Source organism: Echeneis naucrates, chromosome 22 (assembly GCF_900963305.1).
Source record: "Echeneis naucrates chromosome 22, fEcheNa1.1, whole genome shotgun sequence".
In the NCBI taxonomy this organism is placed as follows: Eukaryota; Metazoa; Chordata; class Actinopteri; order Carangiformes; family Echeneidae; genus Echeneis; species Echeneis naucrates.
Window position 1 is genome coordinate 16,970,430 of NC_042532.1, and position 121,896 is coordinate 17,092,325.

Genomic DNA, 121,896 nt, shown 5'->3' on the forward strand with positions numbered 1-121,896 from the left:
GCTGCAAGTGTGGTAGTGATAGTGCCTCCCCCTTTATTTCCTGAGAACTAGAGGGGGAGGCAGGGTAATGCAGAGGAGGAGGAGGGGGGGGGGGGCTGTTTGTTTCAAGAGTCTGGTGTTATTTACTCCATTGTTATGTCTGTGCACAGCCAAGCCATCAAAGACTCTTGAGCAACACATTTGGTCATTAAGTGCTGTGTTGGACAGCTGTATCACAGATTCTTTTTCCCTGGGAAGTTTGGCTTTTCCGTAAGCATCCAAAAAAAAAAAAGAAAAAAAGGATTTGTTTTGTTGAGTAGGACGTACTGAGATGTCCCAGGATGTTCTGATGTAAACTGTGGAAAAGAACACAACAGCAGATATCCAGCATGTGGAAAAAATGCAGTGTTACCAAATTGCTTTTTATATATATATATATATATATAGAAGAAAATCCGATTATAGCAGTTTTTGGTAACATGTGAGGTTCTCTCTGGCCGACAATAGTGACATTGATTAGTCAGACTCATTAAGCTGGGGAGTGTTCTGCAGGGAAGAGGACAAAAATAACTTAAAATGGAGCAACGTAACAACACTGACACTTCACTGTGTGCAGCTATGTGTAATCACAGGGACCTGAGGCGTTCAAATGGATAATGGATTCAACACGAAGCACGCAGGACGTTCACAAAGAACAGTGGCCGCAGTTCAAATTTCATCATTTTGGTTCAAAAGCTTCCTTCGACAAATGCTGCATGCACATTAAACAACATCGTGGTTTATTTGCATTCAAACACCAAATCTGACGCTGTCTGCTGAATCTATCAAAAGGGGAACTTTTCTTGTCATAAATGATTCACCACCACAGATAACAGTTTGCACATTAACCTCTATGGCTCTGGGTGGAAGCAGTATGTAAACAGAGGTCTCGTCTTTAAATACGTGATGCAGTCCAAAAGATAACACCGTATATGATCACGTCCTCCTTTGTGTTTACAAAGCACCACAGTGGTGTTTCTAATCATGACTGGAGCAAATGTGGAAGTCTGATGGTATGAAATCCTGACTTTAACACCGACGAGCTCTCCGAGTTATTTTAATGCAAAGCACGGTGATTCTCTACAGTATGACCTGACCCAACCTTTACCACATAAAACTGTCATCGTCCTGTCTGTAAGTTACCTAACACAGTGTGTGTGTGTGTGATTGTTTCCTGTCATGTGCTGGACTATCATAACCCCCCTAATGCCTCAAAATAATACATTTGGCCAAACCTCTATCGCTCAGCGTCTCTGAATACGATGTTCCTCCCACTCAGACAGGAAGAGAATTGCATCATCAAGTTGCATCGTTCCAGGAGCAAAAGGACAGAACAAAAAGAGCAACAGAGCAAAATGACAGTTACTGAAAAACAATAACCGTAATAGATGTGGTTCCTGGGAGGAGTGCTGGTTACACCGCAGGACGGACCTGGGGTGAAGGAGTCTGCTACATTAATCCAGCCATGATCTGACCTTTGGGCCTTTAGCGGCTGCAGCTCTGGCGGTCTCCTGTGGTGAAGATGAGAAGGCCGTCCACAGAGGACAGTGTCCTTCATGTCCTTCATATCCAGCAGAGGGCAGCATCACTGAAATTATAGCGTGGGATGATTTATTTATTTATTTATTTATTTTACTTGGAGGTAATATTCCTGCCTCCCCCATTTACTCACCCTGACTCTCTCCTTCACTGACATCTTTGCTGAAGTTGTTTGCACACCAACAGCACCACACAATCAGGGGAAACCATCCGATGGTCTGTTTCTTGAATTGTAAAGCAAGGAGCTGTTTTTCCGCTCCTCTTTTTGCTCCTGTCTGCTCTGCGTGGATCTGTTAAAACCATCACCCCCCCCCCACCAACCTACATCCTGTGTGTTTTGTTTTGTTTTGTTTTTTCTTACCCTTCCTATCCTCTCGCTCTGCATGTCTCCTCCCTAAGCCTCCATTTCTTTTCCTGATTCTTTCTCCTGGCTTATTTATCCTTCTCCATCATCTTCTCCCACTCCTCCTCTGTGTCTCTTTCAATTCCCTCACCATCCCTCTCATCCAAATCTGTCTTCTCCTTCCCCTCTGTCAGAGACATATTGACCACATAGGGATGACATCAGCTCCCGCTCGCTGAGATGAAAGAGGCCGACTTTGGATCTTTCCAGAAAAGGAGAGCTTGGAGGAATAAGCGAAATCTGTGTTTGTTCTGTTCGGGTTCTTCTTCTCATCAGCTCTAATGCTTATTCCTCATATTTACCAGCCCCTCCCCCCTTTTCCCATGGAAGAGGACTCAAGACTGTCAGGATCCAAAGATTGTGGGTTTTGCAGTTGGTTTAAACGCTCAGCTTTTATTGATTTGTACAGTTATTGATTATATTTTCTTGGCGTGTGTTTTTACAGAGCTGTTAACCAGAGTGTGGTCAGCGCCCGCGTCCCTTCTTGTTACTATCATTAGCACAGTCTGCTGCTGGATTCTGCTGAGTCTGATTTTAGAGGCATCTTGGTCCATTTTGGGGTGCAAATGAAAACAGTTTTTCCGCAACATCAATAAATAACCTGTCAGCACAGTTTTCCTGCTGTGGTAGTCACATGGCTTCAGGTATGAGGATGTCAGCTGGCTCATCACTTCTCATCATGTTGAAATGTCTCCACAACAATTTCATCATAAAGATTTCTGCACATGTTCTCCACATGATTCATATATCTGATTCATGGCCAATGACAGCAGCTCAGTAGATTCACGTTTTCTGATTCCCTTTTTCTGTACTGGGTCTTTGCTGAAATGTGTGGTTTGAAGTGAAATGTCTTCATTAGACATTAAATATCACTTTTTATCAGTTGACAGGTGTATTCTTGTCCTAAACGCCATTTCTTTTTCATTCAAATGTCTTCATGTGTGTGTGTTTGCTGGGGTGGGTATAGGTTTACAAGCCTGTGAAGACCTCCGGGTCGGGTCTCTTAAACAGAAAGGCCAGTTTGGTATGTGTTTACACAACAGCCGCCCTGAGTGTCTCCTCTCCTCCTCTGCAGAAGCCGGCTGGCAGATAACAAACACCTCAGTGCTGGCCAACCAGCGGATTTACGGCTTCATAAACGTCTGCTTTGGGGATATGGTTAGCAGTTTCCGTCCAGGAGGTCATTTTGTGCTGTTTTCTGCTCTTTCAACACGTCAAACAGCCGGTTATTGTGCCCAGTCTGCAGCAGGAGCATCTGTGAATGTGTGTGAGGAAATGATGCTCTGTTAATCCTTTTCTTGCTAAATCAGAACGTTGTCGTTGTTAATAAATGTGTGGTACTTCGTTTCTTCTAGAAAAACCAAGGGTGGGCAGGTATCCACTAACCCTAACCCTGCTCTTTCTTCTTCTTCTTCTGGGGTAATAAAAAGGCACATCATACTTCGAACAGGTGGATTAGACGCCACGAAGACGGTGTGTTCAGGATTCATGCGAAGGTCTGTGTGGGCCTCACACCATCTGTCTGAACTCACCTCTCACTGTCTGGCATCAACACCAACAACAGATGTATTCACACATTCACACAGGCGTCCCAGGAGGAGCCGCAGCAGGAAGCGGGGTCAGGGAAAACAAAACATCTTACATTACAGACAGCTTTCATTTGTCAGCCATGTTCTTTAGTGGGATGTTTCCATTTTAAAGTAGATGTTAGTTATTTGGATGATTTTCCTCCACATTCAGAACACTTTTTCTTGTTCAAAGCCAAAAGATTTTTGAGTGATTCCACAAAAAAAATCAAAGATGTATCCTGTGGGTATTTATATATTTGTTTATATTATTATATACATACTAGTTTTGATTTAGTGAAGGCTCTGATCATCACATCCACCACTGATCTCATATCAAGTTGGAAGCATGAATTCTTGTTTGTGCCTCTCTTTCATACAACGGTGGTCGGACTTCACATCCTCTCTGCTCGTGCCGGATGAGACGCTGATCAAAGCTGGATCTTATCATCTCTGCCACGCAGTGCACTCTCACTCTGTAGTCGCAGGGCAGGACTGCAGCCAAAATCTCCCCAGAGGAGCGAAGCCTTCAGGCAGGAGAGCCACAGTTTACAATGCTGGGTTTTCTCCATTTCATGCTCTCATACTCTCCATTGTCCTCGAGCTTTCACAGCTCCCTATCCGTATGGTTTCAGAAGATCATGTGACATTGCCTCATCCTCTGTTTGCCAAACGCCCTGCGTTTTCTCCCTCCGCCCTGTTTTACTGTGTTTTTTCCAAATTTCTAAACACATATTATGCACGCTATCTGGCAGCACGCTCTAATTTTATCTCTCACCTCATCGTTTTCTCGAGTCCTCACACTCTTCCTCAGTTGAGTCGACATTTCCCAGCGTAAACAGCGAGGCCCTTTGTGTCCAGGCAGATCTAGTCAGCCCTTCTTGTTGACTGTGTCTGTAGGGATCACCATGAGACTGTCGATGTGTACGAGCGGACGTTTTCCACTTTCCCTCCCTGACAGCCTCAGTGAAGAGCTCCAGCTCCTCCTCCCCCTCAAGTCAAGTCAATAGATGCAGCAGGAATATAAGTGTAGTTGAATTTAAATCCAAATATATACTGATGTGGTCTTTGGGGGTGGTGACGTTGATGCACTTCAACAGAAAGCACATCTACTTACAGTTTCACTTCTTCGGACTCAAAAGGCGTCACCTCCTCTCTGAACAGCTAAATTAAAACAGCAGGCAGATATTAGAAGAATGTGAATGTTAAAGATTGACAGCAGGAGACTGATTCTGCTCCCACTGCAGCCAAAGTGTAAGAAGTTAACATGTGGCTTGATGAATTATTTTTTGCCTGTCGTAATAAAATGGCCACATGCTAAGCTAACATTAGCAGCCTCTTTCTGTACAGGACAGACATGAGCTTTTTCCTCTCACTCTGCATCAGACAGTGCATTTCCCACAACCCCTTAACAGCTGCAGGACATCTTCTTAGGATAGCCTGGTGGAAAATGAGACCACCCCAAAGCTGCAGGGTTGAAGGTTGAATCCCTTTTTCATCCAAATGTCCCTCAGCATGACACTGAACCTTTTCCTCTGCTCCACATTTATGTTTTCTTAAAGGGAAGGTAATTCCCAATTACATAATCCAATAAGGGGAGACAGCTTTAAAAGTATCAGCTATGACACTGGGGGCTTGTCAGAGTGAAATCTTTTTTGACTTATAGCTGTGAATTTTGTGACCGCAGGATGTGAACGTGGCTGGTTTCATGGTTCCAGTGAGGGTGAAAAGCTATATTCAACAATTGCGGTGCGGTGGTTTGTGGATTGGCTGTGATTTGCACTCCAGCCCGTTGTAAACACTCTGGCTGCGTCTACCTATGGTAAATATGCTGCAAAGCATGACCGCGGGATTCTGCATTGTAATTTAAATCTTTACTCACAGACAGGCAGAGACTCACGTGCGAACACACATGCTTATTGTATACACAGCACATACCTGCTTATGTCTCTTTTGAGGCGCACACACACGCACGTGCAGCTTTATGAAATGAATGTTATTGTGAAGCGGCTAAACAGTCATCACTCCCTGGACCTGTGATTTAAGGATCACCGTCTGACCGTGCTCGCTCTGTCTGCCTCCAAAGCCACTGTCACTACTCACGCTGCTCTACATCTCACTCCCCAGACCTATTTTCCAGCAGCATGATGTTGACCGTGTGCTCAGTGCCAGCCCAAACTCTTTAATGTCTATTACACATGCCCAGTATTAAGTCACAGAGTGTTCATGCTAAAAACATCAGCGAGTTTGAAATATACCCTCTTTGGGTCAATATATCAGTGACACGTGAGACGCAGCACTGGTTTACCAAACTAATGTGTTGTTTTTATCTAATATTAGTGTCATTTTTCTTCTATATTACCATCAAATTACTTATCCAAACTCAAACATGACTATTTTTGACCTCGCAATGGGCACAAAAAAAGCTGAGGTTTCTCCTGGATGTGGCTTTAAGCAATATTATTATAGTAACAACGTATAAAATGGCAACAGGAAAATAATGCACTATGGGAAAGGGGTCACAGTGATGAGCCCATAGAGTATCATTACCTGAGTCTGCAGGTCTTTTCGGCTTTACTGAGCTTTATAATTCAGCTGGTTCACTCTCACTGGGCTCGAAGATTGTTTAAAACCCACCATACACCCTGCACAGCACCAAACAACAAACAGACACAGTTAAGTGGCATACATTACTGAGCTTTTAGCAGCTAGAGAGACAGATATATGTCTGTCAGGAGCTGGTAGAGCCCAAAGCCAGAGATAAAAGATGTTTTAATGTTTTCATAACAGTAGTTAAAGTGAAGCACACTTTAATTTGCATTGTCTTCTGAGTAGCAGGAGAGAATACTATACCATCATTTAGTAGGTGTTAATAATTCCCCAGCAAAATAACAGAATCGCACTTAACGGGACGGTGAACTTCTCGGATTGTTGACTTTCTCCAGAAACTCCCTCCTCTTCAGATATCCCATCGGCAGAGGTTGCATCTGACCATTTCTGAAACTTCTGTGAGACAGACAAACCGACTTGGGACTGTGAATAGCCAATGGTACGGGGATGAGTTGGAATTTCTCTCACAAGCTCTCTTTCCTCATTTGTTTCCCAACTATTTCTCTAAAAAGTCCAACCATCACGTCTCCCCCCTCTCTTGTGGTGTTGCATCAGTCAGGAAGTGAATATTTCTCTCATCCGTCCTTCAGCTGATCGCAGTTTAAACCTAACCAGTTACCTCCGATAGACCTCATCAGACACAAACCCCAACTAAGTCCTTGGACACAGCATTTTTACAAGAAGGAAACACCCTCTTTGACGCAAGATCGTCTCCTTCCCTTTGCCTTCCTGCAGGTTAGAATAACCAGTAACAGTTTTTATTAGTCATAGCTGAACAGCAAAACAAATGAACTGATTCTGAGCGAGTTCGGTCCAAAACTGGCACGTTTGGTGCCCACAGGTGCTGAGTAAAGCTAAGTACATCGTTGCTTTGGGGGCATTTGTGTGTAAATACTGGAAGGGCTATTTCTTTTCACAGTAGTGGCCAAAAGAGAGATGACCCCCCCGCCTTACCTGCAACTCTAGCCTTTGTAAACTTCAAGCCACGCTGCAGCTCATCATCGAGACCACACACGGAGCGAGAGGAAGCACGCCAGTGAAAAGAAGTGGAGAGGAGAAGGAGGCAAAAGGGAGAGGAGTTAACGGCCTTGTTATCACAGAGGGGGAAAAATGGAACGGTAAGTAGTTTTTTCTGCTATAAAAACTCATAATGTATGTTCAACACCCCCCCCACAGTGTCAAACGTGTTATCCTTTGCATCTGTCATCCACAAACGCTGTCCCCTCTCTCACAATGTTGCTGTTACAGTGAGTTTGGTTTATTTTATTTTTATATGGAGTTTCCATCATGCTCCACTCCCTCTGTGGTTCCAGCACGGCTGGCCAAATGGCAATAAAATGCTCAAAAGACATCAGAGAGGGAAAAGGAGACCTATTTGTTAGCCTAACAAAATACCCAGCAGTTAAATAACCAGTCAACACGTGAGAAAAAACAGGACAACGCTCTGTTTCTGTGCTGCTGCGATGGCCAGGCAACAGCTGCAGAGACGTTTCCGTCTTTGTAAGGGATGGATCAGGAGACCGATAACCAGCCTTTCACATGTGAATGCAGTCGTCTTCGTTTGCGCTGTGGTTTGACGTTTTTTATATGTTCAGGCATATTCATAACTCAAGTACTGAGCTGTAAGTGTGCAAAATACAAGAGGAGAGAGTAAACAGAAAAACAAGAGGCATAACTCACACTAAAGAAGCTTTTGGTCAAATGAAAAAAAATGCAAGCTAAGTCATCTTAAAAAAAAACAACTATATTCAACTGCTGTGTTTGCTAAAATTATGGCTTTTACATGCGAGAGTGGAAGGACTGATTCCAGTTTGAGTTTTTCCGCCTGTCAGTTCCATTTGAAGTAAATGAGAGCTGAGGGCAGATTTTTCCTGTTTTGTTGTGGCTTATGGAGCAAAACAGTTTGTGTCAGCGCAACATCGGACTCTCTTTCACTTCTGTCAACAAAGAGGAGCAAAGCGGGTTTCACCTGAGATGCAGCAGGAACCTACAGGACCCTGAGAGGGCTTTCACAGATACACGTGGGTTTCGTATTCTCGTTTCTGACTCTCCGCTGAGAAGATTCATGCTTTTATTCCTGCTAAAATCAGTATTAGCATTTTTCAGATCCACCTGAACTGCTTCAAGGTTCAGCAGTACTGCAGAAATAAGGCGGATGGTCTGATTGTAGCGTTGCCTTGGACCAGCACGACTTTTTATTCACCGCCGCCGCAATCTTTCCCTGAACCTTAACATATCCTTCCATGCAATATTCAGAAATACAGGACGTCTTTCAGCTTTTGTAATAGGTGTAATAAAACACAGAGCAGTAAACAGTAATTTGCATGTATTTCTGTCAACAAATCCAAATAAAGGGCCAAAATCAAAAATACTTTGCCGCTACTTCGGCCTGTCTGCAGCTCTCAGAACCAGGAAATCATCAAAACATCGTTATGGATTCAGGTTTTTATTCGACTGGTACAATTTCCTTGAAAACTCATAAACAGTAGTTTTTGGTAAAAAACCACTCAATCAGGAGGAAATAGTGCTTTTGATAGAAGCTGGTTCCAGCTGTGGGTGGCGGGTGCTTGTGGCAGAGGATGCTGTATTAGATGAATTTAAGTCAAATGACTGTGCACATGTTGATCATAATGATGGACTAACAATCTGCCACTCGCTGATTCGCTATTTTTAGACAACAACAGGAGAGAGAAATAAGATATTTCGAGCTATTTTTGGCTTCATCGCTCGTTTGTTTTATTCCTTGAAGGACAGATTCGTTCATGGAACCATCATCTTCTTGTTCCTTTCATTATGTTTTTTTTTTTTTTTTTTAAACTGCGTACAGCTGTAATGAGTCTTCGCTGTTTTAGACCGTTCTGTCATCCAGCCTTCGTTCTCAGATCTGCTGCTGGGACGGACTCAGCGGGCCGGCGGAGTCTCTTGCTCTGCTCATTGACTCGGTCACAGTTCGGGTCATCACACAGCTCTGGAGGTTAAATAGCTGTAAGAACACACATTAATCTGCTCAAGCTCCCACTCGACTGTCCTTCCCCCCCCCCTCCATCCCCTCCATCCCCTCCCAACCCTCCCTTTTGCTGCACTGGCAGCCGTGCCCGAGAGTCGGCATGTAAACCATGTAGGCCTGACACCAGTTGTTTTGACTGAGAGCACTGAGGCACTGACTTATTGTGCAACACAAGGCAGAGCCTTCAGGCGGATCAGCTACAGCACAACTCTGTGCTGCTGTCAACTCAGTCGTCCCGGCTGCAAGGCGTCAGAAAGAAAATGTGACACGCAAAGCGGTGTGTGTTTCTCAGCACCCATTAGAGCTGATTTTGATCAGCGACGATATCAGCGAAGTGAATGGAAAAGGAGCCTGCGGTCGCCACTGCAATCCACTCCAAACTACTTTCTGTGAAAAGTCAACAGTGAAATGAAGCCAGAAAGTCGGATTGAATTAACTATCGAGTCCAAATTATGTGTCACTTCGCATATTGTCTGAGTGGAAATGTGGGTCAAAGGAGATAAGATAAACTTGTTTTAGCTCTGTCTGACACTCTGGTCCAGACGGAAACATCTCAGGAACTTTTTTGTGTGGCTTTGATGAGCCCTGACTTTTTATCCGTCATCACCATGAGGTTCACATTTTGTGGCTTTGAGTAAAACGTTTTGGCCATTGGACTGATTGCACCTCTCATTTCCGAAATCTTGTGAGCGAGTTGAAAGATGCATTTGCGCTGCTTTTACACAGATATGGACCAAGTTTCCTCCCAGTCTTTGTGTTTTTCTGTCTTCATACATTCAATCCGTGTGCGATTTGGACCTCAGTGTCTGCTGACCTCAGGCCTCAGTCAGTGGACACAGCTGGGTGTGTCGCACCACTGCATGCTTGTGACATTAACACGCAGGCAGAAAAATCACCCCGCCGTCCAAGTTATTCATCTTCAGGCTGTATTAAAATTGGATTTTAAATGTTTGTGTCACGCTAAAACTGTCATAAAGCTGATGATGCAATAATGCAAAACTGAAGAAAGCCTTCTGGGTGTGGCGTGCACGCAAACTCAATGGCTCAGACGGACGCGGCTTGGCGCCCCAAACTGACCTTCCCAGGAGGGCCGCGGTTCTGCTCCTCTGGTTCTGCCCCATTTATTTCAAAACGACAGCACTGATTGTCTCTGAATCATCTCTGATATTTAAAGGGAATCCTTGTGAGGTTTGGGGAATGAAGACCAACGCTCCAAAGGGGATCTGAGATCTGAACGCACTTGTGTTACGCTCGAACCTTCACAAATGATCCCCTCGCAATTCTTTTTACTGCCTGAATAATGATCCATTACAGTTGCAAAGCTCCACACGGTGGTTTAACAACTTGTGCTTCCAGTAAAGCCCAGCCTGCAAGCCCTGCCAATAAACAATCTGCAATTAGGCTACTTAAAACCTAAAAGTTGGACTTGCCTGTGCTAAGTCACGGTGGTCTCAGGATTTTTAATCAAAGCTAATGGCAATACAGACTTTTCAGATGACTTAAGCATGCAACTGCTTAAAGGTCTGTTGGATTTTTTAAGGTCTTTTTATTGATGTGTTGGGAAAAAAATGAACATATATATACATATATTCATTATACAGATACCTATCCCTTATCACAAACACCTTAAGACGACGGGCGAAAAGTTAAGAAATAACAAATTCACACTCGCTCACACACAAAATGAGTTAGGAGAAGCTGACGGGTCTCAAAGGATTTATTAACTGACCCACAACACAACTGCATGTGTTCAGGGGTGCTAATGACTTGCATGTTTGAGCTTAATTATGCAGAATGTGAAACTGTCTAAGTGGAGGGTTTCACAGCAGTCTGATGAAATCTGATTTTAAGTCGAGAACACACAAGAAACGAACAAATAAGCGTGAGGCATTTTGGCACTTTTATTTATTTCTGCCATTAAAATGACAGTTTACTTTTAGTGTTATTGAAGTTAGCACAGTAATATACTAAAGTTAACATGCCACATATCCAATGCCACCCCCTTTTTTTTTTTTTTTTTTAAGTTAATGGGCATTTCCTAATGATTTTCCACTCAGCTGTGTTTAGAGTTGGATCTCTCTGTGTGCCATCCTATAAAACTCCCTATAGGAGGAGACGTTACATCCTAAAGGAAAAGCCCGAACCAGCCTTAATGTAATATCCTGAGGAGGAGGAGGAGGTGTGTGTGTGTGTGTGTGTGTGTGTGGGGGGGGGGGGGGGGGGGGGGGACTCCTGGAGAAATTTGATCCTGCTTTGGGCCCTTTAAAGGAATATGGGATGAGTGTTGAATGGAGCTCTGAGTGAGTCCCACTGAAGTCTGCGCTCCGGAGGACAGCGGCGGCGACGGGACGCGATTCGACGCCGGGGAGAGATGAATGAGCGGCGGCAGTGAGAGGGAAGTCGACGGCGGCGAGGGAGGGAGGGAGGGAGGGAGGGAAGGGGGAGAAGACGCCAAGTTATGAGACGGGATTGCGACGAATTGGAAAAGCGACTGAAGGAGGTGGAGAAGTGGGTGACAGCAGAGTCACAAGGTAAAGCGGCCGCGAGCGCAGCGACTTTTCTCTTTTTGCTTCCGCGCCGATCTGAATGCACATGACTGAGGATAGATTGAACCGGGACGGGCACAGCAGCTGTATCTTCGTGTTTTCAGAGATGTCTGATGTCTGAGTGAACTTTTTTTTTTTTTTTTATTTATCCTGACCTGCAGTTTTGCCGTCGCTCCTCTTCTCCTGAGCGGTGCGCGCCTGGCACACCTGTTCCCTGTGGCCTTTTTTTGGACTAAAATCTTGACCTCTGTTTGCCCCTCTCAGCAGCTCTTCCACTGTTTATTACAGCTACTATATGTATATTGCCCGTTTCTAAAAAGAATTACACATTTATGTGCCCCACATTTTTATTTGATTTATATCTTTTACGCTCTTTGCATCTGGAGAAATCATAGCGGGTCCAAACTGCTGCACACATCACAGTGAGTCCTTCAGCTCTTCCATAGTTAGACATGGACATGGACAGAAGATATATGGCCTCGTCTCAGACTCTGTGGTTAAGGGTGTCTCTTGCTGCCAAATTCTATCCTCTCTCCAGCCTGCAGTGCTGCGGCAGAGTGGAGGCTTTAAAGGACAGAAGATGTTTACACCTCACTTCAGAGGAATGTCAGGGCCTGTGTTTAAGGCTGAGACTGATAATGAGTGTGGTCAGTTTGCAGAGGTCTGTCATTAACCTGAGCTGGGACAGAGCTGCAGGTTTGCCTAAGTGGCAGAGGAACATGGAGGAGGAGGGTGGGAAAGGTGTCTGTAGGAGGAGAGGGAGGATGGAAAGTGAGAGGTGTTGGAAGAAGAGAGGTGAGGCAGATGGACAGAAGAGGAGGAGAAAGGCAAGATAGATAAGGAGATAAACGAGGGGAGGATTAAAATGAGATATATTGTCGACTGAAGGTTTGAATCGACCTCCACTGTTTGAAGTATCTGGTCTGAGTAATTCCTGAGTTGAAATCACCCTTCGAGTCTGAGGAATTGCAAGATAACAATAAAAACGAGGCCAAATGCTGTTATTTCTAAAGTATTAAAACATTCTCCCTTTGCACCCAATGTCAGAAACCTCTGATTTCTAAGAATAAGGGCATAGGTTAAGAAATGTGAAGCTGCAGCAGAGCTTTCCCTCCTTTATTTATAGGAGCGGTATCCCTGCCGTAGTTGTAAAATGGTACCAAAATAGTGCAGCATTAGTTTAAACAAAAGTGTGAGGCCTACTTGGCCGGATGGGAGTCAACAGAGGTCCCCCTTTGTTAAACATACGGGGCGGCAGAGGAGTAGATAAGGCAATATTTAACACACCCATACTTGACTCCGCGTGCTCTCAGATAATTTATCTTTGTCTGCTTGTGTATACATGGAGATCTGCCACGCTGACACGAATCTGCGGTGACTGACCCAGATTTATACTCGTGCTCCCGTGCTGTCTGTGCAATGGGAGTCTTTTTCATTTGAAGTTGGGAGAGAGAGAGAGAAGGGAGGAGGAGGGGGCAAGTTGGACCTCAGCAGAGACAACAACAGTGGGGATTTGAAATGTCTGGTGGGGATGATATCACTGAACCACCTAATCACTTACATCACCGCAGCTGCATGCTCAGCAGTGTGTCAGTGTGTGTGTCTCTGTTTCCAATCTATCGTCCCGCGTATCTCCATCTGTGTCCGTCCGAGCTCTGGTAAGCAAGTTTTGAAGACTTTCAACTGGCCAGGGGAGTGTGTGTGTGTGTGTGTGTGTGTGTGAGTGTGCGGTGATTAAGGATGTTTGAGTCAATGTAAGGGCTGGCTTGAGAATTTGCTCGTGCGCCGCCTGCATCCTCCGAGGAGCGGCACACTCCCTTGATCTTTTCATTGAGCACGAAAAAGGCAACGGAGCAGTCACTATGACTAGAAAAGACAACGTAACACGCTGTGCAGTCCAAACAACTTCATTACAATCCCTGATATCTTCCGCGTTTCAAATAGAAAACAAAGCTCTCCTTTCTGGATATCAAATCTCACTCAGTGTGCGGAATAATTCAGTGTAACTGTCGGGGCAGTTGTTGGCGATGGCTGCGGTAGATACTGTACTGCTGGGATCTTTGCGGTGTTGTTTCCATTCAGTCGTCTTCCCCAGTGTTTGCTCTGGCCCCGGCTGTGTGCAGGCTCTTACAGCCAGCGGAGAAGCTCACAGGGCCGTCGTGCTCGTCTGCAGCCAGGAGGAGACTCACCGTTACGGGCTTCGGCCCCTGTCGTCCACCTCCCTTCCTGGTCGCCCGCTTTGGGTGGCCCCAGAGTTACCACACGTGGCTCCGCAGACACCGGAAAGCTTATTTTTGTTGTCTCGTCCCCTCCTACCTGAACGTTTTCGACAATGGCACATGCAAGACGTGCAAGACACTGCAGAGGAGAATAGCATTTTTCACATGTGTGACAGCAGACTGGATGGAAAATTCAGTGTTTCTATAAAAGATCCCACAATGGAGGGTTGTGCTCATGCAAAAGGAGAAAATGACTCCAGTTTAAATCCAAACGGTAACAAAAGTGAAGCATTGGGTTACATTGCTCCCACTCACACAGTGCAAATGACCTCATTCCTGAGAGGACGGTGTTTTGGGGTTGACTTTATTCTTACGCAGTGAACTGGGAGAGTTGTCCTTCTCTAACCTCTGATTGTCCTCCCTCCCTGTCCTGGTCTTGCTCAGTAGAAAGTTTAACTTTGCACTTGTTGATTATTCAGTTGGGTTCCTGGCACTGGCTGGCATGAGCTCTAACCCCCCGTTTCCAAAGTGCAAGGGAGTGCTAAAGGAATTAGCATGGCAGTGCTGAGAGTGTTTAACCAGCAAATGGCTTGTTTACACCCAGCTGTTTCAGCGCCTGGAGGAGGGCCTGGCCTCCTCTGTCCTGGCTTGTCCCGGAGTGGCCTAGCAGGGCTTAATCAAACTGACTGACTTCCTCTTGTCTCCACGCCAACATCCTGCTCCATTTGACCTTCATACGCTCCTGTCTGCCCCAGGAAGAAACTGGAGGACGTCGGCAGCTGGACCTTGACTGTCCGGCCTGGTCACGGCGGTCAGGCTGGCGAAACCTCCACATGAATGACTTCTGTAATTTGTTTGCTAGGCCTGTATTTATGAGCATACTAATTGTAGGGAGCGCCATGGTGCAGTTATAGTCGCTGGACTTTGAACGTCTGCTGTTCTGCTGACGGTGTCTGGCTGCACTACGAGTCTGTCTGTCTTTCTATTTGAATACTAAACCCCCCTAACTTCCATGATCTAGTTTCATTTTTACTCCACTCTAAATCTCCCATTTGAACATCACCAGCAGTCTCTTCAGTTTTAGGAAGCCCAAAGGCTGATTGTTATGGCTACCTTTTTACGGTAATGGCGTTTTTCTGTCCTTCATGTGAGCTTTAACCTTCGTGAATGAGTATCCTGCCAGAGAAAAATAACCACCAGTCAGTCCTCCTCAGGTAAAAATAACTTCAGAGCAGTTTCCCACATTCAGCCCCTTGCCCCATTCATCCTCACACATTCTTTCCTCCTTTCTTTGCCGAGGCAAACTGATGGCCCCCCTCTCTTGCTGTGATGGCACTGTCATGCAGAAAGACACTATTGTGCCGCGCAGGATCCCGTTTCAGTCCTGCCTTGTAATTAAGAAGGGATTGCATGGCTGGGGAGGGGGCAGAGACCAGGGGATTGGGTTAGTAGGTAATTTGGCTAAAAAACAGAGCACTGGCCTGCTTTGTAGCTGACAGGCCTGGGAGCCGGCACGCATGAACCCAACTCCCCCACTGACACACAGCCTCCCTGCTGGGGTTTTGTTCAGTGTGTGTGGGCACGCGGAGGGACAAGGAGCTAAAAGGCAAGAATGTTTCGGGCTGCCGTGTTTTTGTATATAAAACATATACAGCATGTACACAGTCTGTCAGTGTTTGCAGACCTCTTGCACCTCTTTGGTTCTGCAGTGACACAGAAACTTTCATTCAACTTGTATTGTTGTGAGCTCATCAGTGTTTGCTTTACTCACATTTCCTCAGTGAATCATGGGAAATGTGGTCAAAGAGGATCATTTCAGAGGTTAAATCATTTGTTTCTTCTCTTGTGCTGTAAATGAAAACAGAAGCTGGACCGCTTGAGGAAATACCAATCGCAGGATGATTTGTGCATCGAGTTGGCTCTGAAATAAAGTTCTTTGTAATATGCTGCCTTATTTTTCAGCGTCATAATGAAGTGACTACATTACTCCTCACCACACCGGCACCAAGATCTAATCACTTGTCTTCCCATCTGTAGGTTCAGTGTGAGTCCAGAGGCAGAGCTCTGAATCCTCGCCATGGCTGACGTGCTGGAGAGCGGCGGGTCAGGAGCCGTTGGAGCCACGAGTGTGGATTGGCAGAAACGCTGCATTGCTCTGGAGATGCAGCTGCTGAGGTTCCGACTTCAGGCGGGGAAAATCCGAGAGCTGCTGGCAGAGAAGGTAAGAGAGAAAAGCATCATGGGTAGCAGAGTGAGCAGAGGTCGCACACAGAAGCTGTGCCTTAAATCACTCCCATTTTCATTCCTCCCTACATAAGAAACGCAGTTAAGGAAGGATGTAATGTGAGAGTATGGATTGAAACTGACTTCCATCAAAATGCTTTTTAATAATAATGTAAATTCCTCACAAACATCAATCGCTGTACCTGAAATTATAAAATGTGATACCACTGACGAGTAAACTACACAATGTTGGTGACGTTAGCGTTATTTAGTATCTCCAACTTATTCCAAACCTAAACTCTATGAATACACATAAAAAAATACAAATACAGGATTCATAGTGATTTGATGTTGATTGTTTTTGACTCGACACGTCCACTGATTTTTTTAGGAGCTGATTTGCTGAAGTCTTTTCAAAAAAAATTTCTAATCTTTTAATGATCCATCCCATTTTAGTAACTCAGTAGTTGGAAACTAACTAGTCACAAACTTTGAAAGCGATTTATGAAGCGCTGACTCAAGCCAGTCCTGACAAAGTGGCAAGTGCAACCCAGTCCTTACCTTAAGATCTCTTAAGTGGAAGCAGACCAACCCAGAAACCATTCTGACCAGGAACGCCCTCCAGCCTCCCATGGGGGATCCCACAACATTCCCAAACTGGATTGGATATGTCGTGCCAGGACGTACTTAGGGCAGTTTTCTGAGCTTCTGAAACCGGACTGAATTTATCTGCCCCACTGGCATTTTGTGACGTAGCTGAGGATCTTTCTCTTCTTCAACACAGTAAGATGTCAACAGGGAAGACAAAACATAAAATATTTCAGAATTCATGATGATTTCGTCTGGCATTGCTTTCGCGGGATTAGCTTAATATGAACCGAACGTGTGGCCATTTGAGCCGTACTCCTATGATTGCTGCTTTCCTCCTCAAAATAGCACACTTCTCTAGATGTTCTGACTAATATCATCCTCTCCTTCCTCCTCTGGCAGCGTTTTCATGTTTTTTATACACGAGGAAACAACTAAAGCAAGTGAAGAAATACAGGTGTGGGCGACTGTGTGCGTAAAGATGAGATTACTCATCTTATTTGGTAAACAGTTGGTCCACTCACCCTGTGTCATCGGTGCTTGGCTATAGTTTCAGCCCAAATGAATATTTAAGGTTTAACTCATCGCTCCCAGTGCTTCCCATCAAGTTGGGGGAAATAACCGCAAACAGCCAGCCAAATGCTTGTAAAGTGGTGGCTGTTGTAAAGCCTGGCTACCAGACACTCTGGAAAGTAATCAACTGTCATCAGGAGATTCGGTCCACTTCTGAAGATTTGTTGGTAAAAGAGTGGAAATGTTTGGATTAGAGAAAAGGGGAGCAAGTCCAGTGGCAGAAAACTCCTCTGCCTTCGTAGCTTTACAACCGGCCGCTCTTTGTGCACTCAGAAAGCTTGGAGCTGCTTTTACTTGGAGGGTCAAAGCGGTTCGCTCCCTGCATCATCTCTAATTTTGGAGCCGTGGAGTAGTTCATTCAGTCAGTCAGCAGGATGTTTACAGTCCAAACATAACCCGGTGGCTGATAAGAGCTGGACGACTCCCTGCTGTGTCGTCTGTCAGCTTCTGTCAAACCAGCTCCTTTCTGAGAGTCCAGGCAGCACACATTTATAACGCTGATGAATGCTTCAACTGTAATAATCCTGGAGGAGGATCAACACCGGCTAAAAGGATATTTCACATATTATCAACCTAAGAGTCCCTGCAGCTTATCACTCACCTGTAAAACATAAATAAAACATCTGTGTGCAGCATCTGTCAGAAAACCAAAACTAACTATCTAACTGTCACGCATCATCTCTTTTATTATTCTCTCACTTAGACCTCCATTGTGACCTCCAAGTCAACGTAACCTTCCAACATCCTGCACACGCTCAATCTGAACTAACAGATTTCTTAAACTGCTACTACGGTAATTCTATGGTAACAGACTGAGATTATTTAGTCATTGTCAGACTGGATTCATGAAATGAAACAAAATGGCAGTCCACTGTAGTTATCAGAGTAATGAACTGGTGGAGTCCAACAAATGATGCCATTGCCTTTGAAGTCAGTCAAAAATGTTATCAAATGTTTAAATATAAATATTTCACTGACTGCCGGACAATATTTGTTATTAACCTTTTGTCCGTGTAGCCATAAGAAAGAAAATTCAATGTCTTTTTTTTTTTGTTGTTGTTGTTGTCGTTATTTCTGATCAATCCATTGCTTTTTGTTTAGCTCCTGCTTTTAAACATACATGCATACACACTGACACACACACACAAAGGGCAGAGCGGAGTGTAAGTGGAGGCCCGTGCTGCTGAGTGTGTGTTTTTTTTTTTTTTCTTTCTTTCTTTCTTTCTTTTTGTGGGTGGGGGTGTTGGGTGCTGAGCGACTCCCATTCCCTCATGCGTTATTGCTGTTTGGAAAGACCGCTTCACGCTCTTCATCCCCTCTCTTGCCAAGTTAGGAGTGTTTTACACATTGACCCACTTTGGTATGGAAAAACATTAAAAAAAAAAAAAAAAAAAAAAAAAGAAGCTGACGTGGTTGACTGTGACATAGCATTTATCTCCAGAGGCTGAGTGCAAGTGAAGCAGAGGAGGGAGGGAAGGAGGTGCCAGTTAGTCCTGTGAGTATAACAGGACCTTTACCCCACTCCAGTTAGTTTAAACTGAGAAAGTGTAATCAATGGCATCAGCTGTTGGACTATAATAACAGAAACTCCCTCAAACAGAAAAAAAAAAACAAAACTGAAGATGAGATTTGCATGGCAAGGATATTTCCTTGTGGAACCAAAGTGACATAACTTTACTCTGGAAAAAAAGCATATTTTGGGAATATGAAGTCAAATAAATGAGCTAAATCTGTCCACTCCTTGTATGAAGAACTGATAGTTTCCACATGAGTTGTCATCACAACCTTAGTTTTTCTGGTTTGTTTTGATTTAGCGGAAATGATATATTCTCAGATTCTGATCTGGTACCAGCAAGGTTTAAACCCCACTTCATCTGGGAAATGACCAACATGCTATTTGGACTTTTGGACTTATAGATTTAAAGCTTTGGGATCTTTAAATTCAGCAGAGTTCACAAAGACCCCAACACTACTGAGCTGCTAGCATGGCTGAAAATGATACAGAGAAAATATTTGAGGATATTTTAAAAGCTTAAAGAAGGGGTACAGTACCAAAACACAGCAAGACAAGATTCAATAAACCGCAAAGACAAGAAAATAACAGTCACAACTCACTCGCCTCATTACAGTATAAGACTTTAGTTCAACAAATGAAAACATCCAGGATCCAGTAAATAACCAAACAAGAAGGTTTCCAAGAGATGAGGTTTACAGGAATGATTTAACATCAAGATCCTCAGTGAGACTTTTGGGAATCAGAGCTTTGTGGAATTAAACCCAGAAGCTTCGGTTTAGAGTTTCGTTTGCTCTCCAAGAAAATAGAAATACCTTATTCAGAGGAATTTTTAAATTGGGTGGTATTCCCACTTCAAGGTTTCCTTTCATTACTTGGCTAATCTAATGCCGGACAAATTAGATTAATCTCTTCCATAAGCCTCACGTGGCCCGAGGAGTAAAACACTGTTATATGAATCAGGCTGGTGGTGCAGTATCAGTCAGGAGGCCTGTGCAAAGATCACTAGGTTCACACTGGTGTGTATAAATATTTATTTTCATGAGAGGATTTCTTTTGGATCAGCTGTTTTTAATAGTTCAACTCACCGAATTTGTGTTTCGTGTTAAGGCTTTTTGGCTTTTATGCAGGGAGAGCAAAGAGCCAGCTTTCTTTTACCTTCCATATCTGCATGTATTTAAAGATCACAGCGGATTTAATAAATAATCACTGAGACAAAGTGATTACAGCTTTACAGGTTACTTGGAGCAGTTTTTCGAACAAATCGCTGATGTGCCTCGTGAGAATAGATGTCATTTCAGTATTTTAGGTCTCTTTCTGCAGTTTTAACATTTAATGATTGAACCAGAGTCATTACTAAGCATTGCATGAAATAGTTAATGGCTAAAGAGGCAGGTGGAGCATTCAGCAAGCAGACATTTCCCAGTGAAACCAATTTAACTTTGACCATCATAAAATATAGCACACTTTCTGTGAATTCAAGAAGAAATGGTCGATATAAATTGACCACATCTTATTAATGCTTTGATTTATGTGTTTAAAAATAAAAGCTCTTTATTCAGTCCCTCTGAATTTCACTGTAATGCAGCAGGACAGCAGCCTGCATCCAAATAAGATGACTCTGCACGACTTTAGCACAAATTTGCAATTGGTTATTGTTTAAAGGATAAAGCTGGTGATAGATTTTTATTGGAGTCCATAAATCCCATAAAAAGACCAGACCGAGCAACACATTAGTCTGTCTCTCGCCTGACGCCTGTGATGATTAAGAGAAAAAAACTCACACGTCACACTGACAGTGCTGCAGAGCTCGCACGCTCTCACTTTAATCCCAGTCGCCAAGGTCTAACCACCTCCACTTCCCTGTCCCTGTGACCTCCAACCTGTCCTCAAAATGCGATGTGACAGCTTTTGAGGCCATTTGATGGCCACTCGCATCTGTCCGACCCCCGTGACCTTTGAGGTGTTTTATATTTCACCTTAAGTGCTGGCTTGCTTTGTTCCTTGAGTGGTGAACGTGAGCTGTTGATGCTTCTTTTGGCCCAAACTCTGTAAAGTCTCTGACTCACGAGAGAAACTTTTGATCTTGAGGTGAGGAGTCATCCAACCGCTAACCAGCAGCCTCCACCCACGCCTCCTCCTCCAAATGGCTCTGGTTTGAGTGAGTGTTAATCTGGCTGCAAGGCAACAGGCAAACTGTGAGCGGTGGATTCTGGGAATGAGGGGACCTTTATGGAGGTGACGACAGAGAGAGAGAGAGAGAGAGATAGAGAGACAAAGCGAGGCAGACAAAGATGGCTGGAGGAATTCAAACGTATCTCTCAAGCAGAGTGAATCCACTGGTATATTTGCTCTCCTTTCAACCGGGTCACTGAACTCAGAGGAAAGAGAACCCACGTTGAACTGGCGTGTGTGAAAGCATTTGTGTGCATGCATGCGTGCGTGTGTGTGTGTGTGTGTGGCTTGCTGAGAGAGAGGGTACTTGCAGGTCTATGCATACTTGCAGGATGGGCAGTGTTTGCCTTTGAAAGCATGAGTATGCATGCTTGCACAAAAGGTGACGCAAGCTTGTGCACACACATACGAGCATTCTTCTATCGCGCTGTTGTTTGACCAGCAGTGCTGCTGTGAAAGATGTTCTCTCTGCTGCTTCTGCCCCGTCTCTGGGTCCTTCTTGCTTGAAGTGCCCCTCCTTGTTAAATCTTTTGTTCCCCACATATGTTGATGCATTCCTGATTCAGCAACATCTTCTTGATTAGAGAGGCTTTCATAACGGGGCTCGTCTTGTTTCCTAAGACATTCATCTTTTAAATGACTCCCCTGTGGCAGCAAGGATTAAGTGTACTGTGATGCATCTGTGTGTGTGTGTGTGTGTGTTTCCAGACTCCTGTTAGGTGGTCCAGCTGTCTAATTGGGCTCTTCTTAGCGCGGTTCAGGACCTGAGCTGTAGTTGTATGAAACAAACTTTAACCTGTGATCACCTCCAACTCCTGCGCCACATACACAGACTGAGTGACGTTTGTTCAAAACCGAGTTTACCTCTTCTGTCGCAGATGCAGGAGCTGGAGCAGAGGGTGACGGAGGCCGATCAGCGGGCGGAGAGCGCTGAAAAACAGGTAGACCGGCATTTTTCATCCTTCTGTGCTGTTTCTATGTATTTCATAGTTGGTTCATGGTTCATGCTCTATATTTCTATAATCTCCCAGCCTGTCTCAGCAGTTAGTTTCCTCAGTTTGTGTTCGAGCAAACTGGACAACAAAGTCCAGCTGCCACGAAAAGCCATGATTTGTGGTTGAAAGTTACAGAAAAAGTTTGTAAGTTGATCTTCAACGCTTCTTTTTTTTCTATAAAACTCAGCATCAGTCAGTTCAGTGCTGACTGATGCAATACGTGGATCTATATTTGAGATCCATAAAGTCACATTTAGTTGGATTTAGTGTTTTTTTGTTGGACTTGCAGCCATTAATTAGTCAACCTTTGATGTGATTCAACAAAAGGAGAGCGTGGTTTGAGGCAAAGAAACCTCATATGAATCACACACATACTGTATCTCTTGCTGTCGGGTTTAATGTCTGATTTTCTGTCATTACTGGCAGCTCCAGGTGTTTACTGTAGGTGGTAATTTAAGGTAAAGTCCCTCAGGGCTTTGAAAGATATTTTCTCTCTGATCAGAGCTGGCAACAAGTATCCTCCTTTTTTTTTTTCCTCTTGTCTGCCGCCTGTCAAAACTGAATGAACCGTGCAAATTTGAGCTGTCTCTTGGCCACGCTTCTGTATTTATTGCTCCAATTATGCATTTCAGATCCATGTCATGGAAGAAAAGCTGAAGTCTGCGAACATACACACCAGCGACTCAGAGACCTCGTTGTACAAAAAGTATCAAGACCTGACCAGTCAGGTTCAAGAGAAAGATGCCACGATAGAGAGATTAGAGATGCAGCTGGAAAAACAGGTAGGGATGAAGCCATCAGATAAACGAGGAGAAATGCCCATTTATGTTCATGAAATGTAGGTTGAAATAATCCACAAACGCCGTTTTCTTTGACTGCAGATCTTAATCAGAGCCCAGGAGGCGAAGGTTATTGAGGAGAAAGCAGCCAAGATTAAAGACTGGGTCACATTTAAGCTCAGAGAGGTAAGCTCAAACATGTACAGTTAGATGTGGGTAAAATTATCTGTGGACACAACAGATGCTTGTGATTAAAAGGATTATCTACAACTGTTTACACACCCAAGTTTTATCTGCAAAGTGTCGACGAACTATAAAAAAGCATTATGCATCAGTATAAACCTGCGTGCTTCTAAGTTCAAACAGTTTAAAGGGTCGTAAAACTTTCAGATCTGGGCAAAAAAAAAAAAAAAAGCGCTAAAAATGCGATCAGCTAGTCTGCCTTCTGTTTTCTTGCATATAAATAAATATACATATGTGTTTGTATTTACATTGTCGCAGATGGAGCAAGAGAACCAACAGCTGAAAATGGCCAACTTGAAGCAGAGCGAACAGATAATGCTGCTGCAGGATAAACTACAATGTGAGGACAGCAAGAGCTTTGAAACAGAGTGAACTGATGCAAGCTTCCCCAAAACGTTGATCATAAACACTCGTCGTGTTCTGTTCTGTCATCCAGCACTCTTAGAGAAACCAACATCCTCAGGATCCCCTGTCATGGATACCCACCTGGTGCCCAGCAGTCCACTGTTTCCTCCCAGCTGCCCCGGCACGCCACCTGCCCAAGACGACAGCTGGAGACAGACGGGTCCTCGTGGTGCTGCCTCTAATATCAAGATCTCGCCGACAGGTGCGCCGGCCTCGGTTCACTTCATTTCAGGATGGGCTGACAGGAGGCTTTTGAAGCAGCTGGGCTGATCGCGAAAGCAAAAACAGTAATGGAGGAGTGACCTCGAGTCTGAGTGCACCGATCAACAAAATCTCCCCACATAACACATTTCAATGATTGTCTAAAATTCCTTACCCTGACCTTTGAGTTTTGTTGTAGGTTTTGCTTTCACATTTTCCAACATAATAATAATTCATTTATAATAGCAACGACTGCAGACATTGATCGTAGTTACTGAATTAATCCTTCTTTGCTTCGTGAAAGAATAATCCAGTTTCTGAGCACCTTCAGTGAGTTTGAAAAGAAACTATTTAAACCTCCAGCATAAACTGATTGATATGTTCAGTCTTTACTCCACAGTGCACGTTGGTCACACTGCCACACCCTCCGGGCCTCCATCAGCCTCGGTGATTTATCTGTCTTCTCCTCCTCTCAGATGTGAAAAGGCATCCTGAGCAGGTCAGTACAGGGATTTGCCTCGGAGACCTGGCGGTCCATGATGCCCTCTCTCAGGGACGGGGCAGGGAGGGGCCCAGCAGCCCCGTTTTACCAGTGAGCCCAGAGGGACAGGCGGGATGCTCAGACAGAGACAATTCCTCTGACGAACTCAACAGCAAGTTCCGCTCCCATTGCCTTCACTCGTCATCCTCCTCTTCCTCTTCGTCCTCCACTTATGAAATGGCCCATGGACCAAGTTCCCCAGAGTCATCCGTCAGAATAATTCCTCAAAGCCCGCTGCTGTCGCGCTCCCCCTCCACCAACAACCCATTTCCCAATCCCCCCCAGCCTCTGGTTCACCAGTCGGGCACCAGCATGACGTTACCCAAAGTACGAACTCCGCTCACCCCAAGAGACAGCATCCAGCTGGTGAAGAAGCACTACAGCCAGCCGCAGCCCAGCCTGGACAAACTTCACCACCTCAACGTTAACATCGACATCATGACCCCATCCTCCACGTCCTCCACTCTGAAGAGCAGCGGCACCGCTGGCTCGCCCTTCTCTCAGGTCGTGGAGGAAACGGACATAGACGACGGGCTTCCTGACAGCATGGACGGGGTGACAGAGGGGTCAGGATCAGAGGAGTCGTCCCGGGATGGAGTCTCCTTTGTGGGGCTTGCGGAAGAGCTGGAGCGGTTGGATCCAGAAGTTCTCAAGCCGCCAACACCTCCTCTACACCGGTTCCCTTCATGGGTATGACGGACCAGTATGATCACCTCACTGTATGACTGCTGCTGCTTCTGTACAGCTACCAGCAGCTCTAAAACTCACCACCACGTTATATCTCATTCGTTTTAACAACTTACCATTTTACGGTGGGCTATTTATTTAAATGTTTCATGGTTGAGACCACCAGTGGAGCCAAGAAGTAGTCTGGCCCGTAACTCCCCCATAAAACCTCAACTTTGGGTTTTACAGATTGAATGAATGAGATGTAAAAGGGTCATTGGTGGGTCCTAAAAGAGCTGGAGGATCAGCCTGTGTATCCCTGCGTTCAGGCTAAGCTGGTCGGTTGCAGGCGGCAAAAGCTCATATTCAAAACATTAATAATTATCCATAATGGCGACAGTGGCATTGATATTTTCAAACTCATGACAAGAAGGCGAATAAATGTAGTTTCCATTTTCAGGCTCTTCGTGATTCATGCAGTCTCATTGCCAAGGGGATTTTGTTGCCTTGAAGTGATTACTAATGAATTTTGTGAGGTGAGGAGGAAAGTTTCTGACCGTTTTTCTCCCTGCAGGAGAGTCGTATCTATGCTGTGGCTAAGTCAGGAATGAGAGTGTCAGAGGCCAGTCCTGCAGCCCGGGGCCCCGGACGAGGTGAGTCTCAGAGAAAAAAAAAAGACAGCAGTCCGCTCTTCCACAAACTTCCTACAACACTAAAGAATTAAAAATCCAATAATCTTCTCTAAATGAGACAGGACAAAGCTGCTAATCTGGTGTGTGTGTGGTTGACATGAGCCTGGGTGGTGTTGCCTGTGGTGTGGAAGATGAGTCAGTGCTGTGAAGTGACATGTCATTCAGCTGATGCTTAAGCTGCTGTAGCGGGCGGGGAGGGGCGCTGAGCGTGGAAGGTTTGGATCTGTCATTGATGCCTTTGATGTCACTTCCTGTGGCCCGAGGCTTCACACACCTGTGCAGATGTGGCACTTTTAAAGAGCAGGGGAAGAAAATGGGGGGAGGGAGGTTTAGACAGGCCGAGGGAGAGGCTGCTTTTTAATCAGCTGCAATGAGAGGACGGGGTCTGGGTGTAATTACTGCTGTGCTTTATGTTCCAACATCGTCCATTTTGCCGCGTTGCAGACTCTGAGGTTTGACAGCTCTATGACTATCGAATTTCCCTGCTGCCAGTTAGAGGTAGCTGACTGCCAAACGGGCTGTTGTGGATTAAGCCATAGCTTGCTCAGCTTTTTCAGCTTCCTCTCATGTTTATGCCTTAAGGTGCATCTGTTATTTGAGGATTTTGAACGTGAACTGGCAAAATGAATACATGGGAGGGGTTGGTCTTTGTTACTTCAAAGCAGATCTGCTCTGTTTTGAATATCTGTGAAATTAAAGTAGTAGTTAAAATGTCCAACTTTACAGCAGAGATAATCACGTTTAATTTATTTTATTTTATTTTATTTTTTTTATTGTGGCAACTGCATCAGGGTGAATCTTAATATAAGTCAACCGTTCAGGTTTAAAGTGATGCAAAACAGCTTTGTTGCTTTTAGTAACATGTGGTGAGTGTATGCTTGCCTCAAACTGCCATACACCGTATTCCCAGCTCCAAACACTTGCTGCCTCTTTGCCAATTTTTCTGGATTCGCCAGGAGATAAGCAGCGTCAGACACTGCCAGGATGACAGCAGCACTTTAAAACAGTTAGAAATAAAAAAAACAATAAAAAAATAAAAATCATCTTTTTGCAGGGTCCAACTTACCCCAGTATCCAGCAGCTGGTCCGTTCACCCAGCTGATCTATAAGAACATCAATGTGCCGGTCTACACCACGCTGAAAGGGGTGAGTAAAGCGGATCTGCCGTTTCCTCTCTATTCAGCTCGTCATTTCTGAGAGCAGTCTTCTTAAAAGACGCTGTGGTTTTGGTTCACCGTCCTGTTCCAATGGTTCGTTTCAGAAAGCCACTCAGATCAGCAGCGTGCCTCTACCTGACGATGACTCCGGGTCAGAGGATGACAGCAGCTCTCTGGCCAGTTTGCGGACCTCCATCCTGAGCCCAGACAGGAAGGGCAGTGTCCCAGGGAGCCCACGTGCCGTCAAAAGAGGTGAGGACTGTACACTGTGGTCAGCCAGAACTATGGTCAACAAACAGATCCAGAAACATCTGAATCTAAATTCAGTAAGAAGCACATAATTCTTCGATGGATCCAGATTATATGTAATATAAATGTGATAATAAATGATTCTGCTCCAGCTCACTGTTTAACATAATGGTACACTAGACTTGAATACAATAGAACTGAGTACAACAAGATTAATTTTCTTGCTGAGGCAGACGCACACACACACACCAATAAATCCAACAAAGAGAAACTTCCCATTGTCAGTGGGTGAAGGTGAAAACACAATCTTTGAATTCCAGACATTCGATTTCAGGGACAAGCACACGGGGCAGATGCAAGATACGGCATTAAAAATACAGAAAGCAGCAGGACACACCAGAAAACTGCTGTAATACATCAATCAGCACAGACCGATGCGAAGAGATCCTGGATTTTCCATCCAAGCGCACTTTCTGTTCACCAACCTGTTGTTTGCAGCAGGACACACCAGTCGAATGTCTGGAATTGTGATTTTCTGTTTTTTGTGCCCTCATCTGTCCACATAGGTGTGTCCATGTCCTCCATAAGCTCTGAGAGTGACTATGCCATTCCTCCTGATGCCTACTCCCTGGACAGTGATTATTCAGAACCAGAGCATAAACTCCAGCGGACGTCCTCTTATTCCTGTGAAAGCGCTGGGCCCGTGAGTGCCTGTGTTGTGTTATTGTGGAATCAAAGTGTCCAACAACAACGTTTCACCTTTTTAAACGCACAATAGAAGAAACTTTTCAGTAAAACATTACACTTCTGCATTTATGTATCATTATTATGATACACATGTATGATGGCTATGACTCCTTCAGGGTGGAGCAGTAATCTGTGCTGTGTGTGTCTGTAGGAAATGCTGGAGAAGTCTGGGTACCTGCTGAAGATGGGCAGCCAGGTCAAAGCCTGGAAACGTCGCTGGTTCATCCTGAGGAATGGAGAGATCCTCTACTACAAATCTCCCGTGAGTGCGTCTCGCTGAGAACTTGTCTGCCTCCTTCTAAGGTCTCGCGACCTGCGCAGAACACATGGCAGGAATATTTCGAAATTCAGTCCGTTAGTGTGCGTGGTGAAAGGCACCAGCAGCAGGTTAACACACAGAGCTGGAGATAAGGGCATCTCCGATCACCGCACTTGCATTTCCTGGTGTGGGATAGTAATTCTTTAATTCCGGGATATTGTATAATTTGGTCTGTGTTTTCAGAGTGATGTGATCAGGAAACCTCAGGGTCAGATAGAGCTCAACTCGTCCTGCCGTATTGTTCGTGGAGAAGGTGCACAGACATTTCAAGTAAGTGGAAAACATCTAAAATCTTCAGCAAAGGGGCCCAATAGTACTTCACAAGCTGTGTATGATTTACACTGTGCGCACTGTGACGACTCTCTTCTCTGTTCTGTGGCTGATCAGTTTTTTATTTACACTTCAAAGACTGTGACATTAAAGCTGCATCACAGTAGAGCTTTGCTGCTGCATACCAGGGATGCAGCTTTAGATGACATCAGGTATAGCGTTGGGCTGGAATGTCTTCCTGGCTCTTCGGAGCCTGATTCTGATCTCCTCTGACACGATGATGTTATCTAGCTCGGCTTGGCTTAGCATTTTTCCCATATTTCTGCCTTTTTCTCTAATCAGTTGATTACAGAGAAGAAGATCTTCTATCTGACCGCCGATTCACCCAACATCCTGGAGGAGTGGATCCGTGTCCTGCAGAACATACTCAAGGTCCAGGCCAGCAGCCCAGTTACAGTGGAGACCACCGCCAAGCCCACCGTTAGAGGCTGGCTCACAAAGGTCAGGAGCCAGAAGTCGATATTAGCCATTTTAAGGAATTAGGTGAAAGGATAACACATATAAAGGGAGAGGCAGGAGTAGCTTTACACAGAATCAGGCTAGTTCCCTCTTCTGTCCCCAGACTTTATTCTACAATGTGCTAATCTAAGATGCAGGCTGTAGTCTCATATTTCATAACTATACAGTGAGAAGTAAAACCAAAGGAATGAGAGAAAAATTTATTAATATTATCATGGAGGTATAAAATTAAAGAAGCTGAAGAGAAGCAGACAGTGAACATTCATATATTCCATAGTTAAGGTAGAAGCCACTGAAGACTTAAAAATTACGATTGACAACATAATTAATAAAATAGTATATATATAATTTTATTTAATTTTTTCAACAATGCATGTATGTGTTTGTCTGTTATTTGGCTTCATCATTTCGAAGACCTTATTTCCACTCTAGCTGTGGGAGGTACGGAGCGGATGCCAGAAATAACTCATTTTCAGGCCTAACGTCTTCCAGACAGATATAGAGGTGTCTGTTACTGTGGGGGGTGGCAGAGCTCTCTGAAGGCAGATTCTTGAAAACCGTCTTCACGTTGGGACACGGCTGGAAGACCAGAGCTGCTGCTGGAATGCGACACCCCCCCCCAGTCCTCCTCCCATCTCTCTCCTCTGTCTCACCCGCTCTCTCCCTGCCTTTCCTCGGCTGAGGCCTGTCTGCTGGTAAAGTTAGGACACTTGAACATCTGACGGGTGTGTGTGATGGATCTCTGACAGATGACTGACAGCCTCAAGCTGAGATGATGGACACCACACACACACACACACACACACACACACACACCATCCTCTTCCTGCGAGCTGTCTTTGATCTGCTGGTTATGAGGGGTCTCCGTTCAGTTAGGGGCCGTTTTGCCTCTCAGCAGTTAAACCTGGTGGCCCCCATCCGATAGATGCACAGCTGGCTTCAGGTTGGAGGCATCTTCATCCAAAACCATCTGCAACTGTATTCCTGCTGGAATCAGGGGCTTAATGGACTGTTTTCATTCAGCAGGAATCAGTTGTTGCTCTGCTTTGGAAATAAAAAAATTATGGTCCAGGATTTTATTTTATTTATTTTTTTTTTACTGTTGCTGAAGTCCTTGATGCCGCTCTCACACCCACACTGTCTGTACACTCGTGGGACATCTGCTGGTCAGATGTAGAAATCAGACATCTGTCAAGCTGTTTAAAAAGCTCTCTGGTCTGAGCTTCAAAGGGCACATACTCGCACAGAAAAACAGAAGTTCACAGGAACTTTTCCCACAAACTTTTCTCAAACTGTTTCTGCTGTTTGTCTCTCCGTTTCAGGTCAAACATGGACACTCAAAGCTGGTGTGGTGTTCTTTGGTTGGAAAAGTCTTCTACTACTATCGCAACCAGGAAGACAAGGTTCACAAAACAAGCCTTTCCTGACACATAACATGCACTCACCTGGTTTTAATTCTGTGGGGATTTTTTTTTAGAAACAAATGCTTTGCAGGTTTCTCAGTGGATTGAGTTAAATATTGGAATATAGAGAAAGTTGGATGTCAGTTTAATATGTTTCTTGAATTAAACACAATTCATTCATTTCATGCGCAGAATTTCTCGCTCTGTTTCAGCTCCCTCTGGGTCAGCTGCAGATGCGGGAGGCATCGGTACAGGAGGTGGATCGCTCCTGTGATTCAGATGAGGACTATGAAGCAGGTAGTCGAGGGTTCCTCTCCTCCCACTGCACTTTAGTGGTGCAGCCCCGAGACCAGAGTCCTACATACCTGCTCATTGGCACCAAACAGGAAAAGGTACAGGAACAGGAGCTGCCTTCCTAAATGTTGAACTGTTCTACTGTTTGCATGTAAATAAGCATGTTTTTATCCGTTGAAGGACACGTGGTTGTATCATCTGACCGTAGCAGCCGGCAGCAGTGCAACTTTCAAGGTGGGCACGGAGTACGAGCAGCTGATTGGTCAACTCCTCGATGCAGAGGGAGACCCAGGTGAGAAAGATCTCTAGATGCTACAGTTACACGTAAACCATAAACTGTATTATTTACTCTGCATGCGAGGAAAACAACAAAATGGGTTAATTCAAAGACGTTAAAAAGAGATTTGACTTTGTATTTGGGGAAGGAAATAAGGAGCCGTGGCTACTTCTGACATCCTCCTTTGCTTTCTGAAGAACCTATAAATACGTAATTACATTACAGACCAAGTTTTTTTTCTTTTGTCCAAAAAGCAAGTTTGTGTTGCCAAGTTAATTACTGTATCATTTTATTCAAATCCAGAGCCCTATTTTTAAACAGCCACTTATTTTCTGGATTGGATGAATGTTTTTTTTTTTTTTTTTTAACTCGGCCGCACGAGTCTCCTTTTTAAAAACCATCTCATACTTTTTGTTACAAGTATAAGTTTTAATAAAAACACCTGAGAAACATCTGATCGCTGTTAAATTCTGCTTACATCACCACAACTGGATTTTTCTGTAAAAGGATCCAAATTAGATCAGTAGCAGAGCAGCAGGCCACGTCTGACTATGACCCTAAATGTCTGACAGCTTTAATCCACACTGCAGACAGTGTTTACAGCTGGAGCGCCGTGTGAATTTCTGTCAGCTGTTGAGTCATTAAAGCTTTGAAACTCAATCTGCGTCTGTCTGTGTATATATATATATATATATATATATATATATATTTGTGTGTGTTTGTGTGTGTGCGTCCTCTCCTTTCTTCTCAGACTGTGGCTTGTGGAGGAGTGAGGCCTTGAGCTTTTGTAAGGACGGTCTGCGCTCGCCTCTCACCACTCTGCCCTCTGAAGCTCTGCAGACAGAAGCTCTCAAGCTTTTCAAGGTCAGTCTCCCTCCTGGCCCTCTCTCTCTGTCTCTATCTGCCTCTTTTGTTCTGTCCCACTTACTTTTTGTTCTCCATTTCCTTTCATCCTTTTCTCCCAATCCTTTTCTCCTTTTCTTCCTGCTCCTACTCACTGTGAGGGTCTGTCCAAGACGTCATCCATCCTCCTTCAGCGTGTCCTTGCCACTGCCCTCCCTTTATGCCCTCCTACTCCTGGATGCACTCCGTGGCTCTCTACTTTTGCCTTTAAAGCAGATCAAAGGCTCGAGGACGAGAGCTCCAGCTCATTAAAAGTGTGGAAGAGAGATAATGGCCTTGATTATCTGCTCTGATTGAGGCTAACTGTTCCTCGGCTTTACAGCCGGTGTGAAAGGAGCCCTGACGTGGGAGGTCAGGGCCCTCGGAGAGTGGTAGCAAAGGATATAGAAGCCAGAAGATGGGGGAAGAGAAATAGGATCAGAGCAGATCAGGGACCTCGCAGAAGGATGCCGTATCCTTCTTACTTTCTTTTCAACTCTTGCTGCGCCCACCCAGGAGTCCCCACCCTGGCCGGCTCACGCTTCACAGCCCCATCAGCTACAGTAGGCCTGTAGGCTTGAAGGTTGAATGGCCTGGTTCTTTTTTTGAGCAGTCAGCCTGAAAAATAAGTCCCAAACTGCCACAAAGAAATGAAGTGAATGGAGATGACGGGCCTTTCAAGTCTTTGAATAGATAATGACCCTGACACCACTGAGGAAAGCTCTTCTTAGTAAAAGTTTCTTTCCTCACTGCTGATCTCACCTCATGATATTTCAGTTGTTTTAAAATCACCACCCAGTTTTCTCTTTATTTTTAAGTCCTGTTGTCTGTTCAGCTGTTTGCCTCCACCTGCTGGAAGTTTTGGTGAAACAAACTTTTTTTTTTCTTTCTGCAGTCCTGTCAGCTCTTCATCAACGTGCTGGTCGAGTCTCCGTCTGTGGACTACCACACATCGTTGGCCCAGAACGCTTTACAAGTGTGCCTGACCCACCCAGAGCTGCAGAATGAAATGTACTGTCAGCTCATCAAGCAGACCAACCAGAGGACACCACACAACTACTCCCTCACGCAGGTCAGACCGAAGACGGAAGGAGACAGATGAAGGTGGACGCTCCGAATCAGCCTCTAACTTAACTTAGTGTTTTTCCTCTTTTAGTGCTGGCAGCTGTTATCGCTGTGTGTCGCTCTCTTCCTTCCCCAACAACATTTCCTCTGGTACCTGAGACAGTATCTGCAACGCAACGCCGACCCAAGGTAGCTCAAGCTCATGGCCTAACAGTAGAACACAAACCTATCCTGAAGCTGCTTCTTGTACATCGCTGACACCTCCATCATTCTCCCACGCAGGAGCGAGGTAGGGAAGTACGCAGTGTACTGTCAGAGGTCTGTGGAGCGAACCCTGCAGAACGGAGAGCGGGAGGCCAAACCGTCACGCATGGAGATTGTCTCCATCCTGCTGAGGAATCCCTACCACCACTCACTGCCATTCAGCATCCCGGTCCACTTCATGAACAACACCTATCAGGTAACTGAGAGGCTTCTTTCACACGTCTTAGTGAAGGTGTGTCCTTCGTCTCATCCTGTCTCGTCTTGTTACGGTCTTGGAAATACTGCCAGTTAGAAGAGAAGCCTGAACACATTGAAGGGAATGTGTTGTGACAAATCCCCTGATTAAAAGACTGAAAGAACAGCTGACAAAGGCTAAACATGGCGGTTAATAAAACCACGAGACAACAATTCACAATCCAGACTCCATCTTAATGAACGCAAGATAAATGTGATTACTATCAAACGTGAAGTGTAGCACATTGCACACATTCTTTTTAGATTCAAAACTCGTCACAGCTGAAAATTTTAACCATTCGTGCTGAGCTGAATGCAGAAACTATGCTGGTTGTAACAGCTTGATCAGCTGGTTAGCCCAGACCTGCAGGCCCGTGCTGTGGTTCCGCTGCTTTACCACATTGTCACCTTGTGTCCTCTGGTCTCTGTAGGTGGTGGGTTTCGATGGCTCCACTACAGTTGAAGAGTTTGTCAACACGCTGAACCAGAGGGTTGGCATGAGGAAGCCTCAGCTGTCTGGGTTCGCCCTCTTCACCGACGATCCGTCGGGCAAAGACCTGGAGCACTGCCTGCAGCCGTCTGCCAAGGTAAAGAGCGAACATAAGTGGATGGACGAGACCTTCCAAAACGCCACTGAGGCTGCTGGCTTCCTGTGGTGTATCCAGCCAAATCATTAGTCTCATGTTACCTGATTATTTGGAGGATCAGAAGTGAGTGGTTCTGGTTTATTTTGACAAATTGAGCTTGTCCAAACTTTTTGTGAATTCTTTGGTTTTCAAATTTAGGCAGAAACTGTAACCCGATTCCGTTCAATTATGACACACATTGCTGCTCCCATTATGTTCACTCATTACTGTTCAGTCATGTTAAACCAGCCTGTAAACTGATGACATTAATGAGTACAGGCTTTACATCTCAATAAACATTTTTGTTAGACGGAGCCAGAGATGAGGTAGAAGCTCTCCTATGATTTGAGACTGACTCATCTGCCTTTTGTCAGATCTGTGATGTAATTTCCAAGTGGGAACAGGCCCTGAAGGAGCTGCACCCTGGTAAGAATGAGGGGACGCGGATTGTTCGTCTCACATACAAGAGCAGGTAGGATTTCTCTTTGTTTGATTTGAGCTTTTCTAGACACAAACACACACACACACACACACACACACACACCCTTCCTTGGCATCTGTTTTCATGCAGTCCTAAACATTGTACAATAAAAGCTGCTGATGTGCTATGTGTGGTCTGCCGCTTTCACTTCTTGCAGGGATGTTAGATTTAGTGCATTTTGGAAAACAACTGAATCTTTTGCCAGGAGAACATGTTTCGTGATGCATTTTTTTTCCTCGTGTGGGTGCACAGACTGTGTTTCAGAGCTCAGGTGAAAGGAGAGACGGAGCGAGAGCGCCTCCTGCTGGCTTACCAGGTCAACGATGAAGTTCAGCAGGGCCACTTCCCAGTGAACAAAGAGCTGGCCCTTGAAGTGGCTGCCCTCATGGCACAGGTCTGTAAAGACCAGGTCAAGCTACATGCATGCTTTTTAGACTTAGACTGTTTTGTCATCTGCACTTTGTTGAAAATCTGTTTGTTTTTTTTTTTAAACCCAGGCTTCTCTTTTTGTTTTTTCGTCCTCCAGGTTGAACACAGTGATGTGGAACGACCAGCTGCCTCTTCCCCCGCCGGCTCTCCTCAGCCTAAATTTCAGCTGATTCTCCTGCAGGCCTTGGAGCGGTTCTACCCCAAACGCTATAAACAGGACTGCAGCTCAGAGCAGCTCAGGTAAAATCCCTGCGCTCCATACAAAGTAGTGGTGGACAACGTGTGTATCGCCTTAACTAACTCAGATCGAAATTACATTAAAGCCCTCAAATGTTCTTTCTTTTTCCTATTCCAGAGATCTTACAGAGCGCCTGGCCACTAAGTGGTCTGTGCTTCGTGGGTGCAGTGCATCCGAGTGTGTGAGAATATACCTGACTGTGGCTCGGAAATGGCCCCTGTTTGGGGCTAAACTCTTCAGTGCCAAGGTAAAAGCACAAAACCTTGTTTTCTTTGTGACAATCCTGTTGATGATGAATTACAAGCGTGCGCTCCTTTTACGAACATCACCTTCCAAGGAATGTAAGAGGGAGTCTGACAGTGGAGTGATCCTGCTTCCTCATATAACAGATGACGACCCAGTACTTTTTGCACTGAGGCACAGCTGTAACACTGATCTGTCCTCTGTCCACAGCCGGTCCCCCCCTCTCCTGTTGAGCAGAGCCAGGTGTGGCTGGCAGTCAATGAGGATGGGCTCTGTGTGCTGGACTATACGATGGTGAGCTGAAAAGACCTAAATCAGCAGCCGCCCGGTCTGTTTAAAAACAAATGAGAAAAGAGAATGACATGACGTTTGTTTAGAACATTTTAGAAGAACTTTTCAGCGCTGATATTTGTTTTTGCTTACATTTGAATGGCTGCTGTGCTCAGCTGGATTGACCGCAGCTCCTCTGGAATGATTTTTATTCTGTGGTATTTGAAACACGAGAAATCCACAGGAAAATAAAATAGTCAGACTCTTATTTTGACGTTCTTGACCTCGACAGATAGCAGGTCCAATGTGTAAACGAAGTTAAAGTGAGCTCTGTAATTTTCAGCAGCCCCATGTTGCTCTTTGTCTGTCTTGGTCTGGCAGGCAGAATTGCTCGTGTGCTCCGAGGAAGTTGGAGGAGAAAAAAATAAAAGAGTGAAAATCAAAATCGGTTGATGGGAATTATGTCACGCTTCTTTACACTCAATTTGACCCACAAGAAATGCAAACCCAGAGTGATTTCCCAGATGCAATCCAAGCTTTATTCTGGGATCGGCAGTAAAATCTGAACTTTCTCCCCGTTTGCATTTGATCCTGCTCTTTCTATTACACACAAATACTTTCTGTTTTTCAGCAAACTCTGGTCACGTACTCCTACCAGACTGTGGTCACCTTCGGTGGCTGCTGTGATGATTTCATGGTGGTCACGAGCCAGCAGAGGGAACCCGGCGTCGGGAAGAAGAGCGTGGAGAAGCTGGTCTTTGCTATGGCCAAACCAAAGGTGTGTCTCCTGTGTTCATCCTTGTTACTCTTTAGTCTGACTTATTAGTTTCTGCTCTCTCTTGATATATGAGGTGTTCCATCATAACGTTGGATTATCTGAGGCTGTGTATGAGGAAAGACTGCGGGGTAGCTTCACAAATTTGAAAAAGACTGCAACAACCCACTTGTATGAATACAGCTCAGTTAGATCCAGGTCAGTCAATTTCATTGAGCACTTTGGGAACATGGCAGGTGATGATGATGATGATGGAGCACTTGAGTTCATCTGTCAGGCCCGTGTGGTCTAAAGCACCAGCAGCTGAGGCGTGAAGGAAATGCGGGCAGTTGGAATCAGTGCTGAGGGAGCTGTAAAGATAAAGGAGGGAACAGTGACTTTCCCATACTCACCTGTAGCAAATGGAGAAAACAGATTGTTTATTTTATTTTATGTGCAGAATCTCTGTGGAGCTCTTACAGAGTTACCATTGTAGGTGAAGCCAGTGAGACTTGGCTGCATTCTTCACCGCGGATCAGTTGTGTTTCTCAGGTTTTCACTTCCTCTGTGAGCGATCCTGTGTCTCCAGTTCCCCAGAACACAGTGAAACACAATCCTCTTAATCTGCCCCGTGTTTGCTTATTATCTCAGATACTGGAGCTGACTCTGCTCATGGCCAGCTACATCAACCACTGGAACCCCAGCCTCCCGCCCGCCTCACAGCAGCCGCTGGGCCACTGGGACGTGGACAGCAGGCACTTCCCGGCCATGAACTACACCACCAAGGGCCCCACACTACTGTGAATTAAAAAAACAACACAAAACAAACAAACAAACAAAGAAACCCAGACCGTCTGAGGCTTGGTGAAAGGTTTCCTTTAGTACACTTTCGACTGGAGTACATTTGGTTTTATATCCATTCTCACACAACAGGTACAGGAGGATTTTTTTTTTTAATGAAGCTTTAGATTTAGAAATGTTAGGTTTAGTCTTTAGAGACTATTTATTTGTACAACTTCAGAGTGTTTCAACTCTGTTTAAATTAGGTGGGAGGTCACGTTGTAATTCATTGTTGAAAATGAACTTTATTCATGATGACTGGTTGTCTCTGGTCACGCTTCTTTTATTTTCTAGCCTCTGAACTACAGTGCTGCGTGCCACTGTAGTTATTCACCATGAATTTAAGAGGTACTGAGCAATTAGAAAGGGACTTATAGGGCGAATAAAATTAGAGATTCATAGATTTTAGTTTCATAATCTGATATATACCACATTCTAATGTTACTCCAATTTAGGGCTATGACTAACCTGTATTAAAATCAGTTTATGTGATAATTGTTTTCATTTAATCTGTGGCTCCTTTAGTGATTTTAAAAAATGACTGTTGCGGGTTCTGTGAGCCCATGTTGGTGTTCTTAGATTGGCATTTGCACTCAAAAAGACGTGAATTATAAATTAATTGTGATTTTTCATTCTGCCAACTAATTACTTAATCGTTTCGACCCCAGTAAAATTAGATTTTCCTTATTAAACAGAGAGAAAGACAACTTTTCCCCCCGAGAGAAATCAAGGTGACACTTAAGGAACCTTTAACAATCCATTTTTTTAAAGTATAAGGTAATATTTAGCCCACATTAATGATATGTAACTGGTACTCAATAAGGTAAAGGGATTGAAAGGTATCTAACTGACATACTGTATGTGTAGCGGATCTGTGAAATTGCAGTGTTCAATGTTCATTTTCTCTGAAGACATCGACACATTTCAACAGTCGAATGAAAAACAGGAGGCGACAGGTTTTAAAAAGAGCTGCCATAATATTTGAATGACTTGAACTGTTTTGGATCAAACCACTGTCAGAGTTGTGTCCATATTAGCTATTTATTTTTATTACCATTAACAGTTTTTAGCTTTTGCTTTAAAGGAAAATGTAGTGTCACGTTTGTTGCTGTAATTTAAGAGCAGTGTGTGTCTGCTACTGTACCTGAGCTAGTGTGTTTGAAAGATGTTGTCATGTTGCCTGTACTGTACGTACGTGTGGTCATGAAATAAATGTTACAATCCTCTGCCAGGTTTTATTTTGTTTTTCATTCCTTGTAGCTTTACTCTTCACCTGGATTTAATCGAGCACTGTACTAAAGGTCAATTTAAAGAACTTTTATTTGACTTGACGCTATCTATATTACACTGTTTTATACGTCTGCTCTTCTAAGAAGCATCTATTACATTTTTCACTCCACCACAGTTATCTAAAAGCTATTTACTTGCTGCCTTTTCAATTCTATCTTTAAAAAATGATCTCCTTTTAAAGTTTACCATATTTTGCTGAGCTATGATTCATGTTTATTTAGCTAATTGGTGATATTAACGCTTGTTCAGAATCATAACAGCATTTGATGTATTCTCTATTATAGTTAAACATATTTTTTTAATTATTTACCTACTGACAACAATTTATTCACATTGTGACTTTTATTCGTGGTGGACTTTATTTTTTATTTTTATTTTGCAGTGGTATTACGGCTTTTAATCAAGCATCCAGTTGCCATGAAAAATGTTACTGCTGTGTCTCTTCATTTGCGGTTACATGTTTTTCTCAGTGATTACAAAAAAAATACAGCCACACTTTTATGGTGCTTCTCAAAATAATTTCAGTCCTTGAATGCATCAGTAATTATCGTGGCCTGTTTTCTTGTGTTGGAGCAAAACTTTCCCCGGCCGTCCCTAACAAAACACATTTCAGCAGTGTGTCAAATCTATTCAGGAAACACAGGGTTTATGCAATGGCAACAAAATTAATATTTCAGTCAAAGCGCCTGTTAGAGGAAAAAAAAAAAAGAACACTGGTTCTACTCACTGTGTCACTAAAAAACGTCTTCCCCCATTCAAAACAGCCATAAAGTTAATAGTTAGCCTCCATGCTGATCGTACACGTCCTGCCCAGTCTGCATGTTTTACTGGAGTTGAGGTTGTATGGGTGGAAGCTGTTCTGCTTTTTCTTATCCGAGGGGGTCAGAGTGGTAATGGCATTTTCCTGCCAAATATATGCTGTAAATCCCAAATTTTTATAGCTTGTCTGAAGCTCTTGTTGTTCCATAGCTGCTCTTATACTAAATGAAATGCTCATTATAGGGCTCACTGCTGAAGTTCTGCATGCCTTCACTGCTCATCAAAAAAGAAAATAACTTCTGTCGTCCTTGCACGGTGCAGTTAGGCTCGAGCCATGTGCTTTAAAGGAGTTTAAATCCAACTGAATCCTGGGGAAAATATTCTACCGTTATGGTAAATGTGAGAACTTTGTTACAGAAGTTTGTAAACTGACTCGCCGTGCATGTTGTAGAAATTACAATTTGAATAAGAATATGTACCTTGTGGTGTGTACTGCAAGCAGAGGGATGTGTGTGTAGTTTAATGCCTATTTGAGATCATAAAAAGAAATGAGTACTTTCTCATAAACATCCAGAGTGACGGCTTCTTCCTGAATCATTTAACAGGGGTCTTTTATTCACATTTTCTTCATAATACTTTAATGTATTGCATTTCATTATCAATTAAACTGTTAATGACTTTCTCCATTAAATTATATGTTGATTGATTTATAAAATATCAAAACATCTTAAAATGTTGAAGGCCTGTTTTCAAAAATAGAAACTACTAAATGTCACCAAATGCACAGTATATGTATTGACATATAAACAATGTCTTAATGTTGCATTTGTTCAGGATAGATTCAATTTTAGCTGCTTTATTTCCTCTTTTGCTCTCTTAAAGAATCTCATATTCTCAAGGCTGGTAATGTTTTATACATAACATAACTCCAGCAGCGGGATATGAGTCGAAAGTACAACATCCCTCTGAAATGTAGAGAAGAAACACAGTAACATGAAGTGGTATAATGATCAACTGTAGTGGCTCAAAGTTGTGTTTTCAGTGAGGTGTTTGAGGATTCACCTTTACTTCCAGTCTCTGATGATTTCAGCCACCCGCTCACTGCAGTTTAGTGCAAACAAGGCAAACCAGTTGAACCATGACTAATTTTTCTTGATGTAACACAGGAAATGTTGCCTGGTAAAAGAAATGGAAACTTAAAATAAAAGTTTGAAGAGCTTGTGAATCAAACTTCAATCAGTTTGAAATAACTCAACAATACATTTCACCATCTTAAACAAAACTGACAAACTGCGGAGTTGTTTATTTTGTCGAATTTGTTCATACTTGCTTTTAAACGACAATGAATGTGTTCAGGCAGCACTAAAGCAATTTGACTCTACCCTGAACACAGAGACATTAAATTCAGCCCACTCTGTCATTTTCTTTTTAACAGAAATGACTTGGATTCTCCAAATACCATTTTGAAGTTAAAAGCAGTATATTTCTATATTTAGACTGACCTAGTGACCTCCTGTATGGGAACCTAGTGGTGGAAGAAACGCGTGTATCTTCTTATTTATTCCCACTCAGGAATAGTCAAAATAAAACTAGCTCCACTGACATGTTAGTTACATCTTATTATTGTACTTTATTACATACACACCGGCACCCTCACCATGTAAACTACTAACATGTCTCTGTAATTTCTACTATAGGTGAGTAAAAAGTAAAATACTTCAGTCAGAAATGTACTGAGCTGTACAATGAAAATACTCCCGAGTCTGTACTTTAATTTCAGAATTTGAGTCATTTAATTCCCAGTAATCATGAAAACAATGCAGACCAAGATCAGACACGATGAACCAGTGACACACTCAACACGAAACTTTAATCACGTTAACGTTAATGTTTATAGGCCATTGTGTGACTGTTTGCCTTTTGTCAATGGTTAGCTGCACACAGAGCAGAGATTAGAGATAGATACACACACCATCACTGGTGCTCGGCGGTGGGAGGGTGGATTTGAACCCGCAGTTAGCAGCTTGGTAATTGATTCCACATTAGCCTAGCCTAGCCCCGGGAGCGCTGGGAGATCTCAGTGCTGCGCCCTCCGCTCAACCCGAGAGACCGCACGGCACCGCGCCGAGCACGGGTCGGTGTCAGCCTCATGACAGGACGCCAACTTCTGTCCTCTTTGCAAACAAGACAAAACCAAACAAAACAAAAACTGAGGTATGTGAATTTGCTCCCAACAGCTGGATCTCACTTTCCTGTCTTTTCCCCCCAAAGCAGCAGCCTGACGAGAGAGAGAGAGAGAGAGAGAGAGAGAGAGAGAGGGGTGGAGGGGCGACATGACAGCCCGAAAGCCGAAGAGTTTGATCCGGGAGGCCTCCCACCAGATCATCGCCGGTGGATCCGCTGGTAGGCCCGACCATTGCCTTTACCTCTGCACATGATAGAAACATGTTACGGGTTGCGCAACAGCTGCTCCGCACTCCCACGCTGCCCAGAGAGCCAAGTACCGCTCAGTAAGCCCCCCCCCCCCCGAAAAAACAAAGAAATAAATAAAATAACGTGCATTCGTGCCGCCCTCGAGCCGTGTCACACGCGCACGGGACGGGATGTTTCTTGTTGAGGCAGATCGTGCGTGTCCTGCCTCCGGCCAAAGAGCACATCACCGAGATAGTTCCCTCCTCCTAACACGCCGGATTCCCAGTGCGCTTCCCGAAAACATCAGCCAACGGGAAGGGACTTCCCGCGCATGCGCACAGCTGATGAATCAGCAACCAGAAGCTTGCTGGGCGGGTATATATAATATTTTTTTATAGTCCTTGTATTTCTAATTAAGTGCATAACAGGGGTACTTTATTTTAGCATTTTTGTTTTATTTTTAGTATATTTACTGTCATGACATTTTACTGCGGGTTTACACAGGCTTATATTGCCTGGACTGTACCTGCATGTTTTAGATGATAACAAGAATATTGATTAAATGTTACTGCAGCGATGCACATTAAACAATTAAGTACATAATAGAAGTATTTTATTTCAGTATTTTTATTTTTTATTTTAATTCGTTTATTTTTTTTACTTTACTTATTGTTATGATGTTTTACTGTTTAATAGGCTGATATTGCCTGGACTGTACCTAGATGTTTTAAATGACAACTATAAATATTCATTAAATGATACTGCAGTGCTGGACATTTAATAATTAATTGGGTTAGAGTATTTTTAGGTTTTATTTCACTTTATACTTCCACTTCATTAAATTTCAGAGGTAAATATTGTGCATTTTGTGCATATATTTTTCACCCTACTGGTCATTTAATAGATATTATAAACATTTTTACATACATTAGATACGACCAGCATCGTTAAAGCCGGTCGTTGTGGGAAAATGGCGGAGAAAAGCGGAAGCTAGCTGGTTAGCATGCTAACTTCCGCTGACGATAACACGTGACTTTGGCTTGTCCGTCCCTCCTAATGGAGACGGCCCTGACCTCGTCAATAAATAGGGTTAGGGGTTAGGGGTAAATAAATAAATAATGGCGTATCGAGTTTTCGTCACAGCACGTCGTCTTGTAAGGTAAGTAAACAGCTTTTAATGCTAACATTGGCTGTGTGGCAATGACAAGATTAGCTTTGATGAGAAGACCCGGTTAAGTTGTGTTAGCTTGGTGGATGTCGCTGATTTACCGGGTCGCACCTGTGAGGACACCTGAGCCGCTAACTCTGAGGAAAAGGCCTCAAAAGTTTATGGCTTTTAGTGCATTTGGCGCTAAATATAAAACACAAACTATTAATGGTGACGTCTGTGGATTTGGTTTCCCTAAATGTGTGTAAATATGCAGGGATTAAGTTGAGAACCCATCCAGGCTTCGAAGGCCTGTTGTGAGTCAAATATGGCAACTATTGGCTTAGTTTAGACATACAGCCTGATCCTCCTGCAGAGAAGATGCCATGCCTAAAAGGAAAATTAGTACAGCCCCAACTTTAATGTGACAACTTTATTTCTACCAAAAAAAAAAAATAAAAAAAGCCTGAAGAGGAGATAAATTTTTCATGATATGACTGATAAGGTTTGCTGGGTTGTGGATGGTCGAAGTAAAGACTGACGTCAGCTGGTGGAGAAAGTGGTTAGATTAACTCGACATTTTAGAGGAGGAAACACACATGAAGTCTAAATGTGTAGATCTACATTTGCCTTATCTCATGTGTGTTATGGAGAGTTATGGCAATCAATTTAATGGCGTTGAAGAGATGAAGAAACAACGATGAACATTTGAATCAGGCCTTAGATGCTGTGCTTGGAGGTGACTCAGTTGTGAGTTTATTAGCTGCTCATCCTGGTCCTGCATTAAATCCCACTTTCATGAAAGTTATAAAGTTAAATGTTACAATGTCACAGGACTCGCCCACAACAGACTTTGTAGAAATATAGACATATGGAAAGAGTTATGTCATGCCTGCAGAATGAGGTGGAGGCATGTGCTGAATTGTAATTTGTAAGAAATTGCATTGTTGCATCATGCTATCTGTTATGCCATATAAAAATCTTTAGCTTAAGAGTGTATTTAAAGTTCACAGCTAACAGTAAACAGATGTTGATTGCTTCATACCCTTTATGTTAAACAGTGTACTAAACCAAAGTCAACTTTAATAATTAGTCATGTTAAATTCCTCGTCTGCAAGAATCAGTGGTTAAATCGGCATGTCTTTGTAAGCAACGAGACATTGTAAATTTTAGTTTTAATGTTCTTTGTTTGGTAAGATAATTGATCAATTGCCAGGTTTGGACAACTATAGTTTCCAGTTGAAAGCTTTTTGTTGTTGTTCAGACGTTCTGTTCTTCTGGAAGGTCAACAGTTGGAGTTTTTCAATGGTTTGTCATGGCAAAAGAGCAACCCTTTATTTAAAAGAAAAAGCAGACACTACTGAGAAGCTTTAGTGTCTGTCCCTACTTGGAATGCAGCTCAGCGACCATCAGTCTGGCGCTTTTGTTGCATGTGTATTTGAGGAATGAATGTGATGATGAATAACAGTTATAAAATTTTCTTGCATAAATGGTCTTGACTCTGAAAGAAAACACAATTGTTCTAGTGAAAAGATCTTTCACGTTTGATTTGAAAAGTCTTTTTAATGGCTTGTGACATCAGTATTGTGTATATATCATTACCCTTACGTTGAGCTATTTTTCAATACATTGAATTATTAAGCATATCATATTGGTGTTTGTCCCATTGCATATCTGTGTGAAGCTTGCTGGTGTGGCGTGTCAGTTTTGCAATCAGGTGCTATGTACTCAATGGAGAATTGCAGTGTGATGTTCCTGTAATCCCAACCCAAGTATTTGTGACCAGCACATTTTTACTGTCAGTTTTTGTTTTCAAGCCAAACAAGCCAACAGCTGTGATTAATAAGGGCCCCAAAACATATCCTCATGTTTTCATTCTTAGTGTTGCTGCTGTGTTTAACTCATAGAGTTGATCAGCTCTGTCTGAAGGGTGTTCTTTGTGTTTTAAAGGCTTTGTAAAGCGTGTTTGTCGTCATTGCTTGGAGTATTGTTGGTGATATTGAATACTTTTGCATATTCAAAATTCTCTATTCAAACTACTTAATATGCATAAACTGCCCATAATCAATATCTGAGACTTTTGATACTTCTTTTTTCTTGGTTCCCTGCACTTTGTAGGTTTCCCATTTGTCTGTATTTTGGAAAAGTCACTGTCTCTGAGTTGAAGTCTGCTGTTGCCAAGTTATTGCCATTACAATTCTCATTGGTTCATTATAGACATTTGTGGGTGTCTTATTTTGCTTCAATGAGACTTTCAGACTTCTCGACACTTGAAAATGTGTACAATTACCTGTCAGGTGGCTCGGGTAGAGAAGCAGGTTGCCCAGGTTTGAGCATCTCTGTCTTAAAGTGTGTTTGAGTGAGTAGGTGAGCAATTAGTTCACTTACTTACAAATTGTCTGTGATGGCTCCATCAGTGTATTGATGTGGCAAGTGAAGTACCTGGAGTGTTTTGTAGGACTCTGGAAGTTTAAGTTGGTTGTATAATTTTTCCTCCAAAAAATAGTTTTAAAAGCTTTTGAGCTTGTTCATTCATGGTACATGTTTCACAGTCAAATTTATCCCACTTTAATCAAATGTTTACTTTTTACTTTATTTAAGAGGAACTAGCGGTAACTGTCAGGGGATAAGCAGGATTTTCTGGCTCTTGTGTTGCTGACGTTGCAGAGCACAGCCAGTGCAAAAAGGAGATACTGAGCTGGAGAGCAGACCTTGGGGCCAGGATTCAATTGTTTCAGTACAAAACAATTTTAACAAGACTGCTTCAGTAATATAGATAAATGTGATCGGTATTTTTTGTAGTCAGAATCGCTCTTTGTCATTGATTATTTAGCTGGTCATTCGATAAAATGTTGAGATCAGGGAAGATTGTTCATCCCGGTTTCCTAAAGCTAAAGGTTTCATCTTCAAACAGTCTAAAAATGTATTTTACTGTCAGAGAAAAGCAGCAAATCAGCTCAAGGAGAACCAAGAACTGGGAATTTTTCCTTGGAAAAATCTATAACCAAAAGTTGCTTAATCAGTTGAGTAATTCTTGCAGCTTTACTTCATTGGCATCAAGAGTTGAGTTGGCCTTGTCACTGTGGATTTGATCTGGAAAATCATGACATTTGGCGAGATCTTGTGATTTGGCAGTGAACGTTTTTTAAATACTGTCGAATGAAGCATTCCGGCGTTTTTTTTTTTTTTTTTTTTTGTAAGAGAACTTGGGTGTCATAGAGACTCTGACATTGCTGCTTGTCACGCATATATGCATCACAAGTCTCCTGGGTCGGACAACCTGCTGTCTGGAGGCCCCATCTGGAGGCTGTGGGGCTCCTGTCTGTCCTCACCAGGGGGGTTGATAGGAGCGGGAAGGGGCCACAGGTTTTATTCCAGAGCAGAATGGCCTCAGTGTTTCTCATCACCTCCACCTTATCTTCAGAACAGTTTTTTTCTCACCTAGATTGACTTTTAACGAGGATGTAGAGACAGGATTTAATTTATGTGTGACCCGGTCACAGACATCCATTTTGGCTTAGAAAGCTGCGTTTGGTGCTTTGTGGTGTCGTCTTGTGTTCGGCTGGTAGGTTGGGTGCAGTGTGTTGGATGTTAGTTGGATGCCTGTTGGAGTACAGCATGTTGTTTTTGTCATATGAGAATGACAGGCCAAGCTGTGAATTTTTACTTTTTCATTTATCGATTGTCATTCTTTGTTTCAAGCTTGGAAATTGTGAGGAAACATGATGCATGCTGAGGGTGCAAAATGGAGCAGATTGGGAGCAAAAGAAGGTGTTTCTCTTGCAAAGTGACTTATGCCTTTTTTTTATTTGGATTTGGACAGTTGGAAAGTTTAATCTCTTCTTTATTTTGCGAACATGAGATATTATGAAAGATTAAAAAGTCAAAATTCAAGGGCTAACCTTCTTACGCTTCCAGCGATTCTTTCAGAACTCCTAAACTCAAGCAGTGTTTATGTGATCAGTGATTTGAATAATAAGAAAAAAAAGTCTGCGACTATTCTGATTGTTTTTTTTTTTTTAAAGCAAAATTTGTCTAAGCCAAGTCTGAAGTTTGCAGTCTCTGAAAAAGGTCTGTTAATTTTCATGGTTTCTTTTCAGTTTAATTTAGATTTTGGACTCTAAACAAAACATGACATTTGCAGTGATTGGGATTTTGAACAATTCCGTTGGCGTCTCATCAAGGAAACAATGAATCAATAATTCAAAACTCTGCAGAGTCAACAATTGTAAAGAATCATTAGTTGCAGTCCTTAACTGAAATCAGTAAACTGATTATAATTTGGTCTTGACTGCTGCAAAAGGAGCTGTTTGAAAATGCAGTCCTGGAAAAGTCAATTGAGAAATAACAGGCAGATTAATTAATAGTGAGCATTAGATGCCCTCCTGATGGTCACAGTTTGCTTTACACAGCAGTACAGATGTGTATCGCCTCAACAATGACCGTCTGCAAGATCATATTTTATCCACGAGGTGGCAGTAGTTGCACACTGTTTGTCTTCTTTTTTTTTTTTTTTTTTTTAGGTAAAGGGATGTTACAACTTTTCAGTGGTTATATTTCAGCTAAATCTGCACACCGGGTGACAGCAGTGATGGATGGGTGCTCTGCTGAGTGGGCAGCTCGCAGGTAACGGTGGGCTGTTTGGGGAAAACTAAAACAAATAGTAAAGCAAACGTCAAAAGATGGATGTAGGAGCAGAAAATAGTCATTAAAATAATGTCATTATGATTGAACACACGGCGAACTAAATTTAAGAAGAGAAAATGAATATCTATCTGGTTACACGTCCCCTGCTGTAATGTTTTCTCTAAGCCCTTTGTTATTTCCTAGCCTGATGCGTTTTTTTTTTAAACTCCATGAGTAAATCGATCCGTCTCCAGCAAATGGACTGTAACGACATGAGACAGACGCCCTGCGTGTGATTAGTGCGGCTGAGCCTCCAGACTGTCAGAGCCTCAGTCAGGCCGCACCGCAGCTCTCCTGCTCTAATTGGTTTTAAACAGTGAACCTGAAATCAGTCGGGAAAGAACAAATAAAGCCACTTAGCCTAAATGAAGGAGGGGAAGAAAGGAGGAGAGGAGAAATCAAATAAATAGAGTCAAAAGTGTGTGCCTGGAGGAGGAGGGGAGTTTATCCATTGACATTTTTTTTTTCCTCTCCCTGATTCCCGAGTGGCTGCACCAATCACAGCCGAATTAGGCCTAATATTTATTTCCAGAAACAATCGCACACGTTTCAGCGGGGGCTTTGATTGAACTCCCGGCGGACATGTTGTAGACAGATGTTTAGATGACCTCATGTTTGAAGTAATGTTGATTCTGGATTGGGTGCTTCTTGGCCTGTTCCTCTAAATCAGCTCCCATCCCAATACCTCCCATCTTTTTCTTTTTTTTAAATCCTCCTCCTCCTTTTTTGGTCTCAGTCTAGGAGGGCACGCGGAGACTCACGTCTTTCATATTTTAATGTGTGCTTTGGCTCGCATTAAATAGCTCCCATTTACATTTTCTGTTCCATCCTTGACAGACACACGTCCGTGCGCGGGGGTCGTGGATGGCTGGGTTAAAATGAGCCATGATAGTGGTGAAGGATGGATACTTAACCGGACACATCTGTCTTTTGTTCACTCAGCTTCTTTTTTACACGCGTCTGTCTCAGCTCCGGGCCAGGATTTACCATCCAGGCAGCTTTTCTGACAAGCTGGTAAACTTTAGAAGAAACGTCATCGATTATTAGAAGCATAGCCGGTAATCAATATCTTAATAAGAGCGACTTCAGATTTGATTTGAGTAAGTTACTGCCGTGCCTTTATGAATAAATTGTACGCTGCAGGGCGAATAATTAAAGCAACCCCTCATTTAATGTGGGGAAAACTAAAGCACACCAAGCATCGCTTAAATAAACACGAAAGATTTATTATCTCCGTCAGCTAATTACCTTCCTACTAAATGTGAATGATCACGATGTCATAGGAAATGAGCTGAATGCGAACAGGCATTAAGTGTAATGGTGGTCTAATTAATACACTACAAATGTCTCGCATCCCAGAATAGTATTTTACTGAAATAAAATAAATAAATGTAAAATTGTGATGACAAAATAATGAATGCTCTTGCACAATATGTCTGCAAATATTTTTATTATTATTATTATTATTATTAAGAGCCACAAGGCCCAAATTATTTGTCATATCTGAAGCTAAATTGTATTTTATTACGGCAAAATTGGGCTTGAGTTCATTTTTAAAATTCAAAAATCAAATTATATATAATATAGAAATATCCAAACAAAATCATGAACCACATGTCCCTCGAAGCAAAAAAAAAAAAAAAAAAAGCCCCAACTTGGTGACTGCTGTGTGTGACACACACACAGACACACACATATTACCAGCACAGGGGAATATTATTGTGATTTTTCGTTAGGAAGAGATACAAGTAACCTCAAAAAGCCTCGTGGTGCTGGTGTTGCTTTTTGGCTGACTTCCTGTGCTACAAACAGCACGAAGTCACGCAGGTCAGACAAGGAGTCCCTGTTAAATCATAAAGTGTCTGCGCTGCCTTAAAATCCAAACTTATTTTTAGTTTATTTATAAAAACGCGAAGCTCTTTCCGCATGTCGCATGCCTCCCCCTCGGTTTGTCTGTCATGCAAAGGCAGGAGCACAGTCAAAATCAACAACACAAGACGGTCAAAGACACACACACACAGACACACACGAGGAGCGTCTCAGCAGCGTGCGTGCGTGCGTGCGTGCGTGTGCAGGTGAGGCGCCGCTTGTGGTATTTTTCAGGCGTTCATCTTTAGAGGTGACGTGTTTGAATGCAAATAAAACACAGACTGCAACAGATCCCCCCCCCCCCCCCCCCCCCCCGAGGGCCCGTGATGTACGAGCTCCCTCCGCGCTGCAGACGTTATCTTAATGACGTGATTTATGAAAACGGTTCACTGGCGGACTTTGAGGGGACCAGAGGAGGCCGAGGCGAGTCCGGCCAAGACTCAACGCGCAATTACCGGATTGTGCACGCTCGAGCGCGCACGATCAGCGCAGAGAGAGAGAGAGAGAGAGAAACCGCGCACCGCACTGACTTCTGAGTCAGCTGTTGTTATCCAGGGAGTCGGTCCAGCTGGTTATTGGTTTTAGGTGCCACATTGCTGCATCATTAATCACATAATTGCAAATAATTTCACATTATTACATCCATTATTAGCCGTGATATTAATAAACCCTTAATAGGCTTACAAATGTTCTATAAACTTTTGATTTTAATTGATAATAATTGGGCCAAGTTAATAGTTATAGTTAAATATTAGTTTTTTCCATAAGACGAACAGTAGCTATAAACACAGTGGGGCCTCAACATATATACCTTACTGTAACACTGTTCAGGTCATATTTACATTAAAAACAAAGTCCAAGGAAAGGGAAGAGACTCAGTGGTGGTTGTAGTCAGGATATATGGGATGTTTTGGTAGACTGATGTCACAAATTATAAAAGAAGCATGATGATGATGATGATGATGCAAAATTGCATAATTTCAGAAACACAATGATCTCAACCTTGAACTAATCACACTAATGGATTGTTAATTTAGTACATGGAACGTTCCTTATACTCTCAAGTAATTAATGGTTTATTTAAAATGGATCTAGATAAAGGATGTAGGATTAAGGCTTTCCAGCTGGATGAACATAATCAGTGCACTGCATTAAGTATCATATAGTCGCTACACCAATAATTTACAACTGACTTAGTCGAGTTAGAGCTCACTTTTTTCATATCAACTCATTGTTAATCTCATGGTGAAGCACATCAGCACACACAGGACATACATCCAAGTTCCCGGAATAATAATAATAATAATTATCGTGTTATGGTAAGAATGGATTCAGGGGAATAATTACGATTGCTCAACATGGGAGGCTTTCTGTGGTTCATTGCCTCCCATTCAGAGTTCCCAGTTATTTAAGCCAGTGCACTGATGGAGCCGATTTTAGATTGTGGCAGAAAGAATTTCATCACATCATCACATGATTTCCTACAGCAAACAAAGGTCTTCTCCACCTTTCGCCGCAGCATACCACTAGTACAAGTAATTAAAATGTGTGTCGTAGGGTATGATCAGCAAAACATCAGGCTAAACTGGGATGGGGGACGGATCTTCCACAAAGTAAAATATATATATAGCACATGGCAACAATAATAAAATGGGGAGGGAGATTGGCTAAACATGCTATGCTTCATTGAGCACTCAGACTAAGTAGTCAAGGGGCAAAGAAAGCATGACCTTGTAAGAAAATGAAACTTTACAGTTTAAAGTATTCTGTGTGTGTGTAATTTTGCATGTATCTGGGTTATGTATTCGTGAAAAGGAAAAGGTTGCATGTGCGTGCATGCGCTCTGTTTTCATGCCACGACATGGTCAAGTGTGTGCGTTTATTTGTTTGTTTTTGCGTGTGCATGCATCCAAGTGAGAAATTTATACCGGGAAATTGGATATAATTGTGCGTGTTTGTGCAAGACATGCATGCACAGGCATCCAAGAAAATTGATATATTTAAGCATGCGTAAGTGTGTGTGTGTGTTCTTATGTGTCTGGATTATGTTTTCAGAGGGTGTGTATATTTTTAAATTCAGCTCTGTCTTCAGCCTCGTAATTAAGTCTCAGCTGGAATGAGCTCTTCATCTGGAGAGGTATTGTCTGTCATCTCTGTAAACTCATTGTGCTAGTTTTTGAATGTTTGATAGGACATAACCGTGTTCTGGGTTTTATAAGTAATAATGCATTTGAAAAGCAAAAATGCAAAAAAATTAACAGATTCAAAATTTCCGTCTCACCACTCGAGCCGCAACATGCCTTCTGTTTATCCTCCACCGCCTTGCTCCTCATGAACAGTGACGTGTGTTTAAAAGCCTTGAATTGGGCGTTTAACTTCCTGCCCTGTTGGTATCAGGTCAGACACACAGGTCTGCTGCTCTGTGGCATGAGCAACTGCTGGATGGGTTCCTAATGCTGATTTTTCAGCCTCGCCGATTTTTGATCTCATTTAATAGTTTGTGTTTTGTTTGAGGAAATCTTCGAAAGAAAAAAAAAAATCAAGGCCAAGGCAAACCTCATGTTATTTCAAGTGAATCTGATACACAATTCAAGAGTTCAGATACAGTAATTACAAACCCTCCGTGCTCCTGCTGTAAGCGCTGAAATATAAATAAACATAATAAGTACTGTCAAAAAAACAAAAACAAAACCGGACAAACTAAAAACCCTGAATTACATAGCTGTATCTGTGTCTATGTATTTGTGTGTGTGCGTGCTTGTATGAATGTGTGCATTGTGTGTGTCTGCCCTGTGATTCTCTGGATGAGCTGGAAATTTACAACACAGGTTTTTACTGTAAGCCCCGGCCAAAAACTGTAATTCTTTCTCCTCTTTTAGCTCTGTAGTTGGGAGACAGGCCTGCCCACTTTGGGTTAACTCTATCAAGATGAACAGCATTTGGACGAGTACAGTAATCATAATGTAATTTGTTGTGCTCATGGGCCAATTTGTGTCATTTCAGAGGATACATACCGTGCCTGGTGGCCATGCTCGAGCATGTCCTGGGGCAAGGCTTTAATTAGGGAAGCTCAAATTTATAGACACTTTGTATTATTTCTGATCCTGAGTGGTTGGAGGATGACATACTTAAGAGAGGGACGCTGGCAGACGACGAGGAAAAATTTGATAATGAGAAACAAAAGTGAATGATAGGTCATGTGAGGAATTTGTTTACCATTTCATTATCATTTTGAAATCAAAGAGTCCTGCAGTGAAATCAAAGCACACACAAATGTCGCAGTCTGGCAAGGGCTCATAATGAGCATTTAGAGGTGCACACCAGTTCTCCATAGTCTCCATAGTCTGCGTGAAATGACAGCAAAGGATGGAGATGTGAAAGAGATGCTATGTTGTAGAACAGTGTGTTATTGTTTATCAGCTCATTAAGATGCAGCCCAAAGGATGAATATTCAGTTTCAGTTCTAAAAAATCTGGTTTTGATTTGTTATTCCCCCTCTGAAAACAAAAAAAGCAAAACATGAAGATAAAAAAAGGCTCTTCAAAATTTGGCATAAATTTTCTGCACAGCTATTTAATTTGTTTTAAAATGTTCTGCCTTTAGAGCAAAATGTGATCCAAATATGTCATGAATATGATGACTCAGAAAGAGTGACTAGAGGGCAGAAGTGAGCCATACTGCATTTAGGTAATCCGCCTCAGTAATGTATTGAATTAAGAGGGTTTTTTTTTTCTTTTTCTGTTCCCATCGGTACTTTTAGCAGTGAGCTACGGTGAAGTTAATGGATTTTAAGGTAATATGAAGATGGATAACTTTGCTGATCCTTTCCCATGTATGCACAAATGATTTCACTTAAGCGCAACATTTAGCTTTAAAAATGTGAGATAATCCCTTCACATCTGTGTTTAGTTTACCACAGGTATCATTGGAAATGTTAATATTATCAGCACAAATGACTTGCGCAGCAGACTTTGTCCACATTTATTCTGAAAGACCTCCAAGCTTTCATTCACCACACTGATTCTTGTTTCACTGCACACTGAGGTCCAAATCGTGACTCAGATTTGACACAGGAGATATTTTCTATGGCCTGTTTGAGCTTTAAAACGAGAGGTCACACTGAGATGCGTTTGGTAGAACGGGGACCACACAGGGCGCCTGCACCGCAGCTCTGCAGCGTTTGAAGCTGGTCCAGAGGGAGAGCAGTGGCCGAGAAATGGGATGGAGAAAGGTTAAGTTATCAGCAGTCTGACAGCGCGAGCGCTCAGCTGAGTGGCTCTGTAATCACAGACTCTGACAGATGCTTTCTCGATAAGAATCCCCCAGAAGCTTTGGAGGAACACACAGATGGCCAGCTGTTTCTATAGAAAGACACTGATGTTGACGTCTTCAAAAGGATGACATGAATCCAACAATAACTGAAGCTGAGTTTGTCTCTTTTCAAGAGAAGGCATAAGCCTCCCTTGGGTCTGGTGCATATGTATTGGAGCAGGAGAAGGTTTTATTTTTTTCATTGCATTCTAACTTGGAAGTATTTTTTTTTTTTTTGGGGGGGGGCTGTGTTTGTTTTCCAAGTTTGCATGCGGTATGTAATAGTTAGAGAGAAATTATCGGTCATTTTTCCTCCACCTTAGCTTGTACCGCACAAGAAGAAATCTTTTGAGAGCTCCATTGGTGTTCTGGTCTTTCCTGAATAGCAGTACTCTCGGGTGTGTTTCATAATGGTACTTGGACCGTTGCAGCCTGATATATCGCACCCAGGGGAGAATCTGCACTCGGCACTAATCTATCAGTCCCCAGTCGGAGGAAGGCAGAATGATACGCTCAGGCTTCTACGATTATGGCCCCCATCATATTCAAAATTTATTTTAAATTGATGGTATGGTTTCTCTCTCTCTTTCTTTTTTTTTTCCTCCTCCAAAGAGGAAATGTCTTGAGTGATCATACACAGGCCATTGCGGTTTTGCAGATGTTTTTATTGTGATTACTTGAGGAAATGTTTTGTTAGTCAGGTTTTTTTTTTTCTATAGCATTATTTAACTGTTGTTCTTCAATGTGTAAGCTGCTGGGTAAAGAGAACGATGTAACTTGATCAGTTATCAGACTCTTTATAGTTCATTGATATTTATATGACTTCCAGCTTCTGGTTTCATACATTTATTATTTTAACTTTAATAATTAGTATCAAAATATTACGCTTCCGAACTTCAGCCAACTTTGCTTTCTCCTTGATAGAATAACACTATGGCACTTGGTTTTCCTTAAGTGGAAAGGAGACAAGGTAATTACCCTTGGGGCAATTAGAGAAAGGGGCTGAGGGAGTAGCAAAGTCATTTTCAAACCCAAACATCCTGGTCCAAGGGGCCAGAGCGGCTGGACAGCCTCCTGGAGGCCGCTTGCTGGCTCGTAGGGAGCCGCTCTTGGGGAACCGGATCAGGGTTTGTTTTCTTTCTCTGGAGGCAGGCCTCTGAAACTTCTGCCAGATGAACGGCACCTGAAAGGCCGCAGCTCTCCCACCACCGTCAGTAGAGGGAGTGATTTACTGTACTCGGCCAGGCTTGTTTGTGTGTGTAAAATCCTTTAGTGAGCTTCATCACACTGTGCGCAGTGTAGTAGATGAGGGAGGAGGTTTGTTGTTGGTTGCGACTCCAAATGTTATTTTTTTGCAGTATTTTTAAGGTGGCTTGGAAAATGTCTGCATAAACTCACATAATGCTTCTAGCTCAGTAAACTATGTGATATTGATGCATAATAACGAATGCATGAATGTGAAAAGCAGATCAGTGGATTTCAAAAATGTGAAAATGGTTCTGAATTTACACTTTTCCCTCCTCACTATTCATTTGGGATTTGGGAAAATGTAGCAGGCATTTTTATATTGTGGACATAAACAAACAAAATCATGGTTGGTGAGGTCAGTTGGTGCATAAACTTGTCTGGGAAGTACATGATGTTTCTGATTTGCCTGCTGCTGCAGTACTGCCATGCTCGCAGAAAGGAATCCAGAAAAACACAGTGGAAAGGAGATGGAAAAATGAGCAGAAAGATTTGGGAGTGTCAAGAGAAGACAGCTCTTCCCTGTCTGCCTCTCTTTCAGATCCAGTTGTGCATGTGATCTGAGAATCGGTCCACAAGCTGAGTTACAGCATTGACAGTTTGGGCCAGAGGGCGGTTCAGAAGCTTAACGGCTTCTGAATGATACCCATCAGGGAAGAAACGGGGCGGAAAGCTCTGCATAAAAACCTCTACATGAAAAAAAAAAAAAAAAAGAGCTTTGTGGGAAAGCGAGAGGCGAAATGGGCGTTTCTGCATGTAGGTGAATCACACAGTATGAGCCACCGCGAGCTGACCAAATGACAAATGTAATACATTTATTACTCATTCTAGTGGAGCTGATCCTCGCCCCTTCCCTACTTCCACATAGTCAAGGTCCATAAATGAGTCCTGTGAGCAGAGATGCAGAGAGAGGGTTCATATTTGCATCCACAGCTGAATGTGAATTAGTCTTGGCCGTTTGACAAGAATCTCTAATGAGCAAACACTGGATGACATCATTTTGAGGTTTGCAGGGAATTAGCTTGATTAGAATAACCCTCCACTCTCACCTTGGCTCAGACATCCAATTCCTCTGCAATCTGCCTGTCAAAGCCTCCCTCATCTCCTACGGTTTTGGTCTGAGACTTTGCCCCCACACTGTGGTGTGTTTATTGTGGAATAAGTACGTTTAAGAAGGAAAGAAAAATGAGCGCTGCTGCTGAAGTTCTCTCTGCTAGATTTTGTTATTTTGCTGAACGTTTTTAGCTGTGAACAGAGGTGGGAGGAAGGGGGCTCTGTTTTATTTGTCATTGTGAGTTTGCACAGCTCCTTCTTTCCTCGGATAGGATGAGTTAGGCTTGCCATCAGCTCTGTAAAAACAACAAGCTTCCCCTGCCAAACCGCCTAGATAATTAGTGAAGCATTTCACACTCTGCAGAACATCAAGAAGGAAATGGAAAATTGACAAATTAAGCATGGGAGGGGTTTTTTTTTTTTTTCTCCTCTGAAGTGGAGAGTTGGTGGAGCTCCAATTCAGCACATGGTCACTCTAAAACAAGCTCACTGTATAACAAAGTCCAATTTACACCAATCAGCGGCGCACTGGCTTTTTTAATGCCCTGTTTTATGACAAGACATTTTTTATTCTGAATTCATTAGAGCTAATTTATTTACATTTGTTTATCTCAGAGGTCTCATAACTGATTATAATCATCAAGATAAGTGTAAGAAAAATGTGCTAAGTTGCCTTTTAATGCAACCACAGTATGTTTTGAATGGGCTTTTCGGACAGAGAGGCTGTTTTTAAATTTGGTTACCACATTTCCTGGGTGGGTCAGACATGCTCTTAAAAAACAATCAAGTGCAAAGCCTGGAATGTCATCAAAAATTGTTTGGTTTCGTTAAGTGTTGGTTGTTTAAAAACTACTTGTTTGTGTGGTCTCTGCCTGCAGAGACTGCCAGGCAATTTACACTCTCATTATTACTGTAGCCCTTCATACAGAGGAGAATTCAGAGCATCTATTGTTTTAGGTATTTAAAAAGATAATGAAGAGCGACTCACTGAGAGACTTTTTAAGCTTCCTTTTCTAAAAACAAAGATGAAAATATGGAAATATATTTTCATCAAACTGACTTCATATTGAAGGATATTAGATAATGACTCACTTGATATTGAAGTTGTTTAATAGCTTCAGAGTAACAGAAAAAAGTACTTGGCCTCTGCTGCAAAATAAAGTAAGTTTCAGCTGCATCTTGCTATTGCTTTCTTGAGTTCTTCAATACTCACGCCAGCAGGCCACAGCCCAAGGATGTTTATTTCAAGACAATGTTGAAAACAGGATTTTTAAAAATTTCTTTTCTTTTAATTTGTCATGATTAATGGTTAAGAGGAAAGTTTCGGAAAAATATTCTGTTGTTGACTTGCTAGATTATTATCCTTTTTTATTTGTTTTCATTGACGGTATTCGTCATTTGGTTGATTTAAAGTACAAGATAGTTGTTCCTGATCTCAACAGCTGTTAGATGATGATGTCTTATTTGGTAATTAACTCATATAGTGCAGTCCATCATTGCGCATACATTTTTTATGTCATACACAAGCGTATACTGCTTGTGCAAAGACACTAAACAAACACGAGTATGACATAAATGCAAACACACTGTTAAACACCGATCCCACCACCACACCCCCTAGTCGAAGTCTTGCAACCCCGGCCCATCCGAGGTGAGCCAGCAGAAGAAACTGTCATTGTGCCCACTGTGGCACTCTGGAGAGTTGAACTTGACTGAAACATATGTCTTCAATTTTAATAGCTCTCCATTCCCCCAGATGGCCTGAAGGGGGGAGAAGGTTGCCTGAGAAACTGCGTTTCATGTAAGAATAATTTGTGCTAAGTAGCTGGGCGATCTGTTTGTTACGCTAGAGCTGACAGTTTGTTTATGTTTCTTGAGGAGTATGATGGATGGGGCAGGAGTTGATGCTAATTAGACTAAATTGTTGCGAAGAATGCTGAGGGTCTGCACTGCACTGCTGAGGCCAGTTTCCATTGTTCCCGCGTCTTCGCACTTTGGGCGTAATTGAATGGAGCTTGGGCCCATTCATCATGGCAGTGGGCGTCTCGGACGGGAAACAAATGACTGGACCTCGAATAGAGAGGTCTGCAGAAAGGCACCATGGGTGACAGAGTGCTGGTCGCTGGTGAAGGAAGATGGCACTTTTTTTTTTTTTTTCTTTCTCCAGACAAATTAGAGCAGACACAACCTGAGTCCAACTGGCCATGAAATTAATGTTTACCCAGTGAGTCTTGACCAGGGAAGATTAGCTGCCCTTGAACTCCTCCCCTTCAGCCTGAAAGACATGGTCAGTTGCAAAAGATGGCTATTAGGGAAAGAGTCACAGCATGTGCTCTCCTCCAGAAGCCATGTGATGCTCGCTCTACTCGTACTACAGCTTTCATTTTACTGCAGCTTCACCATTTGTAATTATGACTTTGATATTGATGTGAATGGTATTGCCAAGTTGGAAAGTTGTAAGCATAATGAATACAATAAGCGTAATATGATATATGGCATAAGCCATCCGTAAGTAGTAAATGTCCTAAAAAAAACTCCACATTGTCAGCGTAGACATCCCTGATGGTATTACCAGGATTATATTTTCAGATAGTAGAAAGCTTCCTTCAAAGCCAGTGCAACTGTTTTCATTAGTCATGGACTATTTCTCCTGACTGAACAGAACCAAATGGATGGAATTGATGGACAGCCCCTTTTATTGTTTGTTATGTTTTAAGTTTTAACCAGAATGCTGCCCTTCAGTGCACAGAACCACCACAGAATCACCGTTGGTTTTTGTTGTTGATTACCAGCTGAGGCCCAAACGTTTTCTTACACACGGAGGTGAATGAGAATAACTTAGCAATTCATGAAGGAGATTATTTGTGTAACACAGCCTAGAGCAAACATGTTCACGTTTCATACTGGCCTAAACATCATTCCTTGGTCAAGAACACACTTAGCGCCTGGCATTTTGCACACAGTCTGACAGCACCACATACATGACTCTCGAAACATGTCCAGTGTTTAACAATGACACCTTGTTAGCCCCTCATCTGAGAAACAAACCCCACAATGCATCTGTGAGTAATTAACACTTTAACATATGCACTACAACAATGCTGTAAACAAAATGGCATTGTCACAGTTTCTATATGTAAACGTGTGAAGTCCAAGCTAACAGAGAACAGAGCAGGGTCGAACACAGGGTGGACTCAGCACATGTTCAACCTCACAAAGGCCCACAAGCTTGACAAGGACTTGCCCCCCCGCCCAACTTTTGGTGTAGTTCGGCTTGAGTTAATCTCTGAGTACCTCCAGTGGTTTGGTGTATAAGGAAAGGATTACTGAATTTTTCATGCACCGGTATTCCTTATCCTGCATTGTTGTATGTCTTGTTGAATACAGTACATCAGTGTTTGTGCGTGTTTAAGCACATCCATCTGTTTTCTTCATTGCTTATCCTGTTTTGAGGCCAGTGTGCATTGGTTATGAGCCAGAGAGCACCTTGGATTGATATACGTGGTAGTACCCAGACTAAAACATCCATGTCAGTTTGCCAGACCCCCCCCCCCATATCTTTGGACGAGGAGGAAATTATATGCACGCACAGAAAAGTTGTAGTTTGTGGTGTTAGTAACATTGCTAATCCCTGGGCCACTGTGCATCCCAACCTCTGAAGATCATATATGCTTATCTGCACAAATGCTCAAGGCATGGAAGCAAAGCAGGTTTTACTTTTTATTCAATTCATGACTAAAATTCAGCTTGTAGATATTTGCAGGTTTTACTTTTTATTTAGTTCATGACTAAAATTCAGCTTGTAGATATTTGCAGGTTTTACTTTTTATTTAGTTCATGACTAAAATTCAGCTTGTAGATATTTGCAGGTTTTACTTTTTATTTAGTTCATGACTAAAATTCAGCTTGCAGAGCTTGCTTACAATTTTAAAATGACTTGACACAACCTAGGCTTTTTCCTCCACACTAAACACAATAAGGCAAGTCAAAAAGTGAGAAGTTTGAATAATGGTTCCAATAAACAAAGCATTTCTCTGTCATACTGTGTGCCTGCCCACCTGATGAGTGTGTTTTCTGGGCTTGTTAGGAAGACAAATTGTTATCTCTTCAGCCTGAAATCCATTGTGGTTTATTGAGGCTGCTATCAGGGGAATAATGATCTTGTCCTCCTCCTGATAGATTTTCTTCCTGTCATATTGTGACATATCAGAGTAAAATCAGGCATCTAAAAGAGATGCTCTTGCTCTTTAACTCTGAGAGACTGATCCCAAGATCTGACATTTGAACTTTTTAATAGCTGACATATTTCATTGCTGACTTGGCAGCTCCCTTTTGTTGCTGCTCTGGAAATAACTCAACATGACTTAATGTCGCTGATGCTTTGGCTCTCTAACTGGAATATGGAAAATATACAACCAAACAATGAAATGGAGAAGTGCAAGGTGCATTGCCAAAGCTTATTTTTCTTCAGCTGTGTCAGAATGATTTAGTGAGGATTTTTCCTTTAACTGTCCTCCCTGAGAATTAAATGTTTAGGGCTTCTGTCTCTGGAGCTACACATGTGCCCTTGTTGGGCTTCGCCTGAAACTTGCCAGAATTACTCTCTTATGTCTCGTTTCTGTTTTGAGCTGTCTGAACAAATACCAAAATAACTATTAAAAGCTCCCTTAGCTGCTTTCTGTCCTGAAAATATTGATTATTTTGCATTATTTTAATGGTTTAGAGCATCTCAGTCATTTCAAAAGTTTGAGGAATTAAATATTATAAAACCCTTATATAGATATAAGCCTTTGCATGCATTTGTATCAGAATAGGAAATGATACAGTATGGGTGGGATGTGGGTTAAGGATTTTAAGGATGGGGGTTGTGTGAGGGGATAGAGAGAGGAAGCGAGTTAGCCTCGGATGGGCGAGAGTGAAACTTGAGCATGATTGAGTTAGGGGAAAGGAGACAGGAGCCCCGAGGCTGCCAGTCTGATGCTGTGTGTGTATACATGGCGCTCTTGTCATGTTGCCCTGTTAGCATGGGGAGATTGTGATGGAGTTATCTGGCCTGGCCCTAAAAACGGCTTGTCATCTTGTGTATACACAAGGAGGTAGCGTTAGTCTGTGTGTATGCTTATACGGTGCCAGCAACATTACTCACAGGCCTTTTGGGACACTAGCAAAGCCTCGCCTGGTTCCTTTCCCTCTCAGTGGAAATATACTCATTGCATCCTCTGTATTCTCAGAAGATGAAGGTTATACAAACAGAGATGGAAATTAGGTCTTAGAGGGTTAACCTATTACCTTTCTTGTGGGATTCATCCTCACCTGCTTTTTAAATGGTCTGTGACATGGCTGGGAAAGGGAATGAATTAAACTGCCCTCCGTTTCCAAAAGAAGGAAAAGGGGAGAGAAAAGCTTGTGTGTGTACCAACTTGCCATTTAATGGCATTTGTTAGCAATATGAATATATTCCTTAGGCTTGATATACTTTTTAACTTTCCCCCCCCCCCCTACCCTTCCAATCTTGCACAGTGTGCAAGATGCTGTTTGAACTGTGGGAAAAAATGTCCCAAACTGTACACAGTATGGAGCCCATGCTTCACACTGCACCAACACTAAGCAAAAGCAGATGTTAAAAAGTTTACAGAAATCAGAACATTATTTTCCTGTTTCCATTGCATTCTTCTAAACACTTAGTGAACAAGCTTTGAAGTCACCCAAGAAATCTAGTCTGCGGGAGAAATGATAGGATCTCCTGGAGCAATGGAGCCAGGGAGGGGATGGATTGGGGGGGGTGCAGGGGGTGTTCATAGAAGGAAAAGAGGATGAGGAGCAGCATTGAAGGGGGGAGGGTTTTGATGGAGAATTAGAAGTGCTTGTCATGTCTAGATTCTGCTTTCTCATAAGATTTCAGGTTGAATCATCTGATTGGGACTTGTTCGCACATCTTGAGCTTTCTCTCCCTTTCCTTGAGCGGGATGTGACCTGGGATGCAGGGGGGAGATAAGCTTTGTTTAGGCAGGTCTGCTGTGGGTCTGATCATAACAACAGATAAATCCCACTGACTGTGTTAGATAGCCTCACCGCAGGCAGTGTGCAGGACTGCCAGGAGCCCACATTAGCTCTCTGTAATGCGTATCCAATTTTATAATAGACCTTCCAACTACATGAGTAATGTAGCTGCCTGGCAGGCATGTTCATTGGAGGCCTTCACACAAGTCCCCTATCATGCGTCCATCTTGCACCTATCCTGCATTAGTGCTGCCTTAGCGGTGGTTGCAGCCTGTTCTTTCTTAAATGTTCTCAGATATCCAAGCAGTCATGTTGGTGTAACGCAAAACGTGTGTGTCTTGATCAAAGTGGCTACAACATCATTCCTTATACCCTCAGATAAACAGACACAATTCTCATTCTCTAAACTTTCTCTGTAAGGGATAAAGAAGCAACGAAGCAGCAGTGCAGCAAGCTTTCCATAAAACGTGTGACTTCTAAGTTGGCTACATCTGCAGCGCATTAGGTTTCAAGCACACTCTCACAGGTTAACCAACTCTTCATGTTACCTCAAGTGACTAAGTCTCCTGAGAAGCAAATGGATTGCAGTGGTCCTCGATGCGAAACACACTGAAGAGCTTCATCATCTTAAGATGCATTAGAGTTCAATATCACCATCACTTGGTTTTGATTTAGCTGTGCAAATCACCCTTGTTACCATGTATTACCAGCAGAGGAGGATACAAATGCCTTGTCCCTCTCCTGTAGTGTTCCAAGCCAATCTGCCTCCTCTCAGCCCTTGTTGTACGCTAATACAAAGTGGCATATGAATCATACACACAATGCATGTCTTCATCCGACCTCCACAGACAGGACCTCACAAGACAGCCATTTTGCTGTTTCCTGCGCTCTCATCTTCAAGGCTTAGTAGAGACATGCACCCCCTCCCTCTCATCGTTTAATTCAATAGAGAATATGACAATCACAATTAGGGCAAAGACGGAGTAGCCTGACAGCCTTCCCTTCATAATATGGATTTACAAAACTGTGCCCAGTTACCCACCCACGTGTGGTGGGGTCCATGATGTGATGCATCTTTGTTGGGTTTGACCCAAAAGACCCCCCTCTGAAAAACAAAGTGCCTGCAGAGAGTGCTGGAAGATTGCCAGCTTGGATTGCCACTGAAAACCTATGAGAACTTCTCTGAGGCGGCAAGTCTTTAAGATTTCTGTGTGTGTGTGTAGCTATGGGGGTCTACCTCAGAGTCTGATGGGAAGGGAAAGGATGATGTATATGTATAAAGTAGACCTGCAGGTATTTCCGTCCAAGAGGCCTTTTTTTTTTTTTTTCTTTGTTTGCCTTGTTTCTTCTCCACACGCTCCATTGTTTTCATTGGCTTTGCAGCCAATGATGCTGCAATGCTGGAAAATGGCTGGTGTGATTTTTACAGGAGGACAGGGAACATGGGTCATAAAACTTGCCTCCATTTTCCACTGCCAGAAAAAAAAAAAAAAAAAAAAACGGCGCCCCCTCCCTTCACCTTCCCTGTCAAAGCACAAGACCTCTGTGGGAAGTCTGTATTGGAGGCGTGTGTGGGAAAGTGAAGATGTGCGCAACAAGACAAGCACACACTTCAACAAGGATGTCTTACTGGACGACACGGGCGAGAGCACCTCCACACACAAGAAAGCACATTTGACGTCATTATATGAATGTTTTTCACTGATTCTAGTCGTTTTGATGCTGTGATAGACAGTGAGAAGACTCTCAGGGGATTGTAGAACAACAACCAGCCATCCTGGTCTTGGCTCCCCCAGATGGGGAAACCTACAGCATTCCTCCCCCAGCAGTAAGCTGCCTCTCCCTGCCAGACAGCGAGGCTGTCCATCTACTTGCCCTCAAGAAGCCCTGAGCTCAACCTTTTTTTTTTTTTTTTTGGAGTTTAAAGTAGATATGTATGACAGCTTTGACCCTGAAAAATACAGTTTTCTCACTTGTATCAATTGATATCTATTTATTTACTCTAGACAGTTGTTTGTTTTGGTTTTTTTTTTTTTTTAATTCCTCAGATCTGCTTGGCTTTCAGAGTTGTTTATTTCTGCCTCCTCTTTAGGTGAGTGAGCTTGCGCTTGTAATTCCCAAATTTCAAGAAATTAGTGATTGAAACATACTCAGACTGATTGTGTCTCAGCCTTAAGAAAGGTCAAAACTGTAGCTGCAGAAGTTTGGATCTGCAAAGGTGCACTACGGATCACTTTAGCAAGTCTTGCTTTGCAATTATAATATAATAATGGCCTTTGTTCTGAATAGTTGATACAGTGGATGCAGTGGTTGGCAAAATAGTTGTTTACAGAATGCAACAATAATTACCACACAGATTAAGTAAGAAAATATTATTTTTGTCTTTTTAATAAGGTTTTTAGTTGATTCATTGCATTCATTGTTGGCAAATACAGGCAAGATAATTTTAAACATCTTACTTCAGAAACATCTCCTTTAGTCAAATCCTCTGCAGCCAGTGAAATGGGATGATGAATTAATTTTTTTCCCCCCCTCCTTTATGTAAACCGTTAATGGTAAACCTTCCCATTCTCTTGACCTTATGCAGAGCTCAGACTGATCATTGGGGATTCAGCACTGTGTGTGTGTGTGTGTGTCCGCGTGTGCCCGCACTAGTGTCTTGTAGGATTTTCACATCAGTGAGGCATTGCTACAGGAAATCTTTTTCGGTGCATGCTGTTTTTGGGTGTGAAGGAGGAGAAAACGTGGGGTGAAAGATGGCCCTGTGGGACACGGGCCAAACCATGAAAGTTTAAGTAAATATAGAGTGGGGGGTTAACCATGGTGGTCTGGGGTCCCCCTGCTTTCAGTTGATGTTTTCTCGCTCCTCCATCCCTGTTTGGACAACAGCGTGCCGTGTTGTGCGATACTCCAGTGGCCCGGTCTTGTAGTGTTCTCTGCTTGAGAGCACACTACTGTATATTCATGTACTGCGCATGTAATGCACCCTTGGAGACGTGGTGTGTGTCAGAAAAACACAAACTGACATAGCAATGTACAGTGTATCCAGCCTAAATCTGTTGATAAACATTCTTTTTTTTTTTTTTCTTTTGCTAAACATAATTTTTGTGCTGGTGTTGGCCGTTCTGCGGTCTTGTGAAACAGAAATGAAAGCCATGACATACTTGCGGTGTTAGAGCACAGTGGCTGTGTAGTTGGTCCTTTTATAGCAATTTAACGTGACCAGTGTCAAACTCCATTTTTGTTTATATTCATGTCTTTATAAAAAAAAAAAAAAAAAAAAAGGTTCAGTCTTGTGTTTTCCACTGTGGTGCACCATTTTCAACCTTTAAAACAGTTCATGCGTAGTAAACATCTGAAATGAGTTGCTGCTGAAGAATCCATTCACACCCTGCATTCCAGCCTTAATGTCCAACTGCTCCTCTACATAATTAAAAGCAGACCAATTAGCTTCTGAAAAACTCCACACCATGTTTTTGGCCTGTGTAACTGAGCCTCAGGAGCTGTGTTGCTCGGTGCTTTAGGCTGAGAACCTCAGGTATCTTCATCTCACTCGTTAGTTTCTTTCGTGTCTTAGGTGTGTTTTTTTTTTTTTCTTTTCTAAATGCACGATGCTGTGAATTTAGTATCAGCGAATCCTGCGTCTGAATGCACACAATAAAACGACACATCCTACAAGTATCCTCCTTGTGTGCGTGTTAGCTGTTTTCTCAGTGCAAATGCCACAGTATCAATGATGCGTCAAGCGATTTGGATGATTTCATTAGTAATGCGGTGATCTGAGAGTAGGAGGATATTGTACATTTGAAGATGCATTTTCAGTGCAGTCAATTTGGACGGAGCTGGCACAGATCTGCTGAAGGCTCCCGGATTTTTTGTTTTTTTTTTTTTTTTGGCTGAGATTCATTACTAATATTGAGGTGTAATTATGGTGTACCAAAACACAACTTGTTATTTTATAATTATAATTATTTTATCATTTACTTGTAATTTTGTAATTTGGTTTTGCCTCCATAAAAAGGGGAAAATGCATCAGACTTGTCTTGTTCCTTCCTGCTCCAATAATTTCCAGATTAAAGAAAAGGACAGAAATAAGAGAAAAATCAAAATGTAATACAAAATTTGTGCAAGTTTGTTAATAATTTTAAGAACTATTATGCATGATTTTTAAATAGCTTTTCTGCTGCACAGCCACTAGAGATTGGAAACAGTGGCTGTTAATATGGCCACTATTTTGATTTTTAAATCTGTTGTAGGCAAATATTCACGATTTTGACTTGTTATATCTTGTCAAATGTAAAGGTTTAAAGTTTTTCTTTCTCTTGAGTAATACACTGCTTTTGTGCTGTGAGTCTGACATTATTAGTGGAGAAAGTTTCTTTATGTAGTTAATGTTGACGCTGTAAATATTATACCAAAATGGAAAAACCCCAAAGATGAGTGTAACATGGTAGCATTAACCCAACATACATGTGTATAGAAAAAACACCATCTGCTCTGCGACTCAGCTATATTCAAGATCATTTCTATAGATGAAGCAATTTCTGACATTGACAGTTACTTTGCATTCTGACCACTGCAGCCACGTGATTAAAATTCATTGTTGGACTTGTGAAATATCCCTCCCGTGTGGAAATGCTTCATTGAGCAGGTGTGCATGCCTTGCTGAATCTTTCCCACCGTGATTAAATTGGTATGTTTTAGATTATGGTGTGTTTTTTGGCTCCCTGCCGTGCGGAGGTTCTGTGTGTATTCATTTTGAACTCATTGCTGTTTCTCTTTTCATGTGCTGCTGGGCTCGAGCATCTTAGCTGGGAGCCGTGTGGCCTGAAATAAGTTGTAGTCGGGCAGCCAAAGCTGGAGTACAGCTGTTCACTCATTATCTTCAATGTGAACTCAGGACACCTTGAATTCATAATGAGGGAAACATCTGATAGGATGGTTAAAGCAACAAAAAAAATCTGCTCTTGATTTGGCAGAGGAGATATGGAGAAATGTTTTGGGATTCCGCAGGTGGCCAACATGATATCATGAAATAATTGTAGATAAGCAGACAATCTTACTTCCTTCTATCTAAACAAGCTACCATCCAATTGACTGAATGTGGGATGAGACATTGTAGGTGAATTCTATCTTGGGCTTTGTTTTAGGGCCTGAAAAATGATGGAAATGGGAAATATCAAAAACATGTCAGGTTAAGTATTCATTTTTATACATTTCATGTAAGCCAGCTGAGTTCTTAGACATTAGGCTTTTGTCTTTGAAAAGTCAGGTAATATTTTGAAGACACAATAAACGTCCTAATTCATTCATTATTCTTGCATGAATAACAAATCAAAGCCTGAGACGAAAATCTGTCAAAAAATATCATTTTAGTATAAGTGTGGACCCAAATTGGCCATGGAAACTGTAATGTCGCTCCAGAAATAGCAAATCAGAAAGGAAGAGAACATGAATAGCAACCCATAGCCCATCCTGAACTCAACCCAGTTTTCAGGGTGTTCCTAATGCAGTGAAGGCCCTGAAACCTCAGCCTTAAATCTGATGGGTGGATGTAAGACGAGACGGACGGTAGAATAACAGAACGTGCACTTTGTTCACCCCCAGCCTGCAGTAAAAAGCTCTGAGAATTACAGAGTGAGAGACAGTTTAACTTCGGGTCATAAATATGTGTTTGGAACATTTTTTCGCTTTTTCCCAACCCGCACGCTTCTGCTTTGACGTCCCTGTTACTATGGTATGAGGAGGCTTTGGTGTGTGTCAGTTGGTCTGTGTGAGGCTACTTTGTCGAGCTGTACACCTTCTTTGTGATGTGTGTTTTTGATCTTAAACGTTTATCTCTTTTCCAGTATCATGCATTTTCATCCACCAGTTTTCATTCTGCAAATTTAAAATTTATTACATAAAATAGCAAAAATGCAATAGTTGGAATATTGCTAGAATATTTTATGGAAAAACTACTTTTTTTTTTTTATGTTGCAGTGGAAACAGACTTGTAAATATATTGTGGCATACATAAAAAAAAGAAAGAAATCGTCACAAAAAAAAATGTGACAGACAAAAACATTTAACATGCATGGATTAATATTTATTACATTCATTCATGAAATGGGGGGGGGGGGCTTGTGTTGTGCGTCATACGTGTTCCCATTTACCGTGGAAGTTGGATGATAGTTTGGGATGACAAAGTCTTGTTGCTTTTTCCACAGCTGGATGTTGGACAGAACTGTGTGTATCGCTGATTTCGTAGGCGCATATGAAACGTTGATAACTGCTATAGTTCATTATTAAAGCGTTCAGTTGTGTTGATGCACATAACTATTTTGGATTTCTGAAGTCAGAGTTTGTGTGAGTTAGATTGTTCTGACTTTCCAAGTCAAAAATCTTGACTTGTTCCAGTTGAAATTTTCTAAGTGGTAACAGTAAAGGGAGCACACAGGAGACCCAGACCAGCCAGCTGGGAAGAAAATGCTTTGAATTTAATTTAAGTTTTTAAATTACAACACTTTTTCTAACCCCTTGCCCTGAACAAATAACCTCCACTACAAAAACCTAACACCTAATAAAAGCTGAACTAAAACTTGAATAGAAAAATAATCAAAACTAAGCCAGCAGAAACTAATCGAAAACTGAATTAAAATTGAAAACAGCCAAAATAAAAAATAAAGCCTCTCTCCTGCTGCAATGTTTAATCCCACCAGATTATATAATTGGCATCATCACTGGAGTTGATGGGCTGATCTCTTTTTAGTATTCACACAGCTGTAGAAGATAGAAAGGCATGGCCATTAGCATTTTCTTTTGCAGTTTTTTCTGGAACATTGGTTAAAATTATTTCATAGTCACTGACACACACATTTCCCTGATGTCTGTCTTTTTATCATGTGTGTTTACCCTCATCTTTTCCCTTCAGGCAGTGTCTCTTTCTGTCCGTCTCTTAGATACACTCCTAAACAGACTCTGTGTGAGCGTGTGTGTGTGTTTAAGTGGGAGAGGTCTCCCTCTTTCCTTCTTTCCAGCCTGTGGGAGAGTCCCTACCCAAACCGCAGCAGGGTAATAATCACTTAACCTAAATCAGGCGCAATCAAGATGAGCTGGGCTGCAGCTGGGAGGCACCCAACACATGGGGGTGAGGGATGGCAGCAGGCGGGGTATGGGGTTGGGGAGGGAGGGGGGGGTCTCTTTGGATGACTATGCGGACACTGATGACCAGGAGGAAGATCAAGAGCGCCAGCCTTTGTTGTGCCATCCTCGTTCTCATCCGGCTCCAACCGGGAGCAAATCAACAGGGGGAAATTGGGGAAATCAGAGATGAGAATCCCCCACAGAGTGAAGGTTAAATGCTCTTCCTGTATGTGTGTGTATGCTTGCACAAATGCATATGCACGCGCATGCACACGCACACTGTGTGTTTTGTCTACTTGTGATTGTTTCGTTAGTGCTCCCCAGGCCCCTGCTGAGTCACTGAATCTGATCTTGTGTGATTCAGTGATTTGTGTTCTGAGCTATTTTCCTGATGTTTGTGTTGTGATGTAGGTCCTGTCACAGCTGCAGGCTCCACGGAAGACACACACAGACGCACACTTTGGACACTTCCAGGCATGCACACACATACTGTATACACAGTATATGCCCTGTCAGAGCTGTACGCCTATTGGGGAGACATCTGCAAATAGGCCCAGACATGCACACACACATGCATCCATACAGAGCTGGGTGGAACCACGTCAGGGTCTGAAATCCAGGTGATTTATTGGGCTCCGCTGCAGCATGTCAAAGCTGTCTGAGTCTCTTCGCCTTTCCACCCCTTAAAAAGCTTATCTCCTCTCAGCTTGCTCCTCTGCAACTGGGCCGGCTTCTAATCAGGCGGCGATTACAGCAGCACAGTATCGCACAGATAAATCTGAGCATTGCATGTATTAAGTGTGTGTGGAGAGGGCCTGCATGTGTGTCTATTTGTTGTAGCTGTCTTGATGTTGTTGTAGCCCACCTTATAGCATCTGCCATTCATTTGGAAAGTAAGACAAACATAGTAATGAAAATGACTCGCACCACTGGACTATTCCTGTCTGGATTTGTCTATTTCTCTTCACTTCCTGACTCTATTTCGTCTTCATTTGCTCTTGCTGCCTTTAATTCCTTTGTTGGGGGTTAAGAGAAGTAGAAAACAGCCATTATACTCCATTGTATATGGACATATCTACTGCATTTTAAAGACAAGTTTGCGCAGCACATGGACCAAATTTCAAACCCCAGCTACATCTCCACAATTGAATTTTACTTTGTTTAAACACACTCCTAATGCTTCCCCAGCAATGTCGCCAATCTGCATTGAACCCCGCTGAAGACTCACATGTACACAAGTGTGTTTGTAGGGCATCTGTGTTTGATTTCGGTGGGGCTGATGTCGAAACTTGAGGGGCAAAGATCATAATGCAACTTAAAAGAATTTATCTGCAACTTTTACAGGGCTATTTGTTGTCTATCTTCTCCACTGAGTGAATCAATAACCATTGCTGCTCATGTATTTGGTGCATTGTAGTTCACAAAGGGTGGCCTTCCTGTTCCAGTATGGTTCAAGTCCAGTGTAGTGAAGGAAAGCTTCATTTTTGTTTCTTCTTACATTTTTGACAGTCTTTCCTTACCTTCAGTTCCAACCAAGGTATTGTGTATAAACAGACAAAGGGTCTGTCAGACAGGTCATAAACAAATCTTCAATTCAACTATATTATTCATCATCCATCCATGTCCCCCTAAAGCTGTTGTGAAGTGTGTTGCGTTAATGAGATATGGAAAAGAAGATGGCCAAAACAAGACCCATGCTTCCCTTCAAACAACGAGGCTTTCTGTTGAAATGTAAACACATACACATTTCTTATTCCATCCAACATTAAATCGAATGCCTCAAAAGCAAATAGTACGATTTCTTACTTGGATTCCTTTATGAGGGGGGTGGGGGTGGGGGCAATTAGGTGACAAGGTGTTGAAGTGAAACAGCCTACATATCAACAGGGTGGACACCTGCCCTTCTGAGCAAGTGACCCCGAACCCTCCAAATCCTTTCTCACACAATGAAGGGTTATACACACAGGAGCACACATAGCATTCACACATTAAGTGTTTTCCTTCTGCTGTTTTAGATGCACTGCACAAACTCAAATACACCCCTGATTGGTGCACAGAGACGTCTGACTCTAGCTGAGCTCCATATACATTTAAAACAGTAATAATCAATAAAAAAAAATCTAAACAAATTGATCAAAATTTAAATATATTGATCATTAGCAGCTCTATGCAGCTTTCATTACTTCCACCGAAATCCATGCATCCCCAGAAACATTTCAAACTGAGTCTCCTTTGCGGTAAACGTATGTATGACATTTCAGGATTGTAATTTTTCCCGGAGACTGTTTGACTGAGTCCTTAGCATTGATTGTTGAAATGCATTTGGAAAATGTTTATTTAGTTTTGGATTGAATTTCATCAATCCATAAAATAGTTCATTAAAGGATTAGTCTTGTCTAGTGTAATTTATTGTCTACTGAGCTGTGTAGTTCCACACGAGAAATAATGCTTTGGCTTTGGCCCAATGACACTGAAGTTAATTTACAATGTAATCTCTGCTCAACCAGTCTGAACAAGAGAAACAACCAAACCACCAGAGTTTTGAACATGTGAGATTTGAAAAAATCTATCAAAACTATCAATCTATCAAATCTAGAGTTGGAGGGTTTTCAATGGAATTATTCTTGCGCTGTTCAGAGGTCAAGTATACCACTTTGCAGTAATATTCTGCACATCATAGTTTTCGAATCCAAGTGGCGATTTCCCCTTTTTGTTTACATCTCAGTGGGCTTTGATAAGATAATGGCAGCAGTTGCACAGTGAGCGTGTTCTGAAGCACCTGACCCTTAAATGGGTGCTGAGTGGAGGGCCTAGGCTGGGCTGCCGAGACGTGCTCATGCTTTGTTGACTTAAGCATTCAGACCGAGCCATCAATCATCTGAGTGTGACGGGTCTGCCCCTGAACCTCAGCCTACTTTATCCGCCAGCAAAGACTCCCTGCTCAGCGTGTGCATGTAAAAACCAGCCCTGATGTGAACTGAGTGTATTGCAATTTTATCTCTGCCTGTTTCAGTGTCTTGCAAAATTCTGTTTTTCTCACGAGCAAACACACCTCCCTTTTTCTCTCTAATTTCTCCTCTAAAACGGCTCCGAATTGGTTTTAAATCCTTCCTTCCTACTTCTTCAAAACCACCAGGCATTTGGAAAAAGTTCCTTGCAATTATTTTTAATCATATGCGGCCGTCCCAATCAAGGGCAGTTCTGGTGATCACATTTGCATGGGTTTCAGGTTTTGCCCTTCATGTCAGTGTAGTACCCATACAGGCTTGGGGGCTAAGGACCACCTGGACGATCCGCAGATTCACTCACTCTCTCTGCCTTTCTTTTTTTCCTCCTCTTCTGCCTTTGCTGAGTAATTTAACTTTATATTGTAAAAGCACTTTTTTTTTTTCTTTAGTATTTTTTTTTAGTCTTAGCTTTCAGCACTGAAAATTGAACAGCTAATACACAGATTCTATGAAACAGAAAATATGAAATATGGAGAATATGGAAAGTATGGAAAATGTTATTCCCAGAATTCCCATATGCACTGCACCACTAAGTCCAGCTGACCAGCCCACCCAGCCTGTGAGAGAGTGGCCTTCCATTTTTCTTCTCTCTGTGGACTGTAAAGGTCAGTGTGTGTGTGCGTGTATGCGTGTGCACGTATCAGACCATCATATGTTTGCCTGCCTATTTTTGTGTTCCTGAGGCCGCAGCCCATGTATATATGTGTGTGTACAATATGCGTTTGATTGTGTGCACATACTCACATGTGTCACAGGAAAGCAAACCTCTGTCTGTGATCCCTTGCTCCTCTCATTTTCCCTGGTGAAAGGCTGCATTATAACTGATTTCCATGACCTCAAGCCAGGGCCTTCACTCCCTTCATGGGCGTGTGTGTGTAGGTGTAGGTGTATATTTGTGTGTGTGTTTGTGTGCGTGCATTATGACTGCTTTCCATGACCTCCAGCCAGGACCCTCCTCTGCGGCCTGCCTTGCAGCACTTGTTTAGACAACAGTGGTGCACATGTTGGCTGAAATATGGCTGCTGTGCTCGTTTGCTCGGGTGAATTAAGCTACGGCATGTGTGCTTAAACCCAGACGGCTCACTGATTTATCCATATATTTAAATGATTGATTTAAGAGACGTCCAGCCAACACTTGCTTAAGCTGTGGATGGGGGGGGGGTGCACAGAGATGAGAGAGAAGAAGGACAGAATTCAAATCGGAGCATACACAGCCTCTCTCACACAGGTACTGATATTTATGCCATCCGTCGCGCGGCTGAGGAACATTATTCACAGAGTTGAAATAAATTATTCAGAGGTAAAGCTTTACTTTGCACAAGATGGATACTTTTAACGATGTACTGATTGCTTTTTAACATACTCCATTTTCAAATGAGCTATAAAATTTTGTTTATTATGGTTCAGAACATGACATAGGCAATCTATTTTAATGTCAGGAAAGCCTGGAAGAAAACATATGAAAACACGTCCTCCCATTTGCAGTGGTGTGTGTGTGTCTGTGTGTGTGTGTGTATGCGGCTGCGTGTGCCAGTGTGTTTTATTACCTGTCTCATTATTAAATGTGTTGGAGGCCAGCTGAGCAGGGACAAAACATTCCAGCTCCTTTAATGTCTCCCTCTCGTCTCCCCCTGTCCCCCTCACTCGTCTCTTTGATAATACTTTTCCTTATGAGCCAATAAAACCAGACGCTTTCTGAGAGAACCACCATTTCCCTCTGTGCACTGTGAAAAAGTGGGCATGTTAACAAAGTCTAATATTCAGTCTTAAAATCTAAATTTTCACGACTTGAAGAACATAAAGACTAGCTTCACTTTTTTGCTGTGTAATTCCACCACGAGTGAAATGAAGCAGATGGCTTGAAATAAAAATATCAACACAAAAACTGCTAATTTGACTTGAAACGAGAATTAAGCGTAGTCTGACTGTATTTACAACTATATGGGTACATTGAATAGGCATTTCTTGCAGTGTATACATATGATTACTTTTTTTATGTGCTTATTAAGCAAGAAAAATGCAGCAAACTTTTTTGATAATTACTTCTCACTTTTTTTTTAACTGCCTTGATCTCAATGCTTCTGCTTCCTCCTCCTCTCTCTGGCCATTCCTCTCCCCTCTCTCTCTCTCTCTCCGTCTCTTTCTTAGAGGGTCGAGTTAGGCATAAGCAAATAATTAGGTAATTGCCCCCTTGATTGAGCTCAATAGGAAACATTTCAATTAGGGTAAAACTGCGCGAGGAGGAAGTAGGCTCTTACAAAGGGAAACATTCCTTGTCATGCAACTGTCAGGCCCTGAGCCCACACCATGAGCCAGGATTAACTGGATACTAGCGGAGGAAACGCTGGGGAAGAGGGAGGTTGCTCTGAAAAGCCAAGGGGAAAAACGTTGGGGAATAGGGTAAGGGAGCTGGGGGGGGCAGATGGGGCGGGGGTGTTTGTGGAGTGGTAGGGAGAGTGGAGAAAGTTAGGGGAACTGAGGGTGGAGCATGGAAAGTAGGGGTGTGTGTGTGTGTGTTTGGGGGGGGGGGGGGGTTGAAGAGACAGCAAGAAATGATTGCGGCAATTACAGCTATATTTAAACACGCCTTCCCTCTGATATGATTTTCTGGTGATCCCCTGTCCAGATAAGAGGGAGACCTCTCTGCCTGCCCAGCCGCCTGTAACAAATTACTAACTCCTAGCCATGGAAGAGACATAGTTCCTGAGTGAGGGGGGGCTCAGAGAGAGTCAGATATCCAGAGAGAACAACCCAATACCTCTGAGACACTGGGCTGGATAAAACAGGAGAGAAATGCAAAGCATAGGACTGCCGTTTGCAGAAGAGAACATAAATATCTGTCGAGAATTATGTGGTTGATAAATGGCTCAGAAAATTGTCCTTCAAAATAATTTTTCCCCCTTTTTTGAAATTTTGCATATCGAGGTTTCATTTTGGCTCCCGTCTCCACCAGAACTCCAAACTGTGAACGGTACCAATGTGCAATTTTATGTAAACACATGACGCTCGTGGGTTTTACTGAGATGTATTTGGATGTGCACAAAGTTCACTTTTTGTTTTTTGTGCTCGTGTATGTTAGTGAGTGATAGTCCGTCTGCAGCAGTGCAGCTCGCCTGCCCTTCTGTCATCGCATTCACCTTTGCCGCCCTCATACATGGGCCATGAAATTGAGGAGCTGGGCACTGACCTCTAATAGAATACGGGTGCCTGTAGGTGTTTTATGTAGGTGTTAATGGATAGTGTGTGAATGTCTATGTGGACAGGTGTTAATATGGAAAGGTGGAGAAACCAAAGCCAGTGTCACTGTGTGAGACAGAAGCTGTTTGTATGTGTCTGTGCATGCACATGTTTGTGTTTTTGTGTTTTCGGGGGGGAAAAAAAAAACTGTCAAACTTAATTTGTGTTTTCACCACTCATTAATGTGCGCACACACAAATAATGTTTTTCCATTTTGCAATATAAATTTAAATTTGTCTTTAACTGTCTAATATTTTTGAGTGTGTGTGTGTGTGTGCGTGTGTGCGCGATAGAAAAGGCTTTGGCTGGAGCTTTTTATCCATGTCCCTGTGGGACACAGTGTGGTTAGAAGAGTAAACGGTGGTCCATGTTAATACGTTTCCTGTGTCTGGCCCGCTGTACCTGTGTGGTTCACCTCGATACACACTCGCTCTACAACAGCGCAAGTCAGACAAAAACCAAAACCTCTTTTAGCAGCACTGGAGAGTTACTTTGAACATGTTGGATGGCTGAAATATTTAGTTTTATGAATTAAATGGTTGGAGGAATTGACCGGGGACATATATCAGCCAGTATTTACTTATTCCAGATATTGAGGTACTTAAACAGTGACTCTGTTGCATACTTTGGCTACCAAAAGTGCAGACGTGGATTTTTGTTTTAATAAATTTATTGATTTATTAAAATTTATGGTATCCACATGTTGTATTTTCATAAATATTATATAAAGTATACATATTTATGGAAATGTATAATGTCAGATAAGCATCTGATTTCTTAAACAAACTGCAAAAACAATATTTTAAAACAAGAGGATGCCAATAGCATCCCAGCAGTTTCCAAAAATATTTAAGTCTTAACTTTGCGAAAGCTGGAAATGCTGCTTGTTGTCACTGAAAACAATTATTTAAATACTCATTTATATCAGTCAGAAACAAATTATGCCCTATTTTGACAACAAAATAATTACTCTACTCAATCAATAATAATTTCACCTCTATCCAAGTAGTATCTCTGCAACATATTTATCGTAATTATTAAACAGCTCAACAAACAACCAACAGTTTTTGACAGGAAAGGGGAAGGTTTGGTGGCAAGTCTCTACTTGTCTCTCTAATGTTTGTAAACATGTTGATGGCTTAGTTGATGGCTTTTTTTTTTTTATTTTTTTTATGCACTTATGCAACACCATTTTATTCAGTTGATGCTCAATATAATGCTGCAATTATTTCCATGTAATTATATTCTTCATTTTGCTTACCCTCCCTGTTTCATGTAACTTATTCATATTCATATCACCACTGCGTTTACTCCAGTAAACACCTAACGGCTGGAATGGCACTCTTTAACAAACTCGGGCTGCTTCCTCCACCCTGATGGTGGCCCAGACACCCACCCTCTGTTATGACAGCTCCCAGCGCTGCCTTGATTTAGCCAAGGCAGGACACACATATCCGCAGTTATAATTCAGTAATTTGTGTTTGTGCATTCTGTGACAAATGTGACAAATGACTGGCCTGCAGTTAAATACCTACTTGCCCCCTCCCCCCCCCACACTTGTTTCCTGTCCAGGCCGGCGTATGCTTACACCGCTCAGGTGTACATTGACAGGGCTTGCGTGCCGAACATGAATAGGCCAGCTGACAAGGGAAATGATTACACAGACATGTTTATTTTAGATGTGATTTTTATTGATGAATAATATCAACTCCACAGGCCTGTATGATCACGTTAAGCAACTGGTTGGTTCGTGAGATTTCCAATTTTCTTTTCTTTTTCATCCTTCTTGTGTCGTAAAGCCCTCAAGAGTTTATTCGCCTAGTTTGTATCCTGGACGGCCAACATGCTTTGCTTTGCCTGTCCGAACACACATGCTTACTCATACACAGCGAGCATTTCATTTCATAGCCCCCCCGCCACCCCCACCCTCATATACATTTTCCGGTGCATTTTTCATCATAAGCGCATTCTGTCATCGATATTTGTGAGGAAATTGAGGGTTTGCATCGGAGCGGGCCTCAGCAGAACACGGAACATATTATGGAAGTCAGGCAGCAACAGGAGGAATCCTGGTAATGTTTTACCCACGAAATGAGTTCCATTCCATTGAAGTGCTGTGTAGGGTTAGGGATGTAATACTCATATGGAGTAGTTTATGAGGATTAAGAGGTTTTATTTAGTCTATGTGGCCAGCGGGCCTCCTTTCTGCAGCCTTTCTCCATCACACCCTATCCTCTCTCTCTCTCTCTCTGCTGTCGAGTGGACGAGCAGCCAGTGAACTGTTTGGATGGCAGGGGAAGGCTGAGCGTGCTTTTTGGTGGTAACTGTCTGACTTTGCCAAAGGTCCATGAGGCTTTTTGACACCCCGTTTTCCATACAACCTGAGAGAAGGCAGGCCTGAGCTGTAACACCTGTGGCAGGTGGACGCAGTAGTCTTTGAGTCTGGATTTGGCTTCTGGCCTTTTCTCAAACTAACTCCCGACTCTTCTGTCCTCACTTCCTTACACCGAGGCATCAGGCTGAGCTAAATGGTTTCTTCCAGTATGCAGGTTTAGTGTGTGTGTAAATGTGTTATTAAAAATAATCGGTGCGTTTTTAGCGTTTGCTTTTCTACTTAGCATTTGTATGCCTGTGTGTGCTTTGGGCTCTGTGTACGTGTGTGGCTTTCCTCCATCTTTTTCCCAGAAGGAAAAGTCTCAGGTTCACTCTCTAGCTCGTCCTGGTAGAGGGTCAATTGCAACCAGTTGGCCGCCAGTCTGGTCCAAAGTAAACATTTGGAGAGAGGCGACTGTACAAGCAGGTACCTGGGGGCTCTGTGAGTTGCTCAGCTTAGCTTTTCCCTTCCTCCCTCCTCTTCCCCCCTCCCTTCTTCCCCTCCATCTCCACCTCTATGCCTCCTTGATGTGCAGCGGTGGGGCATGCTCTTCTAATTTCTCTAAGGGCGAAAGATTGCCTGCGTTGCTGGTTTTGGATCCTGCTGGCTGGTCAGCTGGGCTCCGTGAGATGGTCTATCTCCTGGGACGAGCCCTCTAAAGAGTCTACTTAGTTGGCCTTGCTGTTCTTGCCTGCCTACCGTGGTCTGTCTCGTTTAAGAGCAGATCAGAGAGAGTGCAGGTCTGTTTGATATATGTATACATGAACAGAGAACACAAAGCACATCCTCCACATTGTGTAAGCTATCAGGGATATGGCTTTCATTTACAGCCCCTCGTGCCAGCTAGATTAATTCAGGTCCAGGAGGGGGCCACATTTGTTTTGTGTGGCAGGAGAGTGAAGGTCTGTTGCAGATTTGCAGTGAAGTGTTGGGGAGCAGTGCAGGCCCGCGAGCCCACTTTGCAGCTTGCAGCCTTTTGAGCCTGATGGCAGGCGACTCCTTTAACTGGGGCTGGGGAGCAGTCTGCACAGCTCAATTTTGCCCACATTAATCAAACTCACATTTCCTCACATCAGCCTGTGTGCCTATCAGCAGGGCTGCCTTGTTAGCATAATGAACTCAGGAGATTTTACACAGAGAGCCACAGTCTTCTAAAAGTGAATTCAGTCTGATGTAAGAGGAATGGAACAAAAACCCTAATGTTGTTCTTTCTCAATTTCATTTTACTAATTTTATCATTTGAATTTTCTACTCCCATATTACCTAAATTAAATAGTTTTAGACTTTACATACAAGAAATAAATAAAAGACTGCCTTCGTGAATCTTCTGATTTTTATGTACAATCCCACCACATTCAGGTATCACATTTCTTTCACACCCCTCATCAGTTGGCTCTGCATAAAACATCAAAATCTATCATTTCATGGAGCGTTTAAGTCAAAATGGCCTTTTGTGTACGTGTTGAGTTATTTCTTTCCAGGCAGACTTCCTCTTGGTACAAGGGGGGCAGAGGGTCATTGAGGAGAGAGAGGGGGTCGGGTTGTAGAGGTGGCGGGGTGGCTGTCTGAGAAAGTGAAAGCAGTCAGACAGTGTGGAGAGAGCTTTGCTTTTCTGTTCATTCATACAGGTGCTTATAATTTGCAGTGTGTGATTAATCATTGTTGTGTTTGGGCGTGACATCTTGTTTAATGGATCTGTCCATCTCCCCGTTGCACTGTTCTGCACTGAGCTGCAGGCATTGCCTTTATATATTCAAGACCAACATTTACACACATGCTCAGACACAAAGAATTTAACTCCAAAATTGACATAGTTGTAATTTCTGGGTCGTCTTTTTTGTTTTAAAACACCTCCAGGATTACTCCGTGCACTGATGTTAAAGTAAAAAATGCACCGGTGAGCAAAGTAGCCAAACGCAACATGTGCTAGAGCCCACCAGCTGCCACCACACAGAGGCGGTGGTGTTTTCTGTGTGTGTTTGCTTTGGGTGGAGGGCAGGCTGGCTGGTCAGCACGGCTGTAAATCAGAGTCTTCCTGATGGAACCCTGATGGAACCCTGATGGACAGGAACCTAATCTGTCCCCGGTGTGTCATTACGCTCAACCTCCCAGATAGCCACAGATCCTGCTGCTCCTCTCATCTCTCCCTGGCCTCCACACAGACAAACACAGACGCACACAGACCCACACATACCTACGTCCACAGTAAACCAGCCAGGGCAGCCTTCTGGAAACCAGAGACAGTAACGGAGACACACATGTTGAACATAAACCGGTTGAGCCGGTGTCAAGAGTTCATCGTCAGCATCTGTCATAGCAAAATCGGTGCCCAAAACGCATTTTGCTGCTCTCACACCACAGCGCCTCGCTCTTGCTTCAAATGTACACAGGCCATGCAACTACTGTCGCCAACCTGGCCTCACTGATGGCTTTACATAAGCAAACTGACGGATCCTTTTAGGACATGTTAGGATCTGTCCCAAAACCCGGTTGGCTCCTGCACAAGAGCCCCCACACATTGCAAGGAGTCAGAGCCAAGATGTCATCTGGTCATTTTATGATCCTTTACATATCCAAATCCTAAAGAAAATACTGTATTTCCATTTGTTACTAAAATGAAAATGAACCCTGAAATTTGAAAATCAAGATTTCAACAGCATTCTTTGAAGACTGCTCCTTTGTATTTACATGCAATAGTTTCTAACCTCAAAAATACAGCTAAAGTTTGTTTTGTTTTTTGTTTTTGTTTTTTTTAAACCACCTGTTTTATTTTATTAATCAAATGTTTTCAAGTGATTTATGTCACTTTTTTGGAACTTCTCTAACAGCTCCTTATAATTTTGATGTGGTAACTGAGACTTTCCCCTTCTTTTGTTAAAATTGGTTCTTAGTCATAAATTCTCTGCTGACAGTTTGGAGTTTTTTCAGCTTTTCTGAAAACTAACAGGATAAAAGCGACCACCATGTCTGTGCCCGGTTCAGTTGGCGTTTGTCCACAGAGGAGATCTTGACCCCTCCAATTACAGAATGATGGAGTTATTTCTCATGCATGTTGGTGAATTTCATTAACAATTTTGCATCCACACATGAAAGACACTCTTAATCTCAGAATCCTGCTCTGGATTTGTTTTTTATATTTATATATATATATATATATATATCTTTGTGTCTGCAGTTTTCCTTTTGCCTTTCTGACAGACTGTCCTGTGTTCCTATTATTAACCATTTCAGGATTCTTGCTAATAGATCTTTCTAAATGCAGCTTGGTGCATCTGTAGTTATGTGATGTTTGGTTTCTTCGGCTATCTTCTGCAAGTCTTTCACGACGCCTGAAACCAGAGAACTGAGGCTATAATCTGATGCCATCACAGGACAAAACGTGGATCAGCTCCACTGACAATGAATCAGAGACTTATGGACTCAAAGAATGTTTGTTTGACCTCGTGCAGCATCAGCTTGGACTCTGTGTTAGTTCAGAAAGTCAGTCTGTCAATCAAGGCCAATGGAGCAGCTCCAAGGTTTGTCTCCTTAATGACAACAAACGTGAGAGCGTTGCCTCACATTTCCAGCTTCAGGGGCTTGTGATCATACAAACAAATCTTGACTTCACTGTCTAAGATTGCAGGAATAATGCTGTACTTTGCACTGCATTTACCTAGTTTGAACTTTCCCTTCCCCTCGCTGCATTGTATTCGTACAGAACATGACAAACCAGTTTCTGCCTCTGCATCTGTCGCCCTATCTGTACATCTATAGTCTGTTTGTGTACGACTTGGAAGGCACTGATAGGCTTAATCACAAAAAAGGTTTTACCCCAGTCTGAGCATTGGTTTAGTTTGGGTGAGCAACATGGCATAGGGCCATCTGCCAAAAGAAAAATCGTCAGATATGCCCTGTCAAACTCTGAGCCATTAAGCCTCTCTCCCCTCCCACGTGCAACAATTAATTACCCCAATTCAAATAATGTTGATAAATCAGAGATAACACAACACAAAGCCGCGCTGCTGATTGCATAATTGTTGCATCAAACCGCTGCCGTATGTAACATAATCATGGTCTCTCATCAGAACTAAACCACCAGTGTGGAGCTGGGTTATGCAATGTTTGGAGAGAGAAACGCCTCACTCACCAACTTTGTGTGTGGAGCTGGTTGACTCGTGTAGGGCCTTCACTTGTCTTTGCGTCTTTTATTTAAAGGGGACAAAAAAGGCCTATTTTGTTTGAAGAGGACGGACCGCCTCACACACCCAACTTTTTTTTTTTTTTTTTTTTTTTCCCCTCATACGCTGGAACATATTTCTACTATTTAAGCAGTGATGGCTGACTGCATTTACACTTGGTAATGGCTTCCTGCCTTTAACTCTCCTGGCTTAGGACAAGAGTGAACCATGCGGGTACTTCCCTTTTGCTGCTGCTGCAGGTCCTGCCCCTGCTATTACTGCAGCATTGCAGCTCTTCTCCTTTCCCCCCCACCCCTCATGTCCCCGTACAGAAAGGACAGACCACCCTGTTAGCTTATTCACTCTCTCCTCTACTGTACCACTCCTACCATGGATAGTTTGTGGACTGAAAGATCATATCACTCCTCAGGAATGTCCGCTGGTTTTTCAGTCCCTGCATCATTTACATTTATCTACCTTGCAGCCTATTTCTTTACCCACAAAAGATTGTATTTTTGGAGAATGTCCCTATTGTGATGCATCCCAAATTGTCAGCCAAAAAGGCTTTTTTTTTTTTTTCCCCAGGTGGCAAGATTTCTGGGTCCATAAAGGATCCTCTACCCCGACTGTATTTAAACCATAAAGCTAGATTTTCAGCTCATGACAGGTTTTTGTAGCTTTAGATGCCTCCAAGCAGTTTGCTATTATGGGATACAGGTGCTCAAACAGCCTTTTAACAGAGGGGTAATGGGCTTTTTCTTTTTTCTTTTCTTTTTTTTTTTTTCCTTAAAGATGAGTCAATGGCCGTTGGTTTAAATGTCCTTCCAGTCTGTTCGAGACAGCAACAAGCAGTGGGGGGAGCTTCAGCCTATTCATATAGACAGAGGGTGTTAACAACTAATTAAAGAATTTACTGCCTCACTAAACCTCCATTATTGCTGTTCCCTCCCAATTATTGGCTCTATTATCAGCTTTTATGGACTCAGGTGAGCTTCCGTACAAAGTTGTGCTTGTTTTGGTCGAGTGGTCAGCTCTGTCCCTTTTATGAAATAAAAGGATCTTTCATGGCGGCTGAGAATTAACTTTTATAGTAAAGTTTAAAAAAAAAAAAAAAAAAAAAATCCCATTTCAAAAGTGACTAGTGATGGATAATTCCTCTGTCTATTTTTCTTGTTACATTAAATGAATTATGCTTTTTCAGCTGCTTTCCTTCTCTCTCAGGCATGGAGCCATCTCTTGTGTGGTTCCCACATGTCTTTTCCATCACTCTCTCCTTCTCACCTCTAGCTCTGTTAATCAATCTGTCTCCCCACTGTCCACTAGGTGACAGTAACGACACAGCTCTTCCCTCTGGGGGATGGGGTTGCGATGAGGTACATTCTTTGTTTACACAAGGTGAATTGGCTGTAGACAAGAGGTTATAGGCTGTGTGGGTGTGTCAGCAGCGGTGGTGATGTTATGGTGATGTGGTCACGTGGTGGTGAAGTTAATGATGGTGGTGTCTACAGTGGCAAATACACTTACTGCCCATGTACTACTCTGCTTCACATCACTCGGCAGCACTGTATAAAGGCTCACCATAATGGGCCATTCCTTGGGCTCTGCATAAGCTCAAAAAAGTATCATGCACCATAGGAAGTTGTTAGTTTTGATTGTTTTGTAGCGCTGAGGTCATAGCTGTCCAAATTTTTTACATTGCAGCTCAAATCAAGTGGTTCCCACCGTTTTTGTTTTGTTTTGTTTTTTTTTTCCTCCACAACATAACCTTACAATCCTGTTAAATGTACTTCAAGCATTCCCCATAATGTTCCAGACGTATAGGTCTCCACTGATTTAAACTTAACGTTATTTAATACTATGAATAATATAATATACCTGTGTACCCCAGATGCATTGCTGCAAATATAAAACACTGCATCCTTGCAATCATAAATACATTCTGGTGCCGTAGCTTGATGATTTCAACCAAATTTGACCCATAAATTCAAAGTAAACTGAGATCATACCCAGTTGATATTTCTCTGTACTTGCAATCTAACCAGATGATTTGTGCCCATTCATACATTCATTCATTCACTCACAGAAGTGCACAGTCTGTCAACATACTACATACTCAAGACAAACTCAAGACAAACAATCTGCACACAAATCAGTGTGTAAATTATTGTGCTATAATCAAATCAAAGTTTCAAGGCCAAGCCCACACTGTCACTACTGTCCTTTAGCTGATGGCCAGTGAGCCATTATTGTTGAGTGTTCGATAAAATAGTGTCCTTTAAGGAAAATGAATTTCACTTTTCAAGTCCTCAGTCGAAATATTTACCATTACAAGCAACGTTCACACAGTGCTCTTCTCGTGACGAACCACCGACCTGCTCTACCTCCTGCTCCACAGCATCTTGTGTCATAGAAATTATCAGAGATAGTCAAAGTTGATATGGCTTCAGTGTTGTACAGATGTCACAGCATGTTCAAACTGGAGCAGTGTGGGCTAATGAAAACAGTGATGGGTATTGACTGTTAGCTCTCTCACGTTTTAAAATGTATTTTAGTTCTGGTTTGCTGTAATCTCCTCTTAAATGGATTTTAAATGAAATATGCCATATTTTGACAAAACGTTACCGTGGCCATCAACGCTCTTTAGTTGTGTAGCAACCGCCTAGAGATCAGCTTATTGATGCCAACAGCCCCGAAGCATCTGCTTTGTTGTTTTTTGGCTGCGTTTGATCTGAAACTTGAGTGAGATGGCACAGACGGGTGTGCTTTCAGACAAGTAAGCACCAGGGATGGCAATAAATTTGAACTGCAGTGTTCATAAGTCAAAGCATACTATGCCAATCTTGGTGATTTAATTTCTTTGATTTGAAGTCCTTCCTGGAAGTCTGTTCTTCCTTTTCAGCTTCTGATTAAGTTTGTTATGATGTGTTGTTAAGGCAGCTGGACAATCAAAATATGTTCAGCTCTACAGTTCCAGACATGAACCCATAATGGGTGTCAGAGAAGCTTATTCTATTTTCAGAAAAATATATTTTAATTTTAGAAACTTGATATTTGAGTACTTGATTGGTTTATCAATGAGAGGAGTCTTCGTTTCTCTGGTGGTGAGGAGAGGGTTTTTAAAAAGTGCAGGGAAACAGACTTTACAAGAACTTACATAGCTGAAATAACATGACAAATCAAATATGTACAATATTGTAAAGTTTTTATTTTTAGTTTAAGCAGTCTAAGTTTTCGACTTATGACTTCACTAAGTCTGACAGGTATGCCCCTGTCTCTGCCTTTCAACTAGTAGTTTCCCACAGAAGAATTTATATTTATGAAAAATCATATTTAGTTTTGCTACTATGGAGTCCATTCCCGTGCTGTGGGTCTGAAGAGTGATTGAATTTTTTTATTATTATAATAGTATTGATTTCATTAGCGAGTAAAATATCTTCTGACCCTCAGGTTAAAAACTGCAGATAGCTATAAATATAAATTAAAATCTCTCCCATCTTTTGTTGCAGGATTATGCAGTTGATTTAGTTAGTGACAGGTGTCCTGCAGTAGTTAGAGAAAATTTGTTTAAAAAAGTGCTGCTTGTGAAAAGAATCGGGCTGAGCTGACACAGAGCACTTCCTCTCAACCATCAGTTACACCAGGTTTTGCATCCATTTTTCACCCTTTTCTTCTCCTCCCGTCACCCGTTTCTGCCCTCCTAATGCAGAAATTTGCATCTGATGACACATAAAAAAAAAAAAAAAAAAAAGGAAATGCGACCACAGGTGTCAAGAACACAGTGAGAGTGATAGACGAAGGAGGTTTTCACAATGACAGTGCTGCACTGTTGGCACAGTGTACCCGTCAGGTCTATCACCAACTAATCATTAGTCAGCCCTGACAGTGCAGAACTTAACCCTGTCAACAGCACGCAGACCTTTACTTTTCTTCAGTGTCACAGAGTTCAGCTTAAGTTTGACAGACGGGGACATACCCAAGCTGTCTCAGCCTAGCCGATGGGTAAAACCACAGCATGACACATGACTAATAATTAATCTCAACTGCAGACTGCGTGTTGAACTGTAAAATTAGAAAGCAGGATGGATGACAGATATATGATAAATCTGGGTTTTTTGTTTTTTTTTTATTACCTGGTTAAGAGTGCGAAACAGCTCTGTAGACAGGACACACTGAGGCTCTGCTGGCTATATGGCACATCAATTAAGAACATATTGAGTTTTGCCTTGAGCAAGAGTTAAAGTATATTAATAATAAATTCAGTTAATGCATAATGTCCGAAATCAAACTGCACCATGACATTCCCTCTTTATTTGTAACTTTCTATCAGGAACTAAGTGAAACTGTTGTGTATGCACTCTGGATGCCCGCACCACGAGCCCTTTGAGGCGATAACTGAAAATACAACCCATTAGTTGAAACAGGCCCGCAGAATACTGGGACGATTGCACCTATCATCAGGGGCCCCCAGTTTAAAAAAAGAGAAAGAAAGAAAGGAACCCACTGTCACTGGAGATGGCCGTGCGTGTTTTTCTAAGCACCCTTTGAGCTTTTCAAGTGCAGAATCAGGGACCGTTTGGGAATGTTTTGAGCCATCATAAAGTCTTATAAATATGTAAATTCCTAAATAAGCATTTGACCCACACGTGTTTGTTTTAGGAGATGGACTTGACTTGGACTTGTTCTTCTTTTCTTTTCCTGCTGGTTTTGGTTGTTTTTCCCACTAATTTACTGAGAAGAGCTTTATCCAGCAGTGACAGAAGAGTAGAGCTGGACGAGGAGCGTAAATCACTTTTTGTAATGGCTTCCTGCTTCCACATTAATGAAAATATATATAGGAATATAGAAATTAAAGGCATTTCTTCTGCCAGAAACCGCTCTCCCCCATGAGGGGATCCTACATGCTATTATGACACACAGCTTATGCCACTACTGTAACAAAATGGTTTATAGTCCATTTCAGTTTTAATGTGATCAGTTTGGGATTGTTACACCGGCTGTTTGCTTTAAAAACAGGTTAAGCTCCAAGGCAATATTTCAGTAGTGTGGGGCGTCTCACTCGGTACTAACTCTAGTTTATTGGCCTGACTCAAACCGGCAGGCATTATGTTATTTGGGCATTTTTATGTTACCTTTATATCGAACATTATCCACATTTACCTTGTTTATGCTAAATATTGGCACCAGTGTTTCCTAACAAACACTGTAAATTTATCAACACCTGTCATAGCAGGTTTATATTTTAATAAACACATGGAAGGAGCCAGGAAAAATAGACTTAAAATGTATGCTATGAAAATTAAACATCAACACAGGCTAAGGTTTGAGGAATAGCAGGACAAAAGTTGCCGTGTGTATGTCTGTGTATATCCCAACACGTATCTTTATCTATTGCTCCACTTTTTTGCAGCGACATTCTTTAGCATTAAAAGAAGCTTTATCGAGTTTCTAAACCTGAGCACCCACACCAGTTGCTGATGGATATCGCATTGGCTTTGTTACCACAGATGACGAATTGCAGGGGAGGGGAGCAGCAGCAGCTCACAGGCTTTGTTTAGCATTCCATATCCGATTTGTTTTGAAAAGTATTAATGGAGGACATAGAGGCATGCAATATCACCTGCAGGTTGAGTCAGGAGCTCTTGTCAAAACCAGAGCAGGCCTGTATGTCATCCTGACACTATTACGCCTCCAAACTGCAGGAGGAACTGTGGTTTTCTGCAGTGAGACTCAATGATCCGAGAAAAGTATTATTCAGTAGCATTTTTCCAAAAACAATTAGTTATCGTAGGTTTGGATTTATGTAAGTTGTTGGTTATGACCACAAAGAAAATCAACATTGAATATCTCAAAGTGAAAAGTCTTCATCATTCAATGACAGTAATTAAAGACAATTTTTAAGTGAACTCTCATTAGAGACTAACATTTACTCGTTCAAGTAAGCATGTGAAATGAGTGAACACTGTGTCTCTCATGTATTTGTCCATTTAACTGGGGGAGTCTTGTTTCCTGTGGCAGTCTCCCTGTGGCTGCTGGGAATTACAGTCATTCAGTGTGTGTCTCGGCATGATGGATGACACCTGCACCCGTTGAGCAATCGCTCCCTGGTGAACTATTGTTTTTCTTTCTCACTTTTGCGTGGGAGCAAATTGAGTGCATTCCCGAGCCAAAACCAACTCAGATAATCATCTCATCATTGTGATGTATGATTCTTTCTCTATTTGGAAGACAAGTCATCAGACAACCTGGAATGTCTTCCCAGGAAGGTAGTGGCAGTTAGTGTTTGTCATCAAGCTGCTTGTTTGGTCCATCCCAGATTATTTCTCCCATGTTGACCGAAAGTCGTTGCAACTGAATACGGGATGGAGTGGCATGTCTTAATACCAGGCCGTGTTGTTTCTGCCACGTTCTTCTTCGATACCCGAAACAAAAGCCAGCTTCCATGTCTGTTAAAACCCTGCCCATGATGTCAGCTCCGTGCAATAAGAAAACCAGGCGTTGGATGAAAATTATATGTTGTCACAGTATAAAATCAGCATAATGTCTCACTGTATCCTTACAGCTCATTTGTTTCCACTGCACAATTAGCCTTTATGCTGTGTCTTGGCACAATGGATTTGTGGCAAATAGTAGCCTTGTAGTGAATATGTCAGAGCGTGCCTGAGTGGTTGTGCTCCAGACACTACTATGCCATTAGCACTTTTGGTTAACTGCGTGTGTGTGTGTGTGTGTGTGTGTGTGTGTGTGTACACGCAGGGTGCTGGATGACAAGCCCTGTCAGTATCTTTGTGGTTCGGAAACAAAGGAACCTTCAAATAATGGAGTCTCCTAATCTGTCACTCACTGATGCGTAGCAAAGCTTTAAATGTCAACCAGATGGCAGGTCACTGTGATATCATGCCCCTCCTCACAACTGGAGGACGAAGGGTTTCAGCCAGAAGAGAGGTTGGAGGCTGGCTTAACTAGGGAAAGCCAGAACTAAGTAACACAGAAGCATCACCCCCCCCCCCCCCCCCCCCCCCCCACACACACACACACACACACACACACAACTTTGCCCTCAGCATACTCGGTCACTGTGCATCAGAAGCCATGGAGGGGTGTGAAGTGCTCCCAAGAGTCTGTGGGTTTGCTACTGCTGTGCTCTACGATTAAACAGGAGTATGTGCTGACAGCTGGAGTCGAAGAGCATGATACACTGGGGCACAGTGGGGTGAGGAGCTGCCTCTCAGTAGCGTTGAGGAAACTGATTTGAAAGATGTTTCACTAATGTGTCACCAACAAACCTGAATTCACATAAAGGACTTGGCTGGTTTTCTATAAAGTAATCCACTAAAAGTTTGCTGAAGTGAAAGCAAATACCTTTTTCTATACCTCACATGTAATTGCCAAGATGAAAATGCAGTCCAGCAAGAGAGTAACTCTTTTTGGAGCTGTCATCTGTTGTGAAAATACGCCCTCTTCCGCAGCTTGTTTTCGGTCATACTTGTTTTGCTTCAGCTTGACTTAAGTTGTCAAAAGGCGCTGTGGGACAAGAAGGAAATCGTACCAAATCAGAAACCAAATATTCCCCAAAAAGTGCAACATATCATCATTTAATTGCTAATCAGCACACACTAACAACAGTATGTTTAGACTAAATGATAGAGGTGACTTCATTAGAATTAACACAGCACAAAGGTCAGTTAAAGATTCTTTCCCGCAGAGTTTCTCTTGTTTGCCTTCTGAGCCCTACAGCATATCATCTCATCTGCCATTGGTGGTTCTTAAGGTGTCGTGTCTGCGAGGGCGTTTGACTGACAGTCAAATAAACACAACTTGGTTTTGCATTTGTACTTGTCATCGTTACACCTTCGGCAGCTGCCATCTTGGAGAGTGCCACACAACATGTATTTCTAAACGACATTCACTCAATACATTGGCCCTCTTTGACATTACTGACAGTCTGAGAACTGAAAGAACACATCCTGAGCTAATCACTGTATCTGAGCTGCAATGTGGGGCAAACCTGCTAATTGGTAAAGAGCTGTTAACTAATGTTACCTTTTTGACTTAATGAAGCATTTGGAAACTTGTATCCTTTAGAGTTCCTGTAATGTGAGGTTTACGATGAGGCCCAAAATCTACAGTGAATCATTTTAAAGCAATAACCAGATGTGCACAGACACTGCTCACTTGAAGGTGCAACTTATCCACAGAAGGTCTCTCTTTTTGGCCTTTGGTAGGACTTTGTATTTTCTTAATGACGACAATAGAAACATTCCGATAATCCAAAACTGCTCACTTATTTGTGGAACAGTAAATGCATATTTAATATTATTTTTCACACTTTACCACATTTTCCTCCTTTCCCAGTCTGCAAAAAGCATAGAAACATATTTTACCCATATAAAGAAATGGTAGTCTCCGCTAGCCTTAATAGCAGTAATGAGAAGTGACACACAACCTCTACGTTACTGTTTGTGAATTTGTTGTGGCAGCACTGCACTTATTCAGAATTCTGCGGCTGACAGCTGAGCTGAAATAGACGAATTCAAAACGCAATTGTAGAATAAATCCTGATTATATGAAAAACTAAAACTGAGGGGGGAAAAACTGCCCGTGTATAAAGTGATCTTACTGTGTTACTATGTGTGCTGCCTGGACAGTATTTTAGAAACCTGTTCTACCACCAGATCACCTGTCAGAGCAAGTTCGGTCACTTCCCACCATCTTTGTTTGGTCAAGCGGACGAGTGAGTTTGCTTTCATCATGAAATCTGATTCACCTGCTGAAAGATTTGCTGGGATCCATCTTGACTGCTGGCATGCTGATTAGCAAAACACAAAAATGATGTGTTCAAACCAGGCTTGTTTTACTTTGTATGATATGTGCAGTATCATTAGCCATTGCCAAGCCGACTGAGCCGTGACGGCTTGAGCTTTGTTTCGCTCTTGCCTGCCGGGAACTTGTGCAGTATTTGAATAAATAAAAATAAAAAATTCTTCCCCTGCTCTCCATACATAAAGATGCAACTGTAGACAAAGTAATTTTTTTTATGGTATTTCACTTGATAATTGCTTCCCTGGAAACCCCCCAGAAGACACACTCTTTTATAGACAATATGTTTAATTGAGCAAATTAGAAAGAGCCCATATAGCACAGCAGCTGTGTACACATTGTGGAATCTGCAAGGGAAGCTCTCAGAGCACCAGTAAAGGGATGCAGTGAGAATTGTGAGTATGAAATAGCTGATTGAGTCAGAAGGTCTCAGTGTGCCATAGAAATGGCTTTTCAACACAGACACACATAGCTAGTGTGCATGTGACAGTCCATCACCATTCACCCATCCGCATCGATAACCAACATTTAAGTTTGGCAGCGTGACAAACTGATAATGTTTCTGTGCAACACTGTCTGGCACTGGCTGTGTGTCAAAAACAGCTGGTAGTACCAGAAAGAGTATTTTCACAGAGGCTTTAAAACAAAAGCTCAAACGAACATAGATCTACTGTTTTTCCCTCCCATCTTGGCACCCCCAATGGGAGGGCATTTGGGGGTGGTTTGCTTTAACATGAACTGTTGCACCTTGTGTAAAGCTCAAGAAAAGCTATTTATCCTTATTTGAGAAGTCACTCAAAACTCATTCTAAATTCTGTTTTTGCGGAAGGTGACTTAAAGCAGACATTTGCTTAACACAAAGATTTATCACAAATCATCCTCAGCAGCATAGGCTTTATTTACTTCTTTCTTTTTTCTCTCAGAATTCGGGCACACTACTTGATATTATTAATAATATTAAGAAAGCATTTTATTTATAAAGCAATTTTAAACAGTATTCAAAGACGCTTTACAGGAGGCATTCAATAAAGCAGATGAATACAAAATAAATAAACATTTGGTGAAAGATTAAAATATATATTCATGTAACATCCCATTTGTGACGATGGGATCAGACCACAGCAACTCATCTACTTGATTTTCACACATACTCACAGGACAGGAGCAACATCTAGGTAGCTTATTTCTCCTTTCCTTACTGATTAAAAGGACTGCCAGGTTTCCAGCATCAGTGAACTTGCAGGAGAAAACTCAGCTAATCGGCTGTCCTGTCATTGCTTAACACACAAATATCGTATAAATGGATACTGACACCGAAGAACTCAATAACCATAACAACTGTGCTTCTTGAAGTAATAAGTCCTGTCTGTTTTTGCTTCGTAGGTCTGGTAGAGATCTGCCTGATGCATCCCCTCGATGTGGTGAAGACGAGGTAAGCTCCAACATTCAATCAGACATCTTGTAGATTTGCTCGTCTCCTTGCGACTAATGTGACCTGTCACACCACCACTACTTAGAAAAGAGCTATTTCCACTCACATCTGCTATGAATCCTTTTGGTTGGGTTCTTGGGCCTGTGCAGAGAGGTTCTGTTCATACCACGTCGTTTTTCCCAGCTCAGCGAGCCCGGCCAGCTCTGCTCTCATTCTGTACAGGAATGGGCACCAAAGCCAAGACCCTCAGACATTTTGTGGAAAATCAAATGCATCATTTACCCATTCATTCTCCACACAATGGTAATGTTTGATGTTTTATGTTTTCAAATCATTCAGATTTTTCTTTTCTGCCTTATTACTTAATTTAAGAAGAAAGCATCAACATTTATTTATTTTTTTTTTTCTTCCCCCCTCCTTATGGTTTGGCCTGCGGTTCCTGAAGGAAAACCGGGACTTGCAGAATATATCCGATGTCACTAAATGCACTGGCTGTATTTAATGGCTTGTTTTCCGTTAGAGTCTCCGGTTTGTATGTTATGCAAGAGCGGCAGCAGACTAGAGCTGTGGAGTGATCAAGAGCCTTACACCACAGTGTCTCAGCCAGCCATAAACAGGTCGTGGGCTACTACTAAAGCTTTATAGTCTTTCACAGGCCCAGCCAAGACCTCTGGCTTCGTTCTGAGCCCCCCTGCCCCATTCACTACTTGTCAGTAAATTGTACTGCTTTTTCTGTCATTTACGGCAGCAGTTTCTTGGTAAATAAATTGCCCGGTGTGCCTTTTAAAAAAGTGAGATGCTTGCACTTTGAAGGCACCACCACCAGAACACAGAGAAGGAAATGCAGGGATGAAAGCCAATTGTGAGCAGTGTTGTATTAGTCGATATTTGATACTTTGAAGGCATACGGTGTGATTTATGGTCACGTGTGGAAGCTATGGGGGTTTATTACAGGTAAGTCTCGAGCTGGGCCTGTCCGTCCTAACATAGGGTCAGGGTTAAAAGTGCACTCGCTATTTTCTTTGTCATGCTTTTCCTTAAAAAGTGGTAAAAGCTGCTCTAAAACTGGACAGGTTTATCTGTGTTTTCTGTTTGCATTGCCATGTGTTTATGCTGATAAATGTTCTGTTGCTGAGAAGAGCTCAGTGCAAATTGGTTCCTTTTGGTCTTGTGTTTTGTTTTGTTTTGTTATGTTTTGTTTTGTTTTTACAAAAAGCAAGCAACAGAAGTCTTTCTTTTAATTGCATGAAGGCAATGTCCACAACAGGAGGTTTGTGTGTTCTCTGAATGATGGGCACACACAAGAACATGCGGTGCATCCATAGATATGAAGGTATACTGCACGAGCATGTTCACACACTTGTTCGCACACTTAATATCCACACATGAATTCATAAACCGAGCATACATACCAGCTAATTGGGAAACTGAGGGAGCTGAAATCTATTAGCAGAAACCTTGGAGCCGAGAGTCAGACACAGACACACCTCCACTGGGTCTCTCTCCCTCTTTTCCTCTCTCTCCCGCTTTTTCTCTGGCATGGCTCCTATTAGGCACCGGCTCCTGCTTTAATGTCCACTGGTCTAAATTGAACAGCAACTGGAGTAAATTTACTTTTTTCCACCAAGTCAGAATCAAAGGGATTTTTTTTTCTTTCTTTCTGCCTTTTTTCTTCTCTTTCTTCTTTCTTTTCTTTTCTTTTTTTTTTGGGGGGGGGGTACATAAACTTGACAAAATGTGTACCTGCCCAGTAGTTGATGTTTACCTATTTTTCAAATGGAGGTTTTCCTTTCTCTTTCTCTTGGCAGAAAAAGAGGTGGAGGTGAATTACATATTGTAGCCGTTGGTGTAACAACACTCCACCCAGAAACAAATAGTGTTATGAATCAGAAAAAATGTCAGCTTGGCAGCTTTTTACTTTAAACAAATACAGATTCATCTTCTGAAATGATGGCTTTGGCAGATAAATGAATCGCTGTGCTCCAGAGATGTGAACAATGGTGACGCATAATTTTCAGCGTGATTGATAGGATAAAATATGAGATATTTTTAAACCAGATTAGGAAAGCAGGCCTGCTATGACAAAACTATTACCTCAGAACATTAGTTAAACAATGATGGTCAAATTTGCTTTCATAATTGTGAAAATATTTAACTTGACCACACCGAATGTTGGTATACATATGGGACCTGAGAGCGAGAGCAAGAGCATGTCAGATGAATCACAATGTGTCTTTTTTGCTTTTGTTGTTTCGCTTCTACTCCCCGTTGTGGGCTCAGTGACCAGTCAAGCCATGACCCCAGTTACTCACCTTTGCTAACAAGTACATCTATCTTACATCTGAGGGACTCCTGCAGAGGCCACCTTCCATCACTCTGACTTACAATCTCTTTCATCGCTGTGAGAGCTGGATGCATATAAGTTTATTTTGCTATCAGTACTTGAGTGGCTGCGTGTTACTGAGTTAGTGCCTTTGACACATTCTTTAATGAAATAATATAATACAGTGCACAGTGTAATTATTAACATTGGTTGTAGTTTGAATTTAACTATTTGAAATATTTATAGTTTGTTTTTGTTTTTTTTCTTTTTCTTTGTCCAACTACTTATCAACAATCATACAAGCACTGGAATATGGAGATATTGTTGTCCTATTTAAAGTGAAGTTTCTTAGAGAATGCAGACTCAGCAGGGTGTGGACCAGCATTAAAAATCAGGGGGATTAAAGCAAAATAGCCTAAATAGCGAAGGAATAAAAAGTGGTATGTTGGAGAAGAGCAAGGACATTTATTGCTTTTTATGAGCTATTTGCAGTTTAGGTCAACCATTTATTCCATTTTCCACATCTGCAACTGTAGAAGTTGTGTTTCTTCATCTTGGGTTCTTTTCATACCTCCAGTCCAAAGATTAAAGTGAGCCCAGAAATTGAAACATTAAGCTCATTGTGAGTCACTCTGGATAATGATCAGCCCAAAATGTAAATGTAGCATACTTCACACAAAGTAAACAGTTAATTGCCCCTGACCCTGACCCCCACCCCCTCATCCCCCCACCTCCACGGGCAGGGGCAGGAATGCTGGGGTGAAGATGGAGGGTGCGGTGTGGGGAAGGGGGGGGGGTCTTCAGTTTAGCAGAGAGAGACAGTGGGACCGGAGTTACAGCTTTTCATTAACCTGGAAACCACCTAGTTACATGGTTCATGGGCTGGTCTCAGCTCACTTGGAGGTAACAAAGGGTGTCGGGCGGCACTTTCTGCAGGGGGCTGTGCGCTCGGGGCACCCCATCTGAATCTGATCAGGTTCTCCCTCTCATTAGAGAGTTGCACTGAGCCCGCATTTCCCTTCATGTTGAGATCCTGTTACACGGCGCTCCACCCTTGTACACATACATGCGCAAACATACCCATGCTCATCTGAAAGAAACTTCCCGTCACCCCCTTCACCTTCCGCCCAGAGAGTGAAACCACACCTTCCTCATGTCTGCGTTTGCCTGAGCAGCCTCCCTTGTCATTGTGAACTTCCTGCTGTTTCCATTACGCGCACACGATCGGATGCGTTTGCGGAGCTCTAGAGATGTTTTTTGTGCAGTAGCTCTTGAGTCAGCCACTCCCTCACCCCCTCCTCCGCCTCTGTTCTCCCTCTACAACCCACTATTTCAGCACGTTCATTCTCTCCCGTTCTGATTCGCTTCTTTTTACCCTGCGCGTCTCTCTCTCTTTTATTTATTTATTTATTTATTCCCCACCCCCCCCGCTCTGTCAGATAACCATCCAGCTTTTCAACTCCTCCCACTGAGCATCTTTATGGTTTTAAATTCTGTCTTATGTGGTTTTAGTTTTTCATAAACCATCTTTGTTGGCTTGTTGTTGAATCAGCCACAACCTTTCATATTAATATAAACCTTATTATATAACAACGTCACCAAAATAATGTGGAATGCATTGTCCAAACTTCCATCATGACTTCTGAATTTGTAGTTTGTTGAGCGATTATATAATGTTTTGTTATAAATCCCGGTTGTACATGTGTTTCAAGGCGATTGTATTGAATTATGCAATTCTGTAAATTGTGTTGTATGACATGGCTGTCAGAGACATTGCAAACCACTAAGCCTCCCACTAGCCTGTTTCAAGCCTGATTAGAAAAATCTGGGACTGGCCCTTGCTTGTGGCTGTGTCCATGGCAACACCAACTCCATTTGGTCACAGCATGCATGAAAGTGTGTCCCACTTGGGGGGCTTGAAAGTGATCTTTGATGGGAGCTTTGACAGATGACGTCCAGTCTTTTCAGTGGAACGTGCGACTGTGCCTTCTCAAAGACTTCGCTCCTCCTCTCTCCCGCCTCCACCTCCGTTTGCCCCCCCACTGCTCGGTGAACCCCACTGCACTTATGAAGGAATCCCTGATACAACCCTCAAACAGCAGGGCACAAAGCAGCAGCAGCCTGATAGCTGATCTTTCCTTGTAAAGGACCAGGCAGGTCACCAGTTGTCAAGCCGGTTCTTAATCCCCCAGGCATTGTGAGGCTGCAGGGAAAGACTTTATTCACAGTGTAAACGCTGACACACACCAAATCCAAAGAAGATAATCAAAGCCCAGTCGTTGCATCCCATCAGTGTACGTGCATGAATGACTTATGAGTCCCTGACAAAAGTTAGCCATTGCGTCTTCTCAGGAGCAGTGTTGAGCGGCATATTTGGCAGATGTGACTATGATCATTCAACTTCTGTCCTTCATTAAAGTCTTCTGAGCTTTAAATGATCTGATTGAGTTGATGATGGGCAGGTGAATAGGTGGACCGCTCAGCCTTCCTGCCAGAAAAGCATCTCTTACATAATTCAATATTAATATTAAATTACTCTCCACCTCATGATTTCTGTTCAGTGACAACATAGAAAGCTTACTTGTGTAACACAGAAATAAAGTGTGTGAAATCTGGGCTGGTGGATTGACCGGTACATCCAGGATTCTCTGGGGACAGTTGTTAATCTGTCACATATTTGCAACTAACATTTGTTTTTATTTTTACTGGAACAATGGTCTTGTCCTAGCTTTAGCCAATTCCAGATGTTTTAGACACAAAACCATATTTTTAACCTCATCTGCTGTAACTGCAAAGCTAATCCTATAACCCTATACTGTGTTGGATGCAGAATCCACCAAGGGAAAACAGAGACTCCAGAACGAAATGACGATTTAAAAAAAGCAATTGCACAACATTTCAGGCATCTATCCGAACTGACCATTTCCTTTGTCTAATTCAAATACACACATTTGAAAAACTCTTTTCTGCTTATGTTTGTGAAATGATAGAAAATGTGATCCCACTCATGTTTATATGACATAATAGATTATTCATTCTAATTTATGGCTTAAAGTGAAATTTTAGGAACTAAAAGTATGACGTCCTGGTGGTCCCAGCGGTCCACCAGGACGTCCCACGTCCATGCATAGCATTTCCCGCAACATCAGTTCCTTACACCTTGAACTGACAACTATCAAATAAATCCAAAATGCCGAGAAATAAACATGTCCATTATTTTTTACGTTGTAACAGATGTTGCAGTTACTCACAGATGTTGGAAATGTAACTAGCATTCACAAATGAATTGCAAAATTAGAGATTTGGGCTATAGATAGAGGTACACATAAAGAGCAGATGTGCATATCAGTGTGTGTACGTGTGTGTGTTGTAGTGGAGCACCTGTAATCATTATCAGTGAAGGGGTTCACATTCCACTACACTAATTACAGAGTTGAGGCATTGTGCGCTTTCATTTCACTAGACCCTGACTGTGCTGCAACCACAGTGCTGCCCCCCTGCTGCCCCATCTTTTTATTTCTGACTCTCAAAATTCTCACATGCACGTTTGAACATCCTTTATTCCACCTCCATCATCTCTTCTCTGACCTCTTCCCAGCAGCCCCCCCCCCCCCCCCCCCCCCCCCCCCCTTTTGCAATAAATTGTTTAAACTTTTCATTACATCAACAACACTTTCAAACGAAAGTCATCTCCTTGCCATTGTTACTAGAGCAGCGGAGGACAGAGCAGCAGTGGATGCCAGGGTTGCATGGCAGTTCTCTGTGTTGCAACTCGGTGCTCATTAAAAAGTCATTAAGCATGTGAGCTTAGTTTTTCAATGAGTGCTTTGTTGACGCAGTTTTGATCATCTGAACCTAAAGTGTTGTACAGACACTTAAAGGCTCAGCATGGTCCCTGCACCAAACTGTGTGTGTTGTGTGCCCACAATTCATTTGTACATACTGTACTCTCAGGAGTCTTATCCTTGTTGGAGTTTCCTTTGCTCACCGCTGTGAACAAATCCATAACAAGCTCTCAAGAAGGCTGCTCTTGGAGTTGATGAATGCAGGAAAAGCTGCATGTGATTCCTCTTTGTTAAATTGTTCCATAGTAGCTACATGTGGCCGTTGCACAGTATGTGTGTTGTTTTCTTCCGCCTGATTCTTCATTCTTCTCGCCTTACCAAAAAAAAAAAAAAGCAAACCATTAAGGAAAGTGTAAGAGAAAGTGATTGGCTATGGAGTACAACAGAACAGAGGAGCCAATGAACAACAAGGACCTGCATGCAGTTGTCGTGACTGCAGACCATAATATTTCAGATTATAATAGGCGCATGCTGGGTTATGTATGTAATGGCAAAGGATAGCAAAGAGCAGTACAACAACCCTGTGGCAGGATTTACACTTCCTCTTTATAATCCCCTGATCCAATGTCCACTACTTAGGCATTGTGTTTGAGTGTGTTTGCTGCTTTCAATTGTCTGCACTGCTGACAGGATCCATAATACTTCATGTCACTCATGAAAGTATGCTCCCCTTAAAGACTACGGACAGGATTGGATTTGGGTGGCATCCAGATGAAGTGGATATAATCAGAGCTGGCCTCAAGTCTTCATCCTTAGTTGTGACTCAGTAATACCAGTTGAGGACAGAGTAGCAGCATTTGTTGATGAATGGAGAAAGTAAATGTGGAAAGAACTTGGCGAGAAAAGATAATAGCTGTGGTAGTTTTCACTCAAATGCCTCTTAAGCCATTAATGCTTGTACAGTGGTCTTGATATCCTGCTGATCAGTCTTTGCAAAACTATTTATATGGTTTACATCAAATTAATCCAAATCACTCATCTCACACAAACTCATCAAGTTACACCTACCTTTTTTTTTTTTCAGCAACTTGTTGACATCTACATCAGAGCTCTGTGTGTCTGTCAGGCCTGAGACAAGATGGTTCAATGTAGTTATACTGACTCTCAGGTTTCTTTCTGGGAGCATGCAGGGCAGTTATCTTCTGTCTGGAGCTCACTGTGTTACAGCAAGCAGTTACCTGCTGTCAGGGGAGTCTCCAAAATCCTGCAGCATTTCCTCCCATTAAAGTCCCTGTTAGCAGTGCACTCCTGGACCAGTACATAACCAGGTAGTCCAAGCCTGGATGCTTTTGTGGCTTGTGACTTCTGTTCTTGTGGATTTAAATTTTTCTCTCATATTCAAATTATGAATCAATGTTATTTGGCTCGTGTACGCTTGGATCTTTTCAGAAAATGTATGCAATAGTATTTGGAGAACTGTTGCAAAACAGTTTTTATTAAATATATGTTTTATGCTGTGATTAGAACTAGTGCTCTAGCATTAGCACTATAATTTTAGTTAACAACATTTGGCAGAGGTTAAAAGATCTGAGTTTAAACACCCAAGAAAACCTTTCTGTTGCGCAAGTACTTACTGGAAATTTCAGTATGATTGTTCATTTTTTCCACCTATCAGTTCTGCTTGAGCATTAGTGCTTTTCCAAATTTGCTCTGGTCTCCTCAAACCTATGGAGTGATCTATCAGTCACCCAGAAGTTTGTAATGCTCAAAACATCTGAGTCTCAGTCCTGGCCTGGTCCTTGTGCTGTTTTATGCAGCTCTTTTCCTGCTCTTCCACGGTAACACAGTCTGATCTTGGGTCACAGAGGTCACAGTATATGAGCAGACATCTGGACCGGCAAACTGGTCTAACATCACCATAGGGAATCAGGAGTCAGTTTTATCGGCGTGAGAAAAGAATCCAGAATGACAGAATGATGTCGTAGCTGTTTTAACGGCCAGAGTAACTTTTTTCCATATCCACACTAAACTTGCTTCCCAACCTGGTCCATCCCAGGTCCGGAAAGGTTTTGGTTCTAGTCAAACCCGCACAGGCCTGGGCCAGACCAATCTCTACGAGCGTGTCGTGTCACGGGAGCCAAAAGTTTATCACTTTCACTCTCCTTGTGTTGTGCATCTTCTTCTCCTCAACTTTATTTTCCTATACCACCCTCCAAAGCTCTGTCTTTATGGGCCTTTTCCTGCTGCAAGTCAGACACGTTGTTTGGCAGGCACTTTTCTTCTAAATGACTTACAGTAAGAGTAACTCACATTGGAGACTGTGCTGTCAGAATTTTCATTGTATCCCTAATAAATTATTGGAGACTAGGTGTTATCCTCCTTGTTTTATATATATTTTTAATTTATCCAGTACATTTTGCGTGTTTAGAGTTATTAACTGCAGTTGTCATCAGTGAACTGTCAAAACAAGCAGCCAAAGGGGACCTTTTTATTTTTGGCTCCACTCAACAACCCTAAAGCACAATTGGGTGCCTAAGGTCACAATTGACCGCATTTACCATGTTGGACCATTTAGGTCAGAAAAGAGCTCTTAACCTCATGTACCAATGCAATGGACTCTTACCATTTTTATGATCCTACTCATTAAAATTAACTGTCTAGCTGTAAAAAATAGATTTACCCTTTATTTTGCCCTCTGGATTGTCTTATTCACTTCAAATCTTACATGAGAAATTGCTCAGCTTTCATCTGTCCCCCAAGTGATTCAGTTCTTCTCCTTCTTCAATCATATTTTGTGTCTATTTTTGTTGAAGTACTTGGTATTCCAGGAGTGAAGGCATGAGCAGATCAAGGCTGTTACTGTGGCAACCAAGCCAAATACACAGCAACAGCCATAAATCATAGCATTTATCCTTGGAGAAAATCATGCAATTTGAAATATAATATATTCAATAGTACTTAATATATAGTTATCAATCTAAAGTTGTAGAACACCCACATTTTTCCAGGTTTTAATGAAATTTCTGCAGTTGAAGCAGCAAGTGAATCACCTTAATTGGTAAAAGTCAAAAAATTTTTTGCAGGAAAAATAAAATAAATGAAAATCATCTTTTTGCTGATTTCAGCAGGCACGTTTAACGTACAGGTTTTCTCTATAGATTGACATAAATGTAGCTGTTAAAATTGATGCAAGCAATTACTACACATGTCCAAGTTTTTGTTGTTGATGACTTTCAAACCAGTCTGTAATGAGAAAGTGTTGGAATAGACTGTGCTTTAAAAAAAAAAAAAACAAAAACCAACAGAAATTGACCCAGAACATTGGAAGACAAAAAAAAAAAAAGAGAGGTTGGCCTCACTGTGTCCAATCTAAGACTGCTGGGATGATCAGGACCGAAGGTGACAGCAAAGAAACCTGCAAGTGCAACACATTTGTGGAAAATCCAATTAAGAAAGAAAACCATGAGTGTGTTTGAGTCAGGCAAAAAAAAATAAAAAATAAGATTTCAAATTCCATTATAACGTTTTTATTTTTATCATTTATTTGTTCGGTGCTTTAATTTTAGACTGAAACGTAGAAATGAAGGTGTTTGAACATATTAAACCAGCAGTGTCTAGCTAAAGATAAATCTGATGTGAATTACTTGTCCAAATAGTGTTAATTTATATGCCGGCCTGTCTGAATAGCTATAAATATGATTTCGTATAAGCCCCTATTAGACCTTAAATTTCTAACTAAGCAAGTCATCAAAATTGCCACGTTTTTAAGAGCCACCAAGGGAATACCCCTTATTTAATAGGGCATATTTTTAAGAGATCTCCTAAAAAGCTTGGCCTACCCCTTTTAAAAGTAAGCCCATCAAGCCTCTGCCTTTTGATCAACCTAATAACCCACACTACCCCTACCCATAGGCATTTTTTTAACACCATCATTAATGAGCTTCACCTCAGCATCTCGTCTCTCTGGGGTGACAGCCCGTCTTGTTGGTCCCCAGTTCGAGCCCATTACCACCGGGGTCTGGGAGCGGCCACGGCCTTGCAAGGCCCCCAGAAACTGCACTCCTGTCCATAAAAATACAAAAAATGGGGCTCAAACCAGCTACTCCTCCCTCATTTACCTTTTTGACTTCTCTGTGGACGCCTAGAATTTGTACTTTTATAGGCTGTGGAGGTCAGGTGGACGAGTTCTTTGGGATTATTTACCCCAGAGTGCTTGTCTTGCTCACAGAAGCACCAACCTGCCCTCACCTTCACCCTCACCTGGGCAGCCAGGGACCTGTAAAGCTCAGACACTGTGAGAGAAGGACGTGGGTAAGAAGAGAAAAGGGGAATGGGGGGGAAAGGGGGAAGAGGGGGAAGGGGGAAGGGGGGGGTCCTTGATGAACTCATAGATCTCATCACCTCTGAGTGTACTCTGTCTCCAATAGTTTTGGCTGATGATTGAAAGAAATGCTCCAAGTGGTATGTTTTAAAGGAGCCCCAGGGTTTTCCTTGGGTCTTCTGACTGCAGAGTTTACGATCTGCATGGCTGATTCCAAGGCCAAGTGAATCTGCCAGAATGAAGGCTATCTTTTGCTCTTCTTTAGTCAACCAGTATATCACCTTATTCACTGAGGCCTTATGAAGAGAAACTAAAGTATTTTGTCTCTTTAAATCCACTAAAACAGGACATTTAACCAGCGCTACAGTCTTATTTTCCAGCGTTTGTGGCTGTGAAAAGGAACAGCTTTCTAGCCAGGGGCCTGACGGTTCCCCTGCTGCCACGAGTTCTTCTGGTCCTCCCCATTATCTCCCACTCCCTGGGCCTTGCTGTTTGGTCCCTGGCTTTTATGGCAGGGTAGGAGAGGGCCATGAGGAAATGAGGTGACCCTGGGGTCACAAGTGGAGTCAGGGGGCTGGATCCGGACCACAGCCCTGGCAACCCTACTCTCTCAAGGCCGGTTTGGGTTGTGGCAGGCAGAGCAAAGGAGACAGGAGACTTGGGACAGGGTCCCTACCATCCTTGACCTCGGCATCATATGTCTTTAATTAAGCCAGATTTGAATTTGTTTACAAGTCCCAGTAGTCTTAAATCTTCCGGGCCTTTGCCCCCTCCCGCAGCCGTACCCTTTATTCCACGACTCCCTCATACCTGGAGTCCTTCTTTTCTTCTTCCCTTTAATATGGTGTCAGACATCTATTTATTATGCTGTTTTAACTGGTTTTCAGGAACAAGTTACAAGCTATTTGGGAATCCACCAAATAGGATTTGAGGGACACCCCTCTAAGATGTTAATCTGTTAGTGATATGAAAGGCCGCTCACCCCACTAAATCCCCCCTCCGCTGGAGCCTGGGGGCTCTTTATGGCCCCATCAGGCACCCGTGTGGACGACTTACTGCTGACCTTGTGACCTGGCAGTTGAAGCCATATGAGGAGGGAATCTTTCTCTTGTCCCGTAACCTCCCACTCTCCTCACCTCAGTCTCTGTTTTTGGCCTGATCCCTGATATTCTCTCTTTGTAAAAATGTTTTAAGCTGTCTTATTTACCCCTTTAACACTGAAGATTCCTACTGTCCGCCTGGACTTTTTGCTTATCTTATCTGCCTGAAAGTGTCTTGTCAGTAAGTGCTTTTGCCCATTTTTCCAGAACTCTTAGAGCCTTCAATATCCAGCAGCTTACAGTATGTTGAAAGAATGTATTAACAGTTAACAACGAAGGAGCGGATTCGCCGACTTCCGGCAGCAGCACAAGTGGAATTGCTGTAATGACCCCTGTATTGGCTGTTAAGAGCAACTTCTCAGCTTTCAGAAACTGCTTCAATTTCTCAAAGAGCAAACATTCACAAATTTACGGTAATTTGAAGTGCGAATGTGCTGCTGCTGGCACACTGGGCACTAAAGGGTTCATCAGTGCTTTTTTGTTGTTGTTTCATTAGTCACTCAATTGGCAGGTCTATAATCACTGCATTTTTTTTTTTTTTCCCCCTGTTCTGGATCCATGTAATTAAATCTCTTTTCGTCCCTTTACTGTACCAATGTGTAAAACTCTTATCTCTAGGCACCATTTATATTCAGTCTTTCATCCCCAACTAGTCCCTCATGTAAAAGATTTACACACAGCTCACCAGTCTTTATTAGGGACGTACCAGCATGTTTGCTATACAACAAAAAGCCCTTCGACTGGCTCCATCATATTAAAAATTTACACGTAACTGAAGAGCAGTTACAATTGGCTTACTAGCATGTTAGCAGCTGAAACGCTCGCTGCAAAAGACCCGGTCCTGGAGAGTTGGGTGGCTAATTGGATCAGTTGGGTTAAATAAATGTTTGAGTTCTCCTATGCTCTGGGCAGGGGGGATGGAGTGGGGGGTGCTGGGTGCTGCGGCTGGTGGAAGGAGCCCCTTGTTTTAGCAGAGCAGGAAAAGGGCAGATGAAAGAGAAGTGGAGGGAAATTAGGGAACAAAATGAGCTCATTTATGATCAAGATCACTTTTCTTTTACGAGAATTTTACACACAGGAATCGTCATTCAAGTTATACAGACAATTAGGACATCGACAACCAAAATGTTATGATTTGAGTTAGCTGTAATAATGACTGATGAATGTCATAATTATAGTGATGGAAGCTTTAATGGGAACTTCTCTCAACTGTCTTTGCAGATTTCAGATCCAGAGGGGAACCAGTGACCCCACCAGCTACAAGAGCCTGGGTGATTGTTTCCGAACGATCTTCCGCAAGGAGGGGTAAGTTATCTACATCTGTTTTTACCAACTACAGGACAAACAAACTAGATGAGTAAGTTTGTGGCAAGTGCATCCATAAACACAAAAGCCATCCATTCTCCCTCAATAAAACCTTTTTTAAATTTAAAATAGAATAATTAATTGTTATAATGAGGGCGCCAAAGTGGGGTCAGATTAAGAACTGATGATTTAAGACAACAGTTATTTGCTCACTTTGTGTCTTACACTGGAAGGTTATTTCTGTTTATTTTCTTTTCACAATCGTTTGAGGGATGGCTGTTGCGTTAATGACGTTTGGAGGGAAAAACCAATTGTGTTGCTTTAGTCAAATGCTCCCGGAGGTTTTTACTGGGAGGTGGTGATCCCGGGGCCAGATTACTGAGGTGTTGGTTGCTACAAGACAGCCGGTTTGTCTGTCAACAGCCTAAACAAATATCCATTAACAGGTCGCAGTAATAGTACAGTTGTTATTGGCTTAGATCCTACATATTGAAAACCAAACTAAATAAAGACAGTGATCCTGCCACGGTCCCTCCTCCTCCGCCTGCCTTCTGACAGCTCTGTGAGACAGTGCAGGCGTAGGAGAAAGTGGTTGCCACTTGCTCTGTTTACGGCGAGTCGACAGCTTTACAGCGGATATAAAGTTGATCTGCTGTGAGGTGTGAGCAAGCACGCGGCGAGAGGCCGACTCAGGACAGTTGGAACTCCTCTGTTGGCCGTAGTTCAACAGTCGCAGCCGTCCCACCTTGTCATCCCACGCACTTGCAGTTAAAATGCGATGCCTGTTTGTCTGCCTGCGTTCAAGTTGTGTCCTTTGGAATTTTCACAAACACAATGACTCTTCAATTACACAGTGTTAACGTCAACTATGACAGCAATTTTACTGTGTTCATTCCAATGAAGCATGGTAAGTGACGGAGAGTTCCCACAGATGGAAGATTCACTGTAGTGTTAAACAATTATCTGCAACAGTATATTCGTGCTGAGGCTGTAATCACTCCCCAGTAGCACACTGAGGATTTCCTCCAGGCCAAACCACTTAGTTATAATTTATACAAATAGTGCTCTGCCCCACTGTTGTAGAATTATTATTAAAAATAAACATCCCCCGTCAGTTGAAGGCAGGACTGAACTAACACCAGGCATCGTTCTCTCTGAGGCGATGAAGGGATGGAAACCTGAACTGAAGAAAGACATGGAAATGTTCGCCTGTATGATCCCTTCTTGTAGTCACTCTAAAGCCTGGACAGAGTACCCAGATATATAGCAATTTCTAGTGTTGGCAAGATACATTTTAAACATTTGTAGGTAAGAAAAAATATTTTATTTCTATAAAAAAAAATCAACATTTAAATTAGGTTAGAATTTAATCTGGAAAATGTAATATTGCATTTTCTTGCTGTGCTCATAAGTGTGTGACAGTGTGAACTATGCTAACCAACATTTTGTTGTACATTGCCTCACAGGCCCTCTTTTCTGTTACATGTGGGTGCAGCAGCATGAGCATGTGTTAAGTGTTTCCGTCTGGAGGCAAACAAAAAGACTCTATTCTCGCGCATTCTTTACCAGTGTGGTATCCAGAGACTGGGTCAAGACCTGAAGTATGGCCATGGCATTATTAAAGAGGGTCCGTGCATTACAGCAGGGTGCTTTGGCCTTCGTACAGTCGGTCAACGTGCTGTGCCTTGAACTAACAGTGTAGGATTGGTGGGAAGTGGGGGAGGAGCCCAGTCCGGACCACCCATGCCAGAAATATATACATTCACGGAGATGTGAGGAAGTGCAGATAAGCGTGGCCACCAGATTTTGTGTGTTTTTCAGTAGAGAAACAGACACGGTGTGTGTGTGTGTGAGGCAGCAATCAGGTAAAATGAATAGTTCCACATTCCAGCAATCTCACAATTTGCTTTCATGCCCAGAGCTGTGAGTACTCATTATTGCCTGGATTAAGCAGACAAGAAATAACACGTTAATTGCTGAACGTGAGAAGTGTAGGACAAAGGAGGTGGCGTTTAAATGTGAACACCAGATTAGCTGTTTTCTCAATGGTTGCATTTCCCCTCAGTTAGCTGTAGCATGCCATCTATTGTACAGGCATGAGTCTTCCATCCATCCTTCTGACATGTAACCGAGGGGAAATCTTCAACAGATACAAACTCCAAATTTAGATCCAGACCTTATTCCACAGTTGCTTTTTATAAACTTTGGTCCAATTTTAAAATATTATAGTCCAGTCCGTTAAGAAGGTCTTCCCTTCTCCCCTTTTTGTAGTTTTGCTTCAAGATGTGAATTATGAACCAAAGTAAATATAGAGTTGATTTCTATAATTCTGTCCAGTGGATCCTGGTTGTTCTCCCTGACTGTCTCTCTGAATGTGACAATGTCAAGGTTACAGCAGACACTGGGAAAGTGCAAATATTTGCAGGTGAGGCATGCCGGTTGTTTACATGTTAAAGAAAATCCCTGGGCACTCATATTTCTCCAGGATTTCCTCACAGTAGTGCTGTGAACAGCACAAACAGTAATGTTATATCTTATTCTTTAGGTTATGTTACTTTATCCATTATATGTACTTAATGTATACATTTTGACCGCTAAGAAGCCAGAATTTCTTTCTGATGGATAATATTGAGCAGTTTGTTTAATCAAATGTGTCTTTGTGGTTCTGTCAGTGCCAGTGTGCTCACCAGATGGATGAAGGCTGTTAAAAAAGGAAAGGTTTATGAAAATGAAAGACAAATCATAAGCACAAATACATACAAACATGCACTGTCGCGCACACACACACACACATGCATCAGGAGGCCATTTGGTTAGGAAAGCCAAAAAGGGATTTAGTGTGTGCTTTACATTGGAAATCAAATTAGGATTCAAATGAATGGCACTCACAAGAGGCCATATTTGTTCTGTAACAAATTTCACTTCTCGTTCATCACCTGGTGGCTCCTCAGCTTGACCACACCCGGGAAATCAATGGCCACCATTTGCATAGAAAAGGAGCAGAGGGATGGGCCTTCCATCAGACTGAAAATTGTAGACGAGTGATGGATTTTTGTTGTTTAGCGATGTAGCTGAATTTCTGCATCTTTCAGACTGTTACGTTTAATTTGCTGGTGGCGAAACTGCAGCAGTTCAGGCTGCTCAGCATCCTGTGGGGGGGGCACCATGGACTGAACTGTTATCATATTCACGCTTCCAACACAACAGCAAGAATTGTCAGCTGATATGCTCATGATGATCTTGTCAGACCACAGCGTGTTGCTTTGCCAGTGATATCTTGAATAGTTTCCAACAAAAGCCTCACATGGTTCTGTGTTAGAAACCGCTTGGTGCATCAGGTTATACCACCTGTCTAACTTGAGTTGTTGATGAAATGGGCTGTGTCTGTCATCTGATGACAGTATTATGACTTTGGATTATTTGTTTCGGTTCACTGATGTTTTTATACAGAAACCCCACTGATGTGGATTTTGGGAAGTTGCAATGACCTGTTTCGCTGGTTCAGGGGAAATGACGAGCAGCAGAAGTAGTTACACTTGGAGACGATCGACTGAGATCAACTTGTTTGACTTGTATAGAATGTTGCCACAACAGCAAAGGTCCTGCTGTTCACAGGATACAGTCAGTCACGCTATATTGTCATCTTTTTCCAGACCTGTGTATTATATCAATAATTCCTTCTCCCTTGTTTCTCTAGGTCACTTGAAAGAAACTCGATCGAAGGGTCACTCTTATTTCGGATGATTATAAGCAATGCCTCTGATGCCCACACTCTGTTCCTTTGCATTTTTAAAGAAAAATTGTAATTGCTTAGTTTGCTTTTAATTTCCAAAGTTTTGAATTGGTTTAAGGTCATAGGTCATAGGTCGTAAGAGATAAAGCTGGCATTATTTTTCTTCTCTGCACCAGCCGGTGTTGAACATTCGATGTTTTCAGGTCATATCTCAGGAACACCTTGGCAGAACTTCTCTGGGATGAGCTGATGTTATCGGTGGTTGTTAAAAGTCAAGGTTGTCGTGTCTCATGAGTGTGGAACCTCTAACACCTTTAGGGACTTTCTTCTAATTTGGTACAGATGTCCATTAGACTCCAGGATAAGCTGTGACCTCACAAAACATTATTTGTTTTTTTGTTTTTTTCCGAAGCTCACAAATTTGTACACTTAAGTCTAAATTAAGTAGCTATGTGCATGAGACCCTTAGCCCAAAAGCCATTACTGCCAACTGAAGATGTCCATAATGAATGTACAACCTATTACCACTTTCCCAGCCTCCATCCCCAGAATTTATGAGCATAATATAAATGTTTCATAACACAATAATACAGTGATAACATTTAACTATTCGTTTGTTTGTTCACAGCTTTGATTCCCTTTGTGGAGATTTCTATAAAAACAGATGATAATGACCAGAACACATTTGTAACAATATAAAACATCCACATATGAAGATTCACACCTGATATATACGTCACATCAATAAAAATTGTCACAGCTGTGCACAGCTGCTTTAAAATGCTTTAAAAAAATTGGTATCAGTAACTCAAGTAAGAATAAATTGTGCATACTTTTGTTCAATTATTGAGCTTTACTGAGTATTTATAGCAGCAGGATGATGCATTTGGAATTAACTCAAAACAAAGCACCCTGCCCATCTCCATTATAATGAGTGAATGTGTTTTTATAGGAGAAAAAAAAAGCTCTCTGGCAAAGCTAAATTAGTGGAGTATGCTGAGTCAATATTTACAACACTCAACATTCAGGAAGCATTTAATGGTGCTTACATATTTGCCATTTTCCATTGACAGTATATTTCCTCACTCATAAAGAAGAAAGGGAAGTGTGGAAGTAAGAAAAGCTTTTTAAAAACATGTTAAAGGCAAAACAGAAAAGGCATCTTTGTCATGGAAATAGGCCTCGTCACTCTTCCATCTTTGGTGATTTTTTTTTTTTTTTTTTTTTTTTTTCCTGATGTCTCTCTTTTTCTTATATGATTTCACATACTATAATTCACAGGATAACAATACACTACATAATTTGCGGCGTGTTGACACCGTGTGTGGTTCATGTTTAGCTATTATATGACGGTTAGTTGTGTGTAAAAAGGAACAAGTGTGGAGACAATTATGTAATTGATTCCTACAGGGCCGGGAACATCTGTATGAGTTGCTGAGTGTCAGAAGATGTTGCGTTTCCTTTTTTACTTTGTGGCAAATCATGTAACACATGTAGGAATGAAGGAAAACGAAAAATGTTTTTCTCCTGCCAGTAGTTTGTTGTCACCACAGCAGCTAATGACTCAGTGGTATGTGGTGCTACAAATGTGTTGTGTTTCACACCTGAACCAAAAATAGGACTGATTCATAGTTTTTATTAACATCTTAATGTCACAGATGGATATAGTTTGAGAGAAAAATAGCATGTAAATATAAAGTTGATCCAGAAAATATGAAAAATGTAAGTGCCTGGATAAATTTGTTTGACTGACATCCTCTGTATGGTCCTGTCAGTGCAAACTCAAGTTCAAACAATGAACTATTACCCCCATGTTTTCACCAAATGGAGGAATGAGGGAAATGTGTGTATGTGTGCATTTCTCAATGTATACGAAACACGGTTTGTGCCATCACTGCAAAACTGAAAGCACACTACTGTCGTCTTAGCTGTAAACATCGATCGCTGGGTAAGCAATAGTGAGAATTTATGATTTCCTATTTTGTTACTTTATCCCAGTTTACCCAAATGAGAGAAAAATTTAATTGGCTATAAAAGGCATTTATAAATGATTTACTTTCAGAAAATTAAGTTGTTTAAACCTGACAGAATGAAACATGTGTTTTAACTTGTATTAAAAATACATTTTAGAAAAATCTAACAATCTAACCAAACTGTCCCTTTACACAACCAATACACTCCATGAAAGTAACTCCTAGCAAAATAAAGCTTGATTTTAAATGTAGACATACATCTCTATATTCATAACTCACTGTATCGTTTTATTTTTCCTGCCGCCAAGTGTGCTGTAAATCAGGGCTGGATGTATGATTGAGCAAAGGCAAGCTACCCAATAGACTAAAATTATACAGCTACCTTCTTTTGAAACAGCCAGTATATCAAATGCTGAAATAAACTCTTAAATCTTTTCAATGTTTACCAAGGTTTGTGGTTTGAAAATATATCTTGGTAGTTTCGCTGCCAAACAGCAGAAATGTACAGTACTTCCTGCTTGTGAACTGCGTATTACTCATGTCCAACTATGTCCAGTATTGTCAGCGACTGGATATGTTGCCGTAATGACATGTTTTTCAAAAAGTGCCATGTCAAAGGGCTCTAACAGGATGTAGGCAAATTGAAGCTGCTTCAAGGGAAACTGCTTATTTTTTGTCTTTTTAAAGGAGCTTTGTCTGAGATGGTGAATTAAGTTTATTTCAACTTTTACAAGCAAAATGTGCAGAAGAGAACCCGCATTACAAACTGTAGCTGTGATGTGTTTGACATTTGCTCTTACCATATAATGTGACATTGGGAAGTGATGCATTGACCGTTCAAATGATCCTCTTAAATCTGTCTTTTGTGGGTCATCTAATATTATGAAAGCACTCCATTTAATTTTTTTAATAATATTTTAACTAAATGTGATGTATTATATGCGTTTTTGTATTCATATGGTTCACATGTATGATTATTTTGGAAAGTGGGGCTCCCTTTAAAAGTATATTGCATTCCAGAAAGGTGTTCCTGTTATTTTTGCCCTCCTTCATTTAATTTCTATGAGAAAAGGCAATATCAATTACAATGCACATAGTATTGTCGTTAATTAAATGTATGACTGCACAAGTCAGCATCATCCAATAAGAATTTTTAACATTTTATTTTCTCTCCGTGCAGCATCGTTGGCTTCTACAAAGGCATCCTACCTCCAATTGTGGCAGAGACACCAAAGAGAGCTGTTAAGGTTAGATGAAGCACATCGGTTTTGTTTTTTTTTTTTTTTTGCGTGAACAACGTGGTACACAACTCAAATAATGGTTTCTTTGTGAGATGCTCCACTTGGGCTTGAAAACACTCCAACTGCGCTGGTTCTATTGTAACATGCCCATGTTGATTTAAAACTTCACAACATCCCCTATGTTCACCATTTGTTCAGCAAGTCCTGTTTGTTCTATTAGCCTGTCAAATATTGGCGTACGAGCGTCTAGTGCAAGCCCTTCCCGGAGACCAATCCATTGTGTGTCGTGGCACAGCAGAGGACTGATGCCTGGCATGAAGCTGCTTTGTAATGAGATGCTGGAGACAAGGATGTGTGAACTTTGAAAATAAGCACTCACACTGAGAAGAAGGGGTAATCACTCACACAGTGAACAAAGCAGGCTGATGATGAGAAATGTCTGGGGCAAGAATTAAAGCTCCAATTAAAACACCTCTGTTGGCGTTTTGCCCCTTGGTTAGAGAAACAAATCAGTGGAAGGGTCTCTCATGAGAATGTGCGTTAGACTTTTTGGTCTCTGCAGAGATTGAGATGTAAAATTTGAAGTGGAGCTTAATATTTGTGTTGAGTCACTGCAACACCCTGCAAACTCACATTTCCTCCGAAGTGGGATCCAATGTGGCTGCTTTTAATTACGTGTCTGTCTGTGTACATACATGGGTGTATATGTGTTCAGAGATGTTTGCTTATTAATACAGTGTGACTCTCTTCCTGCTTATTTATCTTCATACTTAATTTGTTCCTCCAGTTTTTCACCTTTGAGCAGTACAAGAAGCTGCTGAATTTGACCCCTTTGTCCCCTGGTTTGGTAAGTGTCAGACGCAGCAACACCTGAATACACTCACACACATGCACAGGATCAGGAAGGATGTGGAAAAATCAACATTTCCAAATAAGAGTAATGCAGCATCCGCCAATAACAGCCATCTTACATTATAAACAAAAAATCTAATTGTTATGGAGTAAAGTAACCCCAGAATAATAGGTTTGATAAGTCTTAAGTACCTCTAACAGCACACCTGATGCTAACACACTACAGTGTGTCATAGATGGTGAAATAAAAGTTTGTAATGGTCCATGAACCAACTTGAATAACATTTGTATGGCATTTATTTGTGTTGCATACCCCCCCAAAATAAATAAATTAAATTCCTCTCTGAACAATCAGAGAGAACCAACATATGATTATGTTGTTGGACAGTAGGTTCAATATTTTGATTGACATAAAAACAGCTTGAAAGGGGCATTTTCACTTGGGTGTACAAGTTAGATGTGTAACATATGAAAATGTAATTGACTGCTCTCATGACTGATGATGATTCGTGATCGGGTTTGTCGTTGGCACTACAAGAGCTCAGCTGGTCATCAACTGATCATCTCAGCTAATTATTTCACGTCCGTCTGAAACTTACATGAGCGGAAATAATTCAATATAAGCTTCAGTCCACACCACAGAGCAGCCACATTACAGAAGTAAAAAAAAAAAAAAAGTTTGGTTAGTCCTGCTTTGTTTGAATCCAGTTTAGCTGGTGCTCGTCTGGAGCCATGTTTATTACTGAGGCTTTGTTTTGTTTTGATTTTACTGGCTCACAGTGTGAGAGAATGAATGGGCACTAGCACAGAATTTGAAAACAGGAAAAAAAAATGACCTTGCATAAGTAAGAAATGCAAACGTAATCATTTTAGAACAATACAAGCTAATACTAACGAAGTTAAACTGGAGTACAGTCTGCACCATAAATACCGGCAGAGTTTTCTTTTGCACATTTGTTCTATCGCGCTGGATTAGAAATGAAACAATAGCTATAAGATTAAAGTGAAGATTTAGAGTTTGGCAATGTTTGTGTTTTTATTCATCTTATAGGTTAGGTTAACTTACTCTGCACTTTTTTTTTATTACCCTTGCTGCATAGCCAAAACCTTTTATGCTCATGTTGTACACGTAAATTGACTGACTTGTACTCACACTAAACATACAAGCATATAATGGATTTCCTGGTGGTTTTAATCTATTGAGAATTCAAGTAAAGCTTATTTAAACAAGACAACCGTGTAATAAGCATTGTTGACAAAGATGGGGGAAGACAGCCACTCCACTGAGTATAAAGGGAGGGGAAAAACTGGAGCTGCAAGCTGCTCTGTATGTTCTGTGGTGGCGTTCACTCTTATTTCACAGTACAGTCTCAGTCAAGACTAGTTTTACAACAAAACGTAAAATATTAAAATCCTATTTCAGGACCATGTAACTGTTGAAACTGCAACCCAGCCAACCAAACCTTTTGACCTGCCTGAAATCCAACTGATCATGCAACGGGGAGATAAACAAAGAGGAATTTGTCCCAACTAGAAACACAATCGGGAGCCAACATTTTAAAGTTTATCTTTCTGCCCACTTTTTCGCGATGGGTTTTACATCTACATTAGATCCATCAGAAAAGACCCATGGCTTTTTTTACATTCTTTAGATTCAGCCAAATCAAAATAATATTATGTATTACACGCTCCCATTAAATAAATTTTTGTTTGACGGTTATGCCACAGGAAACAAATGTACAACTGGTTTCACTCTCAATGATTCATTTCTACGATACTGAGGTGTGTCAGCACCTTATCAGGTGCCACCCAAGTTTCAGACATGATGGATGTGTTACCTGGAACGAGGCCATCAGTTAGGCCATCCGGCAAAGGGGATATCCTCAGCATGTTTTTCCAGCCATTGGTGGAGAAATGTTTACCTGTCCCATCCATCATGTTCTCTTCTTGCTCCTCTTCCACCTCCTTCTCACTATCATCCCTTCAAGCGGCTGCAGCCCCGTTTCCCTCAAAGGCCTGTGTGCATCAAGTACTGTAATCACCTCTGATCATTAGTGCAAGTGAATTACAGAGTGGTCCCAAATGGAGCTGTCTCTCCTATTCACCACGGTGCAGCTGAATGCCTTCACTCTGATTAATGAGGACACACACAGTAATAACACAAATAAGGAATTAAAATGCGGCCGGCTGGCTGTGTAAACATCGCAAGGCATGTCTGAGAGGATGGGTCCTGGGGCTCTGACAGCAGGATAAAGGGGCAGGAAGAGTAATGAGCTATAGACACGTTCTTGACATGTTCCCATTACGCTTCTCTCTGAGCACACATGTACAGACACATGCACACACTTAGATTTGGCCCCATGATAATGCATGTTTTTAATTATATTTACATTTATGTGTACCGTAGGTGCTTATTACACATTAAATCACACAAATGTCACTAAATTAAGACTATTATTATTATTTGATTATATAAATTCTATAAATTTTTTCTGACCCGAGTGTCTTGCAGGTTTTCCCACCTTTCTGTTTATTTTATTTGTCATTCCGTCATATGACACTTTGACAAATGATAATAGTGACGACAGTGGAAGAAACAAATGTTGAAACAAAGAGACCGGAGGAACAAGTTTTCAAAAATGACTCTACCAGCCACCATTGGACTCTTATAGGCCGAAACATATTGGCAGTCTTTTTCATTGCTTCTCTTCCGCCTCCACCCAAATACCCCAGAGTGACAGTGATAAATAATATCCATCTCCCTTCAGGCACTGTCTGCTGCAGGGCTTGGCGCAGGCTTGACTGAGGCTGTCGTTGTCAATCCGTTCGAAGTGGTGAAAGTCAGTCTGCAAGCCAACAGAGATTCCTTCAAAGAGGTTTGCAGTAATGAAATCTTGACTTGCAAAGATTTACAAGTTGAAATGCGGGTAATGTGAACATCTCACTCGTGGCCCAGCAGTTGTGCATCAGTCCTTGACATTTTCTTCTTTTTAATTAATTCTCTCCAATTCAGCAACCCTCCTCATTTGCCCAAGCCAGACGCATCATAAAGAAGGACGGGTTAGGACTGAACGGTCTGAATAAAGGATTAACATCAACACTGGGGCGCCATGGAGTTTTCAACATGATCTACTTTGGCTTCTACTTCAATGTCAAAGATGCTTTTCCCACCAGTCCGGTAATATGCCAGTCAAAATCTATGATCACACTCTGACCTTCAATGCTGTTTTGCTTTTTACCCACAAATGCAAAGACAAATGACAGACACACTTTTTAGCTTTGCTTTGTTGTTTGTAACCTTGACTACGCCAAATTTTTTGCTAACCTCAGGCAATATGATACACATGCGTCTCAGCCACCTTGCCAATGGGGAATAGCAAGTGTTTGACAGTGTGATTAGTTGTAGCCTGAATGCAGGCAAGGAGGAAGCCAAAATCAGAGAGAAGCTTCTAAGATCAGCTACGCTAATACCTCATTTGTTTGCTCGTCATAACATCCTCAAGGTCTCAGATTACACATCCGGCAGTGCCTGATGGCCCAAACTAAAGTTAATTTTGTTTAATGGAAACGTTACCATACGGCAGTTCCACATGTACAAACTGGAGCATTAGATTAACTCCAATGAACTAATTGGAAGCAGACAACAGTACTATTTTCAAGGGGGAGGTTACAGTGGGAGCCCAGGCTCTGCTATATTTTCAACATTTTTCCAGTGATGCATGATGTACAGAGAAGCAAGTGGTCATCCCTCTGTGAATGATAATTATGTGGCTAGATGACTCAAATAGCTCTGTTCTCAGATTGTGGCCGTCGCTTTTGGGAATGAGCCGTCGGTACATTGACAGACTGATCTTGTTTGTGACAGGCTAACGACGGCCATTGTTGAGGCAGCTACGGATAAATATTGTGGGCTCTGACAGCTTACAGGCTGAGCTGATAGTGGCATTTCTCCAAAGCCCCTTTGTCAGCAACATGAGCAATGGCCTTGCAACTCAAACATGTCCGCAGTCGGAATTCAGCCCACCAAGCTCGGGTTTCTCTCATATTGCCATTTGAATAGTACAGACGAGGCAGATAGCACGCTGCCATCATTCACAAGTCAATGTGTGAGGTGATGTTTGCTTAAGGCTGTGAGGAAGTGGGTTGATGGGTGTACTTACGCCGCGGGTACATTACCCCCTTCCCCACATCCCACTTGAAAAAAGCAGAAGACGTGGGATTAGCTGTTGATTTACCTCGGCTCTCAGGGTGTCCAGCCTTTTGAGAAAGGCCTGGACCAGAGAGGCTGCTGTCATTTGTAAAAATATCCTGGCCAATTAGCTGTCAGAGCTCTCTGAGTCTGGGCTTCTTTGGTACAGTAATACCCCTGTACCGAGTCACAGCCCAATTACCCAAATTGTCCCCATATGCCTCCCCAGTCTGCCTGCATGAACCCTGTTTATAAATCCTCCGTCTTGGCTCCCCGAAGAACATGTGCTTCTGCTCAGCCAATCAGAAAGCTGCACCGCAGTCAGGAAGCACTAATCTGCCCCCCGCTACCATAAAATGATCAGGGCTTTCATGCCAGCTTTGCAATCATATGCACTAGCCTCATGCCCTCCCACTTTCACCCACATGCATATACATCTAATGTATCACAGTTTATTTTGTCAACTCCTTTCCCTTTTACACCTGGTCGCTAGAAATGTTGCCAGCAAAACTCTGCTTGTTCACCATGCAGGCCTGATCTTACATCTCCTCCTCTTTGGTAGGACCCGTCTCTCGAGTTCCTGAGGAAGTTTGCTATCGGTCTGGTTTCTGGAACCATCTCCTCTTGTGTGAACATTCCCTTCGACGTAGCCAAGAGCCGTATCCAAGGCCCCCAGCCAGTGCCAGGAGAGATCAAGTACCGCACCTGCTTCCAGACCATGGCCCTGGTGTACCGGGAGGAGGGGTAAGAAAATCGAGGGCGGTGGGTGGGGAGTAGGATAAGAAGGCGACCCTCAGGCCAACATTTCAAACATTGCCACGGGCGCATCTAAGAATCAATGTGCCACTTTGTCTGTTTGGTTAGGAACTAATAGCTGGTTATCTCTTAAGCCCAGAGGGACAAATGTACCAGCTGCAGCTACAGCTTAGCACTTTCACTGCACGGCGTCAGTTTCTTTAGCAAACTACAGGTGAAGTCAATGAAAAACTTTACCCAAAGCTGTGATGTGATGAATGGAAAGCTAAAAGTGACCTTCCGGGCTGTTTTTCCAATGTATGCGATCAAGGATTTCTGCAGTCTGTCAGTTAAACAGTAAATGTTAACATATTTTTGAACCTCAAGAGAATGACAGCTCTAAATGGAAGCTTCAAGGAAGATCTATGTTATGCTAGCAAATGCCCCAGGCTTCTCACTTTCCCCCCATGCAGCTCCAGTAGACAAGGGCCAGTGACATGTTTGTAGTTAGAGGACGCCGGGGCCTTGGGGGCTGCTACAGGAACAGCACTGAAGCATTGTCGTCGCAGGGGTGCGTGGAGGCCGCCTCCTCCGTCACATCCAGTCCCCTGCTCTAACACAACACAGTCCCAGCTAATTAGTGGTCCCTATGGGAGACGTCGTTAAGCAGACCCTAACGAGCCGCGCGGCGCTCCACAGGTCAATCTAATCAGACAGAGGGCCAGGGAGGAAGTGGGTCGAGCCTTATTAACGCCATCAGTGGCGGGGGCAGGGAGCAGGACAGGGAGCACGAGGCGCAGGCAGGCAGCCACTGATCACCTTGAATGCATTAAGGCAGGTACTCAGCAGCCCTGGACTTAGACCTGAGTGGGGAGAGACAGACAGGCGAGTCCTCACCTCCACACTCCAGCTCAGTCACTCAATACTCAATCACACACATACGAAACGAATGTGTGAAAGACATTTCTGATTATTCTACTTCAGTACAAGTGGCAGAATCACAGTGTATACCTCATTGTATAAGTAATGTGTATATAAAAGTGTTTGTTCGTCAGATTTATTATAAAATGTTGCTTCAGTCATTTTAATGAGCAAAGTAACCAGTTGCTGATGTTTTAAAATGAAGAACGCAGTGCAACTGAAATATTAAGTCATAGAAAATAATTACTCAGTGAAGCACCTGAAACCTGAATATAAATGCAGTATGTCTTATGTGCTGAATACATGTGTCTCACATCTTCACGTCATACTTATAATTATCATGTTTTGATGTTGTACATGGTTAATGTCCTTTTTCTGCTTTATAGGTATTTGGCGTTATACAAGGGGTTGGTGCCCAAGATAATGAGGCTTGGACCAGGTAAGAAATCTGTACTCGTATATTAAAATCATCCTTTAGACCAAAGAATGTCGGGTACAGATGACCTTTTTTTTTTTTTTTTTTTTTTTTTAACCCTGTTTGAATAATAGATTTGTAGATCTGCAACTAAACACATTTTTTATTGATTTATTGATCATATGAAATTATTGATCTAGCCTGAGCGTCCCAAACTGGTCAGCGCTACTTTGAATGGGTGCTTCCAATGAAATGACACAAGGACGAGCACTATTTGCCTCTCAGATGGATTTTTTTCCTTACTATTTTGCATTATTTATTTAACAGCAGCTTTTTCTTTTCATATGTTTATGTAATGTTTGAATGGCACTATTGTGAGCTAGAGACACCGGTATCTTTGTATATGGAGGCTGCAAGCGTTTGGTGATAATCTAAACTCTATTCTGTATGTATAAACTCTACCTTCTGGGTACGTGCAAATAACCCAACTACTTCCATTGTTTAAGTTGCTGATGTTGCTTAATTACTAGGATATATATGCATGTTTATTCACTGTGGCTCTCTTGTATGGTTTGACAGGAGGAGCCGTAATGTTGCTGGTCTATGAATACGTGTCTGGATGGCTACAGAGGAACTGGTAACAACCCCCCCTAAAAACAAACAAACAAAAAAAAAAGGGAAACCCAAAAGAGTGCCTTCTGTGCCTCAATGCTAATATTGTTACCTGACCCCAATAACGTCAGACCAAAGTAGTTTTTCTTTGTCAGTTTGTTTACCTTGAATGTGTGATACTGCATTTCAAAATACCAAATCAACATTTCAGTGTTTCCAAAAAAAAAAAAACAGCTGTATGAGGGGACAAAACCCACATCCTCATCTCAGGCTTCAACTTCAACTTTTTAAAAACTCATAAGCACATTTCTACAAAGAAAAACACAAAAAAACTGGATCACTACGTTTTAACGGCATAAAGTCATTTTCTTGAAATATTCTCTCACTATCTGCAATGAGCCCAATATCATCTTCCACATTCAGAGCAGGTTTAGTTGTCTGACAGGTGACGGCATTCTCTTGATTATTGATAAAACATGAACGCAGACTGAGCTCAGCTGAGCCCATTCAACAGTTAACCATCGCCATTAATCCAACTGATATCTTAAGTAGGAGCTTATTAGGGAGGTATTTTTTCCCTCCCCTGCAGTACAGCAGCATACACACACACACACACACACACACTCAAAACGGCCGTTGAGTGACATGCATGTCTATACATGCACATATATCCTGTTTTTATAAACACAGCTTAGTGTACACCAAACATAAGAGATCACCATAGTACTGAGCCTTGCTATATATTTCACACACAAAGCAAACAGCTACAGTAGTGCCTTATAGTGCTTACAAAGAGTTCCTATGTAAAACCATTTTTTATACCCTGATGTTGCAGCCTGTTGCAGAACTTTTTGTTACTTTTTACGTACCTTCCATAAATCTTCTATGAAATCTTCACTTCATAAGCTTTTATTTGTAAGAAACTGTTTGTCTGACATTTTTTAAATCTCAATTCAAATATCAGAATCTGTATGACGCCACTTGCGTGTTTTGGGAACAAATAAAAAGGAATGAAATGAATTTTCACTTGGTTTCCTCACTGTGTGTCCTGGGTGTGGGTTAAGCACTTGTGTGTCCTGGAGCCCCTGAGGTTGTGTTATTGCATGTTTGTCTGTGGGAGCACTTCAGCTTGGCGTTGATGAAAGCATATCACTTTCCATCACATCACCGCTCATTCACTCGCCTCTTTGTCTTTCTCCCGTCGCAGCCCTTTGGTTTTAGTTAGGTTTTTTTTTTTTTTTTTTTTTGAGAGCCTGTCAGCCAGTCGACGTTGCAGCGGCCAACCAAGCGTCAGTCCTTTCTCGCTCTCTCTGTGGCGGGGAATCAGTGCCTGAGCAAAGCTTTAGTGCAAGCTAAAACAACAAGCTTAAGAAATTCAAATGTGGCTGCAGCACTGGGGGGGGGGGGGGGGTGTTACCGCACACATTCTCTCTTTCTGCCAGTCTCACTTATACAAATATGCACACTCACATACATGCAAACACGCACACCTGTTGCACAGTCTGTAGGGGTAGTGGCCTCTCTTGAGGAGACTCATCTTAACCTCATCTGGTCGTAGCATAAACTGAGCCACGTTGGCATTTGACAGTCGTCATTAATGTGGGAGTTTCTCTCCACCAAAATGGAATGACAGCTCCTGGTTTTTCTGCCTCAGGGGTCTGTGGTGATGGACAAACAACTCGAGCTTGCAGACTGATGGAATAGTAAGCGCCAAACCGGTCCTTTCTGTAATGGAGTCCTGAACGCATGTGTTTGACAGCTTGTAACGTGCGCCACATGTATCGACGGTATCAAGGCAACACAGCCACCCTTCACCTGGATTCCCTGCACACCGAGCAGATCATAAATCCTTACTAGCGAAGCCCCCTCCCCCTCCCTGCCCTTTCTTTACACCTTCTCTGTGTAAGAGCCTCATCTTCACCTGTAACATTTCAATCAGGTGGCTCGGAGACAGGCCTTCATGGATGCGGCTGTCTCTGCCAATGCAGACATGGCTGATGATTAATGTATCTTAAAATGTCCAAAGTTCGCACCATATGTTGAGAGGAAAGGAAAAAAACGTGATTCATGTCAGCATGATTGAACACGGCAGCCACATGTGTACATACCAAAAACACAGAACACGACATGTTGTGATTTTCCAAGCACAGCTGATTTTTTTTTTTTTTTTTTTGGTTTCCTCCCCATTCCCCTTTTCTTTTCTGCTCACCTGTCTGCACAGCTCTGCTGTTTTTAAGGCATTAAGAAAATAGTCTGGCTGTTGTCAGCTTCTTTTAAAAATGCTCATTGAGCAGAAACACGCATGAAGTGCCGCGTTCATCTAGCGTTACACACTCTGCTCTGTGTTACTCCGCAAATGGCTGTCTTGTTTCTGATTGCATGTGGAGAAGTAAAGATAACCATA

The 121,896-nt window shown here is 42.3% G+C and overlaps 2 protein-coding genes and 1 long non-coding RNA gene across 3 annotated transcripts; 2 read left to right on the forward strand and 1 right to left on the reverse strand.

Moving 5' to 3' along the window:
• Positions 1-11,592: 11,592 nt before the first annotated feature.
• Positions 11,593-38,288, forward strand: plekhh1 (pleckstrin homology domain containing, family H (with MyTH4 domain) member 1). The gene is made up of 30 exons (XM_029494428.1): positions 11,593-11,673; positions 15,945-16,128; positions 21,858-21,920; positions 22,607-22,756; positions 22,856-22,939; positions 23,255-23,336; positions 23,433-23,603; positions 24,079-24,833; positions 25,384-25,462; positions 26,556-26,647; positions 26,763-26,910; positions 27,474-27,616; positions 27,806-27,916; positions 28,157-28,243; positions 28,586-28,744; positions 30,085-30,165; positions 30,378-30,557; positions 30,640-30,751; positions 31,488-31,600; positions 32,514-32,690; positions 32,775-32,872; positions 32,966-33,143; positions 33,613-33,768; positions 34,182-34,279; positions 34,541-34,682; positions 34,815-34,957; positions 35,073-35,202; positions 35,409-35,492; positions 36,100-36,246; positions 36,874-38,288. Exons 2-30 carry the CDS (start codon positions 15,985-15,987, stop codon positions 37,024-37,026), a joined length of 4,260 nt encoding a protein of 1,419 aa, XP_029350288.1. The 5' UTR covers positions 11,593-11,673; positions 15,945-15,984; the 3' UTR covers positions 37,027-38,288.
• Positions 38,289-39,726: 1,438 nt separating this feature from the next.
• Positions 39,727-41,737, reverse strand: LOC115035477 (uncharacterized). Its single transcript, XR_003840348.1, has 3 exons — positions 41,084-41,737; positions 40,174-40,287; positions 39,727-40,076 (listed from the first exon to the last, which is right to left on the reverse strand). It is a non-coding gene; the product is annotated as an uncharacterized LOC115035477 (long non-coding RNA).
• slc25a21 (solute carrier family 25 member 21) lies at positions 41,093-119,756 on the forward strand. Its single transcript, XM_029493318.1, has 11 exons — positions 41,093-41,245; positions 41,386-41,514; positions 91,939-91,987; positions 104,738-104,821; positions 111,708-111,774; positions 112,556-112,615; positions 115,389-115,496; positions 115,634-115,798; positions 117,372-117,553; positions 118,852-118,904; positions 119,460-119,756. Exons 2-11 carry the CDS (start codon positions 41,445-41,447, stop codon positions 119,519-119,521), a joined length of 900 nt encoding a protein of 299 aa, XP_029349178.1. The 5' UTR covers positions 41,093-41,245; positions 41,386-41,444; the 3' UTR covers positions 119,522-119,756.
• The last annotated feature ends 2,140 nt before the right edge of the window (positions 119,757-121,896 follow it).

Excerpts from the sequence above, each read along its gene's own strand:
- plekhh1 (XM_029494428.1), top strand. The coding sequence starts at position 15,985 with ATGGCTGACGTGCTGGAGAGCGGCGGGTCAGGAGCCGTTGGAGCCACG. Across the intron at positions 28,745-30,084 it reads TTAGAGGCTGGCTCACAAAG|GTCAAACATGGACACTCAAA; the intron begins GTCAGGAGCCAG and ends TCTCCGTTTCAG. Across the intron at positions 34,280-34,540 it reads CGTCTCACATACAAGAGCAG|ACTGTGTTTCAGAGCTCAGG; the intron begins GTAGGATTTCTC and ends GTGGGTGCACAG.
- slc25a21 (XM_029493318.1), top strand. The coding sequence starts at position 41,445 with ATGACAGCCCGAAAGCCGAAGAGTTTGATCCGGGAGGCCTCCCACCAG. Across the intron at positions 91,988-104,737 it reads CTCGATGTGGTGAAGACGAG|ATTTCAGATCCAGAGGGGAA; the intron begins GTAAGCTCCAAC and ends CTGTCTTTGCAG. Across the intron at positions 117,554-118,851 it reads CTGGTGTACCGGGAGGAGGG|GTATTTGGCGTTATACAAGG; the intron begins GTAAGAAAATCG and ends TCTGCTTTATAG.